Source organism: Rhinopithecus roxellana, chromosome 8 (assembly GCF_007565055.1).
Source record: "Rhinopithecus roxellana isolate Shanxi Qingling chromosome 8, ASM756505v1, whole genome shotgun sequence".
NCBI classification, from domain to species: Eukaryota; Metazoa; Chordata; class Mammalia; order Primates; family Cercopithecidae; genus Rhinopithecus; species Rhinopithecus roxellana.
This window is the reverse complement of record NC_044556.1, coordinates 100,290,220-100,434,398: the sequence shown is the minus strand read 5'-3', so window position 1 is coordinate 100,434,398 and position 144,179 is coordinate 100,290,220. Positions and strand designations below refer to the sequence as shown.

Below are 144,179 nucleotides of genomic sequence, written 5' to 3'. Positions count from 1 at the left end.
GCTCAAGCTCTGGAATCAAACAGATCCCAGTCTCAGTCCAGCTCTCCATCAGCTCTGCCCCCTTGAGCCAGCTCTCTGCACCCCACTTCCTCATCCATAAAATGCTGTTGATAATAGTACCTGCCTTGTGTAATAGGTGTATCGAAGGAAACAGCTGGGGATTCGTATGCTGTCTAGCACGCTGGGTGTACTCAGTACATATCAGCAATACTGTTTTACTATCGTTAGGCACCAGGGAAAGAGGGAAGGGAGAAGTCAAAGAAGACTCGGGTTTTAGACAGAGCGAGTCCGAGAAAGGCAGTGTCCTGGGCTGTGTCCATGAGGAACCTGATGTCCATGAGGAACCCAGGTGTGTAAGTGCATTTGGAAAATCTGTGAATTCCAGTTTTGGAAGTGCTGAATTTAGGATGTCTGGGGCATATGATGGAAGTGGTCACTGGGTATTGAGAAGAGAGATCAGGCTGGAGTTGGAGATGGGAGATTCACAGCACATAAGCAGAGGTCTGGGCCAGCAGAGGATAGGAGGTCATTTGGAAAGGGAGCTCCCAATAGGAAGAAGACAGAACCCAGAGGGCCCGGCATGTAGAGGTGGTGGGAAGAAGGAAGCCCATACGGGTGCGGGGGATTGTTGCAGATGGAGGAGGGAGGCCATCAGAAGGGACCCTGCCAAGGGAGAGGAGACCTCAGCCAGCACCCACTGGGTGCCTCTCCACTGAGCAGCCTACAAAGATAGATGAGACCCTGGCGTGGCTCTCAAGAAACTGACGGACTCTAGGAGCTCCTGCAATGCTATTTAATTGCTTCTTTTTCTTTCTTCTCTCTTTCTTAGGAACAAAGAATCTTCAGTCTTATAAGATACAGCCTGTGGGAGCTCAGAGGCTCAGCTCTCCGTGTAGGGGGCAGGTCTGCTGAATGCATTACGTGGGTGGGCTGGCCAGAGCAGATGTCCTGAGTTGCCTTCCAGATCCACGGAGCTCCCCCCGGGGCATCATGGCACACCGCCCCAGACAGTCAGTAGTTTGAGAAGAGAGCTAAATGCTCTGTTTGGGAAGGAAGGAAGTGTTGGAGGTCTCCAGGAATGCAATGCAGCTATATTACCATCTTTGGGATAGCAAAAGATACATGCCTTTCAAATTAATTTTAAAGCATGTCTAGTTTTGCAACAAAGCCACACATGTCTAGGGCAGGCAAGAAGCTAGATTTATGCAAGTCGAATGATTAAATGTAAACACGTGTTAGAGGGAGCCTGATGGCTGGGCTCGGTGGCTCACGCCTGTAATCCCAGCACTTTAAGTAGCCAAGGCAGGTGGATTACCAGAGGTCAGGAGTTCAAGACCAGCCTGTCCAACATGATGAAACCCCGTCTCTACTGAAAATACAAAAAACATTAGCCAGGCATGATGGTGAGTGCCTGTAGTCCCAGCTACTCGGGAGGCTGAGGCATGAGAATCACTTGAACCTGGGAAGCAGAAATTGCAGTGAGCTGAGATGGTGCCACTGCACTCCAGCCTGGACAACAGAGTGAGACTCTGTCTCAAAATAAAAATAAAAAAAAATAAAAATAAAAAAAAAAAAAAAGAAGGAGCCTGATGATGAATGGGAACACTCAATATTTGCTCCCATAGCTCAGCTGGTTAGTGTGGAACTGTACCTCACCCGCCCTACTGCCTGTCAAATTCTGCTCCCATTGTGATGAAAGACCGCCCCAATGCACATATGTAAAAGATGCTCCCTATATGCCCGCTTTCTCTAGTAGGCAACTCTGTCCAACCTCTTGCTCATATTCTGATAAGAGTGCACAGATTGTGAGCACAATGTGAACAGTGACTTTTAGCACTGTGCGAGGAAATCTTGGAATGCCAGTAAAATCCAGGTTAGTTAATGTATAGGTACGTAATGATGAGGAGGAAGGTGGTGCAAGAACAAAAACAGGTCTCTTGTACTTAATGGGCCAGGAGTTGTTTTAAGTACTTCACATGCAATAACTTGATCCTTACAACAACCATCACAAATGAGGAAACTGAGACAGAGTTTAGGTAACTTACCCAAGATTGCACAGTGAATAAGTGGGAGAGGCAGGATTCGAACCCAGGCAGCCTGCCTGCCTCAGGGTCCTTTTCTTTAGATACTATGGTAGCCGCATCTCTGCATGATCTCATGTGACTTGATTAGCTTAACTTAGCTTTTTCAAAAATTAAAATCTCTTTATCCTCTCCCTATTCCTAGTTCCTTCCTTCCTTCCTTCCTTCCTTCCTCCCTCCCTCCCTCCCTCCCTTCCTCCTTTCCTTCCCCCTTCCCTCCCTTCCCCTTCCCCTTCGCCTCCTTCCTTCCTTCCTTCCTTCCTTCCTTCCTTCCTTCCTTCCTTCCTTCCTTCCTTCCTTCCTTCCTTCCTTCCTTCCTGATGGAGTCTCACTCTGTCACCCAGGCTGGAGTGCAGTGGTCCAATATTGACTTACTGCAGCCTCCACCTCCTGGGTTCAAGAGATTCTCCTGCTTCAGCCTCCCAAGTAGCTGGGATTACATGTGCACACCACCACATCCAGCTAATTTTTGTATTTTTAGTAGAGACAGTGGGGAGGTTTCGCCACGTTGGCCAGGCTGGCCTCAAACTCCTGACCTCAAGTGATACACTCGCCTCAGCCTCCCAAAGTGCTGGGATTACAAGTGTGAGCCATAGCGCCTGGCCCTATTTTCACTTCTTTCTAATACTTAGTGCTCTCTCTATCTCCTGCGCTTGCTGATTCACATATATTCTCCCTTCAAGTCTGCCTTGACAGCCTTCTCTTTTCAAGGGCCTCACAGCTACCTGGTTCCTTCTCTCAAAAGTTCCCTCTTCTGCAGGTAACTGCTCACTCACTTCCCTTGGACTACCCCTCTGTCTCCGTCAGTGTGAGGTGGGTTGTGTCCAGGGTCATCCACCAGAGGAAAGGGGACAGAAACCATACTTCTTGGGTCCAAAGGGAGTCAAGGAGATCAAGGACCAGGTTGGAAGCCCTTGAAATTGGTTGAGACCTGTATTTGGTTTGGGAGGCTATAGGCAAGGTAGAAATGAAAGGCTGTTCTTGGTCGGGCATGATAGCTCACACCTGTAATCCCAGCACTTTGGGAGGCTGAGGCAGGTGGATCACTGGTGAAGTTCTACAGACATTTAAAAGCAACAATAATAATTTGTTGAATACAGTGAGTTTTAAATTTCTCTTCAAAGAATCAGTATGTCAGTATGTTCAGTGCTTTGTTCTCCATTTTAAAGTTGAACTTCCTCATTCTCCTCAGCCCTAGTTTCACTAAACAACCTTTTCCAACAGCTCCAATGAGTAGTTCACATCTGTTCCCCTGGTCACCTGTTCCATCCTGAGTCACCCTTGGTCACCTGCTCTGACCTGAATCATCCAGAGTCACCTGTTCTGTAACTGCCCTTCCCACTAAAATACTCATCCCGCCACTCTGGCTCATACCCCTGCTCTCTTTAAAGTAGCCAGTTGGAATTAGCTTAGACTATGCGGTCCAACCCTAGCCAATAGGGGAACAACGCCGCAGTAGGGGCTACCTGTGTCAGGAATAAGAACCCCTTCCCCTCCTTTGTTCAGGTGTGCTCTTGCCATTGTTTCATCTGTGAGTCACACCCTTCTATACCCTCCCTTGTTCAGGTGTGCTCTCACCATTGTTCCATCCACGAGTCACACCCTTCTATAGAAGTAAAATTGCCTTGCTGAGAAAATTAAATGTATGTATAAGTGCTACTTCATTTGTGGCACCCAAAATTTATTTACAACAAACTTTACACAAATTTTTCCAGAAAATGGAAATGGAGGGCTTATGTTACCTGATTTTAAGATTTACTAGAAAGATACAGTAGATGTGACAGGGTGGTATTGGTAGAAGAACAGACATGAAGATCAATGGAACAGAATAAAAAGTTGAGAAACAGATACATGGTCAATTAATGTTTGATGACTACCAACAAAATTCAACTTGGAAAGGATGATCTTTTTTGAAAAAGAAACAACCGGATGTTCATACACAAAAGTATCCTTAACTTTCACTTCACATGATACAAATATTTAACTCAAAAAGGGTCTCAGACCTAAATGTAAGAACTAAAACTATAAAAATTTTAAAACAGAGGTCGTCATACTTTTTCTTAAAGGGCGAGGTAGCGGATGTTTAGGCTTATGGGCCATGTGGTCTCTGTCATGACTACTTAACTCTGTCATACCACCAAAGCAGCCATAAACATTACGAAAATGAAGGGTATGGCCATGTTCCAGTAAAATCTTATTTAGAAAAACAAGCCACTGGCGTGCAGGCCATAGCTTGGTAACCTGTGTTCTAGAAGAGAACATACAGAAACTCTTTGTGAGGTTGAGTTAGGCAAAGATTTCTCAGAAGTGAGTTTTAATGGTATTTGAGATTTGTTTTAATTGGGTATGGTAAGACATGCAAATATGAAAATAATTGTTATGAAGGAAAAGATTTTTGTTATACTCACAGTCCCTAGAGACAGGAGGCGTGGTACTCCATGCAGGGCCACAGGGAGAAGTACTCAGGCAAGACAGCAGGCTGTGGTGATGCGAACTGGGGGTGGGAGCCTATATCATAGGTTTTCGCGGGAAGAAATAGATGATGCAAGATAAGCAGGCCAGTCAGGGTTAGTATTGGGCAGTTTGAACAATTTGGTGGCTCTGGGCCACAGGGACTGTCCCTAGCTCTCTGGTACCAGGTTCTGGGATGACTAGGGCAGGTAGATAATGGCGTGGAGTGTGGGAACCCACTAAGGGAAGCATGTTCTTTGCTATCTCTGGGAATTAGCTTACCCTGCCTGGGAGGGGTAGCCTCTTTTGGCTCAGTAAGGTCTCAGATGTCAGAGCATCAACAATACCAAAAATAAGAAAAGGTAGTTAATACAAATGACTCTAAAAGCACAATTTGTAAAAAGCAATCAATAAATGGGTCATCATCAAAATTGAAAACATTTGCTCCTCAAAGTACATTGTTGGCTGGGCATAGTGGCTCATGCCTGTAATTCCAACACTTTGGGAGACTGAGGCAGGCGGGCCACTTGAGCCCAGGAATTCGAGCCAGCCTGGGCAATATAACAAGACCCCAATCTCTACGGAAAAAAAATAGCTGGGCAAGGTAGCATGTGCCTGTAGTCGTAGCTACTTGGGAGGCTAAGGTGGGAGGATGGCTTGAGCCCAGGAATTTGAGGCTGCAGCAAGCTATGATTATGCCACTGCACTCCAGCCTGGGCAACAGGGTGCGACTTTGTTTCAAAATAAAACTACACTGTTAAGAAAACAAAAAAGCAAGCCATAGAATGGGAGAAAATATTTGCAAAATATGTATCTGTTAAAGGAGTTGTATTCTGAATATATAAAGAACTATTACAAGTCTGTTATAAGAAGCTAAACGAGGCCGGGCGCGGTGGCTCAAGCCTGTAATCCCAGCACTTTGGGAGGCCGAGACGGGCGGATCACGAGGTCAGGAGATCGAGACCATCCTGGCTAATACGGTGAAACCCCGTCTCTACTAAAGAATACAAAAAACTAGCCAGGGCGACGAGGCGGGCGCCTGTAGTCCCAGCTACTTGGGAGGCGGAGGCAGGAGAATGGCGTGAACCTGGGAGGCAGAGCTTGCAGTGAGCTGAGATCCGGCCACCGCACTCCAGCCTGGGCGGCAGAGCCAGACTCCGTCTCAAAAAAAAAAAAAAAAAAAAAAAAAAAAAAAAAAAGAAGCTAAACGAACTAATTTAAAAAATTTTAACACTTTAAAAGTGTTGGGGAGGAGGTGAAATATTTGAATAGACATTTCACCAAAGCAAATATACAAATGGTTAAGGAAATCAACATTATTCATCATTAACAAAATACAAATCATGGCCAGTCATGGTGGCTCACACCTATAATCCCAGCACTTCGGGAAGCTGAGGCAGGCAGATCACCTGAGGTCAGGAGTTTGAGATCAGACTGGCTAATATGGAGAAACCCCATCTCTACCAAAAATTATCTGGGCATGGTGGTATGCACCTGTAATCCCAGCTACTCGGCAGGCTGAGACAAGATAATTATTTGAACCTGGGAGGCAGAGGTTGCAATGAACCGAGTTCACACCACTGCACTCCAGCATGGGCAACAGAGCAAGACTCTGTCTCAAAAAAAAAAAAAGAACGAAAAGGAAAGCCCTACCAGCTCTGTGAACTGGACAGATTATGGAACTGTTCCATGCCTGTATTTCCACACTTACAAGGATAATAATAATTAGCTCTCAATAAGTGTCAAGTTTCTGTCTCCTTTCCTTCCTTTCTTCCAGACTGTTAGTCTGAGCCAGCTATAAATCAAGACTGTCATTGATGGGTGGGGATTGGTGACCTCCCCCCTGAGGTCTTCAGATAGGAATCATGTCTCTCTAAAGGGGCGATCTCTAGATGTGAAGACTCTCATATGTGTCAAAATGTTAAATGTGCAAATCCTTTCTGTTCTGTAAACCTATGTGATAGAAAGGCTGGCAAAAAAAAAAAAAAAAAAAGTGTAAAAAATGTGTAGAAGGACGTACATTGCTGTTTTGGCCAGGTGCAGTGGCTCACTCCTGTAACCCCAGCACTTTGGGAGGCCGAGGCAGGCATATCGCCTGAGGTCAGGAGTTCGAGACCAGCCTGGCCAATATGGTAAAACCCTGTCTCTACCAAAAATACAAAAATTAGCCAGGCATGGGGGTGTGCACCTATAGTCCCAGCTACTCAGGAGGCTGAGGCAGGAGAATCACTTGAACCCAGGAGACGGAGGTTGCAGTGAGCCGAGATCATGCCACTGTACTCCAGCCTGGGCAACAGAATGAGAGTCTGACTCAAAAAAAAAAAAAAAAAAAAAAAAAAAAAAAGTACATTGCTGCTTTCTTTGCAATAGCAAAACTTGGAGACAACCTCAATGTCCATCCATCAGTAAGGCTTGGCTATGTGAATGAAGAGATTTCCATTTCCTGGCCAGGCACAGTGACTCATGCCTGGAATCCCAGCACTTTGGGAGGCTGTGGCGGGTGGATCACGTGAGGTCAGGAGTTCGAGACCAGCCTGGCCAACATGGCAACACCCCCGACTCTACTAAAAATACAAAAATTAGCCGGGAGTCGTGGCACATGCCTGTAATCCCAGCTACTCAAGAGGCTGAGGCTAGAGAATTGCTTGAACCCCATAGGCAGACGTTGAGTGAGCCAAGATTGTGCCACTGCACTCCAGCCTGGGTGACAGAGTGAGACTCCGTCTCAAAAAAAAAAAAAAAAAAAGATTTCCATTTCCTGGAATACAAGAGAGCTGATGGACAACATAAACCAGATCTGTGTACAGGAACTTAGGGAACAGCACCCAGCACATTGCTCCATGAGAAACCCATGTGGACAGCAGCGCATACAAAACAATCCCACTAAAGAAAAAGAGTGTGTGGCAGAGATCTCCAGCTGTTCCCCCATATCCTTTATTTCATTTAGTAAAAGAAATCCGGCCCCCTCCAGCCCCGTTTTAAGTGGTTGGCTTGGGTGGGTGTCAAGGTTCTAGGGCAATGTGGCTGAATCCTACATGTAAGTGGGCAGTCGTCACCTCCCTTTTAGCCAGCTTTGTCAAAAGGTCTAAATTCTGGCCACAGGATGTGAGCAGAAGTGATATATGCAATGAAGGGGTCGTATCCTTCAAAGGGAAGCTAGTCGTTGTTCACGTCGTCTGTCCCCTTTCTGCAGTGACACCCTGGAGATAATGCTTTGATGTAGACAAGGGCCCCCTGCTACAGGACGAATCTTCATGCAACAGAGCAACTGCCTGCCTTGTCCCACTCCTCTAACGGCTTCTAGAAAGAGAAATTCACTTTTATCTTGTTTGAGTTACTGTAGTCTGGGGACTGTTAACAGCTGCAAATCCCATGTAGTAAGTAACACAATGCACCTTTATGGTATTACCTTTGCTAATAATGATAGTTTACTGACATCTAGTGCTTATTATGTGCCAAGCACTGTTCTAGGCACTTTACATAAATAACTTGTTTAAACCCCACAACAACCCTGGGAGGTGCGTACCATAATTGTGCCCATTTCACAGATGAGAAAACTGAGACACAAAGAGGTCAAGTATCATGAAAGGTCACACTGCTAGGAGGAGCAGCAGAGCTGGGGCATGCACTCAGGTAGTCTGACTGGGTTAGGTCTGTGTTCCTAACCATTGCATGCATAGAAAACCATCCTGGAGGTACAGATCCAAAATGACATCTGGAGTATGCGATGTAGGCAAGGGAGAGAATAAATTTTCTTTTTTACATTATACTTCTCTGAATGTTTGAATTTTTTATAAAAGTCATGCATTACTTCTATAGTTTTAAAAATGGAAAAACTGTAAAAGTCAAGCTATTTTACTGGAAAATAAATGTAATAGGGAGAGGTAACCTTAGTTTAAAATAAAACTGAGGTGGGGCGTGGTGGCTCACACCTGTAATCCCAGCACTTTGGGAAGCTGAGGCTGGTGGATCACCTGAGGTCAGGAGTTCGAGACCAGCCTGGCCAACATAGTGAAACCCCATCACTACTAAAAATACAAAAATTAACTGGGTGTGATGGTGCACACCTGTAATCCCAGCTACTCGGGAGGCTGAGGCAGGAGAATCGCTTGAACCCAGGAGGTGGAGGTTGCAGTGAACCGAGATCGAGCCATTGCACTCCAGCCTGGGCGACAAGAGCGAAACTCTGTCCGGGAAAAAAAAAAAAAAAAAAAAAAAAAAAATATATATATATATATATATATATATATATATATACACACACACACATATATATACACATATATATATATCTTTAAAAATCCCCTTCTCAAGCCTAGTTATTCACCTGGCCTCTCAGAGACGAGAGCTGTTCCATAGTGAGCCTGGTTCTCTAATGAGACAGAGTGAAGGGTGGAGCAGAGCAGAATAGAACTAAAAATGCTTTGCAGGGCCAGGCATGGTGGCTTATGCCTGTAATCCCAGCACTTTGGGAGGCCAGGGTGGGAGGATCGCGAGGTCAGGAGTTCGAGACCAGCCTGACCAACATGGTGAAACCCCATGTCTACTAAAAAGACAAAAATTACCTTGGCGTGATGGCGGGTGCCTGTAATCCCAGCTAGTCTGGAGGCTAAGGCAAGAGAACTGCTTGAACCTGGGAGGCGGAGGTTGCAGTGAGCCAAGATGGCGCCACTGCACTCCAGCCTGGGCAACACAGCAAGACTCTGTCTCAAAAAGAAAACAAAACATGCTTCGCAGATGGACCATGCTAGCCAGTTGATGTCATGTTCCACAAACAACCAGTTGAACACATTTCTCATTTTTCATCATTTGTTTTGTAATAATATATCTTCAGTGTAAACCCAGAAAGAGGAAAATAAAACCTCAGCCAACCACTCATCCCTTGAGAGGGTCTCAGGCACACAGCCTCTCTTACATTTATAAATATTTAGCACTCTAGTTCCTGGAAGAAGATAAGTACTTGTCTCTCCTAAACCTTCGTGTGGATGACAGCTCCATGGAGTATGTATTCTGAGCCAAAACATACCATATTTGGTCTGAAATGAGTGGACTGCTGATTGTTTTAGTTTCAGATCTTTTAACTGGGACAAAGGACATTTGGTCCATACAGTTACCATCCACAAGAATACATGGTCTCAGGGGTTTCTGCCCACTTCTGAACCTGCAAACCTTCGTAGTTGAGAAGGAAGATGTGTGCATGACACGGAACTGTATTCGAGCCCTGAGCATGTGTGGTTGTTTTGGTTTTGGGGTTTTTTTTTTTTTTGAGATGGAGTCTCAGTCTGTCAACCAGGTTGGAGTTCAATGGTTCAATCTCAGTTTCCTGCCACCTCTGCCTCCCAAGTTCCAGCAGTTCTCCTGCCTCAGCCTCCTGAGTAGCTGGGATTATAGGTGCCTGCTACCACGCCTGGCTAACTGTGAGCTGGCATGTTTTAAGTGTAAAGGGGCAAAGGGTATTTTGCGCTTCAGCTAGACTACTTCAAGAAAATAAGATCTGAGCCAGATGCGGTGGCTCATGCCTGTAATCCCAGCACTTTGGGAGGCTGAGGTGGGTGGATCACCTGAGGTCAGGAGTTCTAGGCCAGCCTGGCCAACATGGTGAAACCTCGTTTCTACTGAAAATATAAAAATTAGCCACACGTGGTGGCAGATGCCTGTAATCCCAGAGCCAAAACTGTGTCACTGCACTCCAGCCTGGGCAACACAGCAAGACTCTGTCTCAAAATAATAATAATAATAATAATAATAATAATAATAATAATAATAATAAAGATCTGATCTGAACAAGTTTTAGGTTAAACAAACGAAAAGAAAAGCCAACCCACGATACAATTATTCCCTTTTTAAAAATGATGTGTTAGTACAGGCATTATAATCATTGTTCTACTCATTTTTTTTTTTTTAAGATATGGTCTCACAGTGTCATCCAGGCTGGGGTGCAGTGGTGCAACCAAGGCTCACTGCAGCCTCGAATTCCCAGGCTCAGGAGATCCTCACACCTCAGCCTCCTGAAATGATCTTTGTTTTAAACACATCTCTACAGAATGTATCTTTCAGGACCTGTCTGAACACTGAGAGGAATGACTTGGCCCCTCCTCAACTACATGATATGAACTGCACAGGGAAATTGTTTTGTTAACTACTTGGCTCATGTATGAGTCATTTTCATGAAGCAAACTTTGCTTTGAACAGGGTGGTTTCTGCTCAACATCAGTTCAGTTTGGTAAGCATTTCTTTTCTTTTCTTTTCTTTTGAGATGGAGTTTCGCTCTTGTTGCCCAGGCTGGAGTGCCAGTGGCACGATCTCGGCTCACTGCAACCTCCACCTCCTGGATTCAAGAGATTCTCCTGCCTCAGCCTCCTGAGTAGCTGGGATTACAGGCGCCCACCACCATGCTTGGCTAATGTTTTTGTATTTTTAGTAGAGACAGGGTTTTGTCATGTTGGCCAGACTGGTCTAGAACTCCTGACCTTAGGTGATCCACCCGCCTCGGCCTCAGGAAGTGCTGGGGTTACAGGCATGAGCCACCGCGCTTGGCCTGGTACCCATTTAATGGGCGTCTACTATGTGCTTACTTTTGTGGGGGGACCTACAGTAAACAAGGAACTCAGAGTCTAGCGGAGAAAGAATCGGATATTTTAAAATAAACACAATGACAAAGATAGAAAAGTGATACCCCCAGCACTTTGGGAGGCCGAGGTGGGCGGATCACGAGTTCAGGAGATCGAGACCATCCTGGCTAACACCGTGAAACCCCGTTTCTACTAAAAATACAAAAAACTAGCCGGGCGTGGTGGCGGCGCCTGTAGTCCCAGCTACTCGGGAGGCTGAGGCAGGAGAATGGCGGGAACCCGGGAGGCGGAGCTTGCAGTGAGCCGAGATCGCGCCACGGCTCTCCAGCCTGGGCGACAGAGCGAGACTCCGTCTCAAAAAAAAAAAAAAAAAAAAAAAAAAAAGCGATAACATTTGCATTCCCCGGGTTTTCTGAGGGGCGGTAGTAGCGTGGTGCACAAAGCTCAAGGCAGAAGCAGAACCTGAGGACTCCATGATGGACGCCCACTCCCCTCCAGCCACGGCCCCAGCATCCAGGAGAGAAGATGTTTGTCTGCCGGTTCCCAGCCCACCCTGAGTTCCACCTGGGCTCTGGGTGCCAGGACTCTAGACTTACTGCATTCCACACCCTAGCTTCTGTGGTTACTATTGGCAATGGTGCACCAGGAGCACTGGGATTCTGGGCTGTGCGCCAAGGTCTAGGTTGCAAAGATGCCTGAAACCAGAGGGGGAAAACAGAGAAGAGTTCATCAAAATGATTAAAATTGCAAGGGATGGGGGGAAGGGAAAGTGATACCATTTCTGTGGTCTGAATGTGTCCCCTCAAATCCATATGTTGAAAATGTAATCCCCAATGCAATAATGTGGGGAGGTGGTTCCTAGCAGAGATGTTGAAGCCATGAGGGCTTTGCCCTCATGAATGGATTAATGCCACCATAAAAAGGGCTTGTGGCCAGGTGTGGTGGCTCACGCCTGTAATCCTAGTATTCTGGGAGGCTGAGGCAGGTGGATCACTTGAGGCCAGGAGTTTGAGACACACCTGGCTAACATGGCCAAAACCTGTCTCTACTAAAAGTACAAAAATTAGCCAGGCATGGTGGTGGGCACCTGTAATCCCAGCTAATCTGGAGGCTGAGGCAGGAGAATCACTTGCACCGAGAGGCAGAGGCAGAGATTGCAGTGAGCTGAGATCATGCCACTGGACTCCAGCCTGGGCAATAGAGTGAAACTCTGCTAAAAAATAAAAATAAAAAATAAAAAAAAGGAGGGGGGTGCTTGCAGGAATTGGCTTTCTCTCTTCTGCTCTTTCTCCACGTGAAGACAAAACGTTCACCCTCTCTGGTCCTTCCACCTTCTGCCATGAGAGGACACAGCAAGAAGCTCCACACCAGATGCCTGTGCTTTGACCCGGGACTTCCCAGTCTTCAGAATGGTGAAAACAACATTTCTGTTGTTTATATATCACCCAGTCTCGGGTATTCTGTTGTAGCAATGCAAAACAGACTAAGACACCATTCTAAGGCATGAGTGAGCAATTCTGCCTTCTTAGGTGCAGAAGAAGAACAAAGGAAACTCAAGAGAGAAGGTATTAACTAAGCAGAATTTTGAGAGTTGAGTAGGAGATTACATAAAGGCTAAGAGGAAGAGAAGGGCATCCAGGCAGAACGGACCGACGGGGACTGGGAGGCATGAGACAGCGCAAGGCTCAGGAACCTGTGAGTGGGGCAGGAGTGTGAGGTGGGGAGTGAGGGGCTGGCAAGGGTCCCTCTTACCCCATGTGGGAGCCTGGGATTGCTCCATGGGCCAGGGGCCCCTTGTAAGCACAGTCCTGGGGCCAGCTGTTGTCTGTGACTTCCCTCTGCCCAGAACAGCTGTTGTCTATGACAAAATTTTTATCAGTCTGTGGTAAAATTGTTAAAGATTACATATATTATAATGATATATTATTATATAACAAAATTACATATACCTATAATCATACATTACATCTATAATTATACAGATGTGTATAATTTATCTAAAGCAAATTTTTCATAGCATGAACTATATTCAATTGAAAGGACTCTCTTTGATTCTGTCACTTTGCTATCCGTGTATTTTGATGTTTAAACATCTGGTCATTAATCAAATGATGGTGACAATAAAAAGCTAGGCATTCTGTCAGTGACTTCGGTTTCCATTGAAACTTTCAGAGGCCCAGGGAGTCCAAAATTATGGGATTCACTGAAATAGGATAATTGATCAGATTTTCATTTCCAGAAACTCCCTCAACGGTGGTATGGAGGTCAGGTGGGGATGGGCAGACTAGAGACAACTGAGGGCCATGACACGAATGACTAGGGACCCAGCTCCCTACGTCCCTTGCTGTTTGTATTTCAGCATAGAAATCATCCTCTTATGCCTGAATTGGCAAGCCAAGTCACACCCAGCCTGGAAACAGCACCTGGGATGACCTCGGAGAGGAGCCCCCCGCGTCCTCTTCCTGTTGATTGATGTTGATTGGCAGGAGTTGGAGATGTCTTTTCTTTTTCAAGAAATTGTTAATTCTCCTTCCTCCAGTACTTCCAGTACTGAAAAACAACCACCTAAAGCACCCAACCCTCTCCCACTTGGTTCTTTTAAAGCCAGAACCTTTAATTTTGAATTAGAAATCCTTCATTTCCTCCGCTCTTATTTCAAATCAGAGAGGTTGCCTGAATGATCCAATGGAGCTTTACACTCTTCCTGAAAACCAAGACCCCACTGACTGGTTTGTATTCCCACCTCTGGCTTTTCTGCACGGGCCAGGAGCACTGACCGGCCTAGGTTAAATCATGGTACAGACCTGCCAGAATCAGATAGAATGACCTTAACAGCGGCTGATACCAGAATCTTTCTTAAGAGGGAGGAACAGGATGGAATCAGGCTTGGAAATGGGAGTTCAGAGACCAGGCGATGCCAGGAATAAATATGCCCTTCCAATAGCCACTCCCCTCCCCACTCCCCAAACACCAAGTAAACACACACACACACAAAGCATGAACACCGCAAGCACACACCACACATGCACACAGGCACAACACACACATACATACACCACTCACATATACACATACATATTTACCTATCTATACCACACACATGCGCACATCATTCACATACATATACACATATACATATACATGTACCACTTATACTCACATACACATTCATATATGTACACCACACACACACATACACACACCACATACCCAGATACCCACACATGCACATACACACCACGTATATAGACACACCATATACACATACATGCAGCACACACATACACCATATACATGCACCCTCCACATGCACACAGAACACACATATGCACACACCAGACACGTGTACACATATGCACCACACACACTTATGCTCACATGCGCACACACACCACACACGCACCACATACATGCACACACACACCGACCTTGCCCACTACTCCCTTCTGACTCTGGCTCTAGCCTCACTGCCCCTACATAACAGCCCTACTCCTGCCCCAGGGCCTTTGCACTGACTTCCCTCTGCCCGGAACACTCTTCCCCTGCATAGCTTCACGGCTCATTCCTTCACTTCCTTTTAGACTTTGCTTAGTTGCCGCCTTCTCAGTGAGGTTTTCTCTGATCCCTTTATTTAAAATTTCACATTTCCTGCCTCTCCCCACATTCCCAACGCCCCACGCCTCTCTATTTTCCCCAGAGCACTCAGCTTTTTTTAATAGATCATAACATTTACTTACTATGTTTATTTTCTGTTAACACTCAAGCATTGGAGAAGTGGAGAATCACCATGTGCCCTGCAAGGGAGGCTTGTGCCATCAGCTATGAGAGGTTGATTGTGTTTGGTTTTGTTTTATTATTATTATTATTATTAGAGATGGGGTCTTGCTCTGTTGCCCAGGCTAGAGTGCAGTGGTGTGATCACAGCTCACTGCAGCCTCAAACTCCTGGGCTTGAGTATCCTCCTGCCTCAGCCTCCTAAGTCACTGGGACTACAGGCACATGCCACTGTCCCTGATAAATAATTTTTTTTTTTTTTTGAGCAGGGTCTGACTTGTTGCCCAGGCTGGTGTGCAGTGCATAATCATGGCTCACTGCAGCCTTGGATGCCTGGGCTCGAGCGTCCTCCCACCTCAGCCTCCTGGGTCACTGGGGTTACAGGCCCATGCCACCATGCCTGCCTTGCTGATTTTTATTTATTTTTATTTTTTATAGAGATGGGGTCTCGCTTTATTGCCCAGGCTTGTCTTGAACTCCTGGATTCAAGTGATCCTCCCACCTTAGCTTCCTAAAGTGCTGGGATTACAAGCGTGAGCCATGGCACCTGGCCACGTTGTTTCCTATACTTGTAGAAGGGACTCCCTTTCTGTGATTTGTCCTGTGAAGGTGTTAAGCTTGGTCCTTTACTATGATCCTTGTCTCAGGGAATAAGAGTCCAGAAGTCAGCAGCTTGGACAGTGAGGACGGCTCCATGCCGTCCTTGGGGACCCCTGCAGATCACTGCAGCACCCTCCCCAAGTGTGCCTCATGGTTCAAGTTGGCTGCTGGAGTTCCAGTTACCACATCTGCATCCCAGGCAGCAGATGAAGAAAAGAAGGAGGATTTCCCAGAAGTCCCTCACTAGGTAAATACAGAGGATACTCCAGGTGCGTCTTTTAACAAACTGTTCATGTCACAGCATCTGATGGTTTTCAAATTTGCTGGCATTGTTTCTACACCAAATCTTTTCCCACTTGACCATTCAGCCATTATTAGTAGGACACGTGACAAGGTGCTGTACAAGTTTCTTCCCAGCATTAGAACGAAGAGTGGGTGGAAAGGTCCTTCCTTTATCTGTTTGCATGTCTAGGTTTACATTTTGTTTATCCTCATACCTTTGTTCCTGCATAAGGAATGGCTACTTTGTAATCAGAATTAAATGGGCTGTATCTAGGAAATCGCATTGTGACGGGAATTGTCCTGCCGGGAACCAGGACACAAAGCCCGATGCTGACCTCCAGCAGATCTTCAGCTTCGATCAAAGATTCTCCATCTAGGGTGCTTATCAGATTCTCTTTCAAGTTTCAACCTGCCTTTCCCTCCTCACCCCTCATTAGACCCTGACACATGCTCAGGCTTATCAGAATTTGCAAAAAGTAATTCTGATTCACCATTCTCCCCTCCCTCCTCCTCCCTGTCTCCCCACTGTTCAGTCTGCTCTGCTGAGAATGACTGTTATGGAAGAAAGCACGTCCCTTGCCCTGATAGAGTTTTTTTGAAAGCTGAAGAGGCTGCCGGGCCAGGAGGCGACGTCAGTATTATCTCAAATGCAAGTATCTCCAACTCTGGGTGCAGGAACCTCTTCAGTCAAAGACAGAAAGTTCACTGTGGATTTGAGTCACTGTTTTACAGCTCTGCAATGGAAAGAACTCTGTATTTGAAGAGCTGGCCTTGCCTCTTGCTTACTGAGTGTCCTTGAGCAAGGCAATCACTCCGATTCTCAGTGTCCTCATCTGTAAAATGAGAGATGAAGACACTCCTGCAGATTACATGACATTGTAGAGATATGTTGTACACTAAAGAGTTTGTGGACTAGATGAGGCATTGTTACAACCATTGGTATAATAGGGTGAAGACAAGGGCAAGATTAATTGTACGGGGGGCGTGGATTGGAGAAAGATTTTTGCAAGGGGGGTTTGGAGCTGGACCCGTAGGAAGGTGGAAAAGTATGCCTCTTTTATCTCTGGTGTTGGTGGTGATTTGCTTATGTCCTGCCTCTCAGGACTCCCCTTGCCCACATTCCCAACAACAGCAATACCATCAAAGGCCATCAAAATGTCCACAGCCTTTCACCCAGCAATCCCACTTTGGGGAAGAGGATTTGAGGAAAGAAGCTCTACAGAGAAAGAGCAATACTCACTGCTGATGCTTTTTAAAAATAGCCAGAAAAGGTTGGGCATGGTGGCTCACACCTGTAATCCCAGCACTTTGGGAGGCCGAGGTGGGTGAATCACCCGAAGTCCGGAGTTCGAGACCAGCCTGGCCAACATGGTGAAACCTCGTCTCTACTAAAAATACAAAAAAATTATCTGGGCGTGGTGGCAGGCACCTGTAATCACAGCTACTTGGGAGGCTGAGGCAGGAGAATCGCTTGAACCCAGGAGGCGAAGGTTGCAGTGAGCCAAGATCGCGCCATCGCACTCCAGCCTGGGCAACAAGAGTGAAACTCTGTCTCAAAAAATAATAATAATAAAATACAAAATAAATAGAATAAATAAATAAAAATAGCAAAAAAAAAAAAAAAAAAAAAAACCAAAAAACTGGAAACAACCTAAACGTTAGCAGTAGAGAAATGGTTAGATTAAGTGTGCACCAATAAATGGGATGTAAACAAAATATTAAGTATGAAACTATGCTGCAACGTGGAGGTTATTACAGTACCAGGCTAATGGAAAGAAAAAGTGAAGACCAAGTGATGTCTGTATGTTGTAATGGCAACCCTGTCTAGAATATTTGCATATTATAATTGATTAGAATATTAAAAAGAAAAAAGCAGTATTGGGGTAATAGTCTTATGTTGGTATAAAAATTTCCAAACGGGGGCCAGGTGCGGTGGTTCATGCCTGTAATCCCAGCACTTTGGGAGGCCAAGGCAGGCAGATCACCTGAGGTCGGGAGTTCGAGACCAGCCTGACCAACATGGAGAAACCCCATCTCTACTAAAAATACCAAATTAGTCGAATGTGGTGGCACATGCCTGTAATCCCAGCTACTTGGGAGGCTAAGGCAGGAGAATCACTTAAACCTGGGAGCTGGAGGTTGTGGTGAGCCGAGATCACACCATTGCACTCCAGCCTGGGCAACAAGAGCGAAACTCCATCTCAAAAAAAAAAAAAAAAAAAAAAAAAAAAATTACCAACAAACCCTTGAATATCATTACACTGGTGGAAACAGTGTTGTATTTGAAGTTAGAAGACTGCATGCTAGACCAGGCATGGTGCCTCACACCTGTAATCCCAGCACTTTGGGAGGCCAAGGTGGGTGGATCACCTGAGGTCAGGAGTTTGAGACCAGCCTGGCCAACATGGAGAAACCCCGTCTCTACTAAAATTACAAAAATTAGCTGGGTGTGGTGGCAGGCACCTGTAACGCCAGCTACTCAGGAGACTGAGGCAGGAGAATCGTTTGAACCCAAGAGGCAGAGACTGTGGTGAGCCGAGATCACGCCATTGCCTTCAAGCCTCGGTGACAGAGCCAGACTCCGTCTCAGAAAGAAAAAAAAAAAAAAGAAGACTGCATACTAGTCTTAGCTGTGCCGTTTATTAGCTGTGAGACCTTGGGAGACTATTTAAATACCCCCAGCCTCGGTTTCGTCACTGGTGAAGCAGTTTGTGGTAGGTAGCCCACGGGGCCGCTGTGGTGATTAGATGAGACAGTCTATGCATCACACACTGTAAATGGCATAGATGTAACCCTCCCCCTCATCTGCAGGGCAGTGAGTCAGCCAGTCCCCAAACCTCATCCCTGTTCTTAGACCTATGAAGGATAAAGGGGAAGGAGCAGGCCAGGAGGCAGGGAGATCCTTCAGCCTTGGGGAAGGAGAAAAGGGCAGGAACATTGGTGGGAGGACCCACAGCCTGCAGTGTGGATCTAGGAAAGATTGGGCTGGGCCACTGAGGCCTGCTTAGCAGATCGCTGGAGAGAGGAGCAGGCATCCTATAGGAATGGGCTTGCTCCAGCACCCCCACTGGGCTCAGGGACACGGGACCTCAGCGCCATGCAGCGGTGGCCCCAGAGACCAGCAGCTAGGGCTGTTTGTCAAGCATGCTTTGTGCCTTAGAGCTGAATGGAGTACACTTAGGGCCAGCATGTTCTCCTCTTCCTTACCCGTCACCTCCTCAGTTCCCCAACCTTTCTGAATCTGCCCCTGTCACGTATTGGAGTCTTCAACTTTCTCCTGCATGCTTCCATGTTCATGTCATTTATTTTCTAATTCCTCCCAAATTGTGCTGACAGAGTAATCATCGCAGAGCACAGCTCACCTTATGCCACCAAACACTTATTGGCTTCTCATTGTCTAAGAATCCAGCCTGTCTCTCCAAGCTAGTGTGACAGGGTGGGGCTAGGCCTGTTCTTCCAGCCTCCTCTACGTCTTAGCCTGATTGTCCCTGTCTGCGGACCTACATCACACATTGGGGCTGCTCATGTAACTATTTATTTAATCGTGAAAAACATAGGAAGCTGCTTCTGGTTGTGTGGTGAGAAATTACACTCAGGATCTGAATTTTGTGTCCAGGGAACCTCGATGGCTTTTGCAACCCATAGGAGTTTCAGAAAATGAGATTAGGGTAGAAGCAGCTTGCTAAGACCCCACTCCAGGTTTTCTGAGACCCACACACTTCCCTGCACAGGCAGAACACCAGCTGTCTTCCCATAGGCACATGGGAGATTTGGGAAGTCAGGCTCACAGAATATTCCTCAGCCAGCTGCTTCTAGAAAGATCTCTTTTGTGTTTATTTTGGTCACCTCTAACTTGTATAGGATTTCTGTGTCAAAACCCTCACATTGGGCCAGGGCGCAGTGACTCACATCTGTAATCCCAGTACTTTGGGAAGCTGAGGCAGGGGGATGGCTTGAGGCCAGGATTTCGAGACCGGCCTGGGCAATGTAGCAAGACTCCATCCCCAAACTTAAATTCCTCTGGATGTTCACTGCTCTGTTGAATCTGCCCAGAATGAACCTGTGCAACCTGACTTCCTCGTTTCCATGTGTGGCCTTCCAGTTACCCTGCTGGCTCAGCATTTGCTGTCAGAAGGTAACTTTTGCCACCGAAATGACGGTGTGGGGTTTTTAGTGTGCAAGAAGCCAAGGGCTCCTGGGAGCAAGTGGCAGCTCAGGAGATGTGCAGCAAGTGATGCTTTGAGAACGGCCTGGCAGGGGCATCCCTGTCTTTCTGCAGGGAGGCAAAGCTAGTCCCACCATGAAGTGGCTAGCAGCCCTCAGTCCCTGTGGCATAGATGCCATCCTTCTTAAGGATGGCACTGGCACACCTCTTTCTTGTTTATTTATTTATTTTTGAGACAAGGTCTCCCTCTGTCACCCAGGCTGGAATGCAGTGGCATGATCTCAGCTCGCAGCCTCAACTTCCCGGGCACAATTGGTCCTCTCACTTCTGCCTCCTGAGTAGCTGGGACCACAGGAGCGTGCCACCATGCCCAGCTAATTTTTGTATTTTGGGTAGAGATGGGGTTTCGCCATATTGCCCAGGCTGGTCTCGAACTCCTGAGCTCAAGTGATCCACCTGCCTTGGCCTCCCAAACTGCTGGGATTACAGGCGTGAGTCACCACGCCTGGCCAGTACTGGCAGATCACGTTCTTCCCAACTTAAATGATGCTAGAGAGAAACAGGTGGGCCTGATGAAAACTGATGATTACCGTGGCTGTGCTGATATCTATTACTGAAATGTGGTGGGTTCTGCTGGATTGCAACAGATGTGTTCCTAAAAATCACTGCAACAATAAAGCCACAGGGCTCACCAGGAAAACTGGGTTAGGAGTAGAATAATCAAAAACTTCATTAGTGACATTAACAACCTAGGAACCTAATAAAAATGGCAGCACAGTTTCATATATGTTCCATGGTTAAGAAATGCATATACAGTACAGCAACGACTAGGACGTCAGCTTGCAAAAGACCTGAAGTTCCCATGCAGGGTGTTCACCTACCCTCCTCCCCACTCACCGGCTGGCTCCCAGGCCCGCCACCTGTGTAAAAGAGGAAGAGAGCAAAACAGAAAGGAAAAAAAAGGGGATGGAAAGAAAGAGAAAAGAGAGGAAATACGCAAAGTAGGCTGAGAAGGAAGGGGGGGAAATTAAAGAGAAGGCGACCACACGGCCCAGTGGCCTTTGGAAGGGTGGCTGCTTGTGAGTTACTGTGAAGGGGTGGAAGGAGCAGCATCTGAAATTCAGTGTGGAAAGTTGGGACCCCAGGTGGGGGTGGGGGTGGCTCATTGTCCTGGCCAGGGTGGTGCATGAATCGCTTTGTGCACTCCAATGCAGCTCAGTTCACCCGCATGCAGTATTCTCTGTTCATCTAGTGTTTTTCAAAGACAAAATCTTACATGAGCAAGTGCGACATTCACATTATGCAAATTATTCCCTGATACAGGTACACCCTGTTTTATTAAGATTCACTTTATAGCACTGCACAGATATAGCCTGTTTTACAAATTGAAGGCTTGTGACTTCCCTGCATTGAGCAACTCTATCGGTGCCATTTTTCCAACAGTGTGCGCACACTTCACGTTTCTGTGGCAGCATTTTTTGACAATGAAGTATTTTTGGTGTGTGCATTTTTTTTCAGACATACTGCTATTGCACTTAATAGACTACGGTATAGTATAAACATGACTCTTTTTTTTCTTTTGTAAAGATAGGATCCTACTTTGTTGCCCAGGCTGGTCTCAAACTCCTGGCCTCAAGCTAGCCTCTCACCTTATTCCCCACAAAGTACTGGGATTACAGGTGTGACCCACCAGGCCCAGCTAAACATAACATTTTTTTTGTTTGGTTTTTTGAGACAGGGTCTTGCTCTGTCACCCAGACTGGGGTGCAGTGGCTCAATCTCGGCTCACTGCAACCTCTGCCTCTTGGGTTCAAGTAATTCTCCTGCCTCAACTTCCCAAGTAGCTGGGACTACAGACATGCGCCACCACACCCAGCTAATTTTTGTATTTTTAGTAGAGACAGGGTTTGGCCTGTTGGCCAGGCTGGTTTCAAGCTCCTAACCTCGGGTGATCCACCTGCCTCGGCCTCCCAAAGTGTTGGGATTGCAAGCTTGAGCCACCGTGCGTGGCCTAAACATAACTTAAAAAAAAAATTTTATTTTAGGTTTAGGAGTACATGTGCAGGTTTGTTATACAGGTAAACTCGTGTCATGGGGGGTGGTTGTACAGATTATTTCGTCACTTACATAATTAACCCAGTACCCAATAGTTATTTTTTCTGCTCCTATCCCTCCTCCCACCCTCCAACCTCAAGTAGGTCCCTGTGTCTGTTGTGCCCCTCTTTGTGTTCATGAGTTCTCATCGTTTAGCTCTCACTTACAAGTGAGAACATGCAGTATTTGGTTTTCTGTTCCTGTGTTAGTTTGCTAAGGATAATAGTCTCCAGCTCCATCTATGTTCCTGCAAAAGAGACATGATCTTGTTGCAGCTGTATAGTATTCCTTGGTGTATATGTACCACATCTTTTTTTTTTTTTTTTTTTTGAGACGGAGTCTCGCTCTGTCGCCCAGGCTGGAGTGCAGTGGCCGGATCTCAGCTCACTGCAAGCTCCACCTCCTGGGTTTACACCATTCTCCTGCCTCAGCCTCCGGAGTAGCTGGGACTACAGGCGCCCGCCACCTTGCCCGGCTAGTTTTTTGTATTTTTTTAGTAGAGACGGGGTTTCACCGTGTTAGCCAGGATGGTCTCGATCTCCTGACCTCGTGATCCGCCGGTCTTGGCCTCCCAAAGTGCTGGGATTACAGGCTTGAGCCACTGCACCCGGCCATGTACCACATCTTTATCCAATCTGTCATTGATGGGCATTTAGGTTGATTCCATGTCTTTGCTATTGCGAATCATGCTGCTATGAACATTCATGTGCATGTGTCTTTATGGTAGGATGATATTTATATTCCCCTGGGTATAGTCCCAGTAACGGGATTGCTAGGTTGAATGGTAGTTCTGCTTTTAGCTCTTTGAGGAATCACCATACTGCTTTCCACAATGGTTGAACTAATTTAGATTCCCACCAACAGAGTATAAATGTTCCCTTTTCTCTTCAACCTCGCCAGCATCTGTTATTTGTTGACTTTTTAATAATGGCCATTCTGACTGGTGTGAGATGGTATCTCACTGTGGTTTTGATTTCCATTTCTGTAATGATCAGTGATATTGAGATTTTTTCCTTATGATTCTTGGCCACATGTATTTCTTTTTCTTTTTCTTTTTTTTCTTTTCTTTTTTTTTTTTTTTTTTTGAGATGGAGTTTCACTCTTGTTGCCCAGACTGGAGAACAATGACACGATCTCGGCTCACCGCAATCTCCGCCTCCTGGGTTCAGGCGATCCTCCTGCCTCAGCCTCCCGAATAGCTGGGATTACAGGCATGTGCCACCAAGCCTGGCTAATTTTTGTATTTTTAGTAGAGGCGGGTTTCTCCATGTTGGTCAGGCTGGTCTTGAACTCCCAACCTCAGGCGATCCACCCACCTTGGGCTCCCAAAGTTCTGGGATTACAGGTGTGAACCACCATGCCCGGCCTGTGTGTCTTCTTTTGTAAAGTGTCTTTTCACATTCTTTGCCCACTTTTTAATGGGGTAGATTTTTTTGTCTTATAAATGTGTGTGTGTGTGTGTGTGTGTGTTTGTGTGTGTGTGTTTTGAAATGGGGTCTCGCTCTGTGCCCCAGGCTTGAATGCAGTGGCACAATCACGGCTCACTGCAACCTCTGCCTCCCAGGTTCAAGCGATTCTCCTGCCTCAGCCTCCTGTAGCGGGGATAACAGGCACATGCCACTGCACCTGGCTAATGTTTATATTTTTAGTAGAGATGGGGTTTCTCCATGTTCGCAGGCTGGTCTTGAACTCCTGACCTCAGGTGATCTACCCACCTCAGCTTCCCAGAGTGCTGAGATTACAGGCATGAGCCACCGTGCCCTGCCTGTCTTGTAAATTTGTTTAAGTTCCTTATAGATGCTGGATATTAGACCTTTGTCAGATGTGTAGTTTGCCAATATTTTCTCCCATTCCATAGGTTGTCTGTTTACTCTGTTGATAGTTTCTTTTGCTGTGCAGAAGCTCTTAAGTTTAATTAGATCCCATTTGTCAATTTTTGCTTTTGTTGTGATTACTTTTGCTATCTTTGTCATTAAACCTTTGCTTGCTCCTATATTCGGGATAGTATTACTTAGGTTTTCTACCAGGGTTTTTACAGTTAAACATAACTTTGATATGCACTAGGAAACCAAAACATTTGTGTAATTTCACTTAAATGCTATATTTGCTTTATTGCACTGGTCTGAAGCTGAGTCTGCAATATCTCTGAGGTATGCCTGTATGTCATCCAGGTGGAACAAATCTGCATTTTTAGAACAAGCGTTAGATTATAGGTTACTGCACTTAAGTTCAGTGAGAAGGCAATAGCATTTTGCGATTTTTATTTCTACCTTTCCAATGATAATATCTCATTTAGTCTTGCATTGGAATTCTTTGTTGGCTGTCCTTTGCTAGGTTTGTACTATCTTCAATGTTTTCCCTCACCAAAGGTAGCAATTTAACTAACTCACGAAAATACTTATTCTGGAAATTTGGTTGATTCTTTCTGTGTCTGGGAGTATTGCCCGTTGAACTATTGTCAGACTGCTGTCCAAAGTCCTTACTGTGGCCTGTGGGGCCAAGGGGTCTACCCCTCACTCACCCTGCTCCGCCCACCTGGCTCCCTTGCCAACCTTTGGAAGCTCACTTATGCTCAAGAACTTTGCACCTGTGGTCCCCAGGACCAAATGCAGCCTGGGCTCTTCCTTTAACCTACCCACTTGGCTCACTCCCTCACTTCCCAGGACTCTACCCCAAAGGTATTGAAGAGATTATAGAGAACTTTCCTGATATACCAAAATAAAATTGCACCTCTCACACCGAACCACATCATTCTGTATGCGTTTTTTTTTTTTTTTTTTTTTTTTTTTTTGAGACAGAGTCTTATTATGTCACCCAGGCTGGAGTGCAATAGCGTGATCTCAGCTCATGCAACCTCGGCCTCCCGGGTTCAAGTGATTATCCTGTCTCAGCCTTCAAGTAGCTGGGATTACAGGTGTCCCACCACCACGCCTGGCTAATTTTTGTATTTTTAGTAGAGACGGGGTTTCGCCGTGTTGGCCAGGCTGCACTGCAACCTCTGCCTCCCGGGTTCAAGCGATTCTCCTGTCTCAGCCTTTGGGTAGCTGGGATTACAGGCTTCTGCTACCACACCTGGCTAATTTTTGTATTTTTAATAGAGACTGGGTTTCGCGATGTTGGCCAGGCTGGTCTCGAACTCCTGACCTCAGGTGATCTGCCCGCCTTGGCCTCCCAAAGTGCTGAGATTACAAGCACGAGCCACCCGCGCCCAGCCTCCACTCTGTAAGTTCTTATGTAAATTCATTTTTATTTACGGCACTTTTCTTTATCTCCATCTGACACATTATATAATTGCTTATTCATTCCTTTATTGTCCGTTTTTCCCCATTAGAATGTAATCTTCAAGAGAACAGTGACCATATTTTGTTCTTAGGTGTGCCTTTAATGTCTAGCACTATGGGAGGCCGAGACGGGCGGATCACAAGGTCAGGAGATCGAGACCATCCTGGCGAACACGGTGAAACCCTGTCTCTACTAAAAAATACAAAAACTAGCCGGGCGAGGTGGCGGGCGCCTGTAGTCCCAGCTACTTGGGAGGCTGAGGCAGGAGAATGGCGTAAACCTGGGAGGCGGAGCTTGCAGTGAGCTGAGATCCGGCCACTGCACTCCAGCCTGGGCGACAGAGCGAGACTCTGCCTCAAAAAAAAAAAAAAAAAAAAAAAAAAAAAAAAAAAAAAAGACTGATCAAATTAACACATGGAAGTCCACTGTTAGAATAAGACAATTAACAACAGGAACTGAGAAGTCATACATATATGCTTTTAAGATTAACCTCCTGGCCAGACGAGGTGGCTCACGCCTGTAATCCCAGCACTTTGGGAGGCCGAGGTGGGAGGATCACCAGAGGTCAGGAGTTCAAGACCAGCCTGACCAACATGGAGAAACCCGTCTCTACAAAAATTACAAAATTAGCTGAGCGTGGTGGCGCATGTCTGTAATTCCAGCTACTTGGGAGGCTGAGGCAGGCGATTTGCTTGAACCTGGGAGTTCAACCGCGGAACTTGAATCGCGGAGGTTGTGGTGAGCTGAGATCTTGCCATTGCACTCCGGCCTGAGAAACGAGCAAAACTCCGTCTCAAAACGAACGAAAAGATTAACCTCCTAATACCTTCTTATAATATTGTCTTGGGATATAGCATAGTTATAAAAATGCTGTTTCAAAAACGATTTAGGAGAGAAAATATTTAGGAAAAAACCGATATCAACTTAAAATTTGATATCAACAGAATTAAACATTCCATTATTCCAAAATGGAATTAAATAATATGTAGATGCTTTAAGAATATGAAAGATAATGTTTTTGTTGTTAATAATAGTAATAATTCTGGAGTTTAAGGAAATATTACTAAGTAAATTTACTTTCTTAAAGAGTCACGTAAAGAAATCTGGCAGATACCACTTGAATCAATCAATCAGCATTAACTTCAGCAGTAATGGGACACAGTGGCATCATGGATCTCCTGATGAGATGTGCTGAGGACACCCTGTGAGTTTTGTAGCATTCCTCCCAGATTGCATAACCCTAATCTAATCATAAGAGAACAATTAGACACACCTGAATTGAAAGACCCACAAAACAACTGGCCTGTTCTTTCAACAACTGTAAATAACATGAACAAGAAAGAAAGGCCAAGAAAGTGTTCCAATTTAATGAAGACTAAAAGGACAGGACAGGCCAGGTGCAGTGGCTCACGCCTGTAATCCCAGCACAGTGGGAGGCTGAGGCGGGCAGATCACATGGCCAGGAGTTCGAGACCATCCTGGCCAAAACGGTGAAACCCTGTTTCTACTAAAAATACAAAAATTAGCCAGGCATGGTGTTGCACACCGGTAATCCCAGCTACTTGGGAGGCTGAGGCAGGAGAATCACTTGAACCTGGGAGGTGGACATTGCAGTGAGCTAAGATCACACCATTGCACTCCAGCATGGGAGACAGAGCGAGACTCCATCTCAGAAAAAAATAAATAAAAAAGAAAGAAAGAAAGAAAGAACAACAAAATGCAATGCATGATCTTGGGTTAGATGATCATTTTTAAAAAAGGTTATTACAAAGAACATTATTGGGACAATTGGTAAAATTAGGATACAGATTGTATATTTAGACAATACAATTGTGTTTTCTAGGTACAATTAGTGTACTGTGGTTATAAAGAGGAAGTCTTTGTTCTTAGGAGACCTACGCACAAGTATTTAGGCATGAAGGGTCATGATGTCTGCAACTGACTCTCAAATGGTTACGCAAACAACAATAAGAGCATACAAAGAGACGTTCAAAGAGGTAAAGCAAACATGGCAAAATGTTAACAACTGGTGCATTTGGTTTGCATTTGGTTTTTGAGACAGGATCTCACTGTCATGCCCAGGCTGAAGTGCAGTAGCACAATCAGAGCTCACTGCAACCTCAAACTCCTGGGCCCAAGTGATCTCCTACCTCAGCCTCCCAAGTAGCTGGGACTCAAGGCACATGCCACCACCCGTGGCTAATTAAAACAATTTTTTTTTTTTTTTTTTTTTAGTAGAGACAGGTCCCACTATGTTGTCCAAGCTGGCCTTGAACTCCTGACCTCAAGTGATCCTCCTGCCTCTGCCTCCCAAAATGCTGAGATTATAGGCCCGAACCTCTATGTCCGGTAATTGGTGCATTTGGATGTATTTTTTTTTTTTTTTTTACCAAATTTCCTGAGAGTTTGAAATTTTCCTTCCTTCCTTCCTTCCTTCCTTCCTTCCTTCCTTCCTTCCTTCCTTCCTTCCTTCCTTCCTTCCTTCCTTCCTTCCTTCCTTTCTTCCTTCTCTCTCTCTCTCTCTCTTTCTCTGTCTTTTTGAGACAGAGTCTCACTGTGTCACCCAGGCTGGAATGCAGTGGTGCGATCTCAGCTCACTGCAACCACCACCTGCCGGGTTCAAGCGATTCTCCTGCCTCAGCCTCCCAAGTAGCTGGGACTACAGGTGCCTCCCAACATGCCTGGCTATTTTTTTTTTTTTTTTTGTATTTTTTGTAGAGGTGGGGTTTCACTATGTTGGCCAGACTGGTCTTGAACTTCTGACCTTGTGATCCGCCTACCTCAGCCTCCCAAAATGCTGGGATTATGGGTGTGAGCCACCGCGCCTGGTCTTGGTTTTTTTTTTTGAAACGGGACTGTCACCCAGGCTGTGGTACAGTCGCTATCTTGGCTCACTGCCTCCTGGGTTCAAGTGATCCTCCCGCCTCAGCCTCCCAAGTAGCTGGGATTACAGACGCATGCCACCACGCCTGACTAATTTTTTGTATTTAAGTAAAGATGGGGTTTTGTCATGTTGGCCAGCGTGGTCTCAAACTCCTGACTTCAGGTGATCCATCCTCCTTGGCCTCCCAAAGTGCTGGGATTACAGGCGTCAGCCACTATGCCAGCCTGAAATTTTTCAAATTAAAAACTTTAAAAATGACCATTACCGCCAAAAACACCGAACAACCTGATTCAAAATCAGCAAAGACATGAAAAGATGTATCTCCAAACAAGATGTATGAATGGCCAATGAGCCCGTGAAAAGATGCTCAACATCCCCAGTCATTAGAGAGATGCAAATCAAAACCACAATAAGATATCACTTCAACTCATTAGATGGCTACTATTAAAAAATATAAAATAGTAAGTGTTGTCAAAGTATACAGAGAAACTAGAATGCTTGTACACTGGTGGTGGGAATGTAAAATGGTACAGCTGCCATGGAAAACAGTATGGCATTTCCTCAAAAAATTTAAACAGAATTACCATATGATCTAGCAATTCCCTTTCTGGGTATATGCCCAAAGGAATTGCAAAGAGGGTCTTGAAGAAATATTTGTCCATACATGTTCAAAGCAGCATTATTCACAATAGCCAAACATGAAAGCAACAGATATTTCCACACACAGATTAATGGATAAGCAAAATGTGGTACTACATACATACAATGTTTTTTTTTTTTTTTTTCTTTTGAGACAGAATCTGTCTCTGTTACCCAGGCTGGAGTGCAGTGGCATGATCACAGCTTACTGCAGCCTTGACCTTCTAGGCTCAAGCGATCCTCCCACTTCAGCCTCCCCAGTAGCTGAGACTACAGGTGCACACCACCATGCCTGGCTAATTTTTGTATTTTGTAATTTTTGCATTTTTTGTACAGATGGGGTTTCACCATGTTGCCCAGGCTGGTCTCGAACCCCTAGGCTCCACCTGCCTTGGCCTGCCAAAATGCTGAGATTACAGGTGTCAGCCACAACACCCAGCCTGTGCAATGAAATATTATTCAGCCTTAAAAAGGGAGGAAATTCTGACACATGCTACAGTATGGATGAACCTTGAAGACATTATGCAAAGTGAAATAAGCCAGTCACAAAAAGACAAATAGTGTATTATTCCATTAATATGACATCTAGAGTAGTCAAATTCTTAGAGATGGAAAGTAGAATGGTGATTGCCAGAGGCCAAGGGAAGGAAGGATGGGAAGTATTGTTTAATGGGTGCAGAGTTTCAGTTTTGTGAGATGAAAAGAGTCCTAGAGATGGATGATGGTGATGGTTGCACAACAATGTGAATGCACTACCATTTAATACATTGAATGTAATACTATTGAACTCTACACTTAAAAATGGTTAAGATGGGAGATATTATGTATGTGTAGTTTACCAAATAAAATTCTTTTTTTTTTTTTTTTTTTGAGACGGAGTCTCGCTCTGTTGCCCAGGCTGGAGTGCAGTGGCCGGATCTCAGTTCACTGCAAGCTCCGCCTCCTGGATTCATGCCATTCTCCTGCCTCAGCCTCCTGAGTAGCTGGGACTACAGGCGCCCGCCACCTCGCCAGGCTAGGTTTTGTATTTTTTTTTTAGTAGAGATGGGGTTTCACCGTTTTGGCCAGGATGGTCTCGATCTCCTGGCCTCATGATCCGCCTGTCTCGGCCTCCCAAAGTGCTGGGATTACAGGCTTTAGCCACCGCGCCCGGCCCAAAATTCTTTTTTAATAACTGAAGAGAGAAAAATATTTGCAACCATTACAATAACAATTGATTCTGGTAAGAGTCATTAATGGGGTTAAATTAGACGGTAAAAGTTTAATGAAAGAATATTTATATAGTGTCAAATTATCTGTTTCCAATATATTTATATATTAATTAGGAAAGAAAACCTAGTAATTTTACAGTGGAGAAATTAGGAGGTATAAATGTACCAAGTGATGAAAGTAAACACTATCAGCATTAGTACAAATGGACATGTTCCTTCTGATATGTTGCACTAAGAAGGACACAATATCACTTCTATGTTACTGCTGCCAAAATGTATGCAAAATCTGATCTAATTATGAAAGACACACTAGACAAACCCAAACTGAGGGACAGCCTACAAAATAACTGGTCTGTCCTCTTAAGAAATGTCAAGGGCCAGGCTCAGTAACTTGTCCCTGTAGTCCCAGCTACTAGAGAGGCTATGGTGAGAGGATCGCTTGAGGCCAGGAGTTTGAGGCTATAGCATACTGTGATCACACTGTGAATAGCCACTGCACTCCAGCCTGGGCATAGCTAGATCTCATCTCTTAAAAAAACAAAAGTTAAGGTCATGAAAGGTAAAGAATGACTGAGGAATTCTTTCAAGTTGAAGAAGACTGAAAGCACATGACAATTGAATGCAATTTGTAATCTGGTATTTTCTTTTGCTATTACAGGACATTATTTTGACATTGGTGAACTCTGAATAAGAGCTGTCAATTAGATTATAGTACGACATCAATGTTAATTTTCTTATTTTGGCAATCGTGTTATGGTTAGCTGAGAGAATGTTCTAGTTTTAAAGAATATATTTAAGCATTCTGAGGTAAAGAGGTATCATGTTTGCAACTTACCCTCAATGGTCCAGATAAAAATATATGTGTATATATGTATTGATGTGTGTGTGTGTGTGTGTGCATGCATGTGTGAGTGTGTGAAGAGACAGAGAGACAGAGACAGAGAGTGAGAGAGAGAAAGTAAACATGGCAAAATGTTGCTATTAAGGAAAATCTGAGTAAATGAGATATGGGGATATAAGGGTATATGGAACTTTTTTTGTATTATTTTTGTAATTTTTAGGTAAGGCTGAAAATTACATAAATCAAGATTAAAAATTAAAATAACAACAAAAGGCAAGTGAAACCCCAGCAGTGAATGCTGGAGGACTGATGATAATGAACCAGGTAAACATTCATGGGAAAACAGGATGTAGAACTATAGGAATTAAACTTTACCCTGAAAAGCTTGGCATCTTCCCAAACACATAGGTGGACATAATTGTGTTTTCCCAAAGTACTTTTTATCCTAATCTCCTTTGAAAACAGAATAAAGTGAGCACCAAATCCTGCTTCATTCTCATCCTTTGTCAGGGTGTCTTTTTTTTTTTTTTTTTTTTTTTTTGAGACAGAGTCTCGTTCTGTCGCCCAGGCTGGAGTGCAGCGGCACAGTCTCGGCTCACTGCAAGCTCTGCCTCCCGGGTTCACGCTATTCTGCCTCAGCCTCCCGAGTAGCTGGGACTACAGGTGCCTGCCACCATGCCCGGCTAATTTTTTGTATTTTTAGTAGAGACGGGGGGGTTTCACTGTGTTAGCCAGGATGGTCTCGATCTCCTGATCTTGTAATCTACCCACCTCAGCCTCCCAAAGTGCTGGGATTACAGGTGTGAGCCACTGTGCCCGGCCAAAGATGTCATTTTTATCTGAGATCACAATCGAGTGTGGGTTGTTTAAAATATTCCTGAATTAGGTGAATTCCCTGGAATTGGAACACTAATACATTTACATCTACATGGTATCTGGAAAATAAAGGAAAGCTCCATGGCCATACATGGATCAGTTTCCAATCCTCACAGGAGAGTGAGATTAGAACAAATGCCTCCTTCAGTGCTAGCCAGTTGAACTCTTTTCCCACTCGGCTGCCTGGACTTTTGTCTGAATCATCAGAGAGAAAAGTTACCTTGGGGCTGGGCGTGGTAGCTCACAACTGTAATCCCAGCTCTTTGGGAGGTTGAGGCAGGAGGATCACCTGAGGTCAGGAGTCCCGAGACCAGCCTGGCCAAAATGATGAAATCCCGTCTCTACTAAAAATATAAAAATTAGTCAGGTGTGGTGGCATGCCTGTAATCCCAGCTACTCAGGAGGTTGAGGCAGGAGAATCACTTGCAACTGGGAGGTGGAGGTTGCAGTGAGCCAAGATCACGCCACTACACTCCAGCCTGGGTGACAGAGTGAGACTCCATCTCAAAAATCAAACAAACAAAAAAGTAAAAGTTACTGTGGCTTCTTATAGACACACAGCCTGAGACCTGCTTCTCAAATTTTGTGTTTCTGCCTCATCAGGATGACAGCTATCAAGAAAAGAGTGTAAGTCTCAAAAGAGCTAGGTTTATTTTTTTTTAAAACTGGTGTATTACAGAATTGTGGGTGCCGTTGGTAATGCAGATATCAGATGATTCTTCAGCATATCACTGAGTTCTTAAACGGTTAAGAACCATGCACATTTTATTCATGTGTATGCAGCGTTGGGCTAGGCTCTGTGAAATCAGGAGAACAAATAAAGCACATGGGCTTTGCCCCCAAAGAGCTTTTATCCCCGAAAAACATACGAAACGACTAGAAAAAAAAGACCAAATTATTATATACACTTAGAAAATGTCCAGAGCACAATATAAAAGTAAGTATTCTATGATGAATGTGTTTGGAACTACAAATTCTAAAGGAGTGGACAGGGACACACTGTCCTAGTAGGAGACACAGCATCAATATCACGTCCTACAAGGACTGGGCAATGTGAGGCGAGTGCAGGGCTATAAATAGTAAATGACAGAGAATTTACCGTATATACTGGACTTACTCAAGCCAAGAGATACTGATGAAATAAAGGAGCAGAAGCATGCACAAATAGATCATGGGCATTATGTATAAACAATGGAGCAAATAGATGTTGTGGGTGGAAATAAAGGGAGAAATCTTTCCTTCCATAGAAGGGCAGGATGGTGCAGCAGAAATAATAATATCTTTGGTGTCAGACAAACTGGGATTCAAATCCTAGTTCTTTCACTACCTGTGTGAAACTGGGCAAGTTATCTCATCGCTGCAAACCTTGTTTTCCCCATATAGGGCTACTAGCTTATGCAGTTATTAGTATTAAATTGAATGCTACATGAAGCATCTAGCAGAAGCAGGATTCAACAAGCGATATCTCTTGTTGGTTTGTGTATTTCTTAAAGCATCGCACTGTGTTATTGCTGTGTTTGTCTCCCCAATAGATTGTGAGTTTCTCAAAGAAGGGATTGTGCCTTAATGGTCTTGGCATTTTGAATTTCTAGTATAGAAATTTCTTGATGACTTGGGGCCCCCACCTGACACTGGCTTGTGTTGTACACTGGTGACTTTGCCTCGGAGGGTGGGACCCCGTTTCCTGGCGAACCATCCTTAGGTAATAAGGATGGTTTGATATTAACTGAATACTTACTTTGTGCCCAGCTAGGAGCATTTAATGAATCACCTTATCTAATCCTCATGACAATCCTTTGATTTTAACTATGAACATCCCATACAAGCGACAAGGATATTGAAGCTTAGAAACCTGCCCACGCTTATACAGCTAGTAAATGGGGAGCCCTGACCTCAGCCAGGCTGGACTCGGGAGGCTGTGCTGAACCAGCAAAGCAGAGAACTGCTCTCCTCCTGTATTCCCCGAGGAAAGTTCCACGGATGGACCAATAGGAGTTTCAGAAGCTGCCTGAGTACCAAAAAGGGAGAGAATTCGTGAGAAGGGTAAGAGCATTCCAGGCACAGACCACAGCTTCAGAGACAGCTCTGATGTGTGACAGAGGCTGGGGTGGGGGTTTTTGAAGGAGGAGTGTTGGAGGCACAGACCAAAAAAGGCCGACAGAGCTTAGGGTTTCCCTCAACCACAGGGCATGGGGAAGTCTTGGGGCTGGTGGCGCCTGCGGGTGAACATAGAGAAGAATCTCCATACAGAGCTCCTGTAGCAGCTGGAACGGGCAGTGCTGGGGCCCAGAAGCCCAGAAACGGTCAGAACCACAGATGGCATAGAGTAGAGTCAGAAGTGTTTCTGGGGAGCAGACTGGGGACTCACAGGGCTGCATTGTTGGGAGGGAACTGAAGGAAAAGCACCGTATTTGACAACAGACTGCAGGCTGCATTTGTAACTCTTCAACAACAGGAGTAAAAGGTAGTACACAGATAGCACTTAATGCAGTGGTTATAAGTGGGGTCCTTGCAGCTGGGACACCTAGGGTCACTCACCAGCTCCCAGCTGTGTGACCTTAGCAACATGACTTAACCTCTCTGGGCCTCTATGCCCCTTCTCTGTAAAACAAGGCAGGTCTGTTTCCTAGGGTTACTGTTTCCTAGGGTTACTGTGAGTGCAAAATGAATGAGTATTTGTAGAACACACCTTGTCTCTGATGGGCAATAAATGTTATCTCTGATGGCTAATGAATTCAAAAGAAAAAGACAAGATCTCATGAGTAGATCAAAAGCGTTTTGCTTAGAAGGCATGTTTCCTTTGCTTTTTCTTCCTGTCTGCTGGTTCAGAACTCACGCCCCCTAAATTTTATACAGAATTTGCTGTTTTCTGAAGAATTATTATAAACTAGGTTCAAGGTCGTTAATTTTAGCTGCTGACAGGAAACAGGGATGTCCTGTTGACCCCTCCAAGTTAATAGGTATGACATCAAACATATCCAGCTCCAGCTGTCCCAGATCCTCTTCCCTGACGTCAAAAGGCAGTACTGGTTTTCCAGTCCTCTGAGTGCAAAACCTTGAACTCAATTTTAACTTCGTTTCTTCTCCTCCGCAATGCCAATCTTATAATCAGGTTTTGCTCCTTCTCTCATTTCAATGTTTTAGACTTGGCCCTCCAATAACTTACCTGTCTCTACCTTCACCCGGGTGCCTAATTAACGATTAACCGATTATTCAGGATACCACTTAAATCTCTTATCTCCCTTTGTCAAGAACTTTCAATAGTTTTTTTCTCCCAGTAATAGAGCGAATTCAAATTCCTAGAGTTGTGATTCAAGGCTTCAACCGGTCCCTCCCCAAATCCTCTGCTGGGGAATGGTGCCCTGAATCCACCCGGCTCGGTCCTCCCCCTCCCTTCTCTGCCTCCTGATGACATCCCATTCCTTCCAGAGGACCTGGGTTGATTCCCGCCATCCCATCTGCAGCTTTCTCCGCCAGTTTTTCCAGCCGTAATGTCCTTGGTGACGTGGGGCCCTCTCCTGACACTGGCTTGTGTTGTACACTGGTGACTTTGCCTCGGAGGGTGGGACCCGGTTTCCAGGCGAACCTCCACAGTAGGGGGCACAGGATCAGGCACTCAAAAATCGCTCAATGAATGGGTGGATGAGCCCATGAACGTGCTGGTGGCTCGGTCCCTTGGCTCATTCCCAGCTCCCACTCGGTCTTCCTACCAGGGTCAAGCGAATTGGAACCCGGACGCAGCCGAGCGGCAATGGGGTGGTCGCCGTTCCTGAATCCGGAGCGTTTCCACGTCGCGGGCTCTTCACGACCCAACCCTAATCAGAGGACCATGGTGCGGGTCCCGCGCTCTGCTCCCCCTCCCGGAGGCGCCGTTCGGTGGGAGCCGGGCTGCTTTCGAGAATCGCAGGCACCGGCGCCCACCGCGGGAGGTTCGGCTTCGCCCCTCGCCCTCCCCCTCGTGGCCATTGGGCTGCCCCGAGGCGCGCCCGCTGGACGGGGCGGGGCCCTCCCCTTTCCCCTCCGCTCCCCTCCCCTCCCCTCCCCTCCCCTCCCCTATTTCCCGGGGTGGGAACGCCGGGAGGCGGGAGGTGAGGGGGCTGCTAGGGGCGTCCGGTTACATCCCCGCCTTCCTCTGCTCTGGCCGCGGGACTGGGTTTGCGGGACCGCAGTTCGGGAACATGTTGGCCTCGAGCAGCCGGATCCGGGCTGCGTGGACGAGGGCGCTGCTGCTGCCGCTGCTGCTGGCGGGGCCTGGGGGCTGCCTGAGCCGCCAGGAGCTCTTCCCCTTCGGCCCCGGACAGGGGGACCTGGAGCTGGAGGACGGGGACGACCTCGTCTCCCCTGCCCTGGAGCTGAGTGGGGCGCTCCGCTTCTACGACAGATCCGACATCGACTCAGTCTACGTGAGTGAGCCCCGGGAGGGCGGGCGAGGGGCTGCAGGGCGCGGCTGGCCGGGGGCGCCCGTGGAGCCGGACGGACGTGGGCGTCGCAGGCGGGGACCGGGACTCGCTGGCCACCGGGGCACCAGGCACGGCGCAGGGTCTCCCGCCTCTGCAGGGTCCACGAAGGTCTCCCCGACCCGGTCCCTGTCAACCGAAGAGCGGGTCGCGGGGGTCTGGGTGGCTCCGCGCGCCCCCGGCCGTGACCCCGGCACCTCGGGACCCCGCGGAGCTTCCTCCCCGGCGGCTGTGGGCTGCATCGCCGCAGGGAGGTCAGTCCACGACCCTCGGTTGTCCAGTCCCTTCGGGGCTAGGACCCGGCCGGTCCCGGGTAGAGCCAGGTTCTCGCGCGGAGGCTCTGCAGGGCAAGAGCCGGAGCTGGGTCGCAGCCGGCGCGCGGGCCCCGGGACTCTTGTGGCCACGGGAGAGTTTCGCTGGCAGCCTCCTGTGTTTGTGTGTGGACTCCGGATGTGTCTTGGCAGTGATGCTGCTTTCCAGTTGGGCTCGTTTCAGAGTCCAGAGTCCAGAGCGGGAAACACAGGGCTCCCAGTGATCCAATTTCCTGTGGCCAGGCATTGTCACCACTGAAGCCCCAAACGAGGAGCAGGGCCAGATGACCTACAGCTCCCTGGAGCCTCCCCGGGACCGGCCCGGCCTGGGGGCGCTGTCAACTTGTTGAAGTCCTTTCGTGCCGCTGCCTTCCTCCGCTGCGCACCGTGTGGATTTCATATAAGGCTCGTGCGCATTCCAGAAATGTGGGGGGTTGGTCGGGGGGAAGGGGGTTGGAACTGCAAACGCGGCGGCTGCAGCCTGTCCTGCCCGTGACATGGCTGTGCTCCCGGTCTGGCCTGGGCACACTGCGCCTTAGACAACACTCACGTGGAACTTGTAGGCTTTGCCTAAAACGAATGAGCCCTTCAAGTCTGGATCCACAAAGAGCCCTCACTCTTGTTGGTTGACTGCCCTGGCCTCTTTAGACACTGGTGAAGCCTGTAGATCCCTTTTCAGTATAACGCTTTATTTTAGTTTTTAGAGAGATGAGGTCTTGCTCTGTTGCCCAGGCTGGGTGCAGTGGCGCCATCTTGGGTCACTGCAGCCTCCAACTCCTTGGCTCAGGCTGTCCTCTGGTCTCAGTCTCCTGAGTAGCTGGGACCACAGGTGAGTGCCACCATGCTGGGCAGTATAAAGTTTTAAATGCATAAAATAAAATCCACAAGATGACCAAGGAAGGCACTTATGTTGAAATACAGATCAAAATATTAAAAAACACACATCTTATGTTCTTATGTACTATATATGCTTATATGTGTACTTTTTTTTTTTTTTTTTTTGAGACAGAATCTCTCTCTATCCCCTAGGCTGGAGTAGTTCAGTGGCACAATCTCAGCTCACTGCAACCTCCATCTCCTGGATTCAAGTGATTCTCCTGCCTCAGCCTCCTGAGTAGCTGGGATTACAGGTGCCTGCCACCACGCCTGGCTAATTTTTGTATTTTAAGTAGAGACATGGTTTCACCATGTGGGTCAGGCTAGTCTTGAACTCCTGACCTCAGATGATCTGCCTGCCTCAGCAGGTGTGAGCCACCATGCCTGGCCCAATATAAGCTTACCTTTTTTTTTTTTTTTTTTTTTTGAGACAAAGTCTCACTCTGTTGCCCAAGCTGGAGTGCAGTGGCGAGATCTCAGCTCACTGTAACCTCCACCTCCCAGGTTCAAGTGATTCTCCTGCTTCAGCTTCCTGAGTAGCTGGGACTACAGGCACACACCACCATGCCTGGCTAATTGTTGTATTTTTAGTATAGATGGGGTTTCACCATGTTGGCCAGGCTGGTCTTGAACTCCTGACCTCGTGATCCACCCACCTCGGCCTCCCCAAGTGCTGGGATTACAGGCATGAGCCACCACGCCTGGCCTATATGCTTACTTTTAACAACATTAAATAACAAAGTATAGCAGTGGATCCAAGAGCAGTTCAGGTAACGATTGAACTTTGAAGATCATGAGCAATATTCTGAGACACATGTAGCAACTATGATATGATATGAAAAGATCTGTGACTTCTATTAGTGACTGTTTGTTGCCTGCATTCATAATTAGAGGAAATGCTAAATACCAGTTGTTTTTTTTTTTTTTTTGAGACAGAGTCTCGCTCTGTTGCCCAGGCTGGAGTGCAGTGGCTCAATCTTGGCTCCCTGCAACGTGCACCTCCTGGGTTCAAGAGATTGTCCTGCCTCAGCCTCCTGAGTAGCTGGGATTACAGGCACTCACCACCATGCCTGGCTAATTTTTGTATTGTTAGTAGAGATGGGATTTCACCATGTTGGCCAGGCTGAGTCTTTAATTCCTGAACTCAGGTGATCTGCCCACCTTGGCCTCCTAAAGTACTGGGATTATAGGCATGAGCCATCGTGCCCGGCCAGTTTATGGTTTTTCTCATGTAGAGACCCACTGAATAAGAACCTCTTTTTTTGTTTTCTTTTGAGACACAGTCTTACTCTGTCGCCCAGGATGGAGTACAGTGGCTTGATCGTGGCTCGCTGCAAGGTTTGCCTCCCGGGTTCAAGCGATTCTTGTGCCTCAGTCTCCCGAGTAGCTGGGATTACAGACGCTAGCCACCACACCCGGCTAATTTTTGTATTTTTAGTAGGGATGGGGTTTCACCATCTGTGGCCAGGTTGGTCTTGAATTCCTGACCCCAGGTGATCCACCCGCCTTGGCCTCCCAAAGTGCTAGGATTTCAGGCCCACCTAAGAACCCTTTTGTTAAATTGGGACCTGCTGTCTTCCTTTACTTGTGACATCAGACTAACCGCACTAAATTCTAAAGGTCTAGAAAATCTTTTTTTTTTTTTTTTTTTGAGACGGAGTCTCGCCCTGTCGCCCAGGCTAGAGTGCAGTGGCACGATCTCAGCTCACTGCAAGCTCCGCCTCCCAGGTTCATGCCATTCTCCTGCCTCAGCCTCCCGAGTAGCTGGGACTACAGGCGCCCGCCACCAGGCCCGGCTAATTTTTTTGTATTTTTAGTAGAGACGGGGTTTCACCGTGTTAGCCAGGATGGTCTCAATTGCCTGACCTCATGATCCGCCCACCTTGGCCTCCCAAAGTGCTGGGATTACAGGCGTGAGCCACCGCGCCTGGCCTAGAAAATCTATTCTCACAAAACAATTCCTGTCAAAGACTTTCCTGTCTATTTGGGTTTGATCTGCACTTCCATGAGAAAGGATCCCAGAGGTCTCTTTGCATCTTCTATCTGTCCTGTAGGTTGGGTTCCCAGGAAGCTGACTTTGACTATGCTGGAGATTGGGAGGCAGATTATTTCATTAGGGTGCTCCTTGGGTCCACACCTGTGGAACGGTGGGAAATGAGGCAGGATTGAGCAGAGGAGAAGCCCAACCGCAGGGCAGTCCCAGCAAAGGTCTCCGCCAGCCCCTGGGGGAGCTCTGGAGCTGGGATGGCCTTGCAGAGTTGTCTCAAGCCTTGAGGGGACTGGGCCCCTGTGCCCTTGCATGGATCAGTGAGTCAGTGAATCACTTGATAAGAGCTGTCCTGGATGGAGATACACCCGGGGGGTAAGGCAGTTTTTGTCCCTGGAAGTAACCCTCAAAGCTGACAGTGGAGGGCTACATTTCCAGGAGCTGAAGGGGGATCTGGTGACACACTGCAGTGTCCACCCCTATCTACAGCTGTGCAGATACTCTTTGCATATTGATGGAAGAAGGTGAATTGATAGGAAGTGTAGGCACAAAAGGATGGTCTTCACCATTCTAGGCATTAGGAAAATGTAAGAGACACCCACTAAGAAAGAAAAGTTATTGGTTGGGTATATCTCTGTATGTTAGAGAGACTTGCTAGTTTTATATGATTTAATCCTCAAAACATTCCTCCCTTTCTTCAAATGAAGAAACAACAATAATATCAATAATTAGTGACATGCCCAAGGGCATGTGACCAGTCAAATGCCAAAGCTTGAATGCTAACCCCAGTCTGTGTCTGACTCATAGTACTTTCAAGCATGAAGCCTAAAACATGTAGCAATGGATGTGAGGGATTGCTATGAGCAAGAGTAGTAAGAGAAGACTTCACAGAGGAGGTGACATTTAAGATTTCAAAGACAGGTCTAATTGCAGTAGGTGGATAGGAAATGGAGAGGCCATTCCAGATGTACTGCAGGAGTAAATGCATGAGGATGGGAAAAAGTTTGGGAAAACGATGAGTATCATCTGATGAAAGCAGGTAGTTCTATTGGAATAGGAGGTTTCTGTCTGGACAGGCATGTGGGGGTCAAAAGACAGAATGCATCAGTTAGCTTTTGCTGTGTAACAAACAATCTTGGCTGGGCACAGTGGCTCACGCCTATAATCCCAGACTTTGGGAGGCCAAGGTGGGAGGATTGTTTGAGCCCAGGAGTTCCAGACCAGCCTGGGTGACATAGTGAGACCCTGTCTCTATGAAAAAAAATTAAAAAGAAACCAACCTCAAAAACTTGTGGCATGTAATAATAAGCATCTATTGCTCACATGTCTGCAATCAGCTGGCAGTGGGCTGATCTAGGGTGACCTTGATGGGGTATTTGAGATGATTTTGTTCTGCTCCACAGGTCTTTCCAAGCCCATTTTGGCTAATATGGTAGCCACTAGCCCTATGTAGGTATCTAAATTTGTATTTATTGCAATTAAATACTATGAAAATTTCAGTCTTTCAGTCACACTAGCTGCATTCCAATGCTCAATACCCTCATCTCTAAAGTCCAATTTATCTTGGATCTCTAATACTTTATTTTATTTTATTTGAGATGGAGTCTCACTCTGTCGCACAGGCTGGAGTGCAGTGGCGCAGTCTCTGCTCACAGCAACCTCCACCTCTCAGGTTCAAGCGATTCTCCTGCCTCAGCCTCCTGAATAACTGGGACTACAGGTGTCTGCTACCACACCCTAATTTTTGTGTTTTTAGTAGGGATGGGGTTTTGCCAAGATGGCCAGGCTGGTCTCGAACTTCTGACCCCAGGTGATCTGCCTGCCTTGGCCATCCAAAGTGCTGGGATTACAGACATGAGCCACTGAGCCTGGCCTCTAATATTTTTTGACTGACTGAGTACATTAATTTTTTCAGGACACTGGGTATCATTTTTTGTAAATTGCAGTGCAGTGTTAACATCTGTCATATATTCATTCAACAGATGTTCAACTTCTTGCCTAACAGTGCTAGGCTTTGGGGATAGAGATTGAAAACAACACCAGTGTTGCCACTGCCCTCATAGAGTGTAAGGTCTAGTGAGGAAGACAGACATTAAATCAGTAATTATGCCTACATTGTGATGAGTTCAGGGCGGGTATATATTGGGGTGAAAGCTGAACTGATTGGAGAGATCAGGTGAGCCTCCCCCAGGAGAGCTGAGATCAGGGGGTGAGTGGAGTTTCACTATGTGGAAAGGGGAGGAGGCAGGAGGGTGGTTCCGAGGAGGAGGAGGAAGCATGACCGTATGTGAGACCCTGTCCCCTGAAAGGAATAGGAGCTTGGTGTGTCCTAGAATGGAAAAGTGGATGGGAGCGCAAGGCAGTGGCGTCAGATGAACTTGGAGAGCTCAATAGGGGTGGATCCCGCAGCGCCAGGTAACTCAGACCTTGCCACTCCCAGCCTAAAGCCCTCTAAGGGTTTCCTTTGTGCTTAATGAAATCCAAACTCCTCAGGCTGCATGGTCCGCAAAGCCTCAAATGGCCCAGCCTCGCTGGTCGCTCCGCCCACATGGCTTCCCATGTCTGCCTCATGTGCCAGGCTGCAGCCACCCTGGCCTTCTTTCTCTTCCTTGGCCATGGCCAGCTCATCCCATCCAGGTCGGGGCACCTCTCCTCTTCTTTCTACCGGGGACACCCGCCCCCAGCTCCCTGGGGCTGCGCCCTCCTGTGGTCAGGCCTCTGCTCACATGTAGCCTCTTCAGGGCGCCCTTCCCCATCCACCCCCTCGCTGTCTCCTTCCCGTCATAGCATGTCTAATCACCTAACATTAGTTTGTTCGCTTTTTGTGTTTTTGAGATAGAGCCTCACTATGTTACCCAGGCTGGTCTCAAACTTCTGGGCCCAAGTGATCCTCCCACCTCAGCCTGGCTGATTCTTTAAAATTTCATTTGTTTGTTGCTGGTCTCCCCCGTTAGAGTCTGAGCCCCATGAGTGCATGCCCACCATGTTCACCACCATCTGCTGGGCACTAAGGATCATGCCTGTGGAACATAGTGAATGCTCTGTTATGATCTGTTGAATGAATGAATGAATGAAAGCCTGTTAGGATTTTTTAAATTTTATTCTATGAAGCAATGAGGAGCCACTAGAGATTTCTTTCTTTTTTCTTTTCTTTTTTTTTTTTCTGAGATGGCGTTTTGCTCTTATTGCCCAGGCTGGAGTGCAATGGCACGATCTCGGCTCACCACAACCTCCGCCTCCCAGATTCAAGAAGAGATTCTCCTGCCTCAGCCTCCTGAGTATCTGTGATTACAGGCATGTGCCACCACGCCCGACTAATTTTGTATTTTTAGTAGAGACAGGGTTTCTCCATGTTGGTCAGGCTGGTCTCGAACTCCTGACCTCAAGTGATCTGCTTGCCTCGGCCTCCCAGTGTTGGAATTACAGGCATGAGCCACCGTGCCCGGCCATTAGAGATTTCTAAGTAGATGGCTGACACGATTTAACTTTAAAAGATTATCATTTTCTTCAATAAATAAATGGCACGGTGGGGAAAAAGAAGGAAGGAGACCTGGTGTGGGTCAAAAGAGACTTCAGAGACTTGTTGACCAAATGCAAGTGAGGACTTTGTTTCAGTCTGATTAAGACAAATCGGCCATAAAAAGATGTCTTTGAGACAAACTGCATTTCCGGAAGAGGTATACATGCAAATGTGTAGATATAAGTTTCATTTCTCTTGGGTATATACCTAGGACTGGAATTCCTGGGTCATACGGTAACTCTATGTTTAATATTTTGAGGAACCGTCAAAGTGTTTTCCAAAGTGACAGCACCATCTGACATTCCCACCAAAAATATATGAGGGTTCTGATTTCTCAACAACCTCACCAACAAAAAGACATTTCTTATTTCTGTCTTTTTGATTTATAACCATCCCAGTGGGTGTGAAGTGCTGTGTTGTGAATCTGATTTGCATTTCTCTGATGGCTAATGATGTTGAGAATCTTTTCATGCACTCATTGGCCATTTGTGTATCTTCTTTGGAGAAATGCCTGTTCAAATCCTTTGGTCATTTAAAAAAGGCGTTGTTTTTTTATTGTTGAGTAGGGCATCATCTTTCAACAAAAGTACTTCATAAATGAGACCAGCCTGGCCAACAGGGTGGAACCCCATCTCTACTAAAAATACAAAAACCAGTCAGGTATGGTGCCACGCACCTGTAATCTCAGCTACTCAGGAGGCTGAGGCAGGAGAATCTCTTGAACCTGGGAGGCAGAGGTTGCCGTGAGTCGAGATCATGCCACTGCACTCCAGCCTGGGTGACAGAGTGAGACTGAAACTCTGTCTCAAAAAAAAAAAAAGAGAGAGAGAGAAGAATCCTTCATAAATGAAGCTGTATTTTTCACATTGGATAACATTGGCAGGCAAATGATGTCTGATTATTGCTTGGCTTGCCATGCTAAGATTAATACCTGGTGTTAAGGAGATTACAGCCAGATCATGCCTGTCAAGTTATATTTTTCCCCACGTGAGCAGCAACTGAGTTATGGGGTGACACTCACTTTAGCCTTATCATCTATTTCCTTGCCCACCAACCTTTCACCAAATAGTTTTAGCATCCATTGATGATCTTTGCCTGAAACAGTAATTAAATTAAAGGTTGCAGGATGCTGTTTTATTTTGTTTTGCTGGTTGCTTGCTTGTGTCTGTCATTCTTTCTGCATTTATTAGCTGGCATATTCTGTAAAGAGGTTTTCCTCATCAACCGTGACTTTTGGGTAACACTGATATACTGTTCCTTCTGGAAAGACAGATAAATACTTAACTCTTTTCCTGTAATTTTTTATGTTTAAGTTAAGGGATTTGTGTAATACAGTACTAGGCTCCAATTGCCACAGGCAAACTTCTGATATCTATATTCAGGTTGTTAAGGAGAAACATGTGTCTCCCCAGAGACTGGGGGTCTCACACCCCAAGGCCCTTGGTGTGGCATCCTCAAGAGCTACTTCTTTGACAGACACACCAGTGGTTAAAATTTAAAGAACCCAACAATTTTTTTTTTTTTTTGCCAGTCAAATTTAGCGTGGAGGGTTGTATATCAACTTTAGGGATACTAATGCTAATAAGTTCTGATAACCCACTACCATCGGACAAGCCCCAATCATTTTTAAATGTTGGAAAGTAATCTCAGGTAGAAATTTTCTGTAGAAGAGAAGGGTAACTGATCCAAAGTTACTTGGACATTGACTGGAGTATGTTGAAAATGTTGACTCATCTCTATTATTCTTATGTCAGAGGCATGTGAATAAGAGCAACTCAACCTTGAACAGGGGCTGGGTAAAATGAGGCTGAGAACTACTGGACTGCATTCCCTGATGGTTAAGGCATTCTAAGTCAAAGGATGAGGTAGGAGGTCATCACAAGATACAGGTCATGAAGACCTTCCTGATAAAACAGGTTGCAGTAAAGAAGCCTGCCAAAATCTATCAAAACCAAGATGGCGATGAGAGTGACCTCTGGTCGTCCTCACTGCTACACTCCCACCAGCGTCATGACAGTTTACAAATGCCATGGCAATATCAGGAAGCTACCCTATATGGTCTAAAAAGGGGAGGCATGAATAATCCACCCCTTGTTTAGCATATCATCAAGAAATAGCCATAAAAATGGGCTACTAGCAGCCCTTGGGGCCGCTCTGTCTATGGGGTAACAATTCTTTTTTTTTTTTGAGACTGAGTCTCACTCTGTCACCAGGCTGGAGTGAGTGGCGCGATCTTGGCTCATTGCAACCTCCGCCTCCCGGGTTCACACCATTCTCCTACCTCAGCCTCCCGAGTAGCTGGGACTACAGGCGCACACCACCACGCCCAGCTAATTTTTGTATTTTTAGTAGAGATGGGGTTTCATCATGTTGGCCAGGATGGTCTCCATCTCTTGGGCCTTGTGATCTGCTCGCCTTGGCCTCCCAAAGTGCTAGGGTTACAGGCGTGAGCCACGGCACCCAGCTGCTGTTCTTTATTCCTTTACTTTCTTAATAAACTTGCTTTCACTTTATGGACTTGCCCTGAATTCTTTCTTGTGTAAGATCCAAGAACCCTTTCTGAGGGTCTGGATTGGACCCCTTTCCGGTAACCCTTAGATTGTTCCTCAGCTTTATTTACTAATCCTTTTACTTCTATTTCTATTTCATGCCAGAGTCATTTCTTCTGTGGAGTTAATAGGAATCACTTGCAATTTGGACTTGGAATTTTGTTCTGGCACTTATAGTGTTTGATCTTAGGCAAGTTATATAAACTGAAACTCATTTTTTCTCAAAGAGTGAAAACAATATTAATCTTTACTAGGTTTAATGAGATAACTAAAGTAAAAATGCTTTGTAAACTGTAAAGTGCCTTGCAAATGGATGAGGCTCCAGGTCCACTTGTGGGCTCTAGGCTGAAATTAATCAGTCTCCACCTTGATTGTGTCCTGGATTTGCCTATTTTCTGGACTTCCTTTTTGTGTTTTACGTTTTTTTGGATTCTTTTTTTTCCAGCTTTTCGTAGCTGCCCAGTCACTAACTTTGAAGCCATCCCAAAAAACATTGCAACTTGCATGACTTTTGCCCCCAGTGTGTCTAAACTAGGCAGCCAAGTGTAATAGAAAGAACATGGGTCATGTACTCCAGCAGATGTGGGTTCTGATCTTGGTTCCATCACTTGCTGGCTGTGTGACATTAAAGCTAAATTAAAATCTCTTGTCATTTCCTTGTCTGTTTCAAGTATGTGAAAACAGGGATGGTTGTACTAAATGCTTGTTGTATGAAATTTTAAAAGATAAAAAGAGCCTTAGTAAAGGACCTCAACATTAGGTGACAGCCAATGTTTGCTGCCTTTCCACTCTTTATGTTAAATTATTTTAAGTTCCCGTTGCCTCCCACCCATGGAGTTTGCTTTTGCAAGTTTCACGTCTTCTCAGTACAGCGATTTGCATTTGTAAAAGGACGCTGTTTTTTTCTTATTTGTTTCTACCTCAAGTATTCTCTAAACACACGTTTTGGAGAAGGCTCCCCCCAAACTATTGCAGGCCGCTTTCTGCCCTGGGGACTGTTACTAGGCTCATTTAAGCCCCCCCAAAATGGCTGTTGTTTCACTTTTTCAGGGTGTATTTGGACATAAGAAATCTAACATAAATTACAAATTTTTTGAGCATCTGCATATAGACTTTCTCCAGTGATTCTTGCTGTCTGAAAGTTCACGTGAAAGATGAAATGAGACAGGAAATGCTTTCTATAATGGGAAACGCCCTCCCATTATAAGTTAGGTGCTCTGTCCATCCCCTTCTTGTCAGTTGGGTTGAAACAATTGTACATAAGTGGTTCCAGCTGTTACCCATGTGGTGCTTGGCATTTTCACTGTGGGTTTTTTTGTGATCTAATTGACATGCTCTGCCCTAGGGCAGCTGGATGAAAAGTCGTATTGTTTTCTGTGTTTCTTGGGGTGAGTGGGAAGACATGGTTCTGTAAAGGGGCATTAGTTTTACTAGCTGCATAGTGAGCTGAAGTTTAACTTTGCTAAAGGAACTTTTTCCCAGTGTGAACTGATATTGTAAGCAGTATTTCAGGGAAATATTTACATTGCTCAACATGCTGGAAATAGCTGTTTTTTCAGTAAAGAAGTTTTTACTCCTTAATGCAGATTCACAAAGAGCCTCACCTCCGCAATATTTGGTTACCTTACGTTACCTTAAGATGACAGTATTACATTATTATTATCAGCAGCACTCTCAGTGATTCAGATGGGCTTTCTCAGAAATGGATTCACCCCATGAGGGTTTTGCGATATGATCAATATAGCAAGGAACGTGCTGCTGCCATTGGGAGTCAGGGCTCTAAGATGCCAATTGCAAACTTAGAGAGAGAGGCAGACAGAAAGAAACATGTGATAAACCCTGGTTGGGAGGTCAGAAAGCCTTCACAAGGGAAAATGAGACTCTGCCAAGCACATGAGCTGAGGATTATCAAGAAGGTTTTTCGAGGTTTTCCCTTCCCTTCTGCTCCCTCCCCTCCCCTCCCCTCCCCTCCATCCCCTCCCCTCCCCTTCCTTTCCTTTCCTCCTTTCCCCCTTTCCTTTCTTTCTTTCTTTCCTTCTGTCTTACTCTGTTGCCTAGGCTGGAGTGCAGTGGCGAGATTTCGGCTCAATGCACCCTCAGCCTCCCGAGTCGCTGGGATTACTGGTGTGCATGACCACGCCCGGCTAATTTTTGTATTTTTAGTAGAGACAGGGTTTCACCATGTTGGCCAGGCTGGGCTCAAACTCCCAACCTCAGGTGATTCGCCCACCTCAGCCTCCCAAAGCGCTGAGATTACAGGCGTGAGCCACCACACTCAGCTGAGGAGGTTTTCAAGGAGGAGGGAATCATGGATCCAAAAGCATGTAGTGTCAACAAGGAGAGACACCATGGAGTTTGGAGAATCAAAAGCAATCTAAAATTTTTCTTCTGGCACATTTCTCCTCTAGCCTTTTACTCACCAACATTCATAAAAACGAAATCGTGGTCTCATAATCCATGTACTTTTTTGAGACGGAGTCTCTCTCTGTCACCCAGGCTGGAGTGCAGTGGTGCAATCTCAGCTCACTGCAACCTCCGCCTCCCGGGTTCAAGCGATTCTCCTGCCTCAGCCTCCTGAGTAGCTGGGATTACAGGCACCCACCACCATGCCTCGCTAATTTTTGTATTTTTAGTAGAGACGGGATTTCACTATATTGCTCAGGCTGGTCTCAAACTCCTGACCTCAGGTGATCCACCTGCCTTGGCCTCCCAAAGTGCTGGGATTATAGGCGTGAGCCACCTTGCCTGGCCCCGTGTACTTTTTAAACTAGTACAAATGTAGTGAACAGAAAGTAATACTGGTGACTGCTGTGTGATTCTTAGGTTTCATAATTTCTTTTTTTCTGGACTCAGGGCACTGTATGGGGTGCCTCAGGCTCTGTAACTTTTGATTAGTTTTAATGACAAAATCTGCTTTTACCAGCACCATCTTCTGCTCATTAATGTGGTCTAATGTGCCCAGTGCAACTAACACTCCTATGTCCCTGGGAGGGTAGTGGCAGTGGTAGGAAAGTCTGGGGAAGGAAGAAATGCAAAGACCATGAGGGATGGAGGTAGAGAGTGGAATGACGGTTCCCAGAGCCTGGGAAGGGTAGGGTAGGGGATGAAAAGAGGTTGGTTAATGGGTACAAACATACAGTTCAATAGAAGGAATAAGTTCTAGTGTTTGATAGCATAGTAGAGTGAATATAGTTAACAAATATTGTATATTTCAAAATGGCTAGAAAGATTTGAAATGTTCCCAGCGCAAAGAAATGATAAATGTTTGAGGTGGTGAATTTCCTAATTATCCTGATTTGATCATTACGCATTGTATGCATGTATCAAAATATATACTCCACATGCACCCCATAAATATGTACCAATATGATGCATCAGTACAAATAAAATAATAAAGTGGATCTTCGCCGACACAGAAAGGACAGTGAAGGAGTCCCGCTTCGTCATGTCAGCTTTGCTGCTTGTGCTTTCGGTGTCATGTCCAACATGTTATTGTCAAGATCAGTATCAAGGGGCTTTTTCCTTAATGTTTTCTTCCAGGATTTTTATAGTTCCAGGTCTTACATTTAATTCTCCAATCCATTGTGGGTTAATTTCTGTGAGTGCTATAAAATAGGGGTCCATTTTCATTCTTTTGCAGGAGGATATCCAATTTTCCCAGCACTGTTTATTGGAGAGACTGCCCTTTCTCATTGTGTGTTCTTGGTGACCTTGTCAAATGCTAGTTGACTGTAAATATGTGGGTTCACCTCTGGGCTCTCAGTTCTGTCCCGTTGATCTATCACGGCTATCCGTGATAGCTTTGCTAGCCAACTTGATTGTGGTATTCATTTCACAACATATACCTGTATCAAATCACATTGTACACCCTAAACTTATACACGTTTGTTTGTCAGTTATGCTTCAATAAACCTGGAAAAACAAAACCAAACAAAAACAAGGACAATGAGCCACAGGCCCTACTGAGAGAGAATGTTAATCTTGGCTTATCTATTAGAACCATTTGCCCTTCTTTGCTGAATTTCAGATCAATCAGGTTTGTTATTTTTTTTTTTTTTTAATTTTTTACTCTATGTTTGTTTTTTGAGATGGAGTCTCACTCTGTTACCCAGGCTGGAGTGCAGTGGCGTGATCTTGACTCATTGCAACCTCCACCCCCCAGATTCAAGTGATTCTCATGCCTCAGCCTTCCCAGTAGCTAGAATTACAGGTGTGGTTAGCCACCGCACCAGGCCTGTTATATGTTTTTTAAAAATAAACTTTTATTATGAAAAACTTCAAATATACTAAAAAATATAATGAACTCCCCTGTATTCATTACCAGCTCCAACAAGTACCAATTTGAGACTAATCTTTCATTGATGTCCTCACTTATTCCTAATGTTCCCTCCCCATCCCAAACTGAATTATTTTTAAACAAATCCCAAATATTTTATATTTTTGTAAATGTTTCAGAATGTACCTCAAAAGAAAAGACTCTTTAGGCTGAGCCCAGTGGCTCATACCTGTAATCCCAGCACTTTGGGAGGCCAAAGTGGGTGGATCGCTTGAGCTCAGGAGTTCCAGACTAGCCTGGCCAACATGGTGAAACCCTGTCTCCACTAAAAATACACAAATTAGCCAGGTGTGGTGACACACACCTGTAATCCCAGCTACTTGGGAGGCTGAGGCAGAAGAATCACTTGAACCTAGGAGGTGGAGGTTGCAGTGAGCCGAGACTGCACCACTGCACTCTAGCCTGGGTGACAGAGTGAGACGGTCTCAAAAAAAAAAAAAAAAAAGATTCTTTAAAAAAACAAAATAGTAAAGTCATGATCATACTTTAAGAAATGATGATAATTCCTTAATATTGTCCAATATGCAAATGGTTTCATGAAATGTTTTATTTTGCTTTTCAGTTGATTGGTTTAAATCAGGGCCCAGACAAAGCCTACACATTGCATTTGGTAGATGTGTCTCTTAGGACTTTTGTTTTGAGATGGAGTTTTGCTCTTGTAGCCCAGACTGGAGTGCAAGGACATGGTCTTGGCTCACTGCAACCTCCGCCTCCCAGGTTCAAGCAATTCTCCTGCCTCAGCTTCCTAAGTAGCTGGGATTACAGGCACCTGCTACTATGCCCAGCTAATTTTTGTATTTTTAGTAGAGACGGGTTTTCACCATGTTGGCCAGGATGCTCTCCAACTCCTGACCACAGGTGATCTGCCTGCCTTCACCTCCCAAAATACTAGGATTATAGGAGCAAGCCACCTTGCCTAGCCATCTCTTAGAACTTTTAAAATCTACAGGTCCTCCCCCAATCCCCAGCTCTTTTTTTTTTTTCTTTAAAATTTATTTTTCAAGAAACTAGGTATTTCTCCATTTTAGTGCTTTATATTCTGGATTTTGCTGATTGCATCCCATTGTGTCCATTAGCATGTTCTTCTGTCTCCTGTATTTCCTGTAAACTGCCGTTTAGATCTGGAGAAATGACTGAATTCAAGTTATGCACTTTTTATTTTAGTAATTGACATTTTACTCCAGTGGTAAGAATGGCAGTAATGCACAGTTCTCTGACCCTTCATATCACCTACAACTGAGCTCACCCTCAGGCCTTATTTCTAAAATAACCTGGGTGCACAGGTCTTATCCTGCTTTGAACCTACCTGTCCCCTATGTTGGAGGAAGTCAAGAAGTGGGGAGACTCGTATGTATCAGACCATGTGTAAGCTCTGGAACTACCGTGGTGACCAAGACAAATAGAGTCCCTGACCCTGAAGAAATGACCACATAATGGGGAGAATAGCCGGAACCTACAAATATGCAGGAAGAAGACATATCAGGGGCTGGGAGTGTGAGGGAAGAGAGAAAGGAGTGAGTGGAAGGAGCTTCCACTGGAGGGGATGCCAGGAAGCTCTGAGAAGGCACTATTTCAGCTGAGGAATAAGGATAAGAAGGGCCAGTCATGTGACTAAGGAGGTGGTGGGGTTGGGCAGGGGCGTGCTGGTGGTAGCTGAGATGGAGAAAGTGCCATATATAGTAACTTCTCACTTACCATTGTGGATAGGTTCTTGGATACTGTAGCTTTAAGCTAAAAATGAATAACTAAACCGATTTGACTGTAGGGTAATTGACAGAAATAACATTTAAGTTCCTATGGCTTATTTCTGGTCAGGAACACATCACCAAAATTCCCATAAAGCCCAAAACACTTCTAGTATTAAACATTGAAATAAATAAATGTGAGCTATACATACATTTAAGATGAATAAAAACAACCAAGATATTATTTACCCAATTTTTGATGAATCAGTGAATAATGGAGGTCATGGTGGTAGTGGGTTCAGTCAAGGAAGAAATGTTTGCAAAGCAACATTGTCAGCACTTCTGATCCACAAAGTTCAAAAACAAACAATCACAAATCCGACAGCTTGCTGAGTGCTTTTGTACAGCATAATTTATTGGTGTGCATTGGGTGATTATTCGTACTTGATGCATTTTCATTCTGTGATAATTTGTATTCATTCATTCATTTTCTAGCTGCTTATTCCAGTTCAGAGTGGAGGGTGGCCGGAGCCCATCCCAGCAGCTCAGTGTGCCAGGCAGGAGCCACCCTGGACAGGATGCTGTCCTATCGCAAGAGGGCTCCCACACACCCACACTCACTCACCATCGGACAGTTTAGACACGCCAGTTCACCCAACTTTGGCATAGCTTTGGGATGGGTAAGGAAGCCAGGGTACCCAGAGAAAACCTACGCAGACATGGGGAGAACACGGACACACAGATGGTGGCTCCAGCCAGGAATAGATTTTTTTTTTTCTCTCATCAATGTTATAACAAAACGACGTTGAATGCAATGAAGTTATTTGAGGACCTGCTGTAGTTGGAGATAGGACATGCAGCGTGGGTGGTGAGAAAGCGGAAGGAACCAGGACCCACTTCCAGGTTTCCTGGCTTCACCAACTGAGTGAATGTTGGTGATGGCCTGGGCATCAGTGACCGCATGGGCCCGAGGACTCCCCAGCCCAGTCCCCTTGGGGATTGTGCCTGAGTCTGTGCCCCCTTCCGCCTGAGTCCTTTCCCTTTTTGCTCCCTGCCCTTCTGCTGTTGAGTTGCCCAATGTTACTTTCAAAAGATGGAGAAAAGGCACAAGGCTGACAGGAGCATCACGCATTTGACAGACTTTGCAAAATGAGACTCGCACCCAAGTAGGCGGGAATATTGTTCATCAACTTTGCTATTAACTGTTACTTCCAGGAGAAAGAAGTTTACAGGGTAGAAGTTTAAAGCTAAGAATTCAGTGAAACTTCTGGACGTTCTGCACATTATATTTATCTTTGAAGTCATCTTTCTTCATTATCACAGATGATTGAGCTGAATGTTCAGTAAAACCAGCTGAAAAATAATTTTCCAAAGCAAATACTAATGAGGGTTACATGACCGTTGTCCAAAGCATTTGCAGTGCTGCATGACACTTGTCTAAAAACCTGACTCTTAAAACACTCCTTGTGAAAACAGAAATATTCCCATGCCTAGAAAACACTGAGAGTGTTTTCAAAATTATTGGACTGATTTAAATTTCTTTCTTTTTTTTTTTTTTTGAGACGGAGCTTCGCTCTGTCACCCAGGCTGGAGTGTGGTGGCGCGATCTCAGCTCACTGCAAGCTCCACCTTCCGGGTTCACGCCATTTTCCTGCCTCAGCTTCCCGAGTAGCCGGGACTACAGGCGCCCGCCACCACACCCGGCTAATTTTTTATATTTTTAGTAGAGATGGGGTTTCACCGTGTTAGCCAGGACGGTCTCGATCTCCTGACCTCGTGATCTGCCCACCTCGGCTTCCCAAAGTGCTGGGATTACAGGCATGAGCCACCACACCCGGCCTGGACTGATTTAAATTTCACTGGAAAACAGCTTTGTAAAACTAAATTGTCTGGATGTGGCCTCCCTGTGATCGCTTCCCACCAGCAGCTGCTCACTGCCAACTTCTGGCGGCTCAAGAGAGTGAGCCGTTTCCCACGCTCCCACACGGCAGCTCCCTGGGATACTTGTGCTGGAAGATGTTTGGGTCCCTGGAAGGGAGACAGAGGGACCAGCTGGGAGAAGCCCCTTGTCTGACTCCCTTCTCCGCAGCCTGCCAGTATCTCCTAGAAAAGCTTTGCTGGTGCCTGGTGATGATGGAAAATATGTCACCCAAAGAGTTAATAGCCCATAACATGAGGTTAAAAGAGAAGGTTTTGTTAAGTCTGCATTTCACTCTCAGAGCTCTGCTTCCAGTCCTCACCTGGGAGCCAATCGGTTCTGTACATTGAACCTTTTTATTAATAACAAGTTTTTGGCATATTGAGAGTTTGGTCTTTAGTTCCTCTCTCTTTTTCTGCCCCTGCCCTCTCCTCTAGTAATGAGGTGTGAAGAGACTGAGGGATAAGACTCTGGGAGGAGGAGGAGGAGGAGGGAAGGGAGGGGGAGGGGGAGGGGGAGGGAAATAAGTGGCCTGGAAAATCCACTGGCCTTCTAACAACTGAGGGTTGCTATTCTGGACTCGTGTTTTTCCAATCTGTAGCTCTTAAAGAGTAAAATAAAGTGCCGTTTGCAAAATCTCTCCCTTTTGATTAGGGAATCCTTTGCTTTCTCCTTCCTTCCTTCCTTCCTTCCTTCCTTCCTTCCTTCCTTCCTTCCTTCCTTCCTTCCTTCCTTCCTTCCTTCCTTCCTTCCCTCCCTCCCTCCCTCCCTCCCTCCCTCCCTCCCTCCTTCCTTCCTTTTTTCCTTCTTTCTTTCCTTTTTTTTTTTTTTGAGACAGTCTTGCTCTGTTGCCCAGGCTGGAGTGCATCAGTGTGATCTCAGCTCACTGCAGCCTCCGCCTCCTGGGCTCAAGCGATTCTCCTGCCTCAGTCTCCCAAGTAGCTGGGACTGCAGGCGCCTGCCACCACGCCCGGCCAATTATTTTTTTGTATTTTTAATAGAGACAGGGTTTTGCCATGTTGGCCAGGCTGGTCTCGAACTCCTGGCCTCAGGTGATCCACCTGTCTCCACTTCCCAAAGTGTTGGGATTACAGGCATGAGCCACAGCACCCAGCTAGGGGATTTTTTCTTTTATTTCACAGATTATCTAAGGAAAACTATCACTGGCTTGGTCTTCCATGTCATCAGTGGATTGTGTACTAACAAGAAAGTGAGGGGGTGTTAGACCTCATTGGTGAGCCTGAGTGCCCCCACACCAAGGGGTGGTTTGCCATAATATCTCAGGGGCCCTTTTCCCATTTTCCCAAGGAGCACGGGTTTTCGCTGAGTACGAACAGTGATATCGTGTGTTTTTTTTTTTTTTTGAAATGAAATTTGTCTCTTATTGCTCAGGCTGGAGTGCAATGGTGCAATCTCGGCTCACTGCAACCCCCGGCTCCCAGGCTCTAGCGATTCTCCTGCCTCAGTCTCCCAAGTACCTGGGATTACAGGCATGTGCCACCATGCCTAGCTAATTTTGTATTTTATTAGAGATGGGGTTTCAACATGTTGGTCAGGCTGGTCTTGAACTCCTGATCTCAGGTGATCCACCCACCTCGCCTCCCAAAGTGCTGGGATTACAGGCATGAGCCACCACACCTGGCCAGAGATATCTTTTAATAGGTAGTTATAACTGATTTCAAGAAGGCAGTTCATGAAGTAATTAAAAGGACCGATTTTGGAAAAGGACCAATTTTGCAGTCAGACTCCGTGGGTTCAAATCCCAGTGTTGCCACTTATTATTTGGTAACATTGGACACATTGATGAATTTGCCTAATTTTCCCCATCAGAAAAATATGGATATTAGTAGTTCTTAGTCTTTTTTTTTTTTTTTTTTTTCCTGAGACGGAGTCTTGCTCTGTTGCCCAAGCTGGAATGCAGTGGCACAATCTCGGCTCACTACAACCTCTGCCTTCTGGGTTCAAGTGATTCTCCTGCCTCAGCCTACCGAGTAGCTGGGATTACAGGTGCCTGCCACCACGCCCGGCTAAATTTTGAATTTTTAGTAGAGACAGTTTTCATCATGTTGGCCAGGTTGGTCTTAAACTCCCAACCTCGTGATCTGCCCACCTCGGCCTCCCAAAGCGTTGGGATTACAGGCGTGAGCCACGACACCTGGCCAGTAGTACCTAGTCTTTTTTTTTTTTTTTTTTTTATCCAAAATGTGTTTATTGAGATGGTTTCCCACTCATCTTGATTCAGAGTGCCTTTAGTGCTGCTTCCTCCTAAAGGAACATCCTTCTGTAAGCCTTGCTTTTCCTCCTGTAGGCTGGCAGAGGACAGTGGAGCAGCCAACACACAAAACTACCGTTTGTGCATGGCTAAAGACCGTGGTGATTTTATAGCATCCTGGGCATTTCACATCCATGAAGTAGGAATTGGGGCTCTGCACCAGGCGTTTCTTCTTGTGTTTCCTCTTCTCCTCTTCTGGGGAGGGATGAAGGAGATCCTTTGCGAGAGGCATATTCTCGTGTGGGTAGGTCGTCACCGCCGGAAACGTACCTAGTCTTAAGTTCTTCTGAGCATTAGATATTAGTAAAATGCCTGGAACATGGTGAGTATTCAGTAAATATTAGCTATTATCCTGACTCATTAAACTATTCAAAATAATTAGTGATACCATAATGCCCCATAGAGATTTGCTTCTTGACACTATATTGTGTCATCATCTCTTTGTGTCAGTCCTTTCTCTTATCCTTCTGGATTGTGGGTTTCTTAAAAGGCGGGGGCTGGACCTTAACCATTTTTGTTTTCTTTCTTTCTTTTTTTTTTTTTTGAGACGAGGGTTCACTCTGTCACCCAGGCTGGAGTGCAGTGGCGTGATCATGGCTCACTGCAGCCTTGATCGCCCAGGGCTTAAGCGATCCTCCCAGCTCAGCCTCCCAAGTAGCTGGGACTGCAGGCCCGTGCTACCAAGCCTGGCTAATTTTTGGTATTTTTGTGTAGAGATGGGATCTCACTTTGATGCCCAGGCTCCTAACCGTTTTTGTACGCACACCAATTAGCAGTCCTGGTAGGGAGTGATTACTCCCTTTTTCGAGTAAATTCACTGGGATTTGAATAATGACTCTTGTTCTCTTTCCACACAGCCCGTTTTGCCTAGAAAAGAATGCTGGGGTCTGCAGTTCAGGCTCGTATCTCTCTCAGATTCTGTTGTATTTTACATAGCATGGGTACTGATGATGGTATTCTGGGAGTAGGTGCTCAGTCTTACTGAGAAAGGACCCATTTCTGCATATTCCTTTTAACCACACTTGGTTTTGTACAGGTCACCACAAATGGCATCATTGCTACGAGTGAACCCCCAGCCAAAGAATCCCATCCCGGGCTCTTCCCACCAACATTCGGTGCAATCGGCCCTTTCCTGGCGGACTTGGACACAACGGATGGCCTGGGGAAGGTTTATTATCGAGAAGACTTATCCCCCTCCATCACTCAGCGGGCAGCCGAGTGTGTCCACAGAGGGTTCCCAGAGATCTCTTTCCAACCTAGTAGTGCAGTGGTTGTCACTTGGGAATCCGTGGCCCCCTACCAAGGGCCCAGCAGGGACCTGGACCAGGAAGGCAAGGTAAGCACTCCTCCAGGTCCAAATGCAGGTAAGCAGACACACTGGCTTCATACACTTTGGTTTCACGGTTTGTGCTGCTTTGACATACATTATACACCATTGATAAAGATAGGAAATCCAAAGTTAAATCTGGTAGGCTGGTTACTGCAGGTCCTAAACCTCCAAAAGCTTATCTGCAACGTTGTATAACTATGTTTCAATGATAAGTAGACATAAAGAAAGCCAGTTCCTGGTGAGACAGCTACGTGGCAAAAATGGGGTTGATAAATGGCATCCCCTAGCTGCTCTTACCTCAGGTGGCAGACAGTAGAAGGATAGTTTCTTTCTTCTCTCTTTCTTTCTTTCCTTCCTTCCTCCCTTCCCTTCCCTTCCCTTCCCTTCCCTTCCCTTCCCTTCCCTTCCCTTCCCTTCCCTTCCCTTCCCTTCCCTTCCCTTCCCCCTCCCTCCCTCCCTCCCTCCCTCCCTCCCCCCGTCCCCCCCCTTCCTTCTTTCACTCCCTCTCTCTTTCTTTCTTCTTTTTCTTTTTTTTTTTTGAGACGGAGTCTCGCTCTGTCGCCCGGGCTGGAGTGCAGTGGCCGGATCTCAGCTCACTGCAAGCTCCGCCTCCCGGGTTTATGCCATTCTCCTGCCTCCGCCTCCCGAGTAGCTGGGACTACAGGCTCCCGCCACCTCGCCTGGCTAGTTTTTTGTATTTTTAAGTAGAGACAGGGTTTCACCGTGTTAGCCAGGATGGTCTCGATCTCCTGACCTCATGAACCACCCGTCTCGGCCTCCCAAAGTGCTGGGGTTACAGGCTTGAGCCACCGCGCCTGGCCTTCTTTCTTTCTTTTTTTTTTTTTTTTGAGATGGAGCCTCTCTCTGTCGCCCAGGCTGGAGTGCAGTGACACGATCTCAGCTCACTGCAGCCTCCACCTCCCAGGTTCAAGCAATTCTTGTGCCTCAGCCTCCCTAGTAGCTGGGATTACAGGCACGCGCCACCACACTGGCTAATTTTTGTATTTTTAGTAGAGACGGCGTTTCACCACATTGGCCAGGCTGGTCTCGAACTGCTGACCTCAAATGATCCACCCACCTTGGCCTCCCAAAGTTCTGGGATTACAGGTGTGAGCCACAGAGCCTGGCTAGAAGGATCGTTTCTGATTAGAGAAATTATTAATATGAAACGATAGGTGAAAATAGCAAAGTACTCCTGAGGTATGCAAAGATAGAAAGGTAAAGCCCAGACTCTAGTTGGGGAGATAAGGATCACTTGGACCATGTGAGTGGTTCAAAACCCAAGTATTATCATAACCCAGGGTTGGCACCTCCGTGGGCACAGTCATCAGGGAGGGCTTGAAGGACCAGGCTGTAGAGCACGGGCTTGCCCTTGAAGGAAGCAGGGCCTTTTCGTAGGTCGGGAACTCATTGCTAGACCTGAAATGACTTTTTAGGGCAGGCCTCGATTTTCCCTTGGAAAAATAATTTCTCTCTACCATAACTTCACTTTTATAGGATAATGAGGAAGAGAGAAACTTAATGGGTCCCAGAGCACTTCATATAAATGGGAGGTATTTCGGGCTGGTGGTTCCTAAAGCGTCTACCGCAAAACACCAGTCCTACAAGATAGTCCTTGAGGAAAAGGCCTTCTAGTTTGGGAAATGCTAAAACTGTATCTCCCTCTTGGTGATTCACCCTGGAAAGTCCTGCAGTCAGGAAACTTGCAACTTGCCTAATGCTGGTTTTTTTTTTTTTTTTTTTTTTTTTGAGACAGAGTCTTGCTCTGTCGCCCAGGCTGGAGTGCAGTGGTGCCATCTTGGCTCACTGCAATCTCCACCTCCTGGGTTCAAGCGATTCTCCTGCCTCAGCCTCCCAAGTAGCTGGGACTAAGGGCGTGAGCCACCATTCCGGCCTTGCCGAATATTGTTTAACTGAGCAGTCTCCAAACCTGTGACCATAGCTCTTCCCTTCCCCCGCTCCATAAAAGTTGCATTACATCCCACAGAGCACACTTTGGGAGAGTCTGTTATGGGCCTGCATGACACATTTTGCTTGCCAACTGTTATCTGTCTGAGTGCCAAATTTCAAAACAGCTTAAATGTTAAATGTCTCAACTGCTTCCCTTTCACTTGGGGATAAATGCCCAACCCCTTGGTATGGAGCCGTTGCCTGCATCTTGGGCCTAATCTGTTCCACCTCCACATACCCTTTGTAGCCACTGTACCAAATTACATGTAATTCCCTGACCTTGCCCTCGCTCTGTTTTTTAATCCACAGTATCTTGCACAGGCTGTCCTCTCTGCTTGGGACATCCCCTCTCCGACCACCCTACAGGTGGCAGCTTCCTCCTGCTTGTTCATTTAGACTGGGTCCTCCCGTGAGGCCTTGACCAACCACAGCCTCCTGGCATGGGACACACTCCCACCCCTCCTGGCATGGGACCTTCCTCTTACAGCTCCTGCAGCGCTTTGCAAATGTTTCGATTACAGACTCCAGCCTCAGGTTTTGCAATATTTTGTTCACATGTCAGCCTTCCCATCTAGACCGTAGATTCTTGAGTGCAGGGACCACATATTTTTTTCTTCACATCCACAGAGCTCAGGACGATGCCTGGCATGTAGGAAAGGTACTAATATTTAAAGAATACTTTCTCTGTGTCTGATCTTTCTTTCTTTCTTTTTCTTTTTTTGAGATGAAGTTTCACTCTTGTTGCCCAGGCTGGAGTACAATGGCATGATCTCAGCTCACCGCAACCTCCGCCTCCCGGGTTCAAGCGATTCTCCTGCCTCAGCCTGCCAAGTAGCTGGGATTACAGGCACGCGCCACCACGCCCGGTTAATTTTTTGTATCTTTAGTAGAGATGGGGTTTCACCATGTTGGCCAGGCTGGTCTTGAACTCCTGACCTCATGATCCGCCCACCTCGGCCTCCCAAAGTGCTGAGATTACAGGCGTGAGATACCGGCATGTGCCTCCTCTTTCATACGTGACCTCATGTAGTCTTCCTCATTTCTGTGAAGGAGGTGGTTTTATCTCCATTTTACAGATGCAAACATCGAGGCTTAGGGAACTCAAGTATCATGCCCAAGGTCACGTAATAATGAGTAGAGCAAAGATTTGGATCCAAGTCTGTTTTCTCCCAAATCTCATGTTTTTCTTTTTTTTCCTACTGTATGGTGCTTGGGTTCAATAAATGTTTGTTAAATGAGGAATGTGGTTGAATATGTTAACAGCCATGGAAACAAATTCTGTGGGTAAGAATTTCCTAAATTGCATGAGATTTTAGGCCACCGTCTGGAGGTACCATCTGTTTAATTTTTGGTTAACCTTAGGGCCACAGTTATGCAGAAGATATTTATAAATTAATCAGAAAATGTCATGTTGACCTAGTCTTAGGGATATTTCAGTGGAACTATCCCGGAATCTTTGGTTCTTGCTACGAAAGTTCTTCTTTTAGAATAAGGTGAAAATATTGCCATCTCTTTACAGCACTGTACACTTTATAGATAGTCTGGCGAATAACACATTTTAAGATCTATAGATATTTTTCCGAGTAACTGAATTTTAACTCATCTTCACAGAGAAACACGTTCCAGGCTGTTCTAGCCTCCTCTGATTCCAGCTCCTATGCCATTTTCCTTTATCCTGAAGATGGTCTGCAGTTCCACACGACATTCTCAAAGAAGGAAAACCACCAAGTTCCTGCCGTGGTTGCCTTCAGTCAAGGTTCAGTGGGATTCTTATGGAAGAGCAACGGAGCTTTTAACATATTTGCTAATGACAGAGAATCAATTGAAAATTTGGCCAAGTATGCTTTCTTTGTTATTCAATAGATTCTCCTCTTAATAATATTTTTTAATGTGGATAATGTAATGTATATTAGAGATCATTACCTAAAAATGTTCCTATGGATTTAAGTTTTGCATATAAGTTTTGCATATAGGTTTTATATTATGAAATACTCTTTTTCTGATGAACTTAAGGAAATATATTTTTAGAATGAACAGATATCCTATTTTTAGATATCATCCTCATTTAAAATAGTTTTTTTTTTTTTTTTTTTTGAGACAGAGCCTTACTCTGTTGCCCAGGCTGGAGTGCAATGGCACGATCTTGACTCACTGCAACCTCCGCCTCCCAGGTTCAAGTGATTCTCTCGCCTCAGCTTCCCAAGTAGCTGGGATTACAGGTGCATGCCACCATGCCCAGCTAATTTTTGTATTTTTAGTAGAGACGGGGTTTCACCATGTTGGCCAGGCTGGTCTCGAACTCCTGCCCTCAGGTGATCTGCCTGCCTCGGCCTCCCAAAGTGCTGGGATTACAGGCATGAGGCACCATGCCCAGCCTTAAAAGAGTTTTTACCATTTTGTCTGTAAACACAGTGAGAAATAAGGGTTATTCAAACCTATCTCCTTTGACCTCAAGGCTGAGAAAACCTTTCCCTTCACATTGACTACGGGGAAAATTCTTACACGGAAATAGTGCTCTCAGGTTATGTTGTAGAATTTGACAAAAGGGGGAAAAGCCCAAATTGGTTTTTGAAAATTAAAACCTTTCCTCTCCCTTTATTCTTTAAAAACCAAGAGTGAATCCCCTAAAACCATCTTTTAACTTTATATCATCAAATCTAGCTTGAATTCCTCTGCCCTTCACTTAGTGGTGTGCTGGTAAATGCTTAACAACTGGTTTTATGAGGGCATGGGGAGCCCTGATTTATAGCATTTGCCTATTTCTGTGATGTAAATACTCCTACTATGGTCAATTTCAAGTTATTAACATCATGTCACTCAATGAAGAGTTCAGAAAACATGCACCATTATATATATTCTTACCATAAAGATACAATAGGCTTAATATATATAATTTCAAACGCATGGATAGCAGTATGAGAATTAGAATATGATGAGTTTTGAATATTTTTTCCTTTTAAAAAATATAAATTGTTTAATTGGAAGTTCATGTAATTTAATTGTTTAGAATGGCTGTGTTTAATAACTGGCTTGCAAGATTCCTAAAATTTTAACAGCCAGCTCTCACAAGCTAGTACAAATAAGCTCCCACACACCACTGTCTTTATTTGAATCCAAAGCAGATAAATTGATTAGACATCCTAGTTATGCAAGACTTTGGTGATTTCTCATCCCCACCCCACCTCATTGTTTTGCTCAGTATTTTCCACTGAGTAATGTATGTCCCCTCTGTCCATTGTATAATATAATCATTTAATGTGATTTCTGATAGGAGCACTTCCAATCACAGACACAGAAGAATGGTAAAAATGGTGGAGGAAGAAGTAGAGATTAGGGATATTCTGCTATATTTTATAATTATAAAATGCTTTTGGATTTTGTATCTCATTTGCTTTTCACCACTTCCTTTAAGCACCAAAGGTAAACTGAGACTAGTTCAAGATCCCACAGCCAATGGAGATGGGATTTCTTTTTTGTTGTTTTTGTTCTTTTTGTTTTGAGATGGAGTCTCACTCTGTCGCCCAGGCTGGAATGCAGTGGCGTGATCTCAGCTCACTGCAAGCTCTGCCTCCTGGGTTCATGCCATTCTCCTGCCTCAGCCTCCTGAGTAGCTGGGACTACAAGTGCCCGCCACCACACCCGGCTAATTTTTTGTATTTTTAGTAGAGACGGGGTTTCACCGTGTTAGCCAGGATGGTCTTGATCTCCTGACCTCGTGATCCACCTGCCTCGGCCTCCCAAAGTGCTGGGATTTCAGGCTTGAGCCACGGCGCCCAGCCCTGGAGTTGGGATTTCTAAAAAACCATGTCTGCAATGTTTTCATTCACACTTCTGACACCAAATGGGTGGGTTTTTTTCCCCCCACACCAACCAATTCTCCGCACACCAGCTGGGTGTCCTACACTTCAGTTCAATTCTAGCACTGGCGATAGTGCAGACCCCACAGGTTAAGGGCTCAGTCCCACAGGACTGCCCCCACTTCAGATGCCAGTCCCAAGTCCTGTGTTTCCACCTGTACTTCTGACCAACCAGCTATAAATGGAGGGTTTTCATGACATGCTCCTCAGATTTGATAATTTGCTAGAATGGCTCATGTAACACAGAAAAATGCTTTGCCATTACCAGTTCATTCTAAAGGATACAATTCGACAACGACCAAATGGAAGACAGGCATAGGACAAGGTATGGGGAAGGGGGCAGGGTTTCCATGCCCTCTCTGAGTACACCACCCTTCCAGCACCTTGATGTATTCAACCCAGAAGCTCTCTGAACCCCATAATTTTAGGGTTTTTATGGTGGTTTGCATAGGCATGGTTGATTAAATCACTGATCATTGGTGATTGACTCAATCTCCAGCCCATCTCCCCTCCCTGGAGGCAGTGGGGAGAGCTGGACATTCCAACCCTTTAGTCATGCCTTGGTCTTTCTGGCCACCAGCCCCCATCCTGAAACTGTCTAGGAGCTCCCAACCATCAGTCGACTCATTAGCCTACAAAATACGCTCTTATCGCTCCAGAAATTCCAAAGGCTGTAGGAGCTCTTGTTTCAGAATGTGAGGACAGAGACCAAATAAGTATTTTCAATTGTATCATACCATGCCATGGAAAGAGATAGTGGAGAGCATGAATGACTTCAGTCGTAAAGCCACTGTCAGTCCTATGAGCCACTTTAGCTCATAACGTAGAGCATATAACCAGCAATTAGGATGAATAAGTTGAATTTTAAGTCCTGACAATGTCCCTGGAGCACACCTCTGGAATGACTGGGACTCAGCTTGTGCTAGTATTGTGCCCATTTGGACACAGTCTCACCAAACAGCCCTAGACTGTCTCAGCCACATGATGCCCAGACATTACGGCCAGTGCCCTTCCACTCTCCAGTCCTAGCTGCAGGTGATGGCTTGCAGACCAACACAGATCCCCAGGGCTCCCTCTGCTTGGGTAGTGGTGGCTGTTTGTGGGTTGCTGGCCTGCTTCTAAGAAGCCTGTCCTTCCTCCTAGGAGTAGCAACTCTGGGCAGCAGGGTGTCTGGGTGTTTGAGATCGGGAGTCCAGCCACCACCAATGGTGTGGTGCCTGCGGACGTGATCCTTGGAACTGAAGATGGGGCAGAGTATGATGATGAGGATGAAGATTATGACCTGGTGACGACACGTCTGGGCCTGGAGGATGTGGGCACCACACCCTTCTCCTACAAGGCTCTGAGAAGGGGAGGTGCTGACACATACAGTGTGCCCAGCGTCCTCTCACCGCGCCGGGCAGCTACTGAAAGGCCCCTTGGACCTCCCACAGAGAGAACCAGGTCTTTCCAGTTGGCAGTGGAGACTTTTCACCAGCAGCACCCTCAGGTCATAGATGTGGATGAAGTTGAGGAAACAGGAGTTGGTAAGACCATTTAAGTTGCAGTTGGTAAGGTCTTGCATGTGTGGACTTCCAGACAGGCATACTGCTGGGGAGATGTCAGTTGTGAGCATTACGTGGTGGATTGTAAGGATAAGAGCTTGGGAAAGTACAGGTTGAACTCTCACAGCTGTGGAGCCTTGGTATTATATGCCCAGTGGCTTCAGAGATGCTCAGTGATCTTTTGGGATTAGGACCATGGTTTTGGAGACTGTTGAGTGTGTCTTCTTTCAAGTTTCCTAGTATTCAATTCCGTCTGTTTTAAAGAGAAAACGTCCGTTAGAATTATTTTGAAAGTCAGATTTTCTTGTGATTTCTCAGATCAGAAATGTATTCATCCACCTGAAAAAACATTTTAGAAGTTCTTTTGGCTGTTTATGAAGCTTATCTTTGACATTTATTTCCTCTTGGTTTTGGAATTAGAATTGTTGATTATTTTTCTTCCCAGGTCCCATCAGTTTCAGAGTTGGTTTGTGAAGATTAAAAAAAAAAAGCAGATAATCTTTAAAAAAAAAAAAACAGGGCTGGGTGCGGTGGCTCACGCCTGTAATCCTAGCACTTTGGGAGGCCGAGATAGGTAGATCACAAGGTCAAGAGATTGAGACCATCCTGGCCAACATGGTGAAACCCCATCTGTACTAAAAATACAAAAATTAGCTGGGCGTGGTGGCGCACACCTGTAGTCTCAGCTACTTGGGAGGCTGAGGCAGAGGTTGCAGTGAGTCGAGATTGTGCCACTGCACTCTAGCCTGGCAACAGAGTAAGACTCTATCTCAAAAAAAAAAAAAAAAGTTTTACAGTACATTTTCTGGTCAACTATGTTATATCAGATTTTTGCTACATTTTGAGGGAAAATAGAACTCCTGGATGCTTTCATTTGTCTTATAAAAGATGTTCCAGCCGGGCACGGTGGCTCATGCCTGTAATCCCAGCACTTTGGGAGGCCAAGGCGGGTGTATCACCTGAGGTCAGGAGTTGGAGACCAGCCTGGACAACATGGTGAAACCCTGCCTCTACTAAAAATACAAAACATTAGCCGGGCATGGTGGCACACGCCTTTAATCCCAGCCAATCTGGAGGCTGAGGCCAGAGAATCGCTTGAACCTGGGAGGGGGAGGTTGCAGGGAGCCAAGATGGCGCCATTGCACTCCAGCCTGGTTGACAAGAGCGAGACTCTGTCTCAAGAAAAAAAAAAAAAAAAAAAAAAAAAAAATTCCAACTAAACTGTCCTCATCATTTTTTTTCGTATTAGTTTGACACAGAATCCACTAAGACTCATATAAATGGGATAGTCCAAGCCTTTAGATAAGCTTATTGCAACTCTCTACTGCTTTTCTACTAAGGAATGATCACAAAACCCTTAGAAAAGCCTGGTCCATTCCACACTGTTCCCTCATTTTCATTTGCCCTTACTTGTTCTGATTCATCTCACAGCAGTAGCCATACAATCTGGTTCTCACGAGTATCCCAAACCGTGGACGAGATGGGGTGCTTACTGGCTGGCGTGCTCACTTACTTCTGAGGCCAGAAATGGAGAAGCTGCCATTTGGTGGCAGGACAAGGACAGGGGCTCATGTCTTAGGGTTATTCTACTGCACCCGGGGTTCCTGGGGTGATGCTCACATTGCTCAGCACATGCCACTCTGCCATGGGTTTTGGATTCATCTCCCCCAGATGTGTTGGGTGTGTTTCCTTGCAGATGTTGGGTTTTGAGTACCACCCTTTCTAGGTATCTCTGAAATTCTCATTTGTGAAGTCATCACATTTGAATGAGACCATATCTAGCCCAACAACTTGGGGCAGTGTATTACTTAAGACTGAAGAAAGCCTAGAGTTGAACACAGATTGTGTCTAAAACAGATGTTTTCCTGTCCCTCTACCCCAGTTATTTCCCTATGTTTATGAGAAAGGTCAGTCTTCTGTGGCCGGCAGTGCATTCCTGGTGTTATTTGAATAGTTCACATACACGCAGGCCATAATGACCCCTGAGAGCTCTGCCCACAGCTGGAGTTTAAGTAATCAGTAGCATCACGTGTTCAGTTCGGGGCTCAAGTGTGCTCGGCTCCAAACGCTGTCTTTATAAAGCCAGAAATTCCCTTCGGAGTATGTAGGACTCATAGAGTCTACCTGGGTTTAAACTTTGCTTTGCTCTTCACTCGTAACAGTCAATTATGAATGGGATCATTATCCTCTCTAAAAGTTTACCCCTCTTGTGCTTTTGAATTTCATTCCAAATTAATTTGCTCTGGATTATTAAATATAATGAGCTAGTTCATGATTCTAATAAAATGAATGTGGAATGTGGAAATTTAAAATAGGGAGACATTCTTTTTGTTTCTTAGGTCAAAGGCTTTTTAGCCCAGGTGTGACTAGGGCATTATTTTTGTTCAGCTTTTGAGCATAAGTGCTTCCAAATTACTCCTCAGGGAAAAGTGTAAGTTGGGGTGGGGTGGGGGGTGATTGAAAATTAAAAAGCATATAAGCCAGGCATAATGGTACCCACCTGCAGTCCCTGCCACTTGGGAGGTTGAGGAAGGAGGATAAAATATAGGTACATATTTTAAGGTTGTTAAAATGGCAAATTTTATGTTACATATATTTTACCACAATAAAAAATGTTAAAAAATTATATCATATAATTATATGTAGTACATATTGTATTATACATACTATTATATAATATATAAATATATTTTATCTGTTATAATGTAATATAATGTAATATAGTGTATATAATGTAATATAATGTAAATATGTATTATATAATTTATATATTATAAATATATAATATACATTTACATATATGCACATATTTACAATATAATTTGTTATATTTATATTTAATATATTACATATATGTAATATATTTGTGTTACATGTCCTATATAACATAGATAATATATATTATATATGTTTTTATATATATATGAGTCCCCCCCAAACATGAAGCTCATTCTTCTCACTAGTTTAGATGGACACTGTCCTAGGATTGCTATTGGATAGCACTAATCTAATATTGATGCCAAGTACACTAGATTCTAGCAGTTTTCAATAATTAATAATCACCTTGTGATTTCTCAACTCCTTTTAGACCTATTTGCCTCAGTGATGTGAGTTGGGGAGCCACATTACTATTATTATTATTATTATTTTCCTTTTTGAGACAGGGTCTGGCTCTGTTGCCCAGGCTGGAGTGCAGTGGTGCAATCATGGCTCACTGCAGCCCCAAACTCCTAGGCTCAAGTGATCCTCCCACCTCAGCCTCCTCCAGTAGCTGGGACTACAGGTGCATGCTACCATGCTCTGCTAATTTTTGTATTTTTTTATGGAGATGGGGTTTCACCATGTTGCCCAGGCTCACATAACTATTTAAATGGCTACATGTAGGGGATTGTAATCTTCTGTAGTGAGCCTGGTCCCTTAAATTGCCCATGCAGGTGTGAGTCCCTGCAGTGCTTCAGGGTGCCTGGATGAGACAGCCCACTGGGCTAGAGCTGCGTGAAATGCTTACAGGTGTGCAATTGTTTTCTTGGACCAGTTTTCAGCTACAACACAGATTCCCGCCAGACATGCGCCAACAACAGACACCAGTGCTCGGTGCACGCAGAGTGCAGGGACTACGCCACGGGCTTCTGCTGCAGCTGTGTCGCTGGCTATACAGGCAATGGCAGGCAATGTGTTGCAGAAGGTAATTTGCTTTTCTATGTTCATTTCATGCGGGAGAAGGAGGAGCGGAGTTTTTGTTTCGGTGCTCGTTTTCCATGTTGCCTTTACCCACATCTCCGGAGGTGTGTAGTGTTTTTCTTACGGCAGCCATACGTGGTCTCTCTTTCCTCATTTTCTCACATATTCTCTACAGGCATCCCCCAGGAAGGCCCATTTTTCAAATACGGCAAAGTCTTTCTTTCCTGTGCTATTTCTCCATCTCAGGGGACAGCCACTGGGAGCCCATCTTCACAACTGCCTGGCGCGTGGCCACAAAGGCTGTAGTGTTAAAATTACGCAGCCTGGACAAAGAATTGTTTATACCCCTCACTTTCCTCCATTTCTTTGAAACCTCTTTCATGTCTTTTTTTCTTAAAGAGTCTCTCTAATTTTATGTGGTGTTGCTCACAGAACCATCTTTTTTTTTTTCTTGAGACAGAGTCTCACTCTGTCACCCAGGCTGGAGTGCAGTGGCGCAATCTTAGCTCACGGCAGCCTTCATCTCCGGGGTTCAAGTGATTCTCCTGCCTCAGCCTCCTGAGTAGCTGGAATTACAGGTGTGCACCACCACACCCAGCTAATTTTTTTTTTTTTTTTTTTTTTTTTTTTTTTTTTTTGAGGCGGAGTCTCGCTCTGGCGCCCGGACTGGAGTGCAGTGGCCGGATCTCAGCTCACTGCAAGCTCCGCCTCCCGGGTTTACGCCATTCTCCTGCCTCAGCCTCCCGAGTGGCTGGGACTACAGGCGCCCGCCACCCCGCCCGGCTAGTTTTTGTATTTTTAGTAGAGATGGGGTTTCACTGTGTTAGCCAGGATGGTCTCGATCTCCTGACCTCGTGATCCGCCCGTCTCGGCCTCCCAAAGTGCTGGGATTACAGGCTTGAGCCACCGCGCCAGGCCGCTAATTTTTGTATTTTTCGTAGAGACGGGGTTTCTCCATGTTGGCTAGACTGGTCTCGAACTCCTGACCTCAAATGATCTGCCTGCCTTGGCCTTCCAAAATGTTGGGATTACAGGTGTGAGCCACCGCGCCAGGCCAGACCTATCTTAATGGTTGTTAAGCCCCAGCAGGGCCCCAGAAGGCTGGCTTAGACCAAAGTCTGTGGCAGGTAAAGTTTATTCCATCATCCTCTCCCTCCTGTCCCTCTTTCCTGGTGCTCCCGAAGTCATAGCGTGGTTATGATTGAGCATCAGAGATGCACCATGGTTAATGCTGAGGTGCCAATCCCATTGTGTGGCCAAATGGATTTGGCTACCGGCCAATGTCCGTTCTAAACTCTGCCCTCAAAAGGATCAACTCGTTTGGATGCTTGCAGATGGTCAGGAGAATCCTTTCTGTGCAAATCTGGGGATTCTGGTAACATTCACTCAGTGCACCATCTGGGAGGCTGGAATTGGTTTTAATTCCAGAATTAACACAAAAATGGCAAAAACCCCACCATGTTAAACGTTCATCCCTTCAGATGCTGTCTTAGTCACTTTTCTGATGCTTCTGAGTAATTTATAAAGAAAAAGAATTTATTTCTTACAGTGATGGAGGCTGAGAAGTCCAAGATCAGGGAGCCGCATTTGGTGATGGCCTTGTTTCTGGTGGGGCTCTCTGCAGAGGTGGCACAGGGAGCTGAGCATCCTAGCTCAGGTCTCTCTTCCTCTTCCTGTAAAGCCATCAGTCCCATTCCTGTGAGAACCCATTCATCCATTAATCCACGACTGGATTAATTCATTCTTCAGGGCAGAGCCCTCATGACCCAATCAGCTCTGAAAGGTCCCATTTCTAAATGCTATCATATTGGGGATTAAGTTTCAGTATGAGTTTTGGAGGGGACATTCAAGCCATAGAGATGCCAGCAAATTATCTCATTTGTCAGGGGTCATTTTCCTTGTGTGTTTAATGTGAAACTTCAATTGCTTTGCAAAATTTGACTAAGTAAAACTCAGCTGGAAGAATGGTTTCTGTTCTTCAGACCCCCTGCCTGCCATAGTTACAGTGAAATTCGTTATCATTTTAAGTTGCTAAAAACAAAAAATCATTTCCTTCTGTGTCCCCACTAGTTAAAGTGAGGTTTTAAAAAAATACTACCTTCAGCGATGAAAGAAAATTGAGTATGCTTTACTTATTAATTTTAGGGGATGTTTTTAACTTCTAAACTGTTTTCGACTTTCTTCTAAATCCCATCACCCCAGGGGTGGTGTGCCTTTGCTTCTTTGTTTCAGGCTTGGCTTTTGTACTTTCCCCACCCCAGGAGAAGCTTCCAAAATCCACAATAAGAGCTTATTCTTAAAGAGCAACCCCTTAGCCTTTTCTACCCCAAATATCAGAGCTTGAAATGCTGAACAGTTTGTGTTTGGCAGCAAGCTCAGATATGACAAACTGTTCAGCCACATATTTTGACATTCTGGAATAGATTCGTGGTTTAAATATTTGTTGGATTCCTGCTACTTAAAAAAAAAAAGTTTCTAGCTCAAAGTTTGGTGGAAAAAATTTTGTTTGGTTTCTTAACTTGGCTTTCTTGCTTGTTTTCCTAATTGTTCTTGGGATGCCTTTTTTCGCTGTTGGCCAGCTAACTTCACAGCATTCCCCAGTGTAATGAGATAACATGTGTGCAGAATGACTCTGTTGGATATGCCCTGGCTGATCAGAGAACCTGTTGAGCGGTTTGGGCATACGGAACCCAGCGAAAGGTCATCGGAACGCAGCTGATCCCCAGGTGCCAGCCCCTGCCTAGGGATATTTAACAATATTCACTGAGAGCTTACTACATAAAGAAAACCCTGCCGAGCACCTGTGAGGGGCTGGGAGTGAAAATCCTGACCCTATGATGGTCATAATCTAGGAACAGAAATAAGATATGTACAATCAATAACTGAAAGCAATACCACATCAAACCTTAACAATGCAACGGAACCTCTGTTTTCCCTCTTCCTTCAGTTTTTGTTTTTCTGAGATATAATTCACATACCTTTTTAAAGTATACAATTTGGTGGGTTTTAATATGTTCACAAAGTTGTCCAACTATTATCTCTATCTAATTCTAGAACATTTTCATCACCCCCCAAAAGAAACACTGTATCCATTAGCAGTCACTCTTGATTTCTCAAAATCCCCCCAGCCCTTGCCAAGCCCTCGCCTACTTTCTGTCTTTATAGGTGTTCCTATTTCGGATGTTTCATACACATACAATCGTACGATACGTGACCCTGTGTGCCTGACTTCTTCCCCTGAGCGTGATGATTTCCAGATTCATGCATGTTTTAGCCCATATCAGTATTTTATGCCTTTTTCTTTTTCTTTTCTTTCTTTATTTTTCTCGAGATGGAGTTTCGCTCTTATTGCCCAGGGTGGAGTGCAATGGTGCAATCTCAGCTCACGGCAACCTCTGCCTCCTGGGTTCTAGCGATTCTCCTGCCTCAGCCTCCCGAGTAGCTGGGATTATAGGTGCCCACCACCACGCCTAGCTAATTTTTTGTATTTTTAGTAGAGATGGGGTTTCACCGTGATGGCCAGGCTGGTCTTGAACTCCTGACCTCAGATGATCCGTCCGCCTTGGCCTCCCAAAGTGCTGGGATTACAGGCATGAGTCACCGCACCCAGCCTCATGCCTTTTTCTAGCCAAATAATACCCTAATGAATGGAGGTACCATGTTTTGTTTATCCATTCATCAGTTAATGGACATCTGAGTTGTTTCCCTTTTGGCTCTGATGAATAACGCTGCTAAGAACATTTGTGTACATATTTTTGTGTGGACATATGTGCTCCTTTCTCTTGGCTGTATACCTGGGAATTAGAATTGCTGGGCCATACAGTAACCTTCGATGTTCTTATTCGAATACAACAAAGAGCAACTTAATTTCTTTAGTTCTGTTTTTTCCTGTTTAAACAATAATAAATATATGCAAGTTATAAATACTCAAACATTATAAAAATGTATAGTATAGGAAATGAAGGTTTACCACATTTGCCCTGAGTCAACCACTGTTAGCAGTTTTCCCCCAGGTATATGCAAACATTTATTATGAATGTAATTTTTTAAGCAAAAATGGTATCCCAGATCAATTGATTGTCAAGGTATTAAGGAGGCTTTTAAATTTATCATAGTAGGTCTCAATCCCATCATTCCCAATTGTCTGAATGGAACAATTAGCACCAGACACGCCAAGCTGGTTCTGGTTCAGAGGGCATGCCTGTGTAGCCTGGGCGGTGACTCTGCACTTGTCTATGTGGCTTGTGCTGGCTGAGGCTCCAAGACTCAGACTGTCAGTGCTAACGCTGGGTGGTGGGGCTGTATATGAGCCCACAGTGTTTATTAAAATGTGTTATGGATCAGGCAGGCAAATGTCTATACTCCCAGGGCCATTCAGGTTAGCCTTGCTGTCCCAATGAAGTGAGCAATTCCGTGCTCTTTTTTACTCTCTTTTTTTTTTTTTGGAGAGACTCTCGGCTCTGTTGCCCAGGCTGGAGTGCGGTAGTATGATCTCGGCTCACTGCAACCTTAGCCTCCCGGGTTCAAGCGATTCTCACACCTCAGCCTCCTGAGTAGCTGGGACTACAGGCACCCGCCATCATGCCCAGCTAATTTTTTAATTTTTAGTAGAGATGGGGTTTCACCATATTGGCCAGGCTGGTCTTGAACTCCTGACCTCAGGTGATCCGCCTGCCTCAGCCTCCCAAAGTGCTGGGATTACAGGCATGAGCCACTGTGCCCAGCCTCCTTTTAGTCTCAAATGTGATAAATTCTATGGTCCCCTTAGTTCTAGATCACCCCGATATTGTTCTTCTTCTGAAATTCTATTTTTTGTTCCTGTAGTTCCTTGATGGCTGTATGGAGCCACTTTTTGTGCTATCCATTTTCAGTCACAGGAGGAGAGGCAGGGGCATTGGAATTTTGAAGGCTCACAGCATACAGTTGTGGATAGTCTCAGGAAGAACAACTACTTTTGCTAACCCAAAGCCATTTACCCCAGTGCTGTTTTGTTTCTTTGCTTTCTTCATCAATAGGTACAGGTCCTACATATTACTCGTGTTTGAAAGGCTGGCTTGGAAGTGATCTCTATATTCTTTCTTTGTTTTCTTGCTCAGGTTCTCCCCAGCGAGTCAATGGCAAGGTGAAAGGAAGGATCTTTGTGGGGAGCAGCCAGATCCCCGTTGTCTTTGAGAACACTGACCTCCACTCTTACGTAGTAATGAACCACGGGCGCTCCTACACGGCCATCAGCACCATTCCCGAGACCGTTGGATATTCTCTGCTTCCGCTGGCCCCAGTTGGAGGCATCATTGGATGGATGTTTGCAGTGGAGCAGGATGGATTCAAGAATGGGTTCAGCATCACTGGTAATTTATATCCCACATTAAAATTAATGGGACACACAGTAGTGCCTAGGGGGAGGCCTGGGAATGGATGGAAGGAGAACCCCAAGTCTGCAGACAACTTAGAAGCATGTTGCTGCTCCTTTTTGTCTGTAGACAGGGCATCCTGTAGTTCTGTCCTGGAAATAAAATGGTGAGGTAAAATGAACATGTAATATTATCATTAATATATAGCAACTGAGACTGCCTAGAATTGGCTTTTGATTGAGGAGCAATTTCGTCGTGGAGATTTAGGCGTTTCTGGCAGAACAAGTAATATCAGCTCGTAGAACCGCACAACCAAAACTGCAGGGCTCACAGTTTGCCTCATTCTATCAGCCTGCCTCTGAATTCCAAAGCAACATGAAACTGTTCTCAAGCCTGCCTCTGAATTCCAAACCAACCTGAAACTGATCTTCGGTATTTCCTCAGGATCTGCTCAGAGAGAAGGAACCTGCCATTTCCAGCTAGTTAATTAAGCTGCATAAACATAATCCTAAGAAGTCTTAGGAAGCCCAAATATCCTTGGAGTTTTTTAGAGACTGTGCCCTATTGAGGAAGTTCAGTCTTTATTGGACGCATAGGCAGATGGCTTGAGGGATGTTTCCTTGGTGTGGTGGCCTTCTCCTTGCTCTGCCAAGTCCAGCCCAGCCTTTGCGTGCTGGAGACCCATTCCCGGGAACAGCTGGGTTGGAGGAGTCTGTGTCCTTTATCACTGGTCACTTCCAGGACCTGGAGCTTGTTGTGCCTGGGCACAGGTACCTAGCCACTGCCTCCGACGACCTAGACCTGCCTTCTCCCTGGCTGCCTGAGCCAAACTGGAGCCTTAGCCAAGGCTTTATTAGAGGAAACACTGCTGGGAGCAGGGTCTCCATCCAGGCTGCATGCTGGTAACCCCTCCAAAAGTTGTGGCATATAAATACATAAAGTGTGGCCGTCTTAAGAAAGGAGAGGCTATGTATTAGAAAAGGAGTGAGGCCGGGCACGGTGGCTCATGCCTGTAATCCCAGGACTTTGGGAGGCCAAGGCACGTGGATCACAAGGTCAGGATATTGAGATCATTCTGGCTAACACAGTGAAACCCCATCTCTATGAAAAATACAAAAAAATTAGCCAGGTGTGGTGGCAGGCACCTGTAGTCCTAGCTATTCAAGAGGCTGAGGCAGGAGAATCGCTTGAACCCAGGAGGCAGAGTTTGCAGAGACCCGAAATTGCGCCACTGCACTCCAGCCTGGGCAACAGAGCGAGACTCTGTATAAAGAAAGAAGAAAGAAAGAAGAAAGAAAGAAAAAAGAAAAGAAAAGAAAAGAAAAAAAGAAAGAAAGAAAGAAAGAAAGAAAGAGAGAAAAGGATTGAACCTGCTCAAAAGATTTGCTACTTATTGGCCTAATGTTTTTTCTCCCTAACCCACAGGCATATATATTCTGAGTGTTATAACCATATTGATGCCCTCATGCAAACCAGATGCCCTTTTCTTTGCAAATATAATTGAGCTGCAGTCAAACTCACACACCCCACTCCTCCCCTGCACAGCTTTTCACACTGTTTTTTTTTAATATGAGTTAATTTATATATATTTAATATATATTTTGTAATATACATGAACTTCGGCTGGGCTGAGGAAGAGGGAGTCTTTGCAAATTCCCAACAACAGCAAATCTCTTTACTACAATGATCCTTCTGAATTTCTCCTGGTCGTGTGTTATCAGTGAGATATTTGCCTGGGACTTGTTTAACTATAAAGCTGAGGTTGTCAAACTTTTTTGGCAAAGGGCCAGATAGTAAATATTTTAAGCTATGCCTAATTATTTTAGGCCATATGGTCCCTGTTGCAACAGCTCAACTCTGTCACTGTAGAGTGAAAAGCAACCACAGACAATATATAAATGAATGAGCATGGCTGTGTTCCAATACAACTTTTTCAATGGGCACTGAAATTTAAATTTTATATCATTTTCACATACCATGAAATACTATTCTTCTTTTGATTTTTTTTAACCATTAAAAAATGTAAAGACCTTTCTTTACATTTGTAGAAAATGTAGAAAAATAGGCAGCTGGCAAGATTTAGCCCTGAGGCCACAATTTGTCAACCCCTGCTGTCATGGGGCAGGTCATCGTGGAAAAGGGAGAAGTACTTTTCCTGCCTGTCTGGGGCTGCCACCTTGCACAGACCAAGAGGAGTTCCTAAGCCGTCATGGTAGCAGGTGATCCTAGGATGGTTTCTGGTACTGGGAATGGTTTGCCCTGAGCAACTCACCCATCCGACCAGGACGTAGCTATTTCAATATTCATCACTGTAACTGGCATTATGGAGCAATTGACAATTTGCAGAACATAGACTGTATCCTTTACAACATAGATTGTATCCTTTCTTTTAATCATCAGGAAATGGAGACTCACAGGAGTTAAGTAGCTTAGTCAGGTTCACCCAGCCAGAGCCTAGCACAGCTGGGAGTCAAACCCCTGTCCTCCACTATTTCCAGCACAACCCTTGAGCCAACCTAACATGCTGGGCTGTGGCTGGGAAGCCTCTTCTCTCCTCTGTGCGTGGCTCAGTTGGGCCACAGGGATGTCTGAGTTCTGTCTTCAGTGTCACCAGCTCTACGTTCTACCAGCCAAACCAAAGCACCTGCAGATGGTTCGCACCAACCCCACTCCACACTGTGAGCCTGGGGCGGGCAGAAGGGCACACTCCCCAGTCAGCAGAGTGACAGTCTCATCTTGTTTTTCAGGGGGTGAGTTCACTCGCCAGGCTGAGGTGACCTTCGTGGGGCACCCGGGCAAGCTGGTCATTAAGCAGCGGTTCAGCGGCATTGATGAGCATGGGCACCTGACCATCGACACGGAGCTGGAGGGCCACGTGCCGCAGATTCCGTTCGGCTCCTCCGTGCACATTGAGCCCTACACGGAGCTGTACCACTACTCCACCTCCGGTGAGCCCCAGCCGTGTCCCAGGGCCAGCCCTGGACCGGCCACCAGCCTCGTCCTCTTGACCCACCACGGCAGCTGTGAGCTGGGGCTGTCTCTGGGATCTGGAGAGTGAAATACACTGGGCCTTACAGTCACCTTCCCCCCAATTATAGACGTACGACGCACTCCTTGTAGAGAATTTTGTGCAAAAAAAACAATATGCATAAGTTAGAATTATAAAACCTGGACATAATTATTATGACATTTAAGTGTATTTCCTTTCAGCCTTTTCTCCAGCATCTATCTATTTACATGTATATCAAATATCCCAACACAAAATTTCAAGCTAAAGTAAGTAATTTTATTATACATCTACATGTACTTTTCTTTTCTTTTTTTTTTTTTTTTTGAGACAGGTTTCCAGCCCAGGCTGGAGTTCAGTGGCGCAATCTCAGCGCACTACAACCTCTGCCTCCTGGGCTCGAGCAATCCTCCTGGCTCAGCTTCCCGAGTAGCTGGGCCTACAGGCACATGCCACCATGCCTGGCTAATTTTTGTATTTTTAGTAGAGACGGACTTTCACTATGTTGGCCAGGCTAGCCTGGAACTCCTGACCTCAAGTGATCCACCTGCCTCGGCCTCCCTAAGTGCTGGGATTACAGGCATGTGCTACTGCACCCAGCCTCATCTATATGTACTTTTAAAAACTACATTTATTCTCCATTTGGTGCCTGGTTTTAAATAATTTCAAACTTACATGAAAACTGAAAATAACCCAAAAAATGTTCACATACTATTTATCTAGCTTCACCAATTGTTAACATTTTGCCACATTTACTTTACCTTTCTTTCCTTTCTTTCTTTCTTTCTTTTTCCTTTCTTTCTCTCTCTGTGTGTCTATATATGCGTGTGTGTGTGTATACATGTTTACTGACCATTTGAGAATAAGTTGTATATATTATGATAGCTCATTCTTTAAACACTTCATTTGTTTTTCCTAAGAACAAGGACATTTTTTTAGAAGGCCACAGTACAGTTATCAAAATTGAGAAATTTAACATGGATACAGAGTGATATGTATAGTTTTTTTGTTGTTTGTTTGTATTGAGACAAGCTTTCACCCTGTCATCGAAGCTGGAGTGTAGCCTCAACCTCCTGGGCTCCAGTGATCCTCCCACCTCAGCCTCCTGAGTAGCTGGGACTACAGGCACACCACCACGCCTGGCTAATTTAAAAATTTTTTGTACAGATGGGGTTTCGCCATGTTACCCAGGCTTATGGTTTTTATTTAAATAAAATTGCAATCATACCACGCTGTTGTGTCTTCACCTTTTCAGTTAATGTCACATCATGAATGTTTAATAGTCTCATTAAGCAGTCTTTGAAACACGTTTTAAGGCATCTGTAGGATTCTCCTGGATAGCTGTTAATTCAAACCAATTCTCCTACTCTCTAAAGCTTGGGTTGGTTCCATTTTCCCCTCTTATTGTGAGTTGAAATGATCATCTTAATCATAAATCTTGGCCAAGTTTCTGATTCTTTCTAAGACTCAATTCCTAGAAACAGAAGTGCTGAGTCAAACAATAGGAGTTTTTTTATTTTTTAATTTAATTTTATTTTTGAGACATTGTCTTGCTCACGTAGAGACCCACTGAATATTCATGAACGTGAACTCCTACGGGGGTCATTGAATCCCAGGTTAAGAACACTTTTGTTTTTTGTTTTTGTTTTGGTTGCTGTTGTTTTGAGACAGGGTCTTGCTCTGCCACCCAGGTTGTCGTGCAGTGGTGTGATCTCAGCTCACTGCAACCTCCACTTCCCAGGTTCAAGGGATTCTCCTGCCTCCACCTCCGAAATAGCTGGGATTATAGGAGCCCACCACCAAGCATGGCTAACTTTTTGTATTTTTAGTAGAGACAGGGTTTCTCCATGTTGCCCAGGCTGGTCTCGAACTGCTGACCTCCAGTGATCCTCCCGCCTCGGCCTCCCAAAGTGCTGTGATTACAGCCATGAGCCATCGTGCCTGGCCACCTTTCTAAAGGCTCTCATTAAATTGCTGTTCAGAAAGGTTGAAGCAATTACTGGAGTTTTGTGGTTTGGTTGAGTTCTCCTGGGGAGCTGGGAGACAGTGAAGAAGAGGAGGTCCCGAGCACCAGGACCACAGTCGCAACTGGCTTAGCAACTGAATGGCCTTTCTGGCGTGTGGGAGCTGGACAGGAGGCAGCTTACACTGATCTTTTATTTATCCTCTGGCTTTTATCCTTCTATTATGGAGAAAACTGCAGCAGAGCACAAAAATATAAAGAGTCTTTTATGCTTCTTTTTTTTTTTAAAAAAAACAGGAAGTTGAGGGTTTTGTCATATGGGCCATAGTAGGCCCTCTTCTGAGTGGGGAAGACTGTCTCTTCTCTCCTCTGTTCAGGCTTGCTCACTGTGCTTTAGTAATTTTTCCAAACCTGGCTACTGACACTCATTTAATATCTCATTTTTTTGGTATTGCAGAATAGCTTGGTCTAGAGCAGTATGTAGAAATCACCATTTATTGGCCAGACGTGGTACCTCACACCTGTAATCCCAGCACTTTGGAAGGCCAAGGCAGGCAGATCACTTGAGGTCAGGAGTTCAAGACCAGCCTGGCCAACATGGTGGAACCCCGTCTCTACTTAAAATACAAAAAATGAGCTAAGTGTGATAGCACATGGCTGTACTCCCAGCTACTCAGGAGGCTGAGGTGGGAGAATCGCTTGAACCCAGGGGGCAGAGGTTGCAGTGAGCCACGATCGTGCCATTGCACTCCAGCCTGGGTGACAAGGCAAGACTCTGTGTCAAAAAAATAAAATAAAATAAGAGAAAGAAATCACCATTTATTGAATCGTAATTGAGATAGCCTATCTAAAGCAGTTAGCACGTCGTGACAGAGTAAATGCTCAGTAAATGGTAGCTTATCTTACTAACACTATTAGTCTGCTTGATTCCAGAAATTTTACATACATTACCTAGTCTGATCCTCACCTTTACCTATTTTGTATTAGAAATTGAGATCAAAGACGTTGAGTCACCAGCCAGTGGCCACACAGCTTGTGAGTGGTACTAAGTGTGAATTCAGGGGCGTCTCTTTCCAAGTATATGTCCTCTCCACTTGACCTTCATCTCTAGTTCTGGGAGTTTTCAAAACTTACTGAGAACCAATTGATGAGAAAAGCAACAAATATACATAATATGAATGATGCCAGTTATCATTTGAGAAATCCAGGTATTTCACAAAATGAGTCCCAGTACAAACAAATGGTCTTATTTAAGCTGTTCTGTCTGATCTGTCATCTGGTGGCCTTATGGGTAGGGAATGCCACTGTTGCTTTTAAAGCCTTTGATTCAGCTTCTTGCATCCTTAACCATCTTCCCTTTGTCTTCCTGCCTTGTCCCCTCCATCCTTCCCACTCTGCAGTGATCACTTCTTCCTCCACCCGGGAGTACACAGTGACTGAGCCCGAGCGAGAGGGGGCAGCCCCTTCCCGCGTCTACACTTACCAGTGGCGCCAGACAATCACCTTCCAGGAATGCGTCCATGATGACTCCCGGCCAGCCCTGCCCAGCACCCAGCAGCTCTCGGTGGACAGCGTGTTCGTCCTGTACAACCAGGAGGAGAGGATCCTGCGCTATGCTCTCAGCAACTCCATCGGGCCTGTGAGGGGTAAGGGGACACAGCTCATGCTGGGCACAGGTGCTCATGCAGTTTTTAAAACCCTACTCTTTGACATTATTTTTGGTCTCTTTATGCTAAAGTATCTTCTGGCAGGAAAAAAAGAATGTCTTATTATTTGTGATTCTTTGAAAAGCTGCCTGTCTGTTCTTCTAACCAAAGGCCTATTCATGATTCTATTTAGAGTAAAGTGCAGAATGCTAACCTGTTGAGGTGCCTTACAGAATGGACCCTCTCAAGGGTACTGCTGGCATTGGCAGGGCTTTTAAAACCCTTTAATATTCAACCTTGAAAGAAATTGTAGGCCAGGTGCAGTGGCTCACGCCTGTCTTCCCAGCACTTTGGGAGGCTGAGGTGGGTGGATCACTTGAGGTCAGGAGTTCGAGACTAGCCTGGCCAACATGGTGAAACCCCATATCTACTAAAAATACAAAAATTAGCCAGGCATGGTGGCACGTGCCTGTAATCCCAGCTACTTGGGAGGCTGAGGCAGGAGAATCGCTTGAACCCGGGAGGCAGAGGTTGCAGTCAGCCGAGATTGCGCCACTGCACTCCAGCCTGGGCGATGGAGTGAGACTGTGGCTCAAAAAAAAAAAAGAAAAAAAGAAAAAAAAAAAAGAAAAAAAGAAATTGTAAGGCCAGGTGCAATAGCAAAAAGAAATTGTAGGGCCGAGCGTGGTGGCTCACGCCTGTAATCCCAGCACTTTGGGAGGCCAAGCTGGATGGATCACCTGAGGCCAGGACTTTGAGACCAGCCTGGCCAACACGGAGAAACCCTCTCTCTACTAAAAACACAAAATTTAGCCGGGCGTGGTGGTGTGTGGCTGTAATCCCAGCTACTCGGGGAGGCTGAGGCGGGAAAATCTCTTGAACCTGGGAGGCGAAGGTTGCAGTAAATCAAGATCACACCACTGCACTCCAGCCTGGGCAACAGAGCGAGGCTGTCTCAAAAAAAAAAAAAAAAAAAAAAAAAAAAAAAAAAAAAAGCAATTGAATTGTGTGGTTAGTGCCCGAGGAAATTAAATAAAATGAGGGAGGGAGCCTAAAACAAACACTTACCCTGTGACTGCACACCACTGGCGCTGTGGTCCGGTCTTTGCGCGTTCCTGGCTGGCGCCGTGGTCCGGTCTCTAGGCGTTTCCGGCTGGCGCCGTGGTCCGGTCTCTGCGCGTTCCCGGCTGGCGCCGTGGTCCGGTCTCTGGGCGTTTCCGGCTGGCGCCGTGGTCCGTCCCGTCTGTGGGCGTTCCCGGCTGGCGCCGTGGTCCGGTCTCTGCGTGTGCCCGGCTGGCGCCGTGGTCCGGTCTGTGGGCGTTCCCGGCTGGCGCCGTGGTCGGGTCTCTGCGCGTCCGGGCTGGCGCTGTGGTCCGGTCTGTGGGCGTTCCCGGCTGGTGCCGTGGTCCGGTCTCTGGACGTTCCCTGCGGCGCCGTGGTCCGGTCTCTGCGCGTTCCCGGCTGTCGGGAAGGAGCTGAGGTTTAGTGAGCTTTTGTGACATACCAGTGTCAGACTTCACATTTGTCCATATCTTTAAGACTCGGGGTCCTGTATAATTGGGTCTGGTCTGGGCCTTAAAATCTTTCCTTTTTTTCAGTTGTCTTTGATTCTTCCTCCATATCCAAATCATTTCTCCAGCTAATTAATTCGTCCTTGCTTTAACTTTATGAAGCAGAAAGAAGGTAGGCGCTCTCCCTCCTGTAGCAACTGTGGCTCCAGGCATCAGGAATCGGTGCATTTTTGGTGAAGGACCAGATAGTAGATATTTTAGGTTTTGCTGGCTATACAGTCTCTATCACGACATGTCAGCTCTGCCATGGTAGCACAAATGCAGCCATAGACCATACATTAACAAATGAACGGGCTGGTTGCTAATAAAACTTTATTTACAAAAACAGGGAGGGGGCCATGCTGGTCCTGCCCCAGGGCAACACAGGAATTGGCTGGTGTCCCATTCCACTCTGCTCTTCTGTGATCACCTTCTTGCTCCCCAGTTGTGGTTGACTTTCTGTGGAAGAAGGAAACCTGCAAGAGCTCCTGAAGACTCACTTGGTTCCAATGTCTCTGTCCTCACAGAAGGCTCCCCTGATGCTCTTCAGAATCCCTGCTACATCGGCACTCATGGGTGTGACACCAACGCGGCCTGTCGCCCTGGTCCCAGGACACAGTTCACCTGCGAGTGCTCCATCGGATTCCGAGGAGACGGGCGGACCTGCTACGGTACAGCCTTTGATTCTGACTTGTTGGGGCTGGGAAATCAGGCGAGGAGGAGGCATCCAGATTCTGTAAGCCAGAGAACTGGGTGCAGCGAGGAAGCACGGATGAGATAAACACTGGTGGATATGCCAGGCCTGAATCATTTATGCTTCACATTCACTGTTCCCATGGGTAGACTCAGGAGTACTGGCCCATTCTTTCATCTGATCTAAGCAGCAGAGTAGAATTCCTAAGGCCACACTCCACTCCATCTTAAGAATGCACAGGTTTAAAGGGAGTTATAAGTCAGAGTTGTTAATGATAACATCAGTAATATAACGATAGCTATAATTTACCCAGGCGCTGTTTGAACTAAGTGCTTCACAAACATCATCTCATTTAATTCTTCAACAACTCTAATGAAATGGATTTTTTGTTCCTTTATTTAAAAAAAAAATTGATTGTGGTAAAATATATGTAACATAAAATATACCATTTTAACACTTTTTAAGTGTACAGTTCAGTAGCATTACATACATTCGTTTTATTGTGTAACCATCACCACTGTCCATCTCCAGAACTCTCCATCTTGCAAAACGAACTCTGTACCCATTAAACAACAACTCCCGTTTCCCTCTTCCTTTAGTCCTTGGCAATCACCATTCCACTTCCTGTCTCTATACATTTGATTATTCTAACGATTGCATATGTGGAATCGTATTGTATTTGTTCTTCTGTGACTGGCTTATTTCACATAGCATAATGTCCTCCAGCCTCACCTATGTTGTCACATGTGTCAGAATTTTTTTCCTTTTTAAGATGAGATAATATTCCATTGCATGTACGTATCACATTTTGTGTAGCCATCCATCAGTGGGCGCGTGCGTTGCTTCCACCTTCCGGCTATTGCAAATAATGTTGTTATGAACGTGGGTGTGCAAATGTCTGTTGAAGTTCCTGCTTTCCGTTCTTTTGGGTATACATTCAAAAGTGGGATTGCTGACTCATGTGGTAATTCTATCTTTAATTTTTTTTTTTTTTTGAGATGGAGTCTTGCTCTGTCACTCAGGCTGGAGTGCAATGGCGTGATCTTGGTTCACTGCAGCCTCTGCCTCCCAGGCTCAAGTGATTCTCCTGCCTCAGCCTCCCGAGTAGCTGGAACTACAAGTGCTCACTACTATGCCTGGCTAATTTTTGTATTTTTAGTAGAGACGGGTTTTCACCATGTTGGCCAGCCTGGTCTCGAACTCCTGACCGCAAGTGATCCGCCCTCCTCAGCCTCCCAAAGTGCTGGGATTACAGGCGTGAGCTGCCACGCCTAGCCTTTCCATCTTTAATTTTTTGAGGAACCACCACAACGTTTTCCATAGTGGCTGCAACATTTTATGTTCCCACCTACAGTGCACAAGTGTTTCCATTTCTCTGTCTCCTTGAAAACACTTGTTTTCTGTGCTTTTTAAAATATGAGGCCAGGCGCAGTGGCTCACGCCTGTAATCCCAGCACTTTGGGTGGCCGAGGCGTACGGATCATGAGGTCAGGAGTTCGAGACCAGCCTGGCCAACATGGTGAAACCCCGTCTCTACTAAAATGCAAAAATTAGCCAGGCGTGGTGGCGAGTGTCTGCAGTCCCAACTACTTGGGAGGCTGAGGCAGGAGAATTGCTTGAGCCCGGGAGGCAGAGATTTCAGTGAACCGAGATCACACCACTGCACTGCAGCCTGGGTGATAGTGAGACTCCGTCTCCAGAAAAAAAAAAAAAAAATAGGGGCCATCCTAATGGGTGTGAGTTTCATTCTATTTATTTATTTATTTATTTATTTATTTATTTATTTATTTTATTTTTATTGTTTTTGAGACAGAGTCTCACTCTGTTGCCCAGGCTGAAGTGCAGTGGCACGATCTTGGCTCACTCCAGCCTCAACCTCCTGGGCTCAAGTGATTCTCCCACCTCAGTCTCCCGAATAGCTGGGACTACAGGTGTGCCACCACGCCTGGCTAATTTTGTATTTTTTGTAGAGATGGGGTTTCTCCATGTTGCCCAGGCTGGTCTCAAACTCCTGGGTTCAGGCGATCCACTTGCCTTGGTCTCCCAACACTCTTTTCTTGTAGACGAGAAAACTGAGGCTCATTAAAGTGAGCTGTGACAAATAGTATTTGAACACAAGTCTCTGACTCAAGCATCTGTATTACTCCATCTTCTAGTTGCAGTTATGTTATTATTTATAACTTAAGTTCAAATACTTTCATGTAGGCAGCTTGATATTTGTTTGTTACTAAATTTTAATCTACTGCCAAGGGGAAGTCAGTCCACTACCAAGGGCAAGAATGCCAAGTGCTTCAAGCAGTGCTATTTAAGCCTGTAGTTAGTGACAGGGCTCACTAATGAACATAAGGAACGCTGGAAGGAAGCTTCCCTAGTGGGATGAATAGTGTGTTCACATATGGTTGGCTAGAAAAATGAACAGTTCCCTCTACCCCTGCTTGACCGAGGTATAAGAATCTGGCAAACCCAGCAGTCTCAGAATTTGGGAATCATGCCTGAGGTCTGGAATCCAGCAGCCGTGGCTAATGGCAGATTTGGTGTGCTGATGTAACATGAAGGTTAGAAGATCCTGCTGTCAGGGTCTTGCGGTGTTTGCTTCATAGTGAACCTGCCATGCAAGGTGCCTGTCAGGATGTCTGAAATACTGGAGGGCAGGAACTTGTGTGCATTGTACGTGCTGTATGGCCAGCTTGCTGGTAGCTTTGTGTAAGTGGTAGAATTCAGTCTGAGACTCACCTTCCTGGTAATGTATCGCTAGGGAGGGGACATAGTGCCTACTCACCTACAGTAGTCAGTTTCCCAGTATATCCTGCAAAGAGCCTGACAGCCTCAAATGGCTGAATTGGCTCTGGCCAGTTCAAAGCAGCATGATGCCGTGGTGTGTGTGTGTGTGTGTGTGTGTGTGTGTGTGTGTGTGTGTGTGTGTGTGAACGGGGGCCCTCCCAGGCTGCGAAGACGGCTGGTGTGCAGGGGTAGGGCTCCTTGACCGATCCACGCCTCCTCGTTACACAGCCATGCTTCAACTTCGTAAGCCTCCTGGATAGTAATAAAGTGTGGAAGTAACCCGGTCTGCTGCTGTTGAACTGTGACCTCCTGGCTAATTCTGCCCTTGGTGCCTGAGCTTGCCACAGTGGGAGTGCTTCACTTCAGAAGGCACAACCAGCCATCCCTTATGTAATCTGCACCATCCTAGAAAATCCTCCAATATCCTTGTCCAGGAACACAGGTGGTTGCATGTAGACTTGCTTTTGTCCCGTGGTGAGTGTTTGTTCTGACTTATTACCTCCGTGGAATGCGAGTGTATTCCCAGTCAGGACACTTATTGTTCTGGGTCACTAGAACATGACTTGAAGTGTTAATGCATCGAGACATGAGGCTTAAAATAGGAAATTGCATTAAGCAGATCACTTCATGTGTTATTTTGACCTGGGAAGTGCGTTAGAGGAGAATGAGGATGAGCCTTTGTGATTCAGTGTGCAGCGCTGATATAATGGTATATGACACCCCAAACAAGGGTGGTTTTGGTGAGACGTCACACAGTGAACCTCCACAGTAATTTGGAGAAGATTTCACAGAGCTCTGTGATTCACTCTGGTCCATGGCAGGATGGCTCCCACTGTTTCTCAATTTAGAGCATGTAGAGATAGTTTGGGCTCATCTCTCATTGAGTAATCATTGAGTATGTAGAAGGCATTTAGCAAATTGGCAATGAGACTCTTCTCTAAGAGCCTGGCCTTTATGAAAGGGAAAAATTGGAGAAACTTACAGTTGTTGAAAATACGTGAAAAGTAACCACTCTGAAAAAAGTCAAAAAGGAGGCAGCAATGACAAGAAGGATCCAGGATTTTCCTATTGAGTTAGAAAGTTATCCTGTGAAAGGAAATCTCTTTCCAGAGAAGAGGTTGACCAGTTGCTAAATAACAGGAATCATCATTTTCCAGCAGATACTGTGGTATGTTATGAGAGACAGTTATTGACACTTTACAATTTCCACTGAAGAAAGGGTTAAGGACCTGGCTTCAATTTATAGAAAAGAAGATTTTTTTTTTTTTTGAGACAGACTCTTGCTCTGTCACCCAGGCAAGAGTGCAATGACGCAATCTCAGCTCACTGCAACTTCCACCCCTGGGTTCAAGTGATTCTCCTGCCTCAGCCTCCCAGGTATCTGGGATTACGGGTACATGCCACACGCCCGGCTAATGTTTGTATTTTTAGTGGAGATGGGGTTTCACCATGTTGATCAGGCTGGTCTCGAGCTCCTGACCTCAGGTGATCCGTCTGCTTCGGCCTCCCAGAGTGATGGGATTACAGGTATTAGCCACCTCGCCTGGCCCTAGAAGAGAAGATTTAAATTAGGAAGAATTTCCAACTACGAAGACCATGAACTAATTTCCAAACTACGAAGACCATGAGCTGGGAAATTGAATTGCTAGGGTCTTGTCCCTTAAGAAAGAGTGTTATCTAGTCTAGCATGTATGTGTAAGCCTGCATGGAGGAGGAGGTTGTGTTAGGGAACCATCCCCTCCATCATCCCAGCAGCCCTGAGGTCTTATTTGTCAATAGCTTTTCAGGTAGGGCAAGAGAGAAGAGCCTGGTCAACATAGAAGCTTTTTTCAAAACACAGCTTCCCCTTGCATAAATGTTCCCAGGCAGAAACAGAGCTTGAAGAAGATCCCCTGTGATTTTGCTCTGTCTTCTTGATTGAAAACTGCTGCTGTATGCTCTCGTGCTTTGGCAATAGAGTCTAAGTCACTGAGCCCTGCAGTGTGTACAACGTTTTCAGACATCTGTGCTGGGAGTGTCCTCTGAGAGTTGCAGCACAGAGGCAGTGGAAACAGGAAGCCCCTTTTTTTCTCCCATGTTGGAGCGGCAGCTAATGGATGGAGCTGTGAAGTCCGCACGTGCTGGGTGCACTCCTCCCCCACGGCCATCCCCAGCTTCAGCTTGCATAAGAGCCTGCTTTGGGAGGGGCTTTGTTCCAGAACCTTCTGGCTGTGCCTGGTTCAGTACTGAGACCTTGTGTCTTAAACATGTCACAGAACACACACATATCAGTATAGTCTCTAAAAGTTGAATAGCATTTGGTTTGGCTATTTGCCTAGGTACAGGACAAACTATGGGGCTGATGTGGCAAGAATGCTTGTCTTGTGCAATGTTGACCAATAGGCCAGCAGGACATTTCTCTCACCAACAAAGGCCTGGCTAGACTGGCCATTGAAGGTGGACATAGGAGGCTTTGACTCCCACGTGTCAAAGATTCACATGAAAGCATTGGGGAAGAGATTTATGAGTGGTGGAAGAGTTGTGTGGTCTCAGCCATTATGAGAAACATGTCTTATTTGTTTTAGGTCTAAAACATGTCTAAATTTGTTTTAGAATAAGAGCTGTGGCTCACGCCTGTAATCCCAGCACTTTGGGAGGCCCTCCTCATGCACGTCTCAGGGTTTTAGAAATGCCACAAGTAGCTGTCTACACTCTTGAGTATGAGGTTGACGTGGGAAGAACCTTGTGTAACTGTTCATTTCAACCCCCATCAGTGGCCACGTAACCAGGGGGATGACAGGTTAGCTTAATTTCTTGCCTGGGCTCACCAGCCTTACACGAGTGGTAGCCATAGCCTGGTGCCCAAAGCCTGGCGGCCATCCGAGGGCCGTGTTCCCAGAGTCAGCTGAATTCATCACCATGGCTGGGGTGCTGGATGAATCCCTGGTTAGTATAATCATAGCTGGGTGTCTGGAACGTTGCTGGGTGCTTCTCTGGCCTCCATCTATTTTCTGTAATCTGCAGAAGAACCCTCAAGATGAGTAGTATTATACTTATTTACCAAAGGGGGAACTGAGGCTGAGTAGTTGGATAACTTGCCCAAGACCACACAAGTTAGTAGCTAAAGGAAGCAGGATTTGAACCTAGCTAGGTCCAACTCCAAAGCCTATGTTTGTTTACTCCACGTTACCCCATGATGGTGGCTGTGGTATTGTCATAGAAAAGGACATCACTCTCCTAGTTCATTTACAGTCTTATGAGTGAATGACTTCCCTTTTAGTCCATTAAGCCCTAGATAATATTCAAAAATTCACAATTAAGCTGTAAATTGTTCAACTTTCCTTTGTAACAGTAATGGAGAAAGTAATATTTTTGAATAACAGCATATTTATACAAGTTTAGAACTTAAATATAGGACTTGAAATTCTCAAGTTTAGGACTTGAGAATATATTTAATATTCAGAGACTCTCAGTATTCAGAGTCCAGAGATGTGTCTCTGTGTCCTTGTAACATGTATTTGGCAATCTAATGGGAGAGACTCATGTTCAGGGGTCCCAGGCTCAGCAATTAACTCCAGGAGAGGTGAGGGAAGCACACGTTTCCCTGGGAGAAGGGTGTGGGGATCACTCTCTCCAGTTATGCACAGACAAAAATTGTATTTAACACTACTTTTGGTATATAGAAAATTTGTTTTAGGCTGGGGCAGTGGATCACACCTGTAATCCCGGTACTTTGGGAGGCCAAGCCGGGTGGATCACGAGGTCAGGAGTTTGAGACCAGCCTGGCCAACATGTTGAAACCTCGTCTCTACTAAAAATACAAAAATTGGCCAGGCGTGGTGGCGCACACCTGTAATCACAGCTACTGGGGAGGCTGAGGCAGGAGAATCGCTTGAACCCTGGAGGCAGAGGTCGCAGTGAACCGAGATTGCACCATTGCACTCCAGCACTGGGCGACAGAGCAAGACTCCACCACGGGAAAAAAAAAAAAAAAGAAAAATTTGTTTTAAAATTGATCTATTGTTAGGTGAAAATGCTATTTTATTATAGTCAGTAATGTTTGAAGAGGTTTTTAAAAAGCCTGCATTAAAAAAAAATTTGCTGCAGATATTGACGAATGTTCAGAACAACCCTCAGTGTGTGGGAGCCACGCAGTCTGCAATAATCACCCAGGAACCTTCCGCTGCGAGTGTGTGGAGGGCTACCAGTTTTCAGATGAAGGAACGTGTGTGGGTAAGTTCTCCAGGTAACTTCTCAAAACATTATTCACATGGTGTGCATTAGCTCTTGTGCAAAAGGTCTGGTTCCAGGTAAAAATGAGTCTGGTCAAGTTGGAAGGAGCTGGGAAGGGTAATTTACAAAGATGAATCAGACTTAGCCCCTGCCCTCCAACTATCTGGAGAGTCACAAGTACAGTGAGTAAGCAACATTATTGCCTACACTAGTAATACCATCACCTCTCCTGTTGCCAGCTTTTGCATTACATTTGCCTCTTATAAACTTATTTTAATCGTTTTTATTATGCTTTTAATAACTATAAAGCTATTAGACATGTTTCTTCCAGTAATCAGTAGCCTTGGGATTCATATTGAGGAACCACCTTATAGGTACTTTTGTTATCATTACCTATCTTAGATTGAATTCTACCTGAGTTACATCTAAAATTCCAATTGGGGTCATTCTCTTTATGGATTTTGATTTTACCAACCACGAGCAGCAGCATAATTTCTTAGCCTTATTGAAGTAAGTTGCAGCTCTTGATTAGGCTAATTATGCTCTTGCTGAATGATGATTTTGGTGGTGATAAGGAAGGGCGAGCCACAAACAGCCAGATTGTTTAAATTCTTCCTCTTTTTCCTCCTGCTGCACTTTGACCTGGTCGTTCAAGATTCTTGAACGACCAAGGCCAGCATGTTCCCAGGTCTGGAGGGTGACATATCAAACGGGCATCTGAACTCAACATGTCTTCCCAATTTAAAACAGATTCCTCTTGTACCATGTCAGCAAACCATCTTCTTGCCTTTCCCTCACTGTTCACCAAACCCTAGAATATTTTCTTTTGGCTCTGTCTCAAAGCTTGGGTAAGGCTGCCAAGGTCCTGGGGTGAGGTGGTGTCTTGAGGGTGGGAGGGAACAGGCAGTTCTCATGTTTTGAGTGTGACCCAAACATCTGTGAGCTCAGGGAGGCCAGTCCCCTCTGCACAGTTGAGATTTTCACTCTGCTAAAGTTACTGCTGCTGCTTTTTTTTTTTTCCTCAGTAAAGAACATCAGTTTCTGCGTATTTGGCATGATTTCTTTCTCTGCTGCTTGAGGCTAAGGAGATTCAAAAGTTTAGTTTTAACGACCATACCATTTACATTACACTTCAGCTCAAGCTTGGGCAGTGGATACCTTATCCCTTGGGTGATGATGTGCACGGTAGCTGAGATCCATCCTGGGACACCTGTGTGGAGCATGGTGACCTAGGTTTCTGGATCCAGTCATTCCTGATGTCCACACTCACTGAAGGGGCAGGGCGGGGTGCAAGACGGGTGCTGGGCAAATGTCTGCTTCAGGCATTTACTTCTGAGGAAGGCACCCTTTCTGGGGCTCAGTTCCTCGTCTGTAAAATGAGGTGATTAGACCTGATCATTGGTTTCCTGTGACCCATGGAGCTCTTGGAGGTGCCTCCAGAGCTGTCAAGGAGGACACAGGCCAGCTGCGGGCAGGCTCTCATCCTCTCCCCTGATCTCTAGCCTCCTTTTTTGAGACAGAGTTTTGCTCTTGTCACCCAGGCTGGAGTGCAATGGCGCGATCTTGGCTCACTGCAACCTCTGCCTCCAGGGTTCAAGCAATTCTCCTGCCTCAGCCTCCCAAGTAGCTGGGATTACAGGCATCTGCCACCGTGCCTGGCTAATTTTTGTATTTTTAGTAGAGATGGGGTTTCACCATGTTGGCCAGGCTGGTCTCGAACTCCTGACCTCAGGTGATCTGCCTGCCTCAGCCTCCCAAAGTGCTGGGATTACAGGTGTGAGCCACCATGCCCGGCCTATATATTTGAGGGAGAACATCTTCACCACTTTTAATTGGCTCCTTTGAGACTCACTGTGCAGAGAGAAGGCTCACTGTAGAACCAAGTCTGCCTACATGCATTCAAAGAAATAACTCTGGCTTGTCACTGAGTAATTGAGTGGTCATTCTATCTCTCTTAGAATTCCTTGTTAAAACAGTGTTGTAGATTGGAAGCCAGCACTGGGAAGGTTACCCTGCAGGTCAGAAAGGGGCAAGGTGAAGAAATAAACAGGGCAAAGTGTGCTCTGCCAACTGTGAGGGGCTGGGGGCTCAGGCAGGGTTGTGGGCTGGCCAGGAGGAGTTCTCTTTTCCTGAGGATTGGTATCCATTATGGGGGAAGGGATGTTTGTGAACTTCCATCTTTGGCATTTTCTGTAAGCTCATGACTCTCTTTGCCCCTGGGTACCAACTTTTGCAGTTAATTGAAATGTGCAAAACATGTTTTTCTGAAGGAAAGATGGGCCTCAGCTTGCCTGTAAGTCACCTTGATGTGAAGACGTAGACACCCCTCTGAATGGACATAGCCCTGTGACACTGGGCTGGCATATGGAGTGTGGTGAACTTGCGGTCCTACTTCACCTGCCCTGGGCATCTTGGTGCAGGGCACGATGGCATGCATCAGCTCTTCTCTCGAGGCAAGAACAGGGCCAGGCTTAGGCAAAAAGCTGCAGCAGTTAACTTCCAGTATGCCAAGCACAGAGAGGCCCGTAGATGGGACTGTGGTTCTCTTAAGAGTCCTGATGATAGAACTCATGGAAGGAGGGCTGAGGAGTAGGTGAGTGTCACAGAGGCTAGGTGATAGTACCCCATCTTGTGCTGCTGCCTCAAAGTGGAAGGCAAGGGTTGAGGTCTACAGGGTGATTTTCAATGACTGGTTCAGTTACTCTGGGGTTCCTAAGGCACCATTGCATTTTGCTTCTGATTTTCTAAAAGCATTCAGAGCCAGGACAAAGCCCCATCCTCCCAATGTCAGAACACAAATCTTTCCCTCCCAGCAGGTCTTGGGTAGCTGGATTATCCCAGATGAAGAAGGACTCATGTTTCTCCTCCATGAGTCTTCCTAAGATTGATTTCAGTTTGTCCTGCCTTAAGTGCAGACAGACAGAGAAAGAGAGAGAGAGAGAGAGAGAGAGAGAGAGGGTTGGGGGTGGGGGGAAGAACATAAGCCTCTGAGAATTACACAATTTGTCTAAGGCCGTGTGGTTGACCCATGGTTCCTGATATATACCAAGGCTGCCTACTCCAAAGGCTCACAGTCTTCTAACCATAACCATACCCATCTCCTTGGCTTGGAAACATTTATTTGTCCTTCCTTGGTAGCAAGTGGGTGACTGACTTGGGCATTTGTAGTGAATGTTCCACCTGTCCAGGGTGGGCCAAGGCTGAAGACACCACGTGGAAGTCTCAGCTCCTTCCTTCCACGCGGTCTCTACAGAGTTGCCATCAGAAGTGTGGCATCGGCAGATGTCCCACCCCCATATCCAGATGAAGGGAAAGTTGGGTCCTGAGGATCCGTGATGGGGATCTGGTTTGGAGAGTGGCCTGAGACAGACCCCCAGAGTGAAACTGAGGTCAAGCCAGGCGGAATGACCAACCACAGTGTTAGTCAGTCAAGACCGATCAGAGGCAGAACCCAGGTGGGAGGAAACGGTGACGGCAGTGGTACCAGCCCAGTGAGGAGTGGGGTGGGGATGAAGCTGTGGACGTGCCTAGAGGTCTAGGGTCCAGGCATGGACCCTCTTTATAGAGCTGGGAGGGGCACGTGGCCTGCTCAGCCGACTTTCTTCCTAAGACTGTGCATCAACCTTTTGTTCTGAAGCTGTTGTGGACCAACGCCCCATCAACTACTGTGCAACTGGCCTGCATAACTGCGACATACCCCAGCGGGCCCGGTGTATCTACACAGGAGGGTCCTCCTATACCTGTTCCTGTTTGCCAGGCTTTTCTGGGGATGGCCAAGCCTGCCAAGGTATGTGGTTGCTCTGATTTTCCCCTGTGTGTAACCTGAGGAAGTTTCCTAGGTGGTACCTGGCATGTGCCAATCACCACCTCACTCCCAAATAAAAGAAAGAATTCTTCTGTTATCTCCATTGAGTTAATGAGTTGCTTTTCATATTTCTCTAGTAGTTTGAACTATGCATTTTCTTTCGGGGGCTGTTCTCATTGGTGACTGTTTTGTTCTAGGTGACTAGTTCATTCAGGTGACAATTAGACACCTGCTCTCTGCTAGGAACTGGGGATATTTTCTGTCTTTCACGAAGAAACAAACTGTCCTTTTACATGGAGGACATGCATGGAGCTTAAAGTCCATCCCTTTATTTAATAAGATGTATTAATATATAGTCATTCAACTGGCTTGTTCTAACCTTCTTCTTCAAAAAAGCAAAGTTCTCTGATTGAATAAATGACTGCAGGTCAAAGAGTAAATGACTTAATATAATTCCCTCAGACTTGAGCTTCTTGGCTGCCAGGGTGCTCTTACAGGTAATTTTAGGTAAGATAACCCACGAATAGAGTACCCTGAGTCTGTTGGTTTGCACAATCGCTTGATATTATACCATAGAGTATTTCTAAAAAGTCCCAACTAAGATAGAATTTCTGAGATACTTTCTCTATTACTGAACATGTGGATGTTTTCTCCCATTCTGTCAAGTAGTTAATAATCTGTTGGTCAACACTCAGACAGTTTTGAAGCTCTCATTTATGACAGGAGGGATCATTTTATAATGCAAATAGATCCTGTCTTTTCCCCTGTTGTAAGGTTGATACAAACATTCTTTTCTTTCTTTCTTTTTTTTTTTTTTTTTTTGAGATGGAGTTTTGCTCTTGTTGCCCAAACTGGAGTGCGGTGGTGCAATCTCAGCTCACTGCAACCTCCGCCTCCCGGGTTCAAGCGATTCTCCTGCCTCAGCCTCCAGAGTAGCTGGGATTACAGGTGCGCATCACCATGCCTGGCTAATTTTTTGTATTTTTAGTAGAAACAGGGTTTCACCATGTTGGTCAGGCTGGTCTCAAACTCCTGACCTCAGGTGATCTGCCCGCCTTGGCCTCCCAAAGTGCTGGGATTATGGGTGTGAGCCACGGCGCCTGGCCAAAAACATTTTTCATGAAAACATTGTTGCCAAAGTGAAACACATTTGTAAGTGCAACAGATAGAAATTGGGGAGTTAGTGATTTGATAGTTAATGTTTAGTGAGTTTTGAAATACTCTTCCCAGATCAGAAGCAGGTTCCCATAGATTTGAGTAAGTGGCTTAAATTATTGGGTAAACTCCGAATTCCAGAAGAAATCTCATTGTCCCTGGGCCTGGTGGCTGTTTTACAGATGTGGATGAATGCCAGCCGAGCCAATGTCACCCTGACGCCTTCTGCTACAACACTCCAGGCTCTTTCACGTGCCAGTGCAAACCCGGTTATCAGGGAGACGGCTTCCGCTGTGTGCCCGGAGGTAAGGTGGTGGGACATCTGGAGTTGGTAGCCCATTGCCCTATCCATAAATCCAGTGCACATGGCCCTGGGAGAGAAGGTGAGGTGGGAAAGTAGGAGGCTCCATGGAGAGTTCTAAGAGTTGTTGAGGTGGGAGATCAGAGCATGGACTGCAACGTAGAACATTCTTTGAAATGGTAGAACATCAGATGGGAACAGTGCCTGTAATCCCAGTACTTTAGGAGGCCAAGGTGGGTGAATCACTTGAGGTCAGGAGTTCGAGATCAGCCTGGCCAACATGGCAAAACCCCCTCTCAACTAAAATTACAAAAATTAGTCAGGCGTGGAGGCATGTGCCTGTAATCCCAGCTACTCCGGAGGCTGAGGCATGAGAATCGCTTGGACCTGGGAGGCAGAGGTTGCAGTGAGCTGCAATTGAGCCACTGTAGTCCATCCTGGGTGACAGAGTGAGACTGCCTCAAAAAAAAAAGAAAAAAAAAAAAGAATTTATTTGACACCTTAGACTGGAGTTAACCAATTGTGTTATTTATTTTTAATTACTGCTGCTGTTGTTGGTCAGATATATTCATGCCACTATAAATGTTTTCAATTAGAGATAAGTAAACATGTTCATCTTATCGCTTTTTAAGCAGTTAAAAACTGTTTAAATAACCATCCCCTTCACTAGTCTGTGAGCACATTGAGGGTGGTGCAGGTACACTTTATTTTTTTGTATGTTTCCAGCACCCAGTGGAGTATTTGGTATATGGTGGGGCTCACAGCTGTTTATAGCTGTTGAAGAAATAAATGATGCACCAGCTCCATTCCTCCAAAAGCATTTGGAAATCTTTGTTTATCTTCACTCTCAGTAAGACTAGTTTTTAGAGTAGCTATCTATCAAAAAAGAGAAAATATCAGATTAAGATTTAAATTTTGATGTATAGTAGCACAAATTGTTAGTCTAAATTATTTTCTTCTGCTTAAAATGGGGGTTAGCAAACTACAGCTCATGGGCCAAATCTGGCTGGCTGTTTTTGTAAATAAAGTTTTACTGGAACACAGCCATGCTTATGTATAGTCTATGGCTGCTTTCATGTTACAAAGGCTGAGTTCAGTAGTTGTGACAGAGACTGTAAGCTCTGCAAAGCCTAAAAAGCATAAATAGGCTGGGTGCCATGGCTGTCACCTGTAATCCTAGCATTTTGGGAGGTCGAGGTGGACAGATTACTTGAGTCCAGGAGTTTGAGAAACCAGCCTGGGCAACACAGCGAGACCCTGTTTCTACAAAAAATACAAAAATTAGCTGGGTGTGGTGCAACACACCTGTAGTCCTAGCTCCTCGGGGGGCTGAGGTGGGAAGATTGAGCCAGGGAGATTGAGTTTGCAGTGAGCCAAGATCACACTACACCCCGGCCTGGGTGACAGAGTGAGATCCTGTGTCAAAAAAAAAAAAAAAAAATGTATAAGCAGCCTACTATGTGGGCTCTTGACAGAAAAAGTTTGCTGACTCCTGGCTTCAATAAACCCAGGCAAGGCAACCTTTTGTTCCTGAAATTATGGGAACAAATACCACCACTCATAGATTTTAATGGGCGGGTTAGAGAAGAGTTTATGATCATTTGAGTCAAGACATTCCAGCCACTATTAAAAATGACTAATATTCATTGGCCAAGCACGGTGGATCACACCTGTAATCCCAGCACTTTGGGAGGCCGAGACGGGCGGATCATGAGGTCAGGAGATCGAGACCAACCTGGCTAACACGGTGAAACCCCGTCTCTACTAAAATACAAAAAAAATTAGCCGGGCATGGTGGCGGGCGCCTGTAGTCCCAGCTACTCAGGAGGCTGAGGCAGGAGAATGGCGTGAACCCGGGAGGCGGAGCTTGCAGTGAGCTGAGATCCGGCCACTGCACTCCAGCCTGGGCGACAGAGCCAGACTCCGTGTCAAAAAAAAAAAAAAGACTAATATTCATTATTTCCTTAGACTTGCTTCACATCTCCAGTTTAAAGAGAAGCAGATGTTTCCAATTTTGTTTTTTGGTTTTTTTAACCTGACTTTTTGTCCCCTCTTGAAAACTCTGTTGACTAAACAGAGACAGATCCAGACGTGTGGGCTGGGATCTAAAGATGGGACAAAGACAAAATCGATAAGGGCTGCTTGTCAGGATCGCTTCTATATTGGGCCTTGTTCCCTTAAGAAGTTTAACATTTGGTTATACACTGGAGAGAGTGTGCATTAGAAACGTGTAAGAGTGTTCATTGAGTATTGTGTGTAATAGAAAAAGATCTAAATGACTGCAAACAAGAGGAACAAACAGATGACTTTTGGTATAATCCATACAATGAAATAACATATAGCAGTTAAAATGAATGAACTAGAGTTCAGGGGTAAGTCTCAAAAACAGAATGTTGAGCAAAAGAATTGATAAAAGGATATGTATAGCATGGCCCCATGTGTATAAAACATAAGCCTATGTGAAAATAGGCCTACATGTGTTATGTTATGTACATACATAAGAAAGCTACAACATGCACAGTGAATGAGAAATGAAAAGTTCGGGATAGAGGTTATCTCTATAATGGGAGAGAGAGAATTGGGATTGGGGAGGGATACATGGTGTGTCTTAGTCTGTTTGGGGCTGCTCTGGCAAAATACCATAGACTGGGGGCTTATAAACAACAGAAACTTGTTTCTCATAGTTCTGAAGGCCGGAAAGTCCGAGATCGATGTGCTGACAAGTTGTGTGTCTGGCGAAGGCCCACTTCCTAGTTCACAGACAGCCAGACATCTTTCTGCGATGTCCTTATATGGTAGAAAGGGCAAGGGGTCTCTTTGGGGATGCTATTATAAGGGCACCACTAAGGTCATTCATGAGGGCCCCCCCTGTCATGACCTAGTCACCTCCTGGTGGCCTCACCCCCACTGCCATCACCTTGGGAGTTAGGATTTCAGTATATGAATGTGGGAGGGAACGTAAACATTCAGCACAAGAGCTGCATTTGTGTTTCTAAAGTTTTATTTTTCAGTCAGAATATGAATACAGATATTTTCATCATATTATTCTAAATTGCATATGACTAAAATACTTTATGAAGGCCGGACACAGTGGCTCATGCCTGTAATCCCAGCACTTTGGGAGACCAAGGAGGGTGGATCACCTGAGGTCACGAATTCAAGACCACCCTGGCCAACATGGTGAAACCCCGTCTCTATTAAAAATACAAAAATTAGGCCAGGTGTGGTAGCTCACACCTGTAATCCCAGCATTTTGGGAGGCCAAGGCGGGCAGATCACCTGAGGCTGGGAGTTCAAGACCAGCCTGACCAACATGGAGAAACCCCGTCTCTACTGAAAATACAAAATTAGTCGGGCGTGGTGGTGCATGCCTGTAATCCCAGCTACTCGGGAGCCTGAGGCAGGAGAATCACTTGAACCCGGGTGGCAGAGGTTGCGGTGAGTCGAGATCACACCATTGCACTCCAGCCTGGGCAACAAGAGTGAAACTCCTTCTCAAAAAAAAAAAAAATTAGCTGGGTGTAGTGGCGTGTACCTGTAATCCTAGCTACTCAGGAGGTTGAGGCAGGAGAATAACTTGACCATAGGAGGCGGAGGTCGCAGTAAGCCAAGATTGCACCACTGCACTCCAGCATGGGTGACAGAGAAAGACTCCATCTCTAAATAATAAATAAATAAATAAATAAATAAATACTTTATGAAACATTACAGGGAGAAAAATAATGCATAGTGTCATCTGGTCTCCTGGTGCCTATCATAGTGAAGGACAGGGATCATACAGCACTTATTTGGTACTTACTGTATACAGAAGGGGCTAGTTTCCAAAAGAAAACTAAACTGGCTTTGAAGGTGAGCCAGTTAAGATCATGGCTACTGTAACGTCAACTGATAACAGACAAACTACAAGAAATGGTGATTTGTTCCTCTTTGTCTTCTGCACGCTGCTCCACATCCTGTGTATGGATTGTAAAGTTAGTTTAGTGGCTTGCTGTTCTCACTTTCTTTTAAATGGAATGTTGAAATAGCAAACAATAATCTAGAAAATATCAGATTGAGAATACATGTAGTAGCAATAAGTATTGCTCCATGAAGCAATGCTTGTATGTATATTTGTGTATGTGCATGGGCAGTGCATGCCAGCATGTGTGCATGTGTGTGTGTGTGCACATGTGTATGCATGTCTAAATGTGCATGGGCTGGTGTACTGGGATGCTGAGGAAAATGTATTTCTTTCTGTGGGTCATGGTTAGAAAGTTAGAAAGTCACCATATTAGTTCTCTATTGTTGCATAACAAATCATCCCCAAAGCTAGCCACTTAAAACAATGAACATTTATTTTCTCACAGTTTCTTTGGGTCAGGAGTTCAGGAGCAGCTTTCCTGGGTGGTCTCTGGACCCAGGGACTCTCAAGAGATTGTTGCTGAGACATCAGTCGGGGCTCTGGTCTTCTGTGACGGCAAAGAAGGAACCCCGCTGAACGACCCGCGTGGTTGTCGGCAGGCCTCAGTTCCTCGCAATGTGGGTCTTTCTACAGGGATGGCTAAGTGTCTTCAAGACCTAGCAGCTGGCTCCCTCCAGAGCAAGTCAAAGGAGAGAGAGAGAGAGAAAAAGAGAGACTGACCAAGGTGGAAGCCACAGTCTTTTATAAATAAATCTTGGAAATGACAAGTATTGCTTCTGTTGATACCATCAGTCTCGGGCCATCCCTCTTGCAGTGTGACAGGGGTCTGTCCAAGTATGGAAGACCAGGCAGTGGGGAGAATGAGGGCCATCTTGGAGGTCGGCCACCGTAGCCACTGACCCTGACCTTGCCTGGACAACATCTGAGGGAATGTACCTGGCTAGGTTTTTGTAACATAGGGGAGTTTATTAGAGGATCAAAGAGAGGCATACAATGTCTTGGGCTAGAAATGTAAAACCTGGTCGCAAATACCAAGCCTGGAGATGTTGGGTCACTTTGCTATACCCTTAGCACTGGTTTTGTTTACCAGCATTCTGCATCTAGATCTGGCACCACACATCTGAGGCAGGAAGAAAATGAGATTTTAGGAAGCAGGGCTACAAGGAAAGATGAAAACATGTAGGATGATACAGCTCAAAGGACAGAAAGCTGAGGAACAACGTAATGTGGCTTCTGTTGTTTATATTATAGTTTACACTATGTTTCAAGCAAAGCCAGTGTGAAAAAACTAGAATTTCCTAATTAGACCTGGAAGGGACACTAGAAAATGTGTCATTTATCCTATTTGTTTTCCAAATAAGGAACATGAGGCCTGAATAATTTCTTAGTTTACAAAAAAAGGTTTCTTGAATCTTCTTTTTTTTTTTTTAAGAGACAGGACCTTGCTCTGTCACCCAGGTGCAGTGCAGTCATACAGTCATAGCTGACTGCAGCCTTGACCTCCTGGGCTCAAGTGATCCTCCCGCCTCAGCCTCCTGAGTCTCTGGAACTACAGGTGTGCACCACCATGCCCAGCTAACTTCTTTTTATTTTTTCTAGACATGGGGTCTCACTATACCCAGGCTGATCTTGAACTCCTGGCCTCAAGTGATCCTCCCACTTTGGCCTCCCAAAGTGATGGGATTATAGGCGTGAGCCACTGTGCCCAGCCAAATTCTTTATATACATATACATATCTTTGTGTTAGTCTGTTCTTGAGTTGCTATAAAGAAATACCTGAGGCTGGGTAATTTATAAAGAAAAGAGGTTTAATTGGCTCACAGTTCTGCAGGTTGTACAGGAAGCAGAGCCTGCACCGGCTTTCTGGGAGGCCTCAGGAAGCTTACAATCATGGCAGAAGGTGAAGGGGGAGCAGGCGTCTCACGTGGTAGGAGCAGGAGCAAGTGAAGGGGGATGTACTACACACTTTTCAACAGCCAGATCTTATGGGAACTTACTCACTGTGCTGAGGACGGCACCAATGGAATGGTGCTAAACCATTCATGAAAAAACCACCCCCATGATCCATTCATATTTCACCAGGCCCCACAATACAATCATATTCCACCAGGCCTCACCTCCAACATCAGGGATTACAATTGAACATGAGATGTAGAGGGGACAAAAATCCAAACCTTATCCATTTTAAATGAAAACAATTCCTAAGGCCTCCACTGTTGGCTTACATTACTTTTATTATAGATAAATCTAGGTATCAACTTGTTTCCTAACTATAAGGTCAAAAGAGATTTGCAAATTAAATAAAACAGTTATAAATCATAAATTTCCAAATCAACATTAGTTTAATGTGCTGATTATTGTTTGAGATGAAATTGCCATTCCTGCTGTTGGCTCCCTGACCCTGGATGGGCATTCTTTCTGTCTCTACTGGGTAATTCCAGTCAGCCTATGAAGAAGTTGTGATCGTTCTCACCTAAAAGACAAATAAAAATGGCCAGATGTGGTGGCTCATGCGTGTAATCCTATGGTTTGAGGCCAGGAGTTTAAGAACACCCTGGACAACATAGCAAGAACCCATCTGTATCAAAAAATTTAAAAATTAGCTGGGCACAGTATTAGCTAATTGTTACAAAAAATTAAAAATTAGCTAGGCATGGCATTTAAAAATTAGCACACACCTGTAGTTCCAGCTGTTCATGAGGCTGAGGCAAGAGCATCACTTGAGCCTGGGAGTTCAAGGCTGCAGTGAGCTGTGATCGTGCCCCTGCACTCTAGCCTGGGGTGACAGAGCTAGACCCTTTCTCTAAAAAAAATTTAAAAATAATAAACAAAATGAAGCTTTCCCTCAACCCTGCACCCGTCTCTCACTGCCATCCCCTCTCCCTCCTCCCTTTGTAGTTTAACTCCTCATCAAGGTCGTCTGGAATTGCTACCTCCACTTCCTCCTCTCATCTTCCATTTTTGTCTTCCATTTTTGTCCTATCTTTATATTGTAAAAATAAAACAGATGCAGAAAGTCCAAGAAAGCAATAGGTAGTTCAAGGAGTTACTCTAAGGTGAGTCTGATTGTCACTACCACTCAGATCTTGAAATAGAGCTTTACCAGCAGCCCCAGGAGTCCCACCTGCCCCGATCATAGCCTCCTCTCTCTCTTCAAAAGCAACCACTAACCTGACATTTGTAATAATCTCTTCCTTGCATTTCTGATAGTTTTATCACACTTGAGTGCATTCCTAGACATTGTAGGTTTAGTGCTGCTCATTTTTCTATCTGTAGTTTTCTTCGCCATCCCTTTCTTTTCCTTGCATTTGGTCTGTTGAAGAACCCATGCCTTTTGATCTGTAGTTTCCCACAGTCTGGATCTTGCTGATTGCACACTCATCGTACAGCACAACAAGCTCCTTTGTCCTCTAAATTGCCTGCGTATTGTCAGAGGCTTCACCAGACTTAGGTTCACTCCTTTCGGCAAGGTGGTGGTGTGATCTTTCATTAGGAGTGCATGTCTGCTTGTCTCACTTTTTGTGATGTTAGGAGCTATTGATGATTACTGCCTAGATCCATTAATTTCTAGGGAGTGACAAATGGTGATATTCAGATTTCATCATTACTTTCTCATTTATTAGTGAAATTCATGCTCATTTCCTGGGTCCACTCATTTCTAATGGGGGGAGCAAAATGGTGATAGTCTAATTCTATTTATTGCAACAAAATAACAACTAAAACTGTATTTGTAATTTGGGAGCTGAGAGGTAACTTTATTCAGCATATGGGTGGAGAAGCAGAGGACAGTCAGTCTCCCAAGAGAAAAGTAAAGCAAGTGAGTGACAAGGAGAGAGGAGCTCTTAGTTCCTGACAGTTGTCTATTTCTGGTTCCAGTCCCTTTTTTGATTCACATGACATAACTATATTTTCATAATAAATTCTTCCTTTGGTTTTAGGTTAAGTCAAAGTGGTTCCTGTTACTTTAGTTAAAGAACTTTGACCAGTGAGGGCACTGTGCACACTTATGATGATATTATTACTATTAGAAAATGCAGGCTGGATAATTAGCTACTGTGCTCTGTACAGAAGTTAGTTGATGTTTATGGATTTTTGTTCATTTTAAAATTCAGGTAAGCTGTTTCTTTACCACTTTTCCTTTCTGATGTGTCTTCATTGAAGAATGCCTCCCTAAAATAATATGAATAGATACCTCCAACATCAAACAATAGTTTCAAAAAGTGAAATGTTTATCTAGTGGAAGGAATAATAGTAAAGTAATAATAGCTAATACTTATATAGCACATAATTTTTGCCCAGTATTTTTTAAAAATAACAAAATGTAAGGCAAATTAGAAGAAATCTTTTTAGTAAATGAGATTTTATGTCAAAGTGTATGGCATATGAATCATTTTGCAATCAGAAAAAACAGACAATTGGTTCAAATATCTTGAGAATTGTATCTTACAAAATTATGATCATGTGTTGTTTATGCTTTCCAAAAGCAGTTGTTTAGGTTTTTGTGTTTAGACTGCTAGTAAATATGCTTTCAGCAGAGCAAAACACTCTTGCATCTTCAAAAAAAAAAAAAGCATTACAATTTGCTTTTGAGATTTCCCGGCTCTCTCCCCATCCCCCGCCTATGTCTGGGCCTTCTCTTCCCTGGTTTCTGCTTACATTTGTTTGTTTGTTTGTTTGTTTGTTTTGAGACGGAGTCTTGCTCTGTCGCCCAGGCTGGAGTGCAGTGGCACAATCTCAGCTCACTGCAAGCTCCGCCTCCCAGGTTTATGCCATTCTCCTCCCTCAGCCTCCCGAGTAGCTGGGACTACAGGCGCCCGCCACCTCGCCCAGCTAGTTTTTTTGTATTTTTTAGTAGAGACGGGGTTTCACCGTATTAGCCAGGATCGTCTCGATCTCCTGACCTCATGATCCGCCTGTCTCGGCCTCCCAAAGTGCTGGGATTACAGGCTTGAGCCACCGTGCCCGGCCTGTTTTTTGTTTTTTTGAGATGGAGTCTGTCTCTGTCACCCAGGCTGAAATGCAGTGGTGCGATCTCGGCTCACTGCAACCTCCGCCTCCCAGGTTCAAATAATTCTCCTGCCTCAGCCTCCCGAGTAGCTGAGACTACAGGTGCATGCCACCATGCCCAGCTAATTTTGTATTTTTTTTTTTTTGAGACGGTGTCTTGTTCTGTCCCCCAGGCTGGAGTGCAGTGGCGCGATCTCGGCTCACTGCAACCTCCGCCTCCTGGGTTCACGCCATTCTCCTGCCTCAGCCTCTTGAGTAGCTGGGACTACAGGCGCCCGCCACCGCGCCTGGCTAATTTTTTGTATTTTTAGTAGAGACAGGGTTTCACCGTGGTCTCGATCTCCTGACCTTGTGATCCGCCCACCTCAGCCTCCAAAGTGCTGGGATTACAGGCGTGAACCACAATTTTGTATTTTTAGTAGACATGAGGTTTCACCGTGTTGGCCAGGCTGGTCTCAAACTCCCAGCCTCACTGATTTGCCCACCTCAGCCTCCCAAAGTGCTGGGATTACAGGCGTGAGCCACTGTGCCCGGCTCCATTCTTCTTATGTTTGATCCCACTCTCAGCACTGTCTTCCCAGCATGATGCCCTGACAGCCCGGTCAGTTTCCTAGGGCCTAGCTCTTCCAGCACCTTTAGTGTTTACCTTTTTTTTTTTTTTGAGACAGAGTCTTGCTCTGTCACCAAGGCTGGAATGCAATGGCATAATCTCGGCCCACTGCAAGCTCCACCTCCTAGGTTCACGCCATTCTCCTGGCCTCAGTCTCCCGTGTAGCTGGGACTACAGGTGCCCACCACCACGCCCAGCTAATTTTTTGTATTTTTAGTAGAGATGAGGTTTTACCGTGTTAGCCAGGATGGTCTAGATCTCCTGACCTCGTGATCCACCGGCCTTGGCCTCCCAAAGTGCTGGGATTGCAGGGACGAACCACCACACCTGGCCTAGTCTTTAACTTAAAGTAAGAAAAACCCTCCCAGTTTTGCTGCTGTTTTTACATTGGCCTGCAGTGCCTTCTAGAGTGCCTGTTAGCGCTGGGGCTTGCCTGTTCCCACACCGTGAGATGCTCTGCCGCTTTCCTCTGCTGTCTTCCACACAAAGATAACGGTTGGTGGTGTGTCCTTTCACCCTTCCTTATCACTGTGTTGCTTTGCAAATGTCACCCACGGGCTATGGATTTTGTTATCTAGTTAATCCATCTGGAACTGGACTCTAAAAAGTAGGCTCCTGCATTCTTCCACAGTCTCTCATTCCCTCTCTTACCACTGCAGTCGGCTTCCTTCCCCACCACAACACCCAAACTGCTCTCGTAAAAGTCAGCAACAACCCTCCCTTTGTTAGATCTGAGGCCTCATTTCTTTTTCTCTTTTTTTTTTTTTTGAGACAGAATCTCACTCTGTCATTCAGGCTGGAGTGCAGTGGCGCGATCTCTGCTCACTGCAACATCTGCCTCCTGGATTCTTGTGCCTCAGTCTCCTGAGTAGCTGGGATTACAGGTGTGTACCACCACACTTGGCTATTTTTGTTGTTGTTGTTTTTTGAGACAGGATCTCACTCTGTTGCCCAGGCTGGAGTGCAGTGGCACCATCTCAGCGCACTGCAGCCTCTACCTCCCGGGTTCAAGCAATCCTCCTGCCTTAGCCTCCTGAGTAGCTGGGATTACAGGTGCTTGCCACCATGCCAGGCTAATTTTTGTATTTTTAGTAGAGATGGGGTTTCACCATGTTGGCCAGGCTTGTCTCGAAATCCTGGCCTCAAGTGATCTGCCCACCTCTGCCTCCCAAAGTTCTGGGTTTACAGGCGTGAGCCATCGTGTCTGGCCTGAGGCCTCATTTCTTGATAGCACTTGGCATAGTTGGTCTCACCCTCCTTCCTGAAACACTTTCTTCATTTGGTATCCAGGACAACACACCTCCGGGTTTTCTGCATTTCCGGCTGGTGCATATCACTGCTGGTACGATTAGCCCCATCGAATGCATGAAGATATGTGGGTTAGAGAGACTAGATAATTTGTCCAAGGCATCCAACTAACTAGTAGCATAGTCAGGACCAATAGCTAAATGTTTCTTTTTTTTTTTTTGAGACGGAGTCTTGTTCTGTCACCTGGGCTGGAGTGCAGTGGCCGGATCTCAGCTCACTGCAAGCTCCGCCTCCCAGGTTTACGCCATTCTCCTGCCTCAGCCTCCCGTGTAGCTGGGACTACAGGCACCCGCCACCTCGCCCGGCTAGTTTTTTGTATTTTGTATTTTGTAGAGACAGGGGTTTCACCGTGTTAGCCAGGATGGTCTCGATCTCCTGACCTCGTGATCCGCCCGTCTCGGCCTCCCAAAATGCTGGGATTACAGGCTTGAGCCACCGCGCCCGGCCGCTAAATGTTTCTTAAGCATCTCTTGTGTGCTTGTCACTGCACTTGACACGTGAACAGTAAAATGTCTCCACCCTGGATGAGTCTGCACTGTAACTGGGCAGGAAAAGGGAATACTTCAAATTAGTAGTGAATAACTAGTAGTTATCACTAGGAGTGATAACTAGCAGTGGGAAGCAGAGATGCAGGTGGGCTGGAAAAGCTGGGGAAAGTGAGAGAGGGAGGATTCCCACTCAGGCTTTTCCGCGGGTGAGATTTGACTAGGAGACAGGGAGGAATAATGAGGAGGAGGGGCCGTCAAGCAAATGGGGGAGGTGAGGTTGAGGAGGGTCCAAACCAGGCCACCCAAAGGCTTGAAAAGCTCCCGGTCTTGATGCCTGTGGCCGCATCTGACCGCCACCTCCTTCCTTTGTGAGTCTCACATGGCCTCATTTCCAAATCCGCGGAGTCATCGTTCAGCCTGTGGTTCCTCCATCCCTTCTTTTTCTTGAAGTCCTCTCTAACCTAACCCCAGGGAGCATGAAGTCAACTGTCCTCACCAAGGCCTGGAATTTCTTGACTTCCTACCCCTCTGCACTCTCAGGCTGCAAAGCTCTTGCCTTAAGTCAGTTCAGCCACTGTGCGTAGGCTGCTGTGACCGGGTGTATTGGAGACACTGCAGATGTATTGCCTTGTTTTTTTTTGTTGTTGTTGTTTGTTTGTTTTTTTAGAGCCTCGCTCTGTCGCTCAGACTGGAGTGCAGTGGTGCCATCTCGGCTCACTGCAACCTCCGCCTCCTGGGTTCAAGCGATTCTCCCGCCTCAGCCTCTGAAGTAGCTGGGATTACAGGCACGTGCCACTGCGCCCAGCTGACTTTTGTATTTTTAATAGATACAGGGTCTCACCATGTTAGCCAGGCTGTTCTCGAATGCCCTACCTCAGGTGATCTGCCTGCCTCGGCTTCCCAGAGTGCTGGGATTACAGGCATGAACCACTGCACCCAGCCTGATCTATCGTCTTTAATGTCAGCCAAGCCCTTGACCAAGGCAGGTGTGGTGCTCTTCCTCTCTGTCCCATAGCAGCCTGTCCAGACCACGGCCAGCCACTTCTCTCACTGTGCCGCTGACCAGGGTCCTCATCTTTCGCCCTAGCCTGTACAGTCAAGGACTCTCCTATGTAGCCCTTGCAGCATGCCTGGCTGATGGCAGCTGCTTATAACACTAGTGAGTAAGTGCTTCACATGTCCATGGGACTCTTGACCTGAAGAGTGTGATGACTACAGTGATTTTAAAAGCCTGCAGTGGTAGAATTTCGGGAGAGGGAGGCAGCCGGGAACCAAGAGCTACTCCAGGAAACAGGTGTGACGAAACTCAACAATGCAGTTTCACACCACGACAGAAAAGACCGCACACAGAGGAGCAGTGCGAGTTCTCTTCTGGTGCTGGTTTACGACCTTTCTGTTTTCCCTTCCTTGTTTGCCTTTTCCTAACTGTGAATTCAGTGGCCCCCTTTGCCATTCGTCTTCCTCTCCAGCCCTGTGAGAAGGGGGTAAATGTTGAGAAGGGACATGCAGAGAGTTCATAAGTAAAGAAGGCTGTCATCACCATTATTGTTATTGCTACCACTATATTAGTAGTGTTCTTAGTAGCCCTAGGAACATGAGGATGAAGACCGTGTCAGATGGACATTGCCCCCTTGACTTGTAAATTCCCATTCTTGGGAATTTGGCAGTCTTGCTTGGAATAACAAGTGTCTATTGGGCAGCGAATGAGATGGGGCTATAAGCCAGCAAAATCTCAAAGCCAGGCTGGGTGCGATGGCTCATGCCTGTAATCCCAGCACTTTGGGAGGCCGAGGCAGATGAATCATGAGGTCAGGAGTTCGAGACCAGCCTGGCCAACATGGTGAAACCCCGTCTTTACTAAAAATACAGAAAATTAGCTGGGCACTAGTGGCAGGCGCCTGTAATCCCAGCTACTTGGGAGGCTGAGGCAGGAGAATCGCTTGAACCCGGGAGGTGGAGGTTGCAGTGAGCCAAGATTGCGCCACATCACTCCAGGCCGGGCGACAGTGAGATTCTGTCTCAAAAAAAAAAAAAAAAATCTCAAAGCCAGCAGAGACCAGGGACTGTTCACTGCACCCGAGTGACCTTGTCCAGAGATGTGTGTCCCCGAAGTGCATGCTCAGAGTCTGTGTAGGCCCTGGGAGTAGCTGCCCCTCCAGTGAGGCGCAGACTCTGTGCAGGAAGATGCTGAAGAAACAGCACCTTCCCAAACAAGTTCCATTCTGAGTAGCCCATGGGTTCTCCCGTGGTTGCATGTCATCTCTTCCCAGAGAGTCTTGTTTTTTTTTTTTTTTTTTTTTTTTTTTTTTTTTTTGAGACAGGAGTCTCGCTCTGTCGCCCAGGCTGGAGTGCAGTGGCCGGATCTCAGCTCACTGCAAGCTCCGCCTCCCAGGTTTACGCCATTCTCCTGCCTCAGCCTCCCGAGTAGCTGGGACTACAGGCGCCCGCCACCTCGCCTGGCTAGTTTTTTGTATTTTTAGTAGAGACGGGGTTTCACCATGTTAGCCAGGATGGTCTCGATCTCCTGACCTCGTGATCCGCCCGTCTCGGCCTCCCAAAGTGCTGAGATTACAGGCTTGAGCCACCGCGCCCGGCCTCCCAGAGAGTCTTGACATCTGTGAGCACCTCCCCTCCCTCCACTCTATTGAGTATATGAGCGGCTACAATGGTCATTTATTTGAATGAACACAGAGAAATCAATTTAATCAAGCAAGGGAATGGAATGCAAACCCAGGGTCAAGCATGTACCTTCTTCTTAGTTCTCCTTGTAAACCAAAAAGTATCCGAGACAGATCTCCATCAATTTAACAATTTATTTTGCCCAAGTTAAGGAGATGCCTGTGACACAGCCTCAGGAGGTCCTGAGGTCACGTGCCCAAGGTGGTCAGGCTACAGCTTGGTTTTATAGACCTTAGGGAGACATAAGACATCAATCAATATAGGTAAGATGTATGGTGGTTTGGTCCAGAAAGGTGGTACAACTGGGAGCCGAGCGTAAGGTGGAGAGCTTCCAGGTCATAGGCAGATTCAAAGATTTTCTGATTGGCAATTGGTTGAGTTATTATCTAAAAACCTGGAACCGATAGAATGGAATGTCTGGGTTATAATAAGGGCTTGTGGAGACCAAGGTTTAATCATGCAGATGACGCCTCCAGGTAGCCGGCTTCAGACAGAACAGATTGTAGATGTTTCTTATCAGAGTTAAAGAGTCTGTTCTGTCAAGGTTTTTATTATTTTTTATTGAAATAGAGTCTTACTCTGTCACCCGGGCTGTAGTGCAGTGGCGCAATCTCGGCTCACTGCAAACTCCGCCCCCTGGGTTCAAGCGATTCTCGTGCCTCAGCCTCCCAAGTAGCTAGGATTACAGGCGCCCGTCACTATGCCCCGCTAATTTTTGTATTTTTAGTAGAGATGGGGTCTCACCATGTTGGCCAGGCTGGTCTAGAACTCCTGACCTCAAGTGATCCAGCCGCCTCGGCCTCCCAAAGTGCTGGGATTACAGGCGAGAGCCACTGCGTCTGGCCTGTTCTTTCAGTCTTAAGGTTGATGTTAATGGTAATGAGACATAGCCAACCTTCCCCCTCCTCTCATGGCCTGAAGTAGTTTCATAGGTTTACTTTGGGATGCCCTTGACTGAAAGGAGGGGTCCATTCAGTTGGTTGGGGAACTTGGAATTTTATTTTTGGTTTACACTCTATTTCATTTTCCTTTCATTCTCTTTGTCCCCCCATCTTGAGAAAAGTCACCCCAGACTTCCTGCCATTCTGTAGATAAGTATCAGGTCTTGAGTGCTTTCTTCCCTAGCAGCTCGAACTAGATGAGTAAGAAGAAGCTTGTCTGAGTCATCAATTTATCAACCAGAAACAAGCTCAGGAAATGCATCTTTAGCATCCCCACTACCCCCACCCCATCCACCAGGCCTTTAATGGAAAGTTTCCCATGGGGGCCTGGGAGACTCAGCAGGGGGCTCTCCCTAGAGGCCCCGGGCTGCTCCCACTGTCTGCTGGCCCAGGAAGTCCACCGAGATCACAGCTTTTTATAAACACACTTGAGATTCTATTTCCTGAGTACAGTCGAGGTTGCCCCTCCTTTTTACAAGTTCAAGATACAGTACTTCGAAGTTCCACTATAAATTCTAGATCCCTTGAGATTTTCTATTCTGGCCAAATACTTTGTTAGCACAACTCTGTCGGCCACATAAAATGGAACAATCCTTACTGCCTGAAAAGGTTTGTTTGGTTGACAGCACACAGAATACCAGTTTTGTTTTCCAACTGGAAAAGCACCACCATATACAGATGTGCTTGGTAGGAAAATGGGTCTGTGGCTGCACGGATAATTTTGGTGAATGTGCTAAGGGTAATGTGCGTACACTGTTGTTGTTGTAACAGGTTCAGTGTGTGGGAGCTGTCCTGAGCACTGGCAATGTGGACTCCAGATGCCAGACCAGAATGGCGGGGGCTAGACCAGAAACCCAGAGACTTAGGTTCTTGTTAGAACTGAGCCACCAATCAGTGCTGTGGCCTGAAGGAGTCTCAACTTCTCTGAGTTTCAGTTTTCTCATTTGATGTAAAAACTGCAGTTGCTTATCACATAGGATTACTATGAGAATCAAATGAAATATATCTGTGAATGGAAACAGCTTATATGAAAACTCTAAAACCCTATGCCAACATAAAATTTTGTGGAAGTAAACACCTTTTACATTCAAGAGTGAACAGAACCAGAAGTCTTTTTTTTTTTTGAGACAGAGTTTTGCTCTTGTCGCCCAGGCTAGAGTACAATGGCAAGATCTCGGCTCACTGCAACCTCTGCCTCCCGGGTTCAAGCAATTCTCCAGCCTCAGCCTCTGGAGTAGCTGGGATTACAGGCGGCCACCACCACACCCAGCTAATTTTTGTATTTTTAGTACAGAAGGGGTTTCTCCATGTTGGCCAGGCTGGTCTCAAACTCCTGACCTCAGGGTGATCCACCTGCCTCGGCCTTCCATAGCGCTGGGACTGCAGGTGTGAGCTACCACGCCTGGCCAGACATTTTTTATTCCAACCAGATGGCTTGCTTCTATCTTTGTTTGGTGCTTCCTACATCAAATGTTTGGTTTTGTTTTTTATATTAATTAGCCTCTGGGACAAAAGAAAAGCATGCATGGTTTTCTCTTGCTGGGTTCAACAAATACTTTCCTGGCATGCTGACTGCTTGTCACCATGGGCGCAACCACAATAAGCAAGCCAACATGAGAACTGACAACACAGACAAAGGTCCTTCAAACATTCGCTGGCAACACACTTGTGGAATGTCACCGTGTCTGCCTTTCGGGGATCCAGTCGCAAATGAACATCTGCAGAGCTCGGGTGCAGAGCTCGAAATGTCTCTGTGCACCTTGTCTCGTCACCTCCCACTGACTCCTCAAACAGGCCTGTGAGATCTGTTATTACTGCCGTCCCTATTCCACAGCTGCAGGAAGCACAGCTTAATCTGTATCATTGATACATGCAAGGTGACACCAGAAGTCATGGAACTGAGGCCAGGTGTGGTGGCTCATACCTGTAATCCCAGTACTTTGGGAGGCCGAGGCGGGTGGATCACCTGAGGTCAGGAGTTCTAGACCAGCCTGGCCAACATAGTGAGACCCTGTCTCTACCAAAAAAATACAAAATTAGCCGGATGTGGTGGTGGGCACCTGTAGTCTCAGTTACTCGGGAGACTGAAACAGGAGAATCTCTTGAGCCCAGGAGGCAGAGGTTGCAGTGAGCATTTCACTCCAGCCTGTACAAGACAGAGCGAGACTGTAACTTAAAAAAAAAAAAAGTAATGGAACTGAGAATCAAAAACATTCCCAGGTGCAAAATTCTGAGAAATATATAATATTCTAGTTTATGTGATTACAGCATGTTTTTATTATTAACATTTTAGTATATATTAATTAATGCACACATACATAAACATATATACAAATAAGTACATATTTCCCCTTAACATAACTAGTAATGCCCTAGAGCAGGGGTTGGCAACTACAGTCCCCATAGGCCAAATCTGGCCCACTGTTTGTTTTGTAAATAAAGTTTTATTGGGAAAGCCACACTCATTCATTGATGTATATATAAGACATGATTGCTTTCATGTTACAACCACAGAGTTGCATAGTTGTGACAGAGACCTCATGGCCCACAAAGCCAAAAATATTTATTCTTCCTCTTAACAGGAAAAGTCAGTTGAGCCCTACCCTAGACCTACTCAACCACTATCTTCTACTCATCAAAAAAAGCACAGAGGAGGCTAGGCATGGTGGCTCACGCCTGTAGTCCCAGCACTTTGGGAGGCTGAGGCGGGCGGATCACCTGAGGTCAGGAGTTCAAGACCAGCCTGACCAACACGGTGAAACCCCATCTCTACAAAAAATACAAAATTAGCTGGGCATGATGGCAAGCATCTGTAATCTCAGCTACTCAGGAGGCTGAGGTAGGAGAATTGCTTGAACCCAGGAAGCAGAGGTTGCACTGAGCTGAGATTGCACCACTACACTGTAGCTTGGGCAACAAGAGCAAAACTCCATCTCAAAAAAAAAAAAAAAAAAAGCACAGAAGACTGAGACAGGAAGATGACTTGAGTCCAGGAGTTGGAGGCCAGCCTGGGCAACATAGCAAGACCCTGCCACTTAAAAAAATATATAAAGTGGCCAGGCGTGGTGGCTCACACCTATAATCCCAGTACTTTGGGAGGTCAAGATGGGTGGATCACTTGAGCTCAGTAGTTCAAGAACAGTCTGGGCAACCTAGTGAGACCCCATCTCTACTAAAATTATGAAAAATTAGCCAAGTATGGTGATACATGCCTGTAGTTCCACCTATTCGGGAGGCTGAGGTGGGAGGATTGCTTGAGCCTGGGAGGTGAAGGTTGCAATAAGCTGAGATTATACTACCACACTCCAGCCTGGGTGACAGAGTGAAATCCTGTCTCAAAAAAGGAAAATAAAAACAACAAAAACAAAACAAAACAAAAAAAACTATGGAATGAAAATGGACAGAATTAAAAGGAGAAATACAAATTATATATTTAAAGAAAAAGCACCTAGGCATTCCTTGGCTCTCCATGCCGTGTGGACGATCTCTTCTGAGTATCTGCTGTCTCCTGGTCTCCTCTGTCAAGGCAGCCACTCACTGAATTGCAAATGTGTGTTCAGTTGTTGACTTCCCTCCAGACTGTGAGCTCCCTGAAGGCAGGTGCTATGGGTTATTCCTGTGTGCATTCCCCCAGCACAGTCAAGTAGGCACTTCTTGTTTTTCTGAGTTTTTGTTTTGTTTTTTGGGAGACAGGGTCTTGCTCTGTCACCCAGGCTGGAGTGTAGTGGCATGAAAGTGGCTCATTGCAGCCTCAAACTCCTGGGCTCTACAGATCCTCCTGCCTCACCCTCCCAGGTAGCTGGGACCACAGGTGCATGCCACCACACCCAGATAAGTTTTTTATTTTTTGTAGAGATGGGTCTTGCTGTGTTGCTCAGGCTAGTCTTGAACTCCTGGGCTCAAGTGGTCCTCTCTTCTTGGCCTCCCAAAGTGCTAGAATTACAGGTGTGAGCCACTGTGCCTGACCGAGTAGATGCTTCTTGAGTAAACGTTAAGGAGATTTTTGTCAGGGAGATGGACAAGGCACAGCTCCTTAGAGTCAGTGAGATACAGGTATGGTGTGGGCAAGCCCAGATCACCCTGGGAGGTCATAGAGGGGATTGGACTCAGCCTCGGGGAGTTGAACAGGCTTCCTGAAGGGAGTTAAGTGCCTAAGCTGATTTCTGAAGGATTAACCAGACAGGGAGAAGGAGAATCACAAAAAGAATATCACGTGGAAAGGCCTGGGAGGGAGAGGCAACAAGACATGGATGAAGTATAGCTCTTAGCAGTCAGTGATGTGGAGAATGGGTACCTCCTGCCAGTGTCTGGACGTTGCTTTGTGTGGTCAGTACTGCAGAGGTTACAACTCTGGACTGGTGACTGAACTCTAACCAGTGTGGAACGCACTATGACTTGGAAGTTGTTTATTCCAGGCCACAGCTGTTTATTCGCAATTCCACAGCTTCAGAAGTACACCTGTCCCTCAGTATCCACAGGGCATTGGTTCCTGAAGATACAAATCCACAGGTACTCAAGTCCCTGATATAAAATGGTATAGTATTGGCATATAACCTATGCACACCCTCCCATATACTTGAAATCATCTCTAGATTATTTATAATTCCTAATACAATGTGAATGCCATGTAAGAAGTTGTTGTATTGTTTAGGAAATGATGACAAAAAAGAAATCTGTTCATGTTCAGTACAAATGCAACCATCCTTTTTATTTTTCCAAATATTTCCGATCTGTGGTTGGTTGAATCCACAAATGTGGAACCCATGGATATGGAGTGTTCACTGTATTTCCCTGTCTTAAGATCTGAGTTGTACAGTTTAGAGGTCAATTTTCATGCCAAAAAGCAGGACATAAATAAAGGAAAACATACAAGTGTTGGTAAACGCACTTGGTGGTATCTGGTCCCTGAAATCTTTGGCCTTGACTTGTCGGTTATCAAGAAGCTTGAGATTCCAGCATGGCCAACATGGTGAAACCCCGTCTCTACTAAAAATATAAAAATCAGCCAGATGTGGTGGCGCTTGCCTGTAATCCCAGCTATGCAGGAGTCTAGGGCAGGAGAATTGCTTGAACCTGGGAGGCATAGGTTGCAGTGAGTCGAGATCACGCCACTGCACTCCAGCCTGGGCAACAGAGCGAGACTCCGTCTCAAAAAAAAAAAAAAAAAAAAAGAAACTTGAGATGATAAAAATGACACATTTAGAAAAAACAGAACAAAAAAATTTCTTAAAATAAAACCCAGTGATCTTCATCACTGGGTAAGCAAAATATGAGCTGTCCCTACAATGCAATATTATTCAGCCATGAATATGAAGCAGGTTCTAATACATGCTACCACTTGGATAAAGCTTGGGAACATTCTGCTAAGTGAAAGACGCCAGACACAAATGTCACATATTGTATGATTCTGTGTATACGAAATACCCAGGATAGGTAAATCTGCAGAGACAGACTGTAGATTGATGGTTGCCAGGGGATGGGAAGGAGGGGAAAACGGAGATCAACTGCTTAATGCATATCGCCTTCCTTTTGGGGTGATGAAAATGTTTCAGAACTATGTAGAGGTTGGTGGTTACTCAGCATGGTGAATGCACTAAATACCATTGAATTGTTTACTTAAAAATGGTTTACTCAGCAGGGTGCAGTGGCTCATACCTGTAATCCCAGCACTTTGGGAGGCCGAGGCAGGTGGATCACCTGAGGTCAGGAGTTCAAGACCAGCCTGGCAACATGGTGAAACCCTGTCTCTACTAATAATACAAAATTAGCTGGGCGTGGTGGCAGGCGCCTGTAATCCCAGCTACTCAGGAGGCTGAGGCAGGATAATCACTTGAACCCGGGAGATGGAGGTTTGAGTGAGCAGAGATCGTGCTGCTGCACTCCAGCCTGGGTAACAGGAGAGAAACTCTATCTCAAAAAAACAAAAAAAGGTTCACTTTATGCTCTATCAATTTGCTTCAATTCTTTTTGCCTCAATTAAAAAAAAAAAAAGTTTTAAAAGGAACTACCTAGGAGTAAGAAGGAGATGTAAATATAATTTTGTTGACAGTTAAACCTATTCAATAATAATGATGTTTTGGCATTTTGAAAAACTGATGAAACAAAACCCAGTGATACACAGGCAGCCCTCGTGGTTCTGAGCGAGCTGCGGGGTCTCCTGCAGCCCCGCCAGGGAGCACTGACGGATGACGCACCTGACAGCTTTCTTGTTGTCTGTTTCTCTGATAGAGGTGGAGAAAACCCGGTGCCAGCATGAGCGAGAACACATTCTCGGGGCAGCGGGGGCGGCGGACCCACAGCGACCCATTCCTCCAGGGCTGTTCGTTCCTGAGTGCGATGCGCACTGGGCACTATGCGCCCACCCAGTGCCACGGCAGCACCGGCTACTGCTGGTGTGTGGATCGCGATGGCCGCGAGGTGGAGGGCACCAGGACCAGGCCCGGGATGACGCCCCCGTGTAAGTGGTGCAGGCTGTGCTTGGGCGTGTGCCTGAGAAGGACCTCGGGGACCGGAATTGCTGAACACGCACTTGGCTGTCCTGCTGCGCTAAAGCCTGAACTGTTCCACTGGCTCCAGCCCCACCCCCTCCCTCTGCACCCCTCTTCCCTCTCACCCCGCTTCTGCCCATGCTGCTTCTCCTCCTCACCCTCTCTGTCCTCTTACCCTCTTCTTTCTCTTTCCCCATCCAACACACACACACGTGTAGGGTGTAAATACCCAGTGGGGCCTGCCACAGCAGTACCCTTAATGGTAGCAGAGCGGCTGTGTGTGCTCCGGGCCTCCCAGAAGAACTCTTTGCCGAGGGAGACTGGAGGTGGAATGTTCCTGCACTGGGATATGGCAGGGACGGTGGGGACCAACCTGAACCCTTCCCCAGGGCTCTGTGTCCTAGGCAGTGGGACCTGTTCAGACCCTTTCAACCCTTGCCTCCTTCAATCATGCCCTAGGGCCTTTAGTTACTTGGGTGGATTTTTCAATCCAAGGAGCAAACAGCCACAAAGCTTTCTGCGTGAGCTGGTTTTAAGACCATCACTGGAGGCAGTGGGAAGTTGCTGTCCTAGGGGCCAGGGGCCCTGTGTGAGGCCCAGCCTGGTGGTTGTGTGCCTCTAGACAGACACCTTCCCTAGCCTCAGCGTCCTCAGTCTCAACCTAAGACATGAGGCAAAATAACCCTGAGAGTGAATGCCAGCTCTAAAATTCTGCTGTTGCAAATGTAGAAACTGGTTATTGTCACAAATTATCAAAAGCCAATATAATGAATCTTTGAATCTCCACTCACAATTTAGGCTAAAAATCATAGATTGATCTCCTATCAAATATTTCCCCAAAGCTGCTAATAAACAGTAAAACAATTACTCAGAAACTTCACTCATTCACGCAGCCAACATTCACTGAGGGGCCAGTGCTGTGGTGGGTGCTAGGATATCCAGAGGAAAGTCACGGTGCTGGGTGCCCAAGAAGCGGAAAGGACGGTGAATAAACAGGAACAGTGCAGGGAAATGAGCTTTAGGAGAGGGTGGACAGCGACCAGGGAACCGAGGAGGAATCCTGGCTTGTGTGGGGTGGTGGGCCCACGGGTGAAGCTTTCCAGAAGCAACACCACGTGAGCCACGTTTCTGAGCCTGCGTATTGGTCATGAGGGCAACGAGGAGCCTGGGATGGGTTTGGAGCAGGTGCCCATGTGAAGCAGGGGTTAGGTTTAGAATATCACTGGCTGGGGGTAGAAGCTGAGAGGCAGGCATGACAGTCCCTGGCAGGGGGGAGGTGAAGGCTGTTGCACTAATGATGAATCCAGGTGAGAAACGGATGGATTTCAGAGATATGAAAGAGGTCGACCAGATTGGTTTATGTCACTGATTGGGTGTAATCGGCAAGACAGACAAGAGAAAGTGACCTTGGGGACAACCTTGTCCAGCTCTCACTGTAGACAGCAGGAGACCAGGCCCTGGAAGATGCATGCCCCGTGCACACAGCGAGTGAGTGGGCGGGGCCAGGACAGGGCTCAGGTCTCCAGACCCCCGATCAGCCCTCTTAGCCCTCCTTACTCTGCAGCACAGCTGTGTGTCCCTCCTGGGACATTGTCTTATCAAGTGACTCAAGGAGCCAACCAGGGTTTGAGGTCAGCAGATGAAAAGGCAAGCCTGACTCTGAGGGAAAAGGAGCCCCTGGCCATGATTTTGTTCTTGAAAGCCCGTAAACGTCATGCTCTTGCTTGTCAGGCCCCAGTCTGTCCATCCCTGTGGCACCGGGACAGAGTGCACTGCATGGGGCAAGCTCATTCTGACAGGCTCCTCCAGCATGAAAAAGCTTAATAGCTTGCACTAGAGCATGGCTCCCTGTGGGCAGGGGGTTCAGGGATGCTGTTTTTGCTGTTGTGCTACCACTGGTGCTGCCGGTGCTACTGGTGCTGCCCTTACTTGCTTCACTCCTCTAGCACCAGTGCCCAAAGCAGAGCATAAGTAGCCAAGCTTTTCTATTACGAGGGAGGCCAGCCGGGCACAGTGGCTTACACCTGTAATCCCAGCACTTTGGGAGACCTAGGTGGGCAGATCCCTTGAGGTCAGGAGTCTGAGACCAGCCTGGCCAACATGGTGAAACCCTGTCTCTACTAAAAATACAACAATTAACTGGGTATGGTGGTGCATGGCTGTAATCCCAGCTACTCAGGAGGCTGAGGCACAAGAATCGCTTGAATCAGGCAGGCAGAGGTTGCAGTGAGCCGAAATCACACCACTGCACTCCAGCCTGGGTGACAGAGCAAGACTCCATCTCAAAAAAAAAAAAAAAAAGGGAGGCCAAACCTTTTTTTTTCACGCGACCTTTAACGCTCTGTATTACCTTCTTCATCAGTGCCCTTTGACTGAGGGCTTCTTCTGGTGCTTTTAGCTATAAAATGGGCAGTGTGTGGCTGTGGCAGTTTGTGGTGCCATGAAGGTGATGTGACCTGATGTGTGGGTGTGTGTATGTGTGTGCATGCTTGCGTATGTGTGGGGGTGTGTGTGTGCATTTGTGGGTTTCTGGTGCACACGGGCCTCGCTCACTGATCCCCTCTGCCATGCAGGCCTGAGTACAGTGGCTCCCCCGATTCACCAAGGACCCGCAGTGCCTACCGCCGTGATCCCCTTGCCCCCCGGGACCCATTTACTTTTTGCCCAGACCGGGAAGATTGAGCGCCTGCCCCTGGAGGGAAATACCATGAGGAAGACAGAAGCAAAGGCATTCCTTCATGTCCCGGTGAGTGCTGGCTGATAGCACCTGGTGACAGCTCCTGCTTCAGTGACCTGGAGAAACAAGCAGGACGAGGTCAGACCAGAACCCCAGGCTCAACCCCTGGAACCATGGGTGCTCATTCCATGTGGGCCCAGGTGACTGTCTCTAGATGGGGCCACTGTATTGCTGAGCTGCCCATGAGACTTACAGTAAGATGGGCACAGATGTGGGAAGGCCTTCCAGAGCTACCCCTTGGTGGTGGCTTCATGCTAATTTTGTACCTTGTTCGTGTGCATCTGCTGGCTTGATCTTTCCATTCCTGCCAAATTCATTCATCTTTCAGCAGCTGTTCAATTCGAGAGCCTCATATCTGCCCTGAGGTAGCAACAAGCATTGGAGTTTTTAGAGGCTTTCAAAGCTTCAAGATGCATTTTGTGATTTAGGGACTTCTTTTCCCATTAGATAGAGGTTAGGCAATTCAGAAAAGTCATTCTGTTTTATCTGATCCTGACTCCTGCCAAGAAACCAAACCTGAGACCTGCAGGCTTCCACTACAAGGCTGAGTCAGAGTGGCTGGAGCAGTGGGAGCGGCTATGAGGGTCCCATGAGGAGTGAAGGAGAGGGAGGGTCTGAGATCATTGGTGCTTGTAAAAGAAAGTCCCGCAGAAAGCCCTATCATTCCTCACTGGGGGCACAAAGTCTGCTTGAAAATTCTTGGTAAAGATGCTACTTGGGCCATCTTGTCTGCCACAGGCCCAGCTTCCAGTTTTTCTTCTCTTCCTCCTTTCTCTACCCATTGTGTTTTCTTCTTTTTCTATTTACTCTTCCTGAATTGATCTCCACTTCATAGATGCCACACACAGCCACATCCCTTCTTTGGGACCAGGGAGGAAACATCAGCAAAAAAGTATCCAAAATAAAAATACTTTTCAAAAGCCTCTTGCAAAGAAGTCTTTATGAGATTCATGTCCTTTTCCTGCACAAAGCCCTCAGATGGGTTCCCTCTTCACTCAGAATAAAATCCAGTCCTTTGCATGGCCCTCAAAGCCGTATAGGATCTGGCCTCTTGCTCTCTCTCCCACCCTGTTCCCTACCACTCTCACCTCACTCACTGACTTCAACCCTCTGGCCCTCTGGCTGGTCTTTGAACGTACCAGGCACATTTCTGTCTCAGGGCCTTTGCACTTGCAGTTCCCCCTGCCTGACAATTGCACAGTTCACTGCCTTACTTCATGCAAATTTCTGCCAAAGCATCATCTCTCAGAGAGGCCTGTCCTGATCCCCCTGTCCAGACAGCAGCCACTACTGCTCTCTAGCTCTTTATGCTGCTTTGTGTTTCATTAGAGCTCTTGGCACTATGTGATGCATTAAATACCCATATTTGTGTTGTGTGTCTGACATGTATCTTTCTGTTAAAATATCAGCACCACAAGAGAGGAACTGTTCATTTATTTCATGGAGGTGTTGGTTTCATGTAGTATTTCTAGACTCAAAACTGTGCTTGGCATATAGGAAGCACTCAAAAAAATATTTGCCAAACAAATGCATACATGATCATTGTATTCATCTATTGCCTTGCTGAACATATAAACCCCTTGAAGATCATCTGTGTCATTTCCATCTCCAGCACATGCTCACAGGTAATAGGAATGGGTTAAATTCCCTGTGAAAGACATTCTTTCCCAAGACCAAGGGGAGAGGCTAAATGTCATGTGAGGCAATAAAAAGCAGATAATTTACAGCCTGGGCAACAGGGAGAAACCCCATCTCTACTAAAAATACAAAAATTACCTGGGCATGGTGGTGCATGCCTGTAATTCCAGCTACTTGGGAGGCTGAGTCACAAGAATTGCTTGAACCTGGGAGGCAGAGGTTGCAGTGAGCTGAGATCCTGGGTGACAGAACGAGATTCTTGTCTCAAAAAAAATAAAATAAAAAACCCAGATAATTATTTAAGTGGGATAGGTGGAAGGGGGAATGCTGAAATAACAGGATAAACATTCACCATCTTTTGGAAAACTGTTTAAAGTGGTATTACGTATATAAACAATGTTACGCAACTATCACCTCCATTCATCTGCAGAACTTTCTCATCATCCCAAACTGAAGCTATTAAACAATTACCTCCCATTATCCCTCCACTCATGTCCTAGCCCCTGGCAGCCACCATTCTACTTACTATCCCTATACATTTGACTTTTCTGGGTACCTCCTAGAAGCAGAATCATACAGTATTTGTCATTTGTGTCTGGCATATTTCACTTAGCACGATGTCCTCAGGTTCATCCATACTGTAGCATGTGTCAGAATTTCTTTCTTTTTTAAGACTGAAAAACATCCCATTGTATGGATCTGCCATATTTTGTTTATTTATTCATCTATCAGCAGTTGCTTTCACCTTCTGGCTTTTGCAAATAATGCTGCTATGAACACAGGTATACAAATATCTGTTGAAGTCCCTGCTTTAACTTCTTTTCGATATATATACCAAAGTGGAATTGCTGGATCATACGGTAATTCTATATTTAATTTTTTGAGGAACAACCATACTGTTTTCCACAGTGGTTGTACCATTTTACATACCCACCACAGAGCACAAGGGTTTAAATTCCTCCATATCCTTACCAAAACTTGTTGGCTGTTTTTGTTTTTTAATGATAGCCGTTGTAACGGGTATGAAGTGGTTTTGATTTGCATTTTCCTAATAATTTATAACATTGACCATCTTTTCACGTATTTAATGGCCACTTGTATATCTTCTTTGGAGAAATGTCTACTTAAATCCTTTTGTCTGTTTTTTGATTGGTTCTTTTGTTGTTGTTGAGTTGTGGGAATTCTTTATATATTCTGGATATTAACTCTTTAAAAGATACATGATTTGCAATATTTTCTTACATTCCATGGTTGTCTTTTCAGTCTCTTGATTGTGTCCTATGATGCACAGAAATTTGTAATTTTGATGTAGTCCAATTTACCTATTTTTTCTTTTGTTGCCTGTGCTTTTGGTATCATATCCAAGAAATTGTTGCCAAATCCAATGTCATGAGGCTTTCCCCCTGGTTTTCGTCTAAGAGTTTTATAAGTTAACTCTTACATTTAGGTCTTTGATTCATTTTGAGTTAATTTTTGTATGTGGTGTGAGGTAAGAGTCACTGTCCTTTTTGACTTGATCCCTTGAGGAGGAAGTATGTGCTCATCCTCCTCATTTTCCCAGTAAAAGATCATCCTGGTCCACCACTTCCTTGTTCCTGAGACCTTCCCTGCTGAGTCCTTCCCTGGCTTCGTAATGCCTAGTATTGTGACCACAACCAAGCACCCACTCCCAGTGTTTCTTGTAACTGAACAATTCAGTGTTTCCAGACTATTGACAGAATGAAACCTCACCACATGCTGAGATCATACAGCCCGGCAGCTTCTTCCTGAGCCTCTCATCGGCAGCATCCAAAGAAAGGAACTCCTCACTGTCTGATCAAGGGAAAAGTTTGTGCTTCTGTTTTGTTTTTGAGTTTTTATTTTCAAGTAATCAGAGCCACAGGAATTTGGAAAGGTATACAGAGAGGTCCTGTGTACCTTTCACCTGGTTTCTCCCAATGGCTAAATTTTACAGAAGTATGAATGCCTATAGTTTTAAAATATTTTAATTTGCAAAAGATCTCGACAAGGCTTTGCCAAATCAACCTATGGGCAGATGACTTGTTTTGAGCTGGTTGCTTTAAATAATTTAAGTAATTCAGTGTTCTTTCTAGGTTGGAGTCTTCTCTAAATATCACCATAGTTCGTCATACATAATGAGCACCTAATAAATACTCGTTAATGAGTTACTGGCAGGTAATTGATATGCCTCTTCTGAGGAGAGGCTGGCTTACTCAGAGCTAACTGTCAGTGGCTTTTCAAACTGAAATACAGCCCAGTAGGTTTTCACGAAACTCAAATCACATGTAAAACGTTACTCAACTTCGCTTCCTCTGGTCCTTTTCTGTCTCACTTTTGTAAGAACCAATGTGTGGAAAAGGACTCTGGATGTGTTTGCTGAAGGAAATGTTTTCTTTCCTTAATGCTGTGGAGGGCCAGAGAAGTTGATGAGCATGTTTGCTGAAGGAAATGTTCTCTTTCCTTAGTACCACGGAAGGCCAGAGAAGTTGATGGGCCTGGGATGCTGTGAAGAAGGTACCCACAGTTGGGGCCTGAGCATTTGGTTGCGATGGTTTAAGAGAGTGAATATCTTAAAAGTGCACAGCATTGTCTGGGCACACTGGCTTACGTCTGTAATCTCAGGACTTTGGGAGGCCCAGGCGGGTGGATCAGTTGAGCTCAGGAGTTCGAGACCAGCCTGGGCAACATAGTGAGACTTTATCTGTACAAAAAATAGAAAAATTAACTAGGTGTGGTGGCACATGTCTGTAGTCCCAGCTACAATTTAAATGTAAATTGTTTACATTTAACCTTATTTTTGCCTTCATTTATTTGGATCTTTTATAGTTTCATGCTGCAGTATTGTATAGTATTCAGTGTGGAATCTTGCATATTTAAAAATGTTTATCCTTACATATTTTCTGTTTTTTGATGCTGTCACAATTATTAAGGTTTATTTTCTATATTTTGCTAGTATATAGAAAAACAATTTTGTATCGACTTTGTATCTTGCACCCTTGCTAGATTCACTTATTGGTTATAGTAGTTTTTTAGATTCCGCATGACTTTCTACATAAATAACCATATTATCTTAGAATAGAGTAATTTTACTTCTTCAATATGTATGCCTTTTATGTCTTTTTCTTTGTCACCTTCAAGTAGGCAAAGATTTCTTAGTATTCAAAAAGCATTAGCCATAAAGAAAAAAATAATAAATTAGACTTACTAAACATTAAAAACTTTTGCTCTTCCAAACACTATTAAGAAAATGAAAGAGCAAACTACAAACTAAGAAGAAATAATAGGTGGGTGCAGTGGCTGGTGCCGGTAATCCCAGCACTTTGGGAGGCTGAGTCAGATGGCTTGCTTGAGCCAGGAGTTTGAGACCAGAGTAGGCAAGACAGTGAGACTCTGTTGCTACAAAAAAATTTAAGAAATTAGCTAGGCATGGTGGCACATGCCTGTAGTCCCAGCTACTCGAGAGACTGAGGGCGAGGATCACTTGAATTCAGGAGGTTGAGGCTGCAGTGAGCAGTAATCACGCCACTACACTCCAGCCTGGGCAACAGAGACCCTGTCTCAAAAAATACATATTTATGCATGTATACACACACACACACACACACAAATTCCTACACATATAGATGTACCTATATATGTATATGACAAGAGTTTTATCTGAAATATATGAACAAGTCCTACAACTCAATGATAAAAATGTTTAAATGGACAAAACACTTGGCACTTCATAACAAAAGATATCCAAATGCCTGTAGGCATGCAAAAAGATTGTCACTATCAGATGCTTGTAGATGGACCACTCTAACCACTGGTCTTCACTTCCAGGCTAAAGTCATCATTGGACTGGCCTTTGACTGTGTAGACAAGATGGTTTACTGGACGGACATCACTGAGCCTTCCATCGGGAGAGCCAGTCTGCATGGCGGAGAGCCAACCACCATCATTAGGCAAGGTAAGCAAGCAAATATCATTTTTCCTTTTTGGTTTTGCTTCTAGCAGCCCAGTGGCCACGTATGCCAGAGAAGAACAGCAAATGAAGCTGAACTTTCACAAACATTTCTCAGTCTGTTGTTGCATTACTGTGATAAAGTACATAAAGTTTAGGCACAACCTGCTTTTCAGTGTTCAACCTCAATTCCTCAACTGAGCAAATTCCTCATTAAGGATGCCAATTTCAACCAACGACTCTGTGCATTGTTTTTCATGCCTACATTCAACAAATCAAGACTATTTTACATGGGTATGATTTATCTAGTTCAAAGACCATTACAACAAAAATCCAAGGACCTCTAAAAATTCCACTGTGCTGAAATGGTCAAGTATTACACGTTGCTTGATTCAGTGACTCAACTGACTTAGGAATATTTTTGCTCATATGACATTGTCATGCTGATGATATTTGTTCTGTGGAGTCATCTTGCATTCTCTGCAAAATATTCACATCAAAGATACATCTTTAGAATAGAGCAGCCTCATTTTGTATTTCTTTTTACTTGGCACTGAATGTAGTTTTTTTCTATTTTCAATGGAATGTTTCCCTAACAATTGATATTCTAGACGATTTCCTGTGCCCGTGGAATAACTCCTGAAGCATTTTTTTCACTTCTTTGTTGCCTTCAGTAGAGATGATGCAGCAGGAATGAAGCTGAGGTTGAATTAACTATGTCTGGCTTTGGACATAGGCCCTGAATCCTTTTCTGGAAGCCAACAGGCTATTTAAATCATGTCTTCTAGTTTTCACACTTTGGTTTAGTGAAAAACAGTTTGAAAATGCCTATCTCTCTGTGTTAAACATGTTTTTGTTATTATCTACGATTTCATTTTAAAACCCAGTGGAAGAGGGGAATAGGTCATTGTTTGCTATTTCCTGTTGCTTTTGGAGCTCATAGTCATCCAAGAACGCTGTAAGCACAGTAAGAAACATTCCAAGCAAAAGCCTACTTACTGTGAAAACACAGAATTAAACCAAAATGTCATCTTTGTAGAAGAAAGATCACTGGGAATAATTTTCTTTTTTTTAAGAGAGAAAGAAGCTTCCAGTATCTCCTTAGCATGGTACAGTTGGTGTTTGCCTAGTGAGTAAGAGGGACAGCTAGGTATCATTTTCTTTTCTTCCTTATTTCATAACAGCCCGGATCCCGGGTTTTTCTTTCTTTCCTTAAGTTATAGTCCCAACCAAGTATCTTTAAAAAGTATCATATCTTTGAGGTAAGCAGTAAGGAATACTTCTTCCTCAGATTGCACATTGAAGGATAAGATTTTCCAGACCTTTCCCTTGGAAGAGTAGCTCATAAAGAAGTATTTTGAGTTGAGGGAGAGGGGGATTGGTTGCTTTTGGGTTTGAGATCGGGACCAGGGCTGGTTCTAAGGAGACGATATGCATGGAACTTCCTCCAGGTGCCTCGCAGAGATACTCTCACAGAGCAGCCTGTCCCCTCTGTTTTCTTTGTGTATATCTGAGTGGCTCTTGTCTCTCACACAGGATGTGCTCGTTCCAAATATACTCTGGAATAACTTATTCTGGTTCTATCTGAAAGCCAGAAGGGACCTTTGGAGGTCAGTCTCACTGTCCCTGTTCGTCTATGGACATGGGAAATATTTTGATACTTTATAAATCTCTACTTTGGGTTTAGATAATAAAGACTTTGTTTACGTGGGGTTTCTAATTTTCAGTAAACTTCCTCTGGTGGGCTTTCTTTCTGGGGGCTCTGATGTGTTCAGCATCCAAGGTCACCATCATATTAGGGCTCTGGCGAAGGCCAATGCAAAGGGGGCTGAGGGTCTGCATTGCTTGTATATTGACAAAATAACCCAGTATTGGAGCCAGGCACGGTGGCTCACGTCTGTAATCCCAGCACTCTGGGAGGTCGAGGCGGTGGATCACTTGAGGTCAGGAGTTTGAGACCAGCCTGGACAACATGGTGAAACCCTGTCTCTACTAAAAATACAAAAATTAGCCAGGCATGGTGGTGTACACCTGTAATCCCAGCTACTCGGGAGGCTGAGGTAGAAGAATCATTTGAACCCAGGAGGTAGAGGTTTGCAGTGAGCCGAGATCGTGCCACCGCACTTCAGCCTGGGCAACAGAATGAGACTCTGTCTCAAAACAAAACAAAACAAAACAGAACACAGTATTGGAATGGTTTCCTCATAGCCCAGATCCCTCAGGTAGGGTAGCCCCTTCTCCTTCCTGCTTATACTCCAGTCATACTAAGTGACCTTCATTCCTTCAATCAGTAGAAGGGAAAGATACCCTAAGTGATATCAATAAAGCACAAATTGCTATTATTAATTTTTAAAAACTGTATAATAAAACACCAATGCAATCTTGAGCTTCCAGTAAAGTCAGATGGGTGCTGAGGGTTTGCAGGGAAGGTTCATGTTACCCGGTGGCAACTCCTGGCTTGAAAATCAGTTGCTATAACCCAGTAAAGACTGGGGTGTTATTTGTAATCACTGATACCCCTTCTTTGTACCCCTTATACTTGTATGAAAGTAATAACAGCTATGGTTTCTTGAAAGTATTATTTCTGTGAAATGACCTTTATCCCCCATAATTAATGAACAAGATAGAACTATTTTTCCATTCCCCATCTTAAGATCTTCCACTGCCTCCCCTCTGCCTAAGCTCTAAGTTCATTAACATGTCATCCTACCTTCATCTCTGACCACTCCCCCACCCTCATGGTCTCCAACCACATATAATGACATCCTGTTCACTTCAAGCCACCGTCCAGCCTTCCTTTATGCCTGTGTGCCAGTCCCGTGGCCTAAAAAGCTCTCATCCAGGATCTTTGTCTGACAAACTGCTATTGGTCCTTCAGGTGCCAGCTTCCAGCAATGTCACCTCCCCTAGGAACCCCTCCCTGGTCTCCCCAGGCTGGCGTTCCTCCTCCAGGCTCCCATGGGACCTGGAACTCAGTCTCAACTGTGGTTGGCTGTGGGCTCATGGAAAACTGGGCCTCGGCTTAGCCATTGTTACTGTCCTGGTTCTCAGTGTGCTGCATGATGGATATCCGCAGAGTGAGTAAATGGCATTTTTGAATTTGTCACTTTGAGTGTTGTTTATCTTATAAACAACAAGCATTTCACATTCTCATCTGGTTTCTCAAAGTGCAGAGATTGGACACCATGTGAAGTAACGTTGAGTGTTCAGAAAACCTCATCTCACCTGCTTAGAAAACAAAACAAAACAATTAGAGGAGCTCTGTGTTTACTTCCAGATCTTGGAAGTCCAGAAGGCATTGCTGTTGATCACCTTGGCCGCAACATCTTCTGGACAGACTCTGACCTGGATCGAATAGAAGTGGCGAAGCTGGATGGCACGCAGCGCCGGGTGCTCTTTGAGACCGACCTGGTGAATCCCAGAGGCGTTGTAACGGATTCCATGAGAGGGTATCTTTGTGTAAATATGTGTGTGCATCTCTTTGATTTGCATCTGCCCCTTTAGAGATTCTCAGATGTGAGGCTTTAACTCTAGCATTGCTCTCCTGAAATCAATGAGTACAGGACGAAAGAGTCTACGGTTGGTGACTTGTAGATATCCATGGTACAATGCCAGAACATGTATTACAGTGTGGACTTGATACCATGTCCCACTTTCAAATCTTTTGCTAAGAGACTTTACAAGTTGGCATGCTCAGAATTGGATATTTTCCATATGGCTTCAATGTGGATCAACACTCAGGTTATGTCAACTCCAGAAGAGTAGCAGGGCAACATAGATGGACCCCTGAGGCTGTTTTCTGGGGCAGACCCAGCCTGAACACCCTGGACACCCCTTCCTGTGGGTTTCTTCAGCACATCCATGCTTTCTCTTCCTACTCATTGCAAGGTCTACCTCTTACACAACAGGCTCTTAGCTCCTCCACACTGATTCTTTCCCTTTGAGACCACATCTCTTATTCTGTGGCCACTCAGCCACCTCCTTGAAGGCAGGTGCTCTGACCACAACCCCTGCCAACATCTGCTTCTTGCCCTAGTCTGGTCCCCTGGGTCTGCTGTGCTCTCCTCCATGTGGGCCCCATACAGGGAATTCCATGTATTTATGCCAGTTGTAACCTTTTACTTTGTTTTCTTTTGCCAACAGCTTCATTGAAATACAATATGTCAGTTACGTTAAAGGGAACCAAATTTGTTAGTAACAGAATCACCAAATTGAAGTGAGGAACCAAATCCAAGTGTCCTTGCAAAAGAAAATGTGTTTTATCACCTCTCGATCCTTTCAGGCGTTCTGTTTTCATGTCTGCCAATCACTTCATTGTAATTCTTTTCAAGTGCTTTTCATAAACTTTTCTCACGCATCCTTATTGTTTCTTTTCCTCTTTCCCCCGCTTTTCCTCCTCCAGGAACCTTTACTGGACAGACTGGAACAGAGATAACCCCAAGATTGAAACTTCCTACATGGATGGCACGAACCGGAGGATCCTGGTGCAGGATGACCTGGGCTTGCCCAATGGACTGACCTTCGACGCGTTCTCATCTCAGCTTTGCTGGGTGGATGCAGGTGATGGAAAGCTGGACACTGTCCAGGGCGGGTCTCAATCTCCTAAGTCAGGGGTGGGCAAACTAGGGCCCTGAGGCCAAATCTAACCAGCCACCTGTTTGTATATAACCCAGAAGCTATGAATGGGTTTTACATTTTGAACTGGTACATTAAATGTATACTGGTACAAAGTTGTATAGATACCTGTGTACTGTCCTTGGTTTTCCCTCTTGGCCTGCAAAACCTGAAATAATTTACTGTCTAGTGCTTTAAGAAAAAGTTGGCCACCCTCGTGTTGTAAGTGGCACTGCACAGAGCCTGGAGTCACCCTGATACTGATAAGCAATTCGCAACTTACATTACTCTGCCCTGGCTCGTGCCTCCCCAGCAGAAGCAACACATGAGGAAGAGACAACTTCCCAGTTTGTAAGAGCAAGCCCCATGTGTTCTCTGGGATTTGTCATTGTAATGCTTAATTCCTCCCACTCGTGCCCTTATTATTCTTGTTTTTTCGGCACAAAGGGGCCATTTCTTGCGTGAACAATGAATGACTTGTTTCCACTCCACACAGGCACCAGTCGGGCGGAATGCCTGAACCCCAGTCAGCCCAGCAGACGCAAGGTTCTCGAAGGGCTCCAGTATCCTTTCGCTGTGACGAGCTACGGGAAGAATCTGTATTACACAGACTGGAAGATGTACGTCAACTCTAGCCGTGGGGGCTGCGTGGGGGCTGCTTGGGCCTGCCCCTCCACCCACTGTCTCTGGGAGGCCAGGCCCTTCCCATCTGGCCTCTTGGCTTGACTTTTGAGCCTCCAGAAATGTCCCCTCTAGGGATGTCTCCTCTCCCTCATCCTTCTGGTTGTGAGGAGCCAAGAGAGGAGCATAAAGAAGGAGGGAGGACAAGGCCCTAGGGTACAGGAGGTGCCATTTATCATCCAGATGCTCCTGACTGTGTGGTTTCAAGTCTTTAAACCTGGACTTCCTCAGCACGTCTGCTCTTTCCCCAGGAGCTGGCCCAGGGTCACATGGCCGGTGGGCTCCATGTCCACTTCATGTCCCTGCTTCATTATAGTTGTCAAACTGCAATATTCCCACGGCCTCTTCTTGACCACCCCTTCCTGCCAAAGGAGGGATTAAACTAAGAAGACAACTGGCCAGAGGCGTCTGTCTAGAAAGCTCATTTCCTGCCTGGGATTTAGAGTGGGAGGGAAGACCTAGCTGGTCTTTATCCTTTTGTAAAAAGCCAGAGCAATGCAGGCTTGGCCCACCCCAGGAGAAGGAAGGGATGTCTAGGAAGCAAGCCCATCATGTCTGTTTATGGCCTCCAGTTTATCCTTAAAATGACAAGAGGCTGCCTTGTAGATACAAGTTCAAGCCATCAGATGTGTTTTCACCTTCTGCCCTTTGGTACTTTGTAGGAATTCCGTGGTTGCTCTCGATCTTGCAATTTCCAAGGAGACGGATGCTTTCCAACCCCACAAGCAGACCCGGCTGTATGGCATCACCACGGCCCTGTCTCAGTGTCCCCAAGGTAACTCTCCTGTGCCATTACTGTTGGGGTACTGGGGGCACCTGGAGGCTCAGAGCCCACACTATGGCCACTAGTAGCCTTGATTATGCCGTAAGAGAGATCCAGTCCTTTGCATCCAGGGTTTTCATTAGAAGGTGGACCAGTTAAATAAACAGAAAATATTAGGTCATGAAGTTGTCAGGATGAGGAAAAGCATTGAGTTTTGGGCTGGATATAAAAGTATAGGGTCTTCAGGTTCCAAATAGTCAGGTTAGAATATTACAATGTTAGGATCTCTGCTGCTTTAAAAGTCCATCCATTTGGCCTAACAGCAATAACAATAATTAATAATAAGAATTGCAAACATATGTGCAGCACTTACTATGAGCTATGAACTTTACATATATCAATTCACTTAGAGTTCTAAATATTTTGTATTCATTAGTTCATGTAATCCTCATAGCAACCCTATGAGGTAGGTACTATTATTATGTTCATTTCATAAATAAGCAAACTGAAGCAACTTGCTCCAAGTCACACAGCTCACAGGGGTGAGTCCAGGTAGCCTGGCCCTGGAGTCTGTGCTATGCTGCCTCTTGAAGGCCTCTCCCCTCACCCACTTTCCTTCTCAGCTTCACTCATCTTCTCCTGTCAGTGTGAAGCTGGGAGTGCAAGCTACATAAAAAGAACTTCACACTTTAAAATTCCAACTCCATGTTATGATCAGAGCTGGAGAACTTCCCCTGAGATCTGTTTAATAGCCTTAGTAGAAAATCTGCATAACCCCCAAGTTGGGAATCAGTGTTTGTGTCTGTCTGGTTTAATACTGATAAAACAAACAGTGGATCAGCTCAGCTGATTGCCTAGCACAGTGTCCCCACTCTCCTGAAGCCTTCCTAGCATGGCTTCAAGGAAACCAAAATTGGGATCACACACAAGAAGGAGCTCACTGTCTTAACTGGCTATGGAGTCAGGTCAGAGAGAGGGCTACTGAACTGATTTCTGCCTTTTCCAGGCCATAACTACTGCTCAGTGAATAATGGCGGCTGCACCCACCTCTGCTTGGCCACCCCAGGGAGCAGGACCTGCCGTTGCCCTGACAACACCCTGGGAGTTGACTGTATCGAACGGAAATGAAGACAAGAGTGCCTTATTTCCTTTCCAAGTATTTCACAGCAACACTCTACTTGAAGCAACTTGGTCCAGATTGGAAAGTGTCCTCTGGCCACTAGGCCCAGACCCAGCCCAGCCTGAGCCCCAACAACTTTTCCCTCATTGTTCCCCAAAACATGCACCCTGGACTTCTCTAATAGAAAAGTGTCCACCCCCACACAAGGACGGAACCTTCCACCCCTCCCCCAACCCTCAGACAGACTTATACATCCCTGAGTGAGGATTACATGCCCATCTCAGTGTCCTAGGACCTTTTCCCAATACTAGCCCTCAGTGGTGAACAGAACCTCCCAAATTTGAGTTACACCCTTCCCTGTGGCCTTATGAGCTCAGCCTCGCTTTGAGGTACCCACCATCCTGTCAGCTCCTAGACATATGAGCCAGGGCCTGACTAGGAAAAGTTGGGAGTTAGGGAGGGAATTAGCATTCCTTAATATTTTGTTTTGGTGCTCTGAGTTTCTTCTTTATTGTAGTCCTATATTTTTACTCCTCAGTTCCTCACCATCGTCATCTTGTCTAAGACCCCCATTATAAAGTTCATGCTCTGCTTTTTGATCAAAACCTACCCTGTCCTAGAGATATATGGGCATTTGGTGGATGATAATAAACAGCCCCTCCCAGATAGAATGTCAATATTTGAGCAGTAGGATATTGGCATTTGTTAGTTAAAGGCTTAAATCAAAAGAATGTCCAATGGTAGGAATTTCAAGGTGTAGTCAGATATTTGAGAATAGGGGATTGTTTTGATGTGCCTTAAATTGTACCAAAGATTACTAATTATTCCTCTTTGCCCAAAATACTTGCATCCAAGGTTCTAGTCTCTGTTGCTGTGTTGGTCTTCAGCCCCACTGCTGGCACCAATGTCCCTCCTTTTCATGGAGACCTATTTGAGGCACAGGATGGGGCTGCCTCCAGATGATTTCCCACCACAGTCCCTCACCTCTGGCCTCCACACTACAGAACCAATTTACACTCAACAATGACCTCACCCCTCCTTGGTTTCCCCCTCGATCTGTGGCCATTGTTGGATGTATTCTCATCTAACAACACAATCTGGAAAGACTGAATTGAATATTTATACTAGTGGTTCATATCCTTTATTGCTTAATGATCTAATTAAAAGGATCATTGCTACATTTCGTATTTATATTTCTACAATTTGTTTAGAAAACATCTCCTGACCATATCAGTAGCTGGTATTATCTTTTTATCAACTGCTTCCCAGAGTCCTAAAACAATAGAAATTTTGGATTGAAAAGTTCAGCATAAGGAGTTTGAGTCAGTAAAGGATGGGATAAAGAAGTCGAGAAGAGTCAATGAAAAGTATCACAAAAAAGAGATTGATCAACAAGAGAAATAAAAAAGCCCAAGAGGAAGTGGGAGGGGAAGGAATTTAAGAACAGCAATAAGTAAAACATCTTAAGTAACTCCAAAAAGAAAATGGTACATTTTGCCAAAGACCACTTATACTTGAGAACATGGAAGAATTTGCCTGATACTCTCTTTGGGGAAGAGAGTCTCTCCTCTTTTCCTCAAACCCCAGTACCCTCAGCCTCTCCACCCGACCTTCTCCTGACTTCGTCCTCACTTGCTTCTGCAGTACATTGGAACCTGAATTGAAATAAAGTCTTTCCTTGAATAATTGGAGTCTGTCTTGAGAGGCAAATATAACCCCAAGAATCACAAGATTCAAGGACCATGTAGGTCTTTTACATAGCCCAACTCCATAAATCAGTCTCACTTTCTTTTTGTATTTATCATTTCATATTAAGCCCTCTATATCAAATGTTCATCATAATTTTGTATGATTTTTAAAACTATTTTATTCATTTTATTAGATTTATTCTAAAATTTTTAAATGGTAAATTCTTAAACTGTGGAAACCACTAAAGGTGCTTATTAACTGTTCTCCCAGATTTGTACAAGTATTGGAAGATTCCTTGAGTTTACAGCTGTACAAATAGTGTGGAAAATAAATTTTTTTTGTTAAAAAGAAAATCTTCCTCTATCTTTTTTGAATGAAGAGATTTAATGTTGGGAGGCTGATTCACGATAGACAGACAGACAACCACTTAATAATCTGCAAAACCTGTGGAACCCGGAAACTCTTATCTCAGTATTATGAGAGCTAGTATGTTTCTCAACCACAAAAAAACTTAAGGGTTGTAATTTACTTAAAAATGAGTAGGCTGGGTGCAGTGTCTCACACCTGTAATCCCAACACTTTGGGAGGCCAAGGTGGGTGGATCACTTGAGGCCAGGAGTTTGAGACCAGTTTGGGCAATACAGGGAGATTCCATCTCTACAAAACATCAAAAAAAAAAAAAAAAAAAAAAAATTAGCCGGGCATGGTGGCACACACCTGTCGTCCCAGATACTCAGGAGGCTGAGGTGGGAGGATTGTTTGAATCTGGGAGGCCGAGGCTGCAGTGAGCTATGATCGTGCCACTGCACTCCAACCTGGGCAACAGAGTGAGACCCTATATCAAAAATGTAAAAAATAAAATAAAAAATAAATTACAGATTTCAAGCCACTCTTTTTGATACTGTTTTCATTGAGAAAATATATTCTACAAGCAGGCAATAGAAAAAGTTTTCTGATTCAGCTCTGGAGATAAGCTGTGTTTTAATTCTTTTTTTACCTCCAGGAAGGGAGAAAGATGCTTTCCTGACACTGGCTATGGAGTGAGACCCCTGGTCTGTTTTAAGCTGCCACCAATAGGCAATGCCACTCATGCTGGCCCCTGGGTGGGATGAGAATGGACTCTGACTTGGACAGAGTGAAGGAGCTCAGAAGTTACAGGAATGAGGTGTCCAGAGCTCAGTTGCTGCAGAGAAGGGAACTGGTACCATCAATGGAGCCAATATACAGCCTGCCAGTGTGAATTTCTTGAAAGAGACAACTTATATATGTTAGGGCTAAGACTTCTAGTGTTTTATTCTGGCTATAAAATCTGATTACTCAAAGATGATATCAAGCTCCATGGTGGAGATAAGAAGCTCCAGGAATCTATCCCTCCATTAAAACAATTGAACTAGCAAGAGCTGTCTGATGCAACTATTTTGGAATTCGGGATCTTAGGGAACACTTGCCGCACCCAGGAGAAAGCTTGATGAGGAGGCTGGCAAGTTTTGGTCAAGTTCAGCTCTTCACTTAGTGTGGCTACCACCCGCCTTGCTCAGCCCAGGGCAGTCAGTTGTGGGGACAGCAGCTCAGGTTCTCAGTGTGGCTCGCTGGAGCCAGGTTGGACGATAAAGACCCCGTTTTCCAAAAACCAAGGTTGTGGGTTCTGATTACTGATTGCTGCTTTTGATCCTTGAGGGGCTAGCATATAGGGAAAACTTTTCACGCCCCTGGGTTTGTCACTCATTTCTTGGAGAGGATATCAAAAGCACCAGCAACAAAAGAGAAAAACAGGTAAGCCGGACTTCGTCAAAATGAACATTTTTGCATCAAAGGATACTATCAAGAGAGTAAAAAGACAACCCGTGGAATGGGAGAAAATATTTGCAAATTCTCTGTGATAAGGAATTAATATTCAGAATATAACTACATTTCAACAACAAAAAAGCAAACAATTTAAAAATGAGTAAAGGATGTGAGTAAACATTTATATGAAGAAGATACACAAATGGCCAATAAGTATATGAAAAGATACTCAATATCATTAGTCATTAGGTAAATGCAAATGAAAACCACAGTTTGCCGCCACTTTACAGCATTAGGATGGCTTTTATCAAAAACAAAAAAACAAAACCAGACAAGTGCTGGAGAGCATGTGGAAACCTAGAAACTTTGTCCATTGCTGATAGGAATGAAAAAAGACAGCTTGGTGGTTCCTCAAAAAGTTGAATATAGAATTACTCTATGATCCAGCAGTTCCACTCCTAGGAAATATACCCAAAATAAGCGAAAACAAGGGCTGGAACAGATGCTTGTGTGCTGCTGTTCATTGCAATGTCATTCACTATAGCCAAAAGTTATGGAAACAACCGAAGTGTCCATCAACAGATGAATGGATGAACAAAATATGTTAGGTACATATAATGGAATATTACTGAGCCTAACAAATGAAATCCTCATACATGCTACAACATAGGTGAACCTTCAGGACATTATGCTGTGGGAAATAAGCCAGACACAAACTATCAAGCAATATATATGCTTCCATTTATATGAGGTATCTAGAATGGACCAATTCATGGAGACTGAAAGTAGATCAAAGGTTACCAGGGACTGTGGGGAGGTAGAATGGAGAATTATTGCTCAATGGCTACAGAATTCTTATTTGGGAAAATGAAATGTACTGGAAATAGATAGTGGTGATGGTTGCACAATATTGTGAATGTAATAAATGTCAGTGACTTGTACACTTAAAAATTATTAATGACCGGGTGTCGTGGCTTACACCTGTAATCCTAGCACTTTGGGAGGCCACAAGGTCGGGAGATCAAGACCATCCTGGCCAACCTGGTGAAACCTCATCTCTACTAAAATGTAAAAAATTAGCTGGGTGTGGTGGCACGTGCCTGTAGTCCCAGCTACTCGGGAGGCTGAAGTAGAGGAATCGCTTGAACCTGGGAGGCAGAGGTTGCAGTGAGCTGAGATCGTGCCACTGCACTCCAGCCTAGAAACAGAGCAAGATTCTGTCTCAAAAAAAAAAAAAAAAAAAAAAAAAAAAGTGGCAAACTTCATGATACATACATATTTTACAATTTTTAAAATTAATAATGTAATATACCCCAAACCACTGCAGGTACACTTTGGGTGAATTACATAGCATGTGAATTGCTCACATGTGAATATCTCAATAAAGCTGTTTTGGGTGGGCACATCTGTATCTGTAAACATGGCTCACATCTGTAATCTCAGCACTTTAGGAGGCTGAGGCAGGAGGACAACTTGAGGCCAGTAATTTGAGACCAGCCTGGGTAATATGGTGAGACCCCCATCTCTACAAAAAACTTTAAAAAATTAGCCGAGTGTGGTGGCAAGTGCCGTCCCAGCTACTCGGGAGGCTGAGGCAGAAGGATTGCTTAAGCCCAGGAATTTGAGGTTAGAGTGAGCTGTGATCATGCTGCTGCCCTCCAGCCTGGTCCACAGAGCAAGACCCTGTCAAATAAATAAATAAGCTGGTTGTTAAAAATCACTGTAATTAAAAACAAAAACTTGGATGCTCCTGGTTGGCAAAATGCTGATCCTTGTTGTGGCTGGCTGAATTCTAAAGATTTCAAGATTCTAATTTAGTACTGCTCTGAAGGGACTTTGCAGATGGAATTTAGATGACTAAGTAGCTGACGTTAAAACAGGGAAATTATCCTGGGTTATCCAGGCAGGCCCTTAAAAACAAAGGAGGGAGGCAGAAGAGTCAGAGAGAGAAGGCAGAAACAGAAAGCAGGAGAGGAGAGGGTGAAGGGGGAGAAGGACTGTTTACACTTCCCTTTAGGTTATAGTTCACTAGGCACAGAGAAACCTTTAGGCTGAACTTAAAAATATGTACGAGCAGCTTTAGGATAAACTTGATTTAACAGGGAAAAACATGACTTTGCAAAATTCTTTTAGGGAGTGTTCTATCCACACATTTGAAGACCACAGTTCTGGAAAGTGAGGAAGACGGGGCCCAGAGCCCTCCCCAGCAGTGTCACTGCCCAGTTCTGGTTCTCAAGTTCCCTCCCCAGCAGTGTCACTGCCCAGCCCAAGGGCCAAAAAGGCTTGAAAACAGGCTCGAAGAGCGGCTTCCTGGTAGCTAGAAGCTCACGTGGGGACAGATGAGCTTAAATGGCAAGCCTGCCTGTGTGCTCTCCAGCCCCACTGATTCAGTTTAAATCTGGGCGGGTCTTCTCAAAGACAGTTCCAGAAGAGGCCACGTGAGGGCAGTAACAGCCTCTCAATGCCCGTTTTTGGGGAAAGAGCGAAGTGGGGGCGGAGCGCGGGGAGGGTCCCAGGCCTGGCTACCCAGATAACTTCCCCAAAAGAAGCCACGCTCAGGCCTTCCCATCGTCCCACTCAAGAGCTTTCTTCATATTGGTCAGTTGCCTAACCCGTTACGAAAAGAACTTCCCAATTATAGTCAAGACTCTGTCTAAATTCAGAGTTCCACCAAACAGCCCAGCACTTTTCCTCCCCAAGTCATCTCCTTACTCAGTAAACATTTGCAGACATTCATCACACGAGATCCCAGCCGTGGGCTCAGCATCGTACACCGAGGTAGGAATACACAGACGTATTGCTGAGTGTATTCTGTGTATGCAAAAGTGCATACGTCTCTTCATGGACCAGGTTCTGAGTGAATCTAAGAGGAGAACACGGAATAGCAGGCTAATTCCAGAAAATGCAGGGCCTTTGCAAGTAAGTGGGCGTCTAGTCACTAAGCAGATAGTAATAACAGGTGGTGCTAAATGATTGCTTCAAACCACTTTGTTAAGTGGATCAGAGAAGGGAGAAGGCTCAGAAGAGAGAGGGCAGCAAGAGGCTTTTATTAGCTAGATGCAAATGGGAAATGGGAAACTAACTCACGATAACCTTATGCAACAGAATTTTTTGTGCCCATTGAGTAAGTCAGGAAACTGAGCGTTAAGGAGGTGAGGTAACTTGGCAAAGGTCACGCTGTCAGAGCAAAGTCCAGCTCCAGATTTGGTTTACTCTAAATACCCTTCCTCACCCCCCTTTTTAAGAAATACCTTAAATAAAAATGTATTTGTACTTGATCTTACATTATTATTTATTTGTATTCAGCACATTTTCACTTAGAAAGTTGGAAAATAAAGGCACAAAAAAAATAAATAACAGTAATTTCATTACTCGAGAATAGCCTCATCAATACAATCTTGTCCCAGAAATGTTGTAAACACACACACACACACGCACAATACTGTTACATATATTTTTGTAAGATATATATAACAAAAAATGTGATCCTGTTACACTTTTCAGTATTTTTGTTTTCCATTTAAATAAATGTGCATATGAACATTACTTTGAACAACTACATAATAGTATCATACTCTATTATATGAACAATAAACTCTCACCAATTCATTTACTCATGAACATTTAGGGTGTTCCTATGTGTTTTTTTGATGTGATAAATAACAATAATCACCTGCATACTGATATCAGTGTCTCAGTGTCCTTTTTTTTTTTTTTTTTTGAGAGTTGTGCTCTGTTGCCCAGGCTGGAGTGCAGTGGCGTGATCTCGGCTCACTGCAGCCTCCACCTCCTGGATTCAAGCAATTCTCCTGCCTCAGCCTCCCAAGTAGCTGCGACCACAGGTGTGTGCCACCACATGCCCAGTCTTCTTGAGATTCTCTCTCTCCGGTTCTGTGATAGGAGGAAGAAGCCACATGAAGAGGCCATGTGCCTGGGATGGCAGCTCCAGCTGTAGTCTCAGCCTACAGCAGACATCAGTCTCTAGACATGCAAACAAAGAGACCTCCTGGGTGACTCCAGCCCAAGCCACTGTCTGACAGCAATCTCACAAGAACGGTCCAGGAGGCCCCAGTCAATTTCAGACCATGAGAGAGAAAACAGGCTGAGCAGCCCTAATCCAAAACTTATAAAATCTGAAATACTCCAGATTTCAAAACTCTTCGAGTGCTGACATGATGCTCAAAGGTCATGCTCAAAGGAAATGAATACTGGCGCATTTTGGATTTCTGATTTTTGGATCAGGGATTCTCAACTGGTGAATACAACGCAAATATTCCAAAAATTTTTTAAAAATGCAAAATCCAGAACATTTCTGTTCCCAAGCATTTTGGCTGTTTTTTTCATAGGTAATTGGGGTACAGGTGGTATTTGGTTACATGAGTAAGTTATTTAGTGGTGGTTTGTGGGATTTTGGTGCACTCATCACCCAAGCAGTATACACTGTACCCTATTTATAGTCTCTTATCCCTCACCCCTCTCCCACCCTTCCTCCCAAGTCCCCAGACCCATTGCATCATTCTTACGCCTTTAAATCCTCATAGCTTAGCTCCTACATATCAGTGAGAACATATGATGTTTGGTTTTCCATTCCTGAGTTACTTCACTTAGAGTAATCATCTCCAGTCTCATCCAGATCACTGTGAATGCCATTAATTCATTCCTTTTTTTGGCTGAGTAGTATTCCATCAGATAGATAGATAGATAGAGATAGAAAGATAGATAGATAAATACATAGATACATAGATATCTCAGTTTCTTTATCCACTTGATTGGTGGGTATTTGGGTTGCCTCCCAAGTTCAAGCAGTTCTCCTGCCTTGGCCTCCCAAATAGCTGGGATTACAGGCCTGCACCATCACGCCTGGCTAATTTTCATATTTTTAGTAGAGATGGGGGTTTCACCATTTTGGCCAGGCTGGTTTCGAACTCCTGACCTCAGGTCATCCACCCGTCTCGGCCTCCCAAAGTGCTTGGATTACAGGCTTGTGCCACTCTACCCGGTCCCAGTTCTTACATGAACAACAACAAAAATATCTATATGCTAGAGAAGCAAGGATTCATGGAAAACAAAATAAAATGCAACAGCTTTTTTAACTCATTGAAAACCTTAGACTATGAAAATCTTAGACTATGAAATCATATCATTAGGCAATGTGAGTAAAAGGATTTATACATCATTAGGTAATCTCCTGAAGTAAAACATCCTCTCTGAGTTTCAAATATATGCACCCATCCGTGACAAGCTGTGGACAGTAATAGGTATTTCCATCTATGATAAATTGTTCCAATTGTTTGACAAAAGTTATTTCATGAGACTGTTACAATAGGTAGCTAGTCAGACACAAGCAGGGCAGGAGAGGGCCCCCTACACACACCAGGAATGTCAGGCTACCACTGGGTGATGGTCAGGCAATTGTTAACTATCTAAAATCATAATTGGTTGTAGCCAGTGCCAGGGAAATGTTGTCTCCCAATAGATAGCAAATACCTGAAACTGGGGGTCAGCAGCTTCCCGATAAAATCTGAGGAACTGGGCGAGTAGGCTAAGCTTGCACACTAAGAGGCAAATCGGTGGAGTTTAACTGGTATATGACCTTCCTCTAGAAACACTTGACTGGTAAGGAAAGAGGGCCTCAAGTGAGCTTGTGCACAATTCTGGTAAATGCACTGCACATGAGGCCCCTCCCAAGCACTGGCAGGCCACTGCGCATGTGGACAGCCCAACCAAGGGCAGAATCAGGGGAGAAGGACCGTAAGCCCCTGGAAGCACGCAGAAGTATTAAACCCCAAGTCAAAGGCCAAACAATGCACTTGGTCTCTCAAGCCGCCCTCTCGGCCGTCTTCCAAGTGTACTTAACTTCCCTTCACTCCTATCCTAAAACTTTTCAAGACATTTTCACTCCAGCTCTAAACTTGCATTGGTCTCTCCTTCTGCCTTATGTCCCTTGGTCGAATTCTCTCTTCTGAAGAGGCAAGAATCGAGGTTGCTGCCGACCTGTATGGATTTGCCACCGGTAACAAGATCTCAGAACATTGGAAAAATCGATGCAAAAACAAAAGGCTAGCACTGATTGCAACACTCTAAAATAATGACCACCATTTAGTCTTTGGTAACATTAAAGTCGATCTCATTTATAAATACATTTTTTTAAGTAAATAATCTCTTGAAGGATAACGTACATACTGAAAAGCGCACAACTCTTAAGAGTACCTACAGCTCAAGGCATTTTACCAAAGTCAATGCCACTGTAGAGAGTCACTTTTGACGGTAAACAAGAATCTGGGGGAGAAAGAGGTTGTCAGCAATAAAGTGACATCCAACTCATCAGGGACTTTTCTCACTGTGATTACCAACAAGACCAGCGGTGCCAATAGACGCAATTGCAGAGGAGCTTTTGGGGACATAGCATCAGGTGCACTTGGTGGTGTCTGATAACCACAACTTTGCTGTTCTGAATAAGGCAAATGGGCCAAGGGTCAAAAAGATAGATGGGTTATACTCCTTTGATGTCACCTGTATTAATATAGTGCCAGTCTTAGTATTTGATAGGGTGCTGAGGGAATGGGGAGGAATCTTAATAAGGATTCTAAATGTGATTAGCTCTTAGAAACCTGGAGTTACATTTTGTTGGTTGCTTTGGTCAAGCAAAATAAAGGATAATATATAACTTTTGTAGGTACCCTCTTGCCCCTCCTCCCAGCCTGTTTCCACCCCTCTTTCCCCACCTCCTCATCCCCCATGAAATAAACATCATAGTAGCACCCAGCTGTGAGGACATCTCAAACTTTCCATCCAAATGCTCTTTAGGGCGGAAGAGCTGAATTGTACCCCGTTAGGGAGGGGACAGTGGAGGGGAGGTGTAGGAGGGTACCTGTGGAAGCTGTGGGGACATATCAAAAGCTAGATATTCTTGTGACTTGTTGTGGTTTATCTTTTAAAAATCTCCACGAATCTTGCATTAAACTCTGTAGTAATATAAAGTTTCAAATGTCCCATTTTAACTCCTTAACTATCTGTCATGGTGAAACCTCCAGCTTTGTTCCTTTTGCTGAAGATTGCTTTGGCTATCCAGGGTCTTTTGCATTTCCACGTGAATTTTAAGATGGTTTACTCCCACTTCTGTGAAGAACATCACTGGTATTTTGATAGGGATTGCATTGACTCTCTAGACCTCTGGGTAACATGGACATTTAAACACTATTAATACTTCCAATCCATGAATATGGGATAGCTTTCCATTTATTTGTGTTAATTCTCTGTTATGGGTTGACTTGTGTTCCCCCAAAAAAATATTTTGAAGCCCTAACCCCAGTACCTCAGAATGTCATATTTGGAATTAAGATGTTCGCAGATGTAGCTGAGTTAAGATGAGGTCATTAGGATGGACCTTAATACAATATGACGGGTGTCCTTATTAAAAGGGGAAATTTGGATACAGACACACACGCATACACACACACAAAGAGAGAGAGAACGTCATATGATGATAAAGGCAGAGATCAGGGTAATACAATCACAAGCCAAGGAACACCAAAGATTGCCAGCAAACCACCAGAAGCCAGGAGAGAGAATGGAATAGATTCTCCCCCCATCCCTTGGAAGGAACCAACCCTGCCAACACCTTGATCTTAGACTTCTAGTCTCAGAACCGTGAGACAACAAACTTCTGTTGTTTAAGCCACCCAGTTTGTGGTACTTTGTTATGGAGGCCCTAGAAGCCTAATGTACTATTCAATAAAATTGACCCTTAAGGGAGATGCACCACAGTTTCATGTCCCTCCATTCCTACTCCAGCTGATCGGGCACCCTGGGAGACCAGAGTGGAGCTGCATGGATTTTCAAGAGGTTGAGCAAATGCACATGAAGGCACTTTATAAATTCTTAAATAACACAAGAATGCCGGTCGTTGCTATGAAGTGGAAAGGAAGGCAAAGGGGCTTCTGGGACATGGTGATGTTAACTGAGTCAAGAAGACTGATTGATTTAGAAATCTATCAGGGCGCTCAGAGAGATTCACCGATGTCTCAGTCAGTTCGTAGGTGTAGAAAGTGTAGATAATTGCTTCTTTAATTGTTCCTAGTAAATGGGTTCAAAACGCAGAACGTTTCCAGGTGTAATTCATATAGATGCAGTTTAGAAGAACTTTGATTGAAACCACCTTTGAAAAATCATAACTGAGGAAATTATGACCGTCAAAGATCAGACTTAACCGGCTCCATCTTGCTTCTAACCTTTATGCTGTCCTTGTTCATTCCTGGGCATAGACCAAAGTAACTTTGGTAATGAATTCAGTTCTTGGTTTGACCCTGAAACAAAATTGATAATAGCCTTTTCCTAAAAAGATCCCCTTCTTGCCTGGGGACGAGCCTGCCTTTGCAGGACTAACAAATTAGCTACAAGATTAGAAATTATGGTTTAGGGGTCATGCAGCCTCTGGTTCCAGGAGTCTGAACCTCCCCAGATTGCTTCTGGGGATAACTTCACTATTGTAAAACTTTAGATCAATGCTTGAGATATTTTGCAGACCCTGCAAAATCACCTAGCTGACACCACATAGATCTGTAATCTGGCTCAACCAGTTCTGCCATTCCACCCAGGAACAGAAGACAGGAAGAAAAACTCGCTTCAACCCCCCATGATTCCATCTCCAACCTGAGCAATCAGCACTCCTCACTTCCAAGCCCCTTCCCGCCAAATTCATCTTTAAAAACTCCAATCCCTGAATGCCCGGGGAGACTGATGTGAGTAATAATTAAACCCCAGTCTCCTGCACAGCTGGCTCAGCCTGAATTACTCTTTCTTCATTGGATTTCCCTGTCTTGATAAATCAGCTCTGTATAGGCAGTGTGCAAGGTGAACCCCTTGGACATTACACTAGCATTTTATTCTATTTCATTCTATTCTAATCTAAGGTCATTATTAATTTTCCAAGCCCACCATAGTACTTGGACACCGTGTCTCCATGGTGCTACTCTTCTAAATGTAATCCTGGTATATCAATTTTAAAGAAAATGTTTGGGATGAAAATAGAATACTTGGAAATTCTAACACTGTCAACCACCAGAGGCCCATAATAAGCAGAGGGTACCTGTTAGGCAAAACAATTAGCACTTATGTTTAAATGGCAAGCCGGCCAGGCGTGTTGGCTCAAGCCTGTAATCCCAGCACTTTGGGAGGCCAAGACGGGAGTATCACGAGGTCAGGAGATCGAGACCATCCTGCCTAACACAGTGAAAACACGTCTCTACTGAAAATACAAAAAAAAATTAGCCAGGCGTGGTGGCGGGCACCTGC

At 45.3% G+C, this 144,179-nt stretch overlaps 2 protein-coding genes and 1 long non-coding RNA gene across 3 annotated transcripts; 1 reads left to right on the top strand and 2 right to left on the bottom strand.

Moving 5' to 3' along the window:
* The first annotated feature begins 35,810 nt into the window (after positions 1–35,810).
* Positions 35,811–133,440, top strand: NID1 (nidogen 1). The gene is given in 21 exon segments (XM_010384665.2): positions 35,811–36,155; positions 56,700–56,999; positions 60,555–60,781; positions 63,944–64,326; positions 67,880–68,029; positions 73,122–73,373; positions 76,124–76,324; positions 79,747–79,992; positions 82,070–82,213; positions 89,104–89,229; positions 92,867–93,016; positions 94,372–94,494; positions 115,653–115,768; positions 115,770–115,881; positions 118,486–118,658; positions 124,113–124,239; positions 127,511–127,682; positions 128,636–128,793; positions 129,344–129,467; positions 130,191–130,303; positions 131,298–133,440. Coding segments are annotated over 21 exon segments (3,744 nt in total). The 5' UTR covers positions 35,811–35,930; the 3' UTR covers positions 131,420–133,440.
* Positions 55,567–55,925, bottom strand: LOC115899142 (40S ribosomal protein S27). The gene has a single exon (XM_030936157.1). It carries the CDS (start codon positions 55,893–55,895, stop codon positions 55,641–55,643), a length of 255 nt encoding a protein of 84 aa, XP_030792017.1. The 5' UTR covers positions 55,896–55,925; the 3' UTR covers positions 55,567–55,640.
* LOC115899143 lies at positions 118,283–120,488 on the bottom strand. Its single transcript, XR_004058819.1, has 3 exons — positions 120,426–120,488; positions 118,916–119,009; positions 118,283–118,705 (listed from the first exon to the last, which is right to left on the bottom strand). It is a non-coding gene; the product is annotated as an uncharacterized LOC115899143 (long non-coding RNA).
* Positions 133,441–144,179: the final 10,739 nt, after the last annotated feature.

What these genes read in the sequence shown, in the direction of transcription:
- LOC115899142 (XM_030936157.1), bottom strand. Translation starts at nt 55,895, where the DNA reads ATGCCTCTCGCAAAGGATCTCCTTCATCCCTCCCCAGAAGAGGAGAAG.